Below are 103079 nucleotides of genomic sequence, written 5' to 3'. Positions count from 1 at the left end.
GTTACTTGGCTTTCTATGTGACTATCTTTGCACATATTGAACTCAAGGTGTTAGGAAAATTCCTATCCCAAGGGCTGCCTCATCCATTCTGTCTTAGCACTCTCTATTGCTGAAAAGGTTTCCTTCCTGGTAAGCTGCCATTGGGCATTTCCTCACTGCTTTTATAAAAGACAGTTTGATCTAGACAGTGTTTTCTATAACCTCAAGCTACATTAATAATTAGAAGCAAAACAAAAGCAAATTCTAAACCAGAAACACAGAGTGCTGTGATGGGTCATAATGGAAGGGTATTTGACATCACACATTGAAGCTGATGAAAAACCAGAGCTTTCCATCAAATAGCTGCTGGCTTCCAACACATTACTGTCATTTGGTGAGTAGAAAACAATAAACCAAAGTTAAGTGATAATCAGCAATCAAGTCTTAACAAAAGGACTCCCAAGTAGTGTATGAAATGCCCGGAGTGCTGCTTTATAATAGGACTGAACAAAGTGCATTCAGATCAAGATGTACTCTTTTCACTTGTCATATCTTCTAACTGAGGTGTGAAACAATGAAATACAAATGTCAGCACGCAATGTTCTTGCAATATTTGCCATGATGCCAAAGGGTAAATACATACTCCACAGAAGTGTGAAGGAAAAAAAATGAATTCATCAGAATCAAATTTCAAATAGTTAAAGCTATCTGAAAAAGCTACAAGAGTGTGAGGACTGAAAAGTTATGAAAGCACTACCTAGACAGATACATCTGGGGAGCCAGATAAGATGAAAACAAGTAGGATTATGTTCTTTGCTTTATAGCAACAATCATATTTATACTTATTCCATAATCAACAAGCAAAGAAAGCTTGGTTTTTGCTGCTAAGATTTTCCTAGCAAGCAAATAAGCTTTCCCCCCAAAATTGTCTACTTTGCATCACAGGCACATTTTTATGGTCTGAAGCATAAAGAGATTTAAAGTGGATGACAAATTGCCGTTACAAGAACTTTATTACTTCCTCTTACCACTTTTAGTTACTGATGACTAGGGATGTGCAGAACATTCTGTTGGCAGAATATTCTGTTTCGAAATGGGTATTTCAAGTGTTCCGAACTCAGAACAGAGCACCTTTCAAATGAAGGGCCTGTTCTGAGCTCAGAACAGAACAATCCTGTTTGAAGTTGGAATGTTCCAGGTGTCATTTTGGACTCCAAAAGGGCACTCTCCTGGCCTCTGTGCATGCTTGACAGCCATTTGTATGGTCAGCACTGCCACACAAATGGTTGCCGCACATGTGCAGAGCTCAGAAGAGTTTTGAACTCAGAACATTCCAACTTGTCATGGCTCTTGTTCCATCAGAACAACCAGCTCGACTGGTTGTTCCAATAGAACATTCCGGGCATTTACATTCCTTTCCAAGCTCGAAATGGAACACAAATACTGTTATGTGTGCATCCCTATTGATGAAATTATTGTGGAAGGATGTCATTTGATTTTATATTAGGCAGTATATAAATTCGATCAAACAATCAATTAATCAATTGAATGCTCCATGGAAAGAAGTTGTATGAAGTTTACCTGGGCAAGATAAAACCTGTTTGGGTTTTTTTTTTTTACAATCAGGACTGAAAAGAAGTTGAAAATGGTCCAGGAGAAGCATCTCCAAGTGATCAAAATATGAACTGGTGTGAACTTAAGTCACTGGTGTGACAAAATTATTTTTTACCTGCCTGCCTAAGCAAATTCTGCTTTCATTTGCTCAGTATTTTTTAATTACTTGGGCTGTAGTCCCACAATGCTGTGGCTTGGTTGAAGTGTGACAAGACCTGTGTGGAAAGCACATACTCAGGTGTGTGTTTTGTGTGGTTGTTGTCTTGTTTAAAAGGCACTTGTCAGTTGGGCGAGGCAACTCGTGTATAGCATAAGCATGCCTGAAGTATGTTCCCTTGTTCCACACATAGCTAGTATGCCTATGTGCACATGAATGATCAGGTCCTGGTGCATACAGTAAGCATGTTCATTCATTCATTCATTCATTCATTCGATTTCTATACAGCCCTTCCAAAAATGGCTCAGGGTGGTTTACACAGAGAAATAATAAATAAATGATGGACCCCTGTCCCCAAAGGGCTCACAATCTAAAAAGAAACATAAAAGGCACTGGGATGGGGGTGGATAGGGCCAGTTACTCTCCCCCTGCTAAATAATGAGAATCACCATATTAAAAGGTGCCTCTTTGCCAAGCTAGCAGGGGTTTAAACTTGATAACAGTCACTTGAAACACAGTAGCTGAGTACATAAATTCGTAGTTGAGCACATAAGCCACATGACTGGGAATTCTGGAAAACTAGGGTTTTCCAGAATCATAATAGAGAGTTCCACATGTACTGTTGAGCTGCAATTAAAAGCAGTAGCAATTTCAAAGGTAGTCCACCCACCTGGTGTGCAGTTCTCCTCCACAAGGAACACAGAGGTTTATAGGACTGTAGCAAGCTACATATTTGCTCATAATATTAGGAACACGGGAAGCGGCCTTATACCGAGTCAGAGCATTGGTCCATCTAGCTATGTATTGTCTACACTGACTGACAACAGCTTCTCCACACACAGCAGCTTCTCTAAGGTTCTGACAACAGCTTCTCCAACTGCACACCAGGCAGGAGTCTTTCCCAGCCCTGGAGATGCCAGGGATTGAAACCTGGACCTTCTGCATGCAGAACAGATGCTCTCCCACTGAGCTATGATCTCATCCCCATCATAAAGTACCAGGGATGTAGACAGAGAGCTCACTTGAGAAGCAACACTGTCCTCACTTGATATTTTTTGGAGCCGGGGAGCAAAGACACTTATGTGGGGGAGATATGGGCTACTAGGTTTGGCAGGGGAATCTCAGTAAAACGAGGAGGATACTCCTCAAATGCCTGAAGGCATCTGAACCCACAGTTGAACAACATCAATGAGTTCTTTACAAACATTCTGTGCATTCTGTTTTGGTGCAGTCTGAGGGTCAATCTTCATGGAGAAGCATTTGCATTCAGTGGACTCTCATCATGGCCTTTGGATATTGATGAGCTAACCCTTTATACATGTTTGCTCAACAGAAGCCACTGGAGTGGTAAATAGCTGCCAGCAGCTGTACTAATTACCTGATCTAGTCATTTATTCACTTAGTTTCCAGATCTGATCATGCAAAGAAGTACTTACCTTGCATTGCAAAGCTAATGAGCAGCTCAAAATGTGACGGAAATAGCTTTCCTGCAATATAGGGACCAGCTGGTTTGGGGGGCGGGGGTTAGTTGTTTCTGCTTGGCTTCACTTTTCATGGATTTCCTGATCTGGTCTAATAGGAACAGCTCTCTTACTGTTTGGTTTTTTTAAAAAGAAGCTTATGAGTAGGTAAACATTTGTCTTTGTGGTGTTCCAACTGCAGGAATATACAGAAGGCTGGGTCAATTATCTATGCCCCTGTTGGACAATTTATCAATACAATTAGCACATAAGGGAAACAGTAGATGGCAGTTTGGCATTGTAACAGCACTTTGTTGGCACGTTTTGATGCCTTAGGCCAGGGGTTCTCAAACCCACCCACCCACCCCCGATATTGCTGGACTACAACAGCCACCATCACCAGCCACAATGACCTCTGGGATCAACTGATTCCCAGGACCAGGAGGACACTGTTTTGTGATGTTTGCATTCCTGCATGGTCTGCCTTTTCCTCCCCTGTCTAGCTTCCTGGCTGGTACAAGGAGCATGGAATTGGTACTTAATTCTCAGGGTTCCTTATTGGCACCTCTAGGTACGAAACAGGTATACAGAATATTGGCCAATGGCCACATTAAAACATACTGTTGTATTCAAAGATGAAAAAATGTGGGGTACATTTGCAAAATCAGGATCTAAAAAGAGCACATTTTAACATGCCCAGGAGGAAAGAAGTGTTAAGCAACTTTGCAATAATTTATTCTATTTCCTTTTTTCCAGACATAATTTTCTATTCAGTCAAGTCTGCAAAGCCTGCAGAGACCAACAGTTGGTGATGCTCATATTCAGATTTCATTTCTCATATATTTCATGTGGCTCTGAGAGAGCTTTTCATCAAAGAACAGAGATTCTTTCATATATGAAACCATACTAGTGTTTCCTTTCTCCTCTATTTCCAAGCATATCACAGATCCTTATGCAGTTCCTTCACCTGCTGTCTTCTTCTAACCCATCATGTCTAATTCTTTGTTTGACTTCTAAAACAGATAACATTCCCCAATTATTCCCTTAGCTTCTCACAAACCAGCTTTTCCACAATCCACCCAACCAAATTTTTCTTCAATTTTTTGGCACTATAGGTTTCCAGAGTCAAAATCTGCCCATTTCACCTTGTGAACAGAAGCTATTTGATGTTGATAGCAGCTAAATTCTAGTTTCACCTTGGCAATTCCCTCCATAATTCTGTTTATTCCTACAGATGTTTTATAGTTGAGGGTGGGGTGGGGTTTTTTAAGTATAGGCTGAAAAGGCTGCATGGCACAACAAGCAGTCTTTTTGTCTATTGGGGCAACATAAGTAATATGTTCATCCTTTTATAAAGCATATACTTAATTATTTCTCTCTTCTGTGGAATGTCTGAATGGACTAATAGTTACATTTCTTTTCTATCATTATGTGTGTTTGGATCAGGGCCACTGACTCTAGGATATTGCTTGAAAAATGCATGGGTTGACCATGGATGTTCTTTCTTCTGGGATGACTGTATCATTTGTCGGAACGTCAGATATATTTTTATTGAACAGTAATTAGATGTATTCTGATGGGAAAAATTCATTATATCAAGTTTCCCCCCAGGAAGATGTATACCTCTTTGAAACGCATCAGAACCTTTTAAAAAAAACCCCACAAACCATCAGTAAGTACAACCAGGAAGTGGCCGGGTTGTCAGGAGGAGGCGGTGTTGGTGGGCCCGGCCCGACCACTGGGATGAAGAGGTGGCGGCTGGCCTGGCCCAGCAGCCAGGATGAGGAGGAGGTGGTGGGCCCGGCCAGGCCACCAGAATGAGGAGGCGGCGGGCAGGCTCAGCCCAGCTGCCAGGAGGAGGTGGCGATGGCAGGAGGAGGGGACAGGCTGGCCAGAAACCACCGTGGAGTGGTGGGGGAGAAGCCGGCCGGGCGAGCCATCAGAAGCGCAGATGCTCTGCACCCAGCCCAGCTAGTTTCAACTTATTCTTATCAGTCTCAATTGTATACTGGGTCCCCCACCCCCGCAAATCATATAAGCCACCTTGGGGCTGTGAAATCACAGGCAGCCTATATATTTATAAATAAATACATAATGCCTGTATTCAGGAACCACATGGGATGAGGACATTATTCATTCATACATTCTTACATTTCTATACTGCCCCATCCACAGGCTCTGGGCAGTGCACAACAAATTTAAAAACCCATAAAAACAAACACAATTTAAAATCACACAGCTGAAAACAATATATATATATATTTAAAAACAAATCAGAGCCATTTAAAACCAATTAAAATACTTTAAAACAATTTTAAAACCTTGGAAGGCCAGGCCAAACAAGTAAGTTTTTAGGGCTCTCTTAAAGGCCAACAATGAGCCTAAATTATGAATATCTGCCAAGAGTGCATTCCATAGGCCAGCAGCAGCTACAGAGAATGCCCGGCACCACGTTGCCACCAGATGTACTGGTGGTAACTGGAGACGGACCTATCCATATGACCTCAACATGTGATGCGGATCATACAGAAGAAGGCACTCTCTAAGGTAGCCCAAGCCATTCAGGGCTTTAATGGTAATAACCAGCACTTTGTATTTTGCCCAGAAACATATCAGCAGCCAGTGCAACAGTTTTAAAACAGGTATAATATGGTTTCTCTGGGTTACCCCAGAGATGAGTCTGGCTGCCACATTTTGAACTAATTGAAATTTCTGAACTACGTACAAAGGCAGCCCCATGCAGAGCACATTGCAATAGTCGAGCCTGGAGGTTACCAGCTGATGCGCCACTGTTTTGAGATCACTCTCTTCAAGGAATGGATACAGCTGTCAGATCAGCCAAAGTTGATGGAAAGAGTTCCTAGCCATAGTCCCTACCTGAGATACCAGAGTGAGGCCTGGATCCAAGAGTACTCCCAAGCTGCATACCTGTTCCTTCTGGGGGAGTGTAACCCCATCCAGCATAGGATTATCTAACTCATCCCTCAGATTCTGAGCCCCCACAATGAACACCTCCATCTTGCTTGGATTCAGCTTCAATTTGTTATCCCTCATCCAGCCCATTACTGCCCTTGGCCAGGCATTTAGGGAGTGAATTAGGGAGTGAATGCCATTTCAGGAGGAGGAGGAGGAGGAGGAGGAAGAGAAGAGGAGGAAGAGGAAGAGAAGAGGAGGAAAAGGAGGAAGAGGAGAAATAGATTTCAGTGTCATCAGCATACTGATAACACCCAGCACCAAACCTGATGACCTCACCCAGAAGTTTCATGTAGATGTTAAAAAGTCGCTGGAGGCTGCCGGGGGGGGGGGGGGTTGTCCACAGAGGTTTCCGCTCCCCTTGCTGGCTTTCTATATGCCTGCCTCCAATTGGTTCAGCTGCTCTCCAGACAGTTTTCGGCCTTCTCCCCTTGGCGGGGTGGCCATTGGAGGCCAATCGAACAGGGAAGGCCAAAAACTGGCCAAAGAGCCGGCCGAACCAGCTGGAGGGGGTCAAATAGAAAGCTGGCGAGGGGAGGGGGAACCTCCACAGACACACACATCCTGCCGCCTCCAGCAACTCCTCGGAAGGGAGTAAGGTGGGAAAAAATTTCATTTTTATTTTTTACAGAAAAATGTTCGTGAACGCCCCCACCCCCCGACCGGACTGGACCAAACTGGGGGAGGGGGTTTTGAAGGGGTGCTGGACCAAACTGGCCCATTTGGGTTTGAGTCCAGTTCAGACTTGAACCAAACCAGGCCAGCCGGTTCCATGCACACCCCTAATAGTCTTCTCTAAAACATGTTTGAAATTGGTCTAGATAATCATTGCTTCCAATGATTGTCCTTCCTTTTGCCTTCTCCAGCAGTGCTGATGTGGGAAGTAACCATGTCATCTAACCTCCCCACTTAATTCTTGAACACAGTCATTGCAAGTATACCATAGGACCTGAGCACACGAATGCCACTCCCACGCCAAATGGCTTACCCTTCTGAAAGATAAGCCATCACAGCATCTTAGAAAATCAATGACAGCCTCTGTTCTGCAAGATGAATAACAAACATCAGGAAAGTATGTTTGCAACTATCCTCTGGGCAAAAGGGGTTCATTTTAATGATGTCTCCTGCTGCATTTTATAATTCAAATTTCTCAGATATGTGGTCACCAAGTTCACCAATAATTTGCTTTTGTGACAACTTTCACTGGCCTGCTGGTTCCCTAATATGATTTGAAATTAGATGCAATTAGATGAATTAGTATGCAAAACCATCATATTTATCAAGAACATGTGGAAAGTTGGAAAGGGCATATGCTAACATTTGCTAATGTCCCTGAGAAGTATATCTCAAAGACCAAAGAAATTTAATATTCCAGCATGTGGTTGCCACAGAGTCTTCTCAATTAATTTGCAGGATGACTGGAAGACACTCTTGATACTCTTGCTTGATGACTTTGCATCTTAATTTCATATGTTCTGATAATAAATCCCATCATCCTAATAATGTGAGTCACCATGACCCAGAAAACTACTGCCAAAGTTGATGGCTCTCTCTAGGTAGGAACCTAAGAACTTCCCTCTGAAACATCTGATTATAAATAGGGTTGTAGAAGAGGAAGAAATTGATTAAGGCAGGTTGCCCAGCCCTGAGGCACTCAAATCAACACGGGAAACAGCAATCAGGAGTCTCTGATTAAAACTGACCTAGTTTACAAAAGCAGTACATTTTTGAAAGTACTGAAAAGGGTCAGTACCACAATCACAAAGTAGTCCTGTGCCTCTACATTTGTGAGTAAATAGAGAATGTTCACCTTTGTGGCCAGACACTTCTAACAGCATCACCCCATCTCCACCTGCTGCCTCTCAGGTGGAGGCAGACTAGAAGAAATAGTATATGATTAAATCACCTACTCCCCCCCCCCCTTTTTAAGGCAAATGCAGCCACTGGATAACAATTCAGAAAGTACTGGGAGAGGAGCTAACTCTTTCCCTCCATATGCTACCTATGTTTTGCCCCATGGAGTGAGCAGCATTTTCAAGATGGGGCAGAATTTCAACCAGGAAAATAAATGAGGGGGAAAGGGTTACCTCCTCCCACAAAAGCACAGTTCTGATCTGAATCAGTGCTTTTTTCAGTGGTAAACAGGAGCTCTAATTCTGATCAGAACTGTAGCACTGGGGGAGGAGGTACCCTTTCCCCCTATACATTTTTCTAGATAAATTGCATCTCAAATTGCACCTCGATGAGACATCATATAGGTACCAATAGGGGGAGTGGAAGAGATATGGTACCCCTCCCTCTACAGCATCACAGTCCCATTCTGAATTGTTCCACAATGGCTGCATTTGCTGTGTGTGTGTTTTTAAATGTGGGTGATCTGATCATTAATTTCCCACCATCTCTTCTAGTCTCACCCTGAGACAAAAACAACAACAACCAAAAACAAAAAGCCCACAGAAGAACCAATAATAGATCTCTCATCATCAAGTCCACTATGGCCCTTAGTGACAGCCTTTATCAGTTGCCACAATTACACATGCCAAAACCTGGTGGCACATTCTTGACCAAGGAGAGGGGGCAGGCTCTTAAACCCATCTGTTCCAACTGTGAAGTTTATTTAAAGACTTGGAGCCAGACAGAATTAAATCTTTTTGAACTCATTAAACTCAAATAATATATCAAGGAAGTTGCTAGTAACAGAGCTAGAAGAGACAGAAGTAAACTGTGCTGAAGGAGTCTTGTTTTTTAAACCATCACTGCTGTTTTTCAATATTTCCCATCTAGTTTCCAAATAATCATTTCCTTAAATGAGATTTTTTAAAAAAAAAAAAATCAGTAGGACTGGAATCTATACAAATGTGGCATATGGTATAGGTGTGATATAGAAGTAACTCCGTATTTAGAATGTGGTGTGATTCCCTGTTAAAGGAAACAATTGGTCATGACCATGGATCCAGGACCAAACTAAATGGAGGGATAAGGCAGACAGTTCAGAGGGTGGGAAAGTGTAAAAAGACCTACAATCCAGGCCCTGGGCTTCCCTGTACAGTCGGGATCATCTTCCCAGGAGAGCCAGAGGCAGCATTTCCAGCATCAGTCAAGGATAGAGTCCTGCCTTCATCCTCTGACTCAGAGGAGTCTCTCAGTGCCATGCCAGCCCCAGTAGAGTTTCCCCAGTGCTGCTGGAACCAGCACTTAGAAAACTGGGCAAGGACCTTTTAAAAAGCAAAACCTTTCTAGGAAGGATCAGAGGGAGTCTATCTACTCTACCTGGGCAGCAGACATAAAAACTGGCTGTTACCTCCAAGCAGCCACTAGAGCAGGGATTCTCAATCTGTGGTACTCCAGATGTTGCTGGACTACAACTCTCATCAATCCCAGCTACCATGTATCAGGAACCCCTGTGCTAGAGCAACAGCCCTCTTACATTGCTATCTATCCAGCTCCCTTGTGATAGAGCTGTCTGAGGTCTGTCTCCTTCCCTGCATTGGTGGACACCCTGGAACAGCATACATAGCCACTTCCAAAGCATTTTAAAAGTTCAAGGGCTTACATACTGATCTGGAGTTCACACTCTGGACTGAGGGACAAAGCTGCCATTTCATGGTAGATCTATTGCTAGATCTCCCCACAAAATGTCCTTCTTCTAAAAGCAGGTGTAGGGCCTCCCAGTTTGGACTGAGGCTGCTCTGAAGGAGAAAGGGGGATCTAGTCCTTTCCCCCATGCCATGGCCCTGATCCAAATTAGTGGAGCTGCTGTTATTTGTGGGGGCAAAAACATGCATAACCTCATATGTGCTTTTTCTTGTCTGTGGATATTCATGGCTGTGTCAAGGAAGAGGCGAGGGTTTGGATTGCCAGTGTGCTTTGTGGAAATCCTGTTGGTATTTCTTTATCTCATCATTCCCCCATAAAGAGCTTGATCTCAAAATATATAAGATTTTTAAAATGCGAAGCTCATACAAGTGCTGTATGAAGATACTGGCTCACAAACTGCAGAAGAGTATGTCATTCTCGTAGCACTGCATTTGCGCAATTTGTGAAAATTGTCCAAGTTGTGCAAACATGAAAATTTGCAAATTGTATTATGCAAGGGTAAGCCCATTGGAAATAATAGGTTTACACTTGTATAAGACCATTGATGCAAATTGTGCAAATGCAACATTACTATTTTGATGTACCCTTGCCAGTATAGGAGCCATTATCTTTTATAACATTTTAGCTTCTTTGGGTTTCTTGCATTGGACATTACATACAATGGTGGGAAAATGGCACAAATAGGTTTTCACAAGATATCTGGTACAGAGAGCTATAAATCAACCAGTTTATTCAGTAATGCTGAAAAGGAAGCCATGAAGCTAGGCTATATTGCATATCATTTGCCGAAAGCAGGTAAGGAGTGGAAAGTCAGAGTGGGTGTATAATGGAAATCAGAATGAATACAAGCAAGACAGGGTCATAAGCGGCCCAGCAAAATAATAATGCAAGCTTCGAGTAGGTAGCCATCATATCACTGCACAAATGCTGATCATTTGTAATTTAGTCTAGTAATTTAGTGTAATTTGTAATTTAGTGCAGTACGCAGTCGGAGAGACCAATCATGGCTCAGGATCCATTGTGAAGAGACGTTTCCTGTACTTTTCAGGCTGAAGGCTGCACAGGCAGCGTGCCAGGTGGGCCAAGGCTGAAAAGTTTGGCTAATGTTATAAGCCAGGGGTTTTCAAACTTGGATCCCCAGATACTGTTGAGCTACAATTCTCATCATATATCTGGGGATGGTGGGAGTTGTAGATCCAGAAGGCACATAGCACTTTCTTATACAACATCTTTCTTGCAGGGGTTTTCAAATGTTATTGAACTAAAACTCCCATCATCAAGTGTTAAGTAGCCTTTAACAGCATATTCCCCTCCTTAGCTATCAGAACAAGCTAGGAGGGGTAGTTGGAGTGCTGTACATTCTCCAGAAAGTCAGGAGCAAAATTTTTAAAACATGTTGCAGTCCTAAGACCAAGGTATATGCAAGCAGAAATGCCTGTTATTCTGCTGGCAGCAGAGGCCAGGTTCAGATGAAACACAAAACCAGAGGTCCCTTCACCTCTGGTTTTGCTAATGGAATGTCCGAACACGGCAAACTGCAGTTAAAGGGGGAAATGGACCCGTGGTTTCCCTCCCCAAACTCCATTTGTTACCTTTGGTTCTCTCTAAGTTTTGTTGCCCCAACCTCTGGTTTGGTGGGGCTGGTGTTAGATCCAAATGCTGGCCCTGCTGTTAGTCTTGTTCCAAACTGGAGTTGAGGGAGGAAGCTCCTCCCTCAGTCCAGCTGTTATTGGCTGAACTTCAGGAAAGAAGGATGCCTGCACAAGCAGGTCCCCCACCTCTGTTGACTCATTGCCATCTGCCTTCCCAATAAAGAAGCGTGTCACCTTCCCAATAATATTTCTTCTCCCAAAGACTTGTCAGTCTGAACATACCTTAACAAACTGCTGTTACGGGGCACTTTAGACTGCCTCACTCATCAGAGAAGGTACATTTCTAATAACAAATCCAGCAGCATTAAAAGGACTTAAGGCAGGGAGAACCTCAACACAGCCTTCCTATATCTAAGCCCCCCAAGGAAACTGAAGCAACTAAATCCATGAAGCTACAAACCACAACAAGACCTTGGCTGATTGTTTTAGATCTGAAGCAATATGTCAACAAAGCAGGGACTGCATAGAACCTTGCACTCATTAAACTACTAATTGGATCCATACAGACTTTTTCTCCAAGGAAAGAAGAATGGAAAGGCTAACAGTTTTGTTTTGCTTTAAGCCTCTGGGTTCTCTGAAAATTTGGTGGCGAGCCAAGCAAATCACCAATTATTAATTTCATTTTGTGCCATATTCAGGAGTTTGATACAAAAGCAATTACTTTTTGGACAAACATCTATTAACAACAGAGGAAAAACTAAATTAGTTCTTTCCCCTCCAAGTCATGCGCCTCCATCTTTGTCTCTTAAACCATTTCCATTCTGTCTCTACCAGCAGCAGCAATATTCCACGTGAAGCTCTCAGAGAGGACAGGGTGTAAGAGGGCAGGACTGCACAACTTTACCCTGTGAGCTGTTATTGGACTACAACACCCATCATCCCCAGCCACAGTGGCCAATGCTCAGGGATGATGGGAGTTGTAATCCAAAAATAGCTGGAGGGCCAAAGTTGTGCAGCCCTGTAATAGGGCCAGTTTGATTGCCATGCTATCTGCTGCCTGTACAGCAGCTAGTATGTGTGCATCTACTGCTTCCTGGTGTGTGCTCCCCTCCTCCATATAATCATATGGGGTGCAAGAGTCAAATCATGCCTAACTGAGCAATTAAAATATTGCATAAGAACATAAAAACAGCCCTGCTGTAATAGACCCAAGGCTTACCTAGTCCAGCATCCCGTTTCACACAGTGGCCCCTCAGGTGCCTTTGAGAAGCCTACAGTCAAGAGCTGAGGGCATACCCTCTCTCTTACTGTTGCTCCCCTTCAACTGATATTCAGAGGCATCTTGCCTCTGAGGTTGGAGGTGGGACAGTCTGCCATTTAGGGATGTGCACGGAACCGGCGAGGGCTGGTTCAATGGCGGGGGGGGGAGTCACTTTAAGGGAAGGGGTGGGTGCACTTGCCCCCCCCGCTGCATTTTCCCCACCAGTGCGTGAGTATATAAGAGCCCATCAGGGTGGGAGCATACCTCCCTGCTGCCCTGTGCCATTTACCGGATGTCACCGGAAGTAGCAATGGCAGCTGTGTGTGTTGCTCATGAGTTGCTCGCTCACGCTGCCACCCCGACAGGCTCTTACATACTCACCCCCGCCCTTAAAGCCATCCCCCCCCGCCATCGAACTTTGAACCACCCCCATAAAAGGGCCTCCAAACAGGTTTGTGCACATCCCTACTGCCTGTCTGACCACACGTGATAAGAACTTCTGTGCAACATGAGCATGCATGTCCTTCTCCCCTCTCACTTTCCCAGAGTGCCTTTTCCTAATTCTGGGGGGGAGGGTTCACCTGAATTGCTCTTCTCCATGTGCCATGAATAGTATTGCATGTACAGTATTTGTAAATACTAGTATACTAGTATTCGTAGAGCGGTGGTGTAGAGAGGTGTTTTGGCAAGACACCCCCCACCCCCATGAGATTAACAAACAGCTTAGGCCTGGGGCATTCAAGAGAATGTCTTTGTTATGAGCCCCACTGCCCATTGAAAATGTCTGTAGAGTTCATCTGGTGGCTACTCAGGGATAGGCCTTCTCTGTTGCTTTGGAATTCATTCCTTGCTGAAAAAAGAGCCTCCCCATGTCCCTGTTGCAGCTAGGACCCTGGCAGCATCAGCTCTCAGCCGCAATGTCTCATAGTGACTACTGGGGGGGGGGCAGGGTTTAAGGGTCATGGATAAAAGTAATGGACTCCTCCCCTCTTTGTTCTTCCAGTGTTAGTCTCCATTTTGTCTCTCTAGAGATGGCTGTTTGTTTGGTCTCTTTCTTCAGCCATGAGCTACAGCTGAAATTAAGCTGCCGGCTTTTTCACATTCGTTTGTAACCTTTTCTTTAAATAAATCCTTGTAGTTCTTCAATACTAAAGAACTATCTCAAGACCTCTTGCAAAATGTTCAAAACCATTTAAGTTAGTGGTCATTATCACATGTTGTGGTATTGAATTCTATATCAGAACACAAGAATAATACTATAAGGTCAAAATGCTGTATAGTAATACAAAATGCTATATAGTACTACTGGCTTAAGTGACACAAATGCTTGATGTGGGGTTGTAAGCAATCAGGTGGTGGTGAATCCATCCAGAAAGCTTCCAAAAAGCTTTCAACAATGTTCCTCATCAAAGACTCCTGAGGAAATTTAGCATTCATTGGATAAGAGGACAAGTACATGTGTGGATTGCTAACTGATTGAAGGACAGGAAACAGAAGGTAGGGATAAATAGAGAGTTTTCACAATGAAGTAAGAAATGGAGTCCCCCAGGGATCTGTACTGGGACCAGTGCTTTTTAATTTATTCATAAATGATCTAGAAGGAGGGGTAAGCAGCGAAGTGGCCAAATTTGCAGATGATTCTAAACTCTTTCGGGTAGTGAAATCCAAAATGGATTGTGAGGAGCTCCAAAGGGATCTCTCCAAGCTGGGTGAGTAGGCAACAAAATGGCAAATGGAGTTCAGTGTTGGCAAGTGTAAAGTGATGCACCTTAGGATGAAAACCCCCAAATTCATGTATATGTTGATGGGATCCGAACTGTCAGTGACTGACCAGGAGAGGGATCTTGGGGTCATGGTGGACAGCTCGTTGAAAGTGTTGACTCAAAGTGTGGCAGCTGTGAAAAAGGTCAGTTCCATGCTAGGGATCATTAGGAAGGGGATTGAAAATAAAACGGCTAATATTATAATGCCCTTATACAAACCTATGGTGCAGCCACACCTGGAGAACTGTGTACAATTCTGGTCACCACATCTAAAAAAGGACATTGTAGAACTGGAAAAGGTACAGAAGAGGGTAACTAAGATGATCAGGGGCCTAGAACACCTTTCTTATGAGGCAAGTCTATAACACCAGGGGCTATTTAGTTTAGAAAAAAAGACAACTGCAGGGAGACCTGATAGAGGTCTATAAAATCATGCATGGTGTGGAGAAAGTGGATAGAGAGAAATTCTTCTTCCTCTCAAATAACACTAGAACCAGGCATGGGCGTAACTATGATTAGACAAGGAGAGAGAGTCATCTGAGGGCCCACTGCCTCAAAGGGTCCCCCATAGTCAAGTCACATAACTCCCCATTGCCCACCTGCCCAGCCCCAAGGCCCGTCAGCCAAACCTCCTGGACAGCAATCTAAGCAGCCAGCCTGCAAGCTGCTGGAGAGCTCCTTCTCTTGCTGCCTCTCAGTTGATCGACAGATGTGCGGGGCTTCCAGAGAGGCCTCCGTGTAGGCCTCCCTGAAGCCTGAACTCAAGTGCCCCGCAGGCAGGAAGCAAGGAAGGAAGGAGGCAGGGAGAGTGGCCATCATTGGCTGCCTTTTACCCACCACAGTTCTCTGCAGACCCCCTGCCCAGCGCAGACTAGCCTTTTTTTTTTTTAACAAAATTACAAAAACTTATGGAACAAAAAATATTTTATTTATATTCATTCATAAATGCACTTATGTTCAAGTTGTTTTGCAACCTAGAAGGTCTAAGTGAGAACTGTCAAGCATGTGTTGTGCTTTTATTTTATTTTTCTTTACAGATGCCAAGCTAGTTGGACATGTCCAAAAACCTCACTCACACTATTTACACTGTATGCCATTAGTCAGTATGATTCTGTAATGATATGAAATGTTAAGGAGGCCCTGCACATGCTGATTTGCCCCCTAGCCCCACACCCCACTAGGGATGACCCTGCTTCTGAGCACCTGCAGAGACTGGTTTTTATCTCAGAACAGTGAGAGACCACAACAGCCCTACTTCCACATTGGGGAGCAGGGAAAATGACTTTTAGGACAGAGGGTGTAACTTCAGGCACTCCTTGAGTCCTGGCATGTCTAATCTATCTTAAAATTTTACCAAAAAGAGGCAGATTCTTCATCCCCCACCCCTTTTTCTCCTGAGGAATGGTGCTAATCCTTGCTCTTTTCTCTGTTTCTCCCCACCTATCTTCCTTGCTTCAGTGGGACTTACCAGTCTCTTATAGGGAGCAAAATATGCTGGGAGTACAAATTAGTTTGGTTTGCTTTACATCCCTGAGCATATGCAATCCTATATGCACTTACCAGGGAAGGATCTCAGACAGTTGAATGCAATAGAGTTTATTTTTAAGTAGACATGCTTTCCTTGCTAGTAAGTCCTTTAGGTTTAAATGAAATGTACTTCCAGCTAAATGTGGTTAGATTTGCTGCCTGAGGCTGCAATTCTCCATACACTTACCTGGGAGGTTTACACACAGCAGGCTTTACCGCAGGTTTACTGGAGGGTTTACTGCAAACTTGAAGTTGTCCCAAAGAACCAACGCAAATTAGTGGATTTTTCTTTTTACTCCAGGTATAAATCAGGCTACATTCTAACAAGCAGTGAAAAACCTGAATTGCGTGTGAACTGCAGCATGTGAATGCAGCAAGCACCTCTATTCCAGAGGAGATATGTGTTAAAGGGCTTTAAAAGCCCCATGTGAAAAATCTCCTGGAATCAAACTTTACTGAATTTGTTCAGAATTCTGAGAAAACATACATAGGCTTACACTGCATAGTTGACAGTCTCCTTTCCTAATCTGCAGCGAGGGACCCATTTTAATAATTAGTGATTCTAGTGTGTTCTAGGCATTAAAATTAGCACAAATATATAGTATTCAATGTATATCACTATACAGGTGAAACTCGGAAAATTAGAATATTGTGCAAAAGTCCATTAATTTCAGTAATGCAAATTAAAAGGTGAAACTGATACATGAGACAGACACATTACATGCAAAGCGAGATAAGTCAAGCCTTAATTTGTTATAATTGTGATGATCATGGCGTACAGCTCATGAAAATCCCAAATCCACAATCCCAGAAAATTAGAATATTACATGGAACCAAGAAGACAAGGATTGTAGAATAGAACAATATCGGACCTCTGAAAAGTATACAGTGTACTGTGCTTGACTGGCCAGCAAACTCGCCTGACCTGACCCCATAGAGAATCTATGGGGCATTGCCAAGAGAAGGATGAGAGACATGAGACCAAACAATGCAGAAGAGCTGAAGGCCGCTAATGAAGCATCCTGGTCTTCCATAATACCTCATCAGTGCCACAGGCTGATAGCATCCATGCCACGCCGCATTGAGGCAGTAATTGCTGCAAAAGGGCCCAAACCAAGTACTGAATACATATGCATGCTTATACTTTTCAGAGGTCCGATATTGTTCTATTCTACAATCCTTGTCTTCTTGGTTCCATGTAATATTCTAATTTTCAAATTAAGGCTTGACTTATCAGTTTCACCTTTTAATTTGCATTACTGAAATTAATGGACTTTTGCACGATATTCTAATTTTCTGAGTTTCACCTGTATATTGTGAAGTGTGCATGTGTGTATTCAGTGAAATGTATTTCCAGGCAGCATATTTATTTTGAAATATCAGACTTAAATCCTTGGGGGCCTGGGGTGTGCGGAACCCCAGGACTTTGAGGGGGGGGGCTTTTTAAAATCTTGTCTCTGGCCCAATCCAAACTTGCTACACCCCTGGAACCAGGGGTCATCCCATGAAATTGATTGTCAGGAAATTTAGGACCAGCAAACGGAGGTACTTTTCCACACAACACATAATCAACTTGTGGAATTCACTGCCACAAGATGTGGTGACAGCCAGCAATCTGGATGGCTTTAAGTGGGGTTTGGATAACTTCATGGAGGAGAGGTCTAACAATGGCTACTAGTCGCAGGGCTATAGGTCACCTCCAAAGGCAGGATGCCTCTGAATACCAGTTGCAGGGGAGTACTGGTTACTACTTTCCAGTTCTCTGGTACAGCACGATTGTAGGAATAAGTTACATATTTTGCAAGGAAGTCAGCAATTTCACATATGAGTTCTTTAACTTAAGAACATAACATAAGAACAGCCCTGCTGGATCAGGCCCAAGGCCCATCTAGTCCAGCATCCTTTTTCTCACAGTGGCCCACCAGATGCTGCTGGAAGCCACTGACAGGAGTTGAGGGCATGCCCTCTCACCTGCCATTTCTCCCCTGCAACTGGTACTCAGAGGCATCCTGCCTTTGAGGCTGGAGGTGGCCCACAGCCCTCCGACTAGTAGCCATTGATAGACCTCTCCCCCATGAAGTCATCCAAACCCCTCTTAAAGCCATCCAGGTTGTTGGCTGTCACCACATCCTGTGGCAGAAAGTTCCACAAGTGGATCACAAGTGGATCAAGTAAACCGCTTAGAGAGCTCCGGCTATAGAGCGGTATATAAATGTAAGTGCTAAGTGCTATCACGAGTTGTGTGAAAAAAATACTTCTGTTTGTTGGTCCTAGACCTCCTGGCAATCAATTTCATGGAGTGACCCCTGGTTCTAGTGTTGTGTGAGAGGGAAAAGAATTTCTCTCTCTCCACTTTCTCCACCCCATGCATGATTTTATAGACCTCTGTCATGTCTCCCCGCAGTCGTCTTTTTTCTAAACTAAAAGACGACTGCGGGGAGACATGATAGAGGTCTATAAAATCATGCATGGTGTGGAGAAAGTGGAGAGAGAGAAAGGACTCTTGGGTAGATGCCATCTTGTCCTAGTGATTTGTTAATTTTTAATTTTTCCAGACAGTTTAGAATGTCATCTCTAGTCACCTCTGTCTGACCCAGTTCTTTAGCCTCTGTCCCTGAGAAGCTCTATTCAGGCACAGGTATACACTCAATAGACTCTGACATGAAGACAAATGCAAAGATCATTTAGCTTCTCTGCAATCAATCTCCACATCCTCTTAATAATCCCTTTCACACCCTCATCATCTAACAGACAAACAGCTTCCCTCACAGGTTTCCTGCTTCTGCTGTATTTAAAGAAGTTTTTGTTATTCCCCTTGATGCTTTTAGCTAAATGTTCCTCAAACTCTCTTTTCACATCCTTTATTTTTTCCTTACATTTCTTTTGCCAGAGTTTGTGTTCTTTTCTGTTCTCTTTATTTGGGCAGGCCTTCCAATTTCTGAAGTCTTTCCCCCGTCATAGCTTTTTTGACTTATTATTATTATTTTATTATTTACATTTTATAACCCGCTCTGCCTCCAAGGAGTACTACATACGTAAATTTCTCCTCACAACAACCCTGTGAAGTAGGTTAGGCTGAGAGAGGGTGGCCCTGAGTCACCCAGCAAGTATCATGGCTGAATGGGGATTTGAACTCAGATCTCCCCGGTCCTAGTCCAGCACTCTATCCCTTCTTTAACATACAGTGCTACTTCTCCACCCCCAATTTGCCCCTCCCTGTCTTTTCTAGAGAGTTTATATCCAGGAATAAACATATCCCAGTGTTTCTCACTGTTTCACCAGGTTTCTGTTATGCCCACTAGATCTTTATTTTCATTAGGAAACGAGCATTCCAGCTTGCTGTCTTGGCTCAGAGGAGCATTGGCATATAAGCATCTACACACTGAATCTCTTACCTGGTGTGTGCTATCTTTCTTTTGGTCATTTGATCTCTTTGACCAGCTAGCACATCCTTATGTCTGCTCGTTATCTGGTTCTACTCTTCCCCCTTCTGGTTTATCTAAAACATTTACACCATCACACTTTAAAGGATAGCATTTGCTGAACGGGATACTGCCCAGCTCCTGTCAGCTATCCCCCAGGAATCATTTTCAAAGCTGCTCTGGGGCCTTTTTGGTTTTAACACCAGCAGCACGGTTCCATCTTGGTTCAAGTGGAGCCCGTCCCTTTTGTACAGGCTCAACTTGTCCCAAAATGTATCCCAGTGCTTAACAAATCTAAACCACATCTTCCAACACAACCATCTCATCCATGCATTGAGACCGCTCAGTAGAGATGTACAAACAGGTTCAGGGGTTCATGGTTTGCAGTTTTGGTTTGGGGGTTCGATGGTTTGAGGGTTGAACCAACCCCCCCCCGGTTTGCTCCGAACCTGTACCAAAACTCCCCCGAAGTTTGGGGGCATGTGGATCAAAAATTGTTTGTTTTTTAAATTTAACCTTCTACTCCCTTTAAGGGAGTTCCTGGATGTGGTGGGGGGTGGTCCCACGGAGTTTTCCCCTCCCCCCGCCGGCATTCTAAATCACCACTTACCCCGTTCAGGTGCTCTTCAGACAGTTTTTGGCCTTCACCCGGCGGCCTGGCAGCCATGTTGAGGGCTGGTTCAGCCTCGAACCAAACTGGGCCAGCAGTTTTGTGCACACCCCTACTCCTCAGTTCTGACTGTCTCATTGGCCCTGCATGTGGAATAGATAGCAGTTCTGAGGATACTATCTTGGGGGCCCCAGACTTCAATATGCTAGTTAGCAGCATTAATTTGTCTTCCGGGACCTCCCGACTACATTTCTCAACAGGAATGGTGCCAAAGTTCACCATGATAACTGACTCCTGTACGATTTTAATTTATCAGAATCCCCTTCTTCCAATTGGAAAAGAACATTCAGAAAGTCTAGATTCTTTTACTTTATCTTTGGCTGATTACTGCCCTCCTGTGATCCAAGAAGACACACAGACAAGAAGTAAAAATGAAGAATATTTATTTTTACCGAATTTCTTGACAATCTTAGAAGCCAGCAACAAAATACAGAACCAAGATGTAAGAACCTAGGAAGGGCATTTTCTATAGTCAAACTGACCAGACGACTTGACCAAGGTTTCAGGAAAAATCAGGCTTTTAGACCTACAAAGTCAGAAATGTGCCTTTTCAAACTGTTTTTCAGACAGTTTCCAAATTGTCAAAAGATGCTCCATTCAGGGATACAACTTAGTGACTTTCCAACGTGGGCGAGGTTCTATATCAAAGGAAAAATTGACGGCAGAAAGGATATGATGGTATATCAACAGGATGGAGGCATGACCAGTCCCTCTCTGGTTGGTGTGTGTGTGTGTGTGTGTGTGTGAGAGAGAGAGAGAGAGAGAGGGGGGGGGATCCTTTGAAGTAGATTTTTGACAAAAGTACCTGACATGGAAGATGCAAATACACCTGTATTAATTTGTGCAAATCTTATGTAAATCATAGTACGGGGCTTATTGACCAATTGGTTGATAGGTCAAGAGTCTGCTGAATTAATTTAGTCAATCAATGCTAAAATTAAAAAAGGAACAAATATGAGGGGGTGATGCGAGGACAAGATATAAGGGTGGGAGAAAAGCAAAGAAGAAAACAGGCAAGCAAACTTCCAGCTTAGAACAGCTAGTCCTTTTTTTTTTTTTTTGGACAAAATCTCCATTTAGTATTTATGATTAGAGCAAGCTATTTGTATCCTGATAACTGTATTTTGCTGCTGGCTTCTAAGATTGTCAAGAAATTTGGTAAAAATAAATATTCTTTATTTTTATGTCTTTTCTGTGTGCCTTCTTGGATCCCAGGAGGGCAGAAATCAGCCAAATATAAAGTAAAATAATCTAGACCTTCTGAATGCTCTTTTCCAATTGGAAGAAGGGAGTTCTGATAAATTAAAATTTTATACTCCTCCCCAGCACTGCCTAACAGCCTATCTAGATGGTATGTGACATCCAAAATCTTCACACCAGGCAGGCAAGTCACTGTGCATTCTACATGTGGGTCATAGACCCATCTCTCTATATCCCTAATGACTGAATTGCCCACTACTAGGAGGCCCCCACCCCCTGGAGGAGTATCCTCTGTGTGAGAGGATTGGGGCTCATCATCCACAAAAGGGGTTCAATCTAAGGGAATGTTTCCTTCTTCCTCAGAATGATGTCTTCCTTCCCCAAGACCTCCATTGTCCATTACAGCAAAGGAGCCATCAGCCTGGTAGTGGTATGCCTCTATCACATCCCTGAAGGTCTCATCCACCTCTCTGACTCTCTGAGCTTCTCCAGATCAGCCACCTTGGCTTCGAGGGAACAATCTTTTTACTTGAAAGCCAGGAGCTCCTTGCATTGAGCACAAACCCACTTCTGGCCACCAAGCAGATACTCATACATGTAGCACTCTGTGCAATAAAGTAGGAAGCACCCCCTCCCCTGCTGGCTTTCTACCATCATGACTGGTTTTGTTAGCTATTTAGAGTATTTGGAAATTGTTTATTTGAAAGTAAGGCCTTAGCTGAAGTTGTCAGCTAATCAACAGCTTAAACATTCTTTTCAGATAATATAAAAGAGGAAGTTGTACTTACCTTCTCTTCCCGCTGGGCTCCTTGTGATCAGGAAGGACGCCTTTCAAACTCCCCCACACATTTATCTGCTAAACTTCATGATGCCTGTTTGCTAATCTCTGGTTGCTAAGTTTCCTGGATGCCTCCTCTTATGTAGAGAGTAGGCTTTAAATTGAGGCAAATAGGCTCAACAGGAATGTGGTCCTCTCACCAGGTATTATTCACCTCAGCTTTAGCTGTTAGAGGTTGTTACTTTTTACCCTCAATAGGTAAAACAGCAGAGCACTAAGGAATGAGCACACACTCCAATTACAGAGTAGGTAGCAGAGGATGGCTTAGTTGTTGCAGCTATTTAGAGAAAACACATGGAGATCCTTGTAGAACTAAATACTAAATATTTATTGGTTAAATACATTTGGCTAGGAAAGGCCTAAACCTAATCTAAAGGACTACATAATGGAGAGAGATAGATGTTTCCATCTGCTCTCTAGGAGGAAAAGAAGGATTGTGACTCAGCACAGTAAGTGCGGAAGAGTCAGATCGGGGGTCATAGAGTAGAGACAGGTAGAACTGGCAGGGAGACCCTGACTCACTGTCTCTACTCCCAATGCCCCTAGTGGTCAATAGGATAGTTGGTGCAAAAGGTCAATGCACTGGAAGTCCATCTCCAACACAGCTGGCTCTGCCCACTTGTCTCTCTCCAGACAAAAGAGAAACTAAAACTGAAAAGCCACACAGCCACAAAACAAGCCCTGGCAGAAACAGGCCCTGGCAAAAAACAAACGGTGGCAAAGAACTAAAAACAAACTCCCATGATACAGATCTCAACCAATATTCCTCTGTGTTTTGAAGTCAGTTTTATATTAATAGCAACAAAGTCTGATGTAGACCAACCTGAGATGCCAGCTTTAGCATTCAGATTTCTTGTTTTTAGGAAAACATTCCATTGGTCTTTTTTAACTGAGATGCACTTTTGTTAAAGCTAGTTTCCTCCAAATTCCACTACACCAAGTGAGATATATTATTTAACATGAAATGAAAATTATTTAGCTGTGTCTATTTCCAAAAGTGCTGAAATGTTGTGATCTTTATAGATGGATAACTGGAGCACCTCTTGGTGAGTGGGAAGTACCAGAAGACTTGGCACCAGAAAAATCTGACCTCTAGATTTGACCGTGTTCAAAAAAATCTGAAGGGAAAAAAACCTAAGGGGACCAAAACCCACCAAAATTGTCCCAATGTAACTCTGGAGCAGAATGTTTGTGGGCAGAGTGCAGCTGACAGACAAGAAGGTGGGTGGAGCTCATGGAACTCTTTGGTGAGCGAAGAAGGGGTTGAACAAAAAGAGCAGGAAATTCATCAGGTTGAAAGAAAACTCCCAAGACAGCAACCCATTCTGCTTCCGAAGGGGGAAAGTGTGTAAAGCTCTTTTGTTTTCTCACCAGCCATTGCAAACCTTTGTGATTATGAGGGAGGGGTTTGAAAATGATGTTGTTTATTCTTATTGTGATTTTTTAAAAAATTGTTTGCATTTAAATGTGTATTGTTCACCACCTTGGGGCTTTTCCGCAAAAGGCAGACTACAAATCTAAAATTAAAATGAATTTAAACAAAAAATGCAACTTGGTTTGCATTGCCATATCCTTCATAATAAAGTTTTGTGCTCATGGTCTACAACAGCCTACTGAGCAGTACTCTCAAGTAAAACTTAGCTTTCACCCAATCGTGTCTGGGCTTGTGCCTGCATGCTCCACAAAAGCATGAAGATATTTCAGCCACTTATGCTTCACAGTGTAGAACTCCTAAGCAGAACAATATTGATATTTCATTTTGCTTTTCTGGAAGATGAATGGCCGTAGCTTGAAACCAAATTGTGTTTCTGCTTAGTTACTGTAATGAGAAGGATACTGAAATGCAACATAGAACTTTTGATACTTTTGCATGCTTTCAGATATCCAAAGTACTTGACCAACCATTGCATGGATAGCACATGTGGAAGAAGATGCATTTCTATAAATATACATGAACAGATGTCGTTCCCTAAATCCACTGTGGACAGCTTATAAGCATTAAACAATGGAGCAGCCCCCATTGTGGAGCAATAATAAGTTTTTTTTAAATGTCCCTGCAACAGCAAGGGGTCTTTAAATGTTGTGTATTTGAAATAGGTGGTCATGGGCTTCTCTTTTGCAGGAGCTTTTCCAAATGGTGACTTTGCTACACTTAGGCTGATGGTGGGAGGAGCTCATATGAGGGAAACCTTTACAGCGATGTCAGGATGGTGACAGAAGGTGCCGTTCATACAGAAAACAGCATTCTTCAGCTTTGCTTCTGCTAAGTAACTGTGCTCCTCACAGTTACTGCACTATCTATCTACCTACCTATCTATATACAATTTTATTCAACGTATTTCTATACCGCCCAAAACTTGTGTCTCTGGGCAGTTTACAATTAAAATCATTTAAACATTAAATCAATTAAACAATTAAAATCATTTAAACATTACAATCATTAACATTAAAATCATTTAAAACCCAACACTAAAAAGTTAAAACTATAAATCTAATTAAAAGCCTGGGTGAATAAATGTGTCTCTTTAAAAGTTGCCAGATATGGGGAGGCTTTTATTTCAACAGAGAGCTCATTCCAAAGTTCAGGGGCAGCAACGGAGAAGGCCCATCACTGAGTAGCCACCAGATGAACCTCTCCAGAGGATCTTAACAGATGGTGGGGCTCATGGTGAAGAAGACATTATCTTAAATACCCAGGGCCTAAGCTGTTTAGGGCTTTATAGGTAATAACAAGCACCTTGTATTTTGCCCAGAAACGTTTCGGCAGCCAGTGTAGTTCTTTCAACACAGGAGTGATATGGTCTCTCCAAGATGACCCAGAGACCAAACTGGCTGCTGCATTCTGGACCAACTGCAGTTTCTGGACTACGTACAAAGGCAGCCCCACATAGAGTGCATTGCAGTAATCCAGCCTAGAGGTTACCAGCATATGTACCACGATTTTGAGGTCATTCATCTCAAGAAATGGACACAGCTGGAGTATCAGCTGTAGATGATAAAAAGTTTTCACCATCTGGAATCTGTCCATGAGATAGGAGCGGGAACACTGCAAAGCAGTGCCTCCCACCCCCCAACCGCCTCAGACGTTCCAGGATACTATGGTCAGTAGTATCGAGAGCCGCTGAGAGATCCAAAAGGACCAACAGTGTCACACTCCCTCTGTCAGTTCCCAATTGGAGATCATCCATCAGGCTGACCAAGGCAGTCTCCACCCCATAACCCACCCGAAAGCCAGTATATGCATCCTAAAAAAGGTAGCACTTTGGTGAAGTGCTAAAAATGGCATAACTTTAGGCACTTCCTACCACAGTAGAACTGTCCATCTGGGAAAGCTCCCAGCGGGCTTATTGTTAAAGACAGACTGAAAAAGTGGGAAATGTGAACATGCTTGGACTGCTAAACTCCATTTACATTTATTTGAAGCTTTGCAACTATTTGTCTTGTTTAAATCAATTGCACACTTTTCAGTGGCTTAGATAAAATATAAACCCAATAGTTCCATTTCAGGAATGGACCCAGAATTTCACTGAAGACTTCCAAGTAACTTGCTTTCTTATTTTGGCAGGCATGCTGCTTTTCAGCTCAGAACAAATTAACTAGCAATGCCCTCTAGTGGTCCAAATTAGAAACTGACATTTCAGTGCTGCCTCTTATTAAATCATGCTCCTGTAAGATCCAAACTTTAAATATCGGAACAAGGGTGCCGAAGAGGCTACCTGGATTACCTAGAACAAAATGTTTCTGCTTCTGCAGCCCTAATCAAATGGTATTGTACGTGTTGAGACATCCTGCACAAAAGAGCACTGACAAGATCTGCCCCACCCCCCACCTGCATGCTGACATGCTCCTCTGTGGGAATGTAACATCATTCCCACATGGTATGTCAAGTCAGTGCTTGTCTGAAGAGAAAAGAGTTGTTCTTGGGGAGAGAGTCTCATTAGCCCTATTCACAAGTAGAGGTGTGCACGGAACAGGCTGGTCCGGTCTGTTTCGAGTCTGGACCGGACCCAAACAGGACCAGGCCAGTTTGGTCCGGCACCCACTCAACCACCCCCACCCCCCCAGTTCGGTCTGGTGGGGAGGGGGGATTCACGAACATTTTTAAAAAAATAATAAAGCATATTTTTACTTACCCCCTTCAGGGGAGTAGTTGGAGTCGGTGTGTGCGTATGTGTCCATGGAGGTTCCCTCTTCCCCACTGGCCTCCCTTTATGCCTCCACCAGCCATTCGGCCAGCTCTTCGGCCCGTTTGGGCCTTCCCCCTCCAGTGCAGTGGCCATTTTGGAGGCTGCTGCGCTTGTGCAATTGGCCTCTGCATGAGGCCAATTGCACAGGCATGGCAGCCTCCAAAATGGCTGCTGCGCCGGAAACCTCCACAGACCCCCCGCCACCTCCAACAACTCCCCCGAAGGGAGTAAGGTTTTTTTTAAAAAAAAATCCACACCACCACCACCCCAACAGTTGCGTGGGTGTTCGGTCCAAGGTCAGACTGAACAAGGGATGGTTTGGTTTGACCCTGAACGGTCAAACTAAACAAGTTTGATGTTGAACATGTTCGATGTCAAACCTGTTTGCACCTCCCTATTCACTGTGTTCAAACTCCTATCATGTCCAGCATGCACACAGGTACTGATCTGTACACAGGTATAGCTATTCACACAGTAAGTGGAACAAAGGTAGAGCCATCTTTCTGTCTGTACCCTGGATTTTGAGGGGCCTGTACCTAGTTTCACTTTTAAAATGAACATAGTAGTCATTCACACCAAAACATGTATCAGTACACTTGTACAACGTAATGTCTGAATAGGGATCCTAACATTCCATATCACCGGAAGAACCTCCGTCCGAGTACAGTGTCCATGCCATGCAAGGGTACTCCAGCCCAGTTAACATGTACACTTGCGTGTATACAATGTGTGCATAATATGTCACACAAGATTAAGCACATTGGAAATCATGGACTTACTTTTGTGTAACATCATTCCCACAGTTTTTGCATGTGTACAACTTGTGTGCCTGCAGCATTACTGGCTGATGTACCCTTGCATGGTATGTCAAGTTGGTGCTTGTCCCTTCAGACAATCATTGCACAGTGGGGAAGGGGTTAAAGAGAACAGCAGGGAGTGGCAACTAGAGGCTCGAGGCTAAAGATTCTGTGCTTACTATGGCCTGGTTCAGACGTAACAGGAAACCAGAGTTAGGAAATCCCTTCCCCTCTGATTTCCTAATCTGAACGTCCGAATTACCGGAATTATGGAGCAAAACGTGCAGTCACTGTTCTGCTCATAAATTATTTTCCAGCCAATTTACATAATATGCAAATTAGGCACCCGGATTTGGAAAGCCAGACTATGGAAACCCTAGTTGGGTGACAAGTCAGCCTAGAGCGCGGGAAACTGTTGTTCTTGGCAATGTTGGAGCTACCTTAGGAGTTCACCGCAGGGGTGCACAGTGTTACGGCTCTGTAACTCTATACATCATGCAGTCAGTCATGAGTCTGCACATCTCCTGGGCAGGGTGCATATCATAGGCCTGCAGCGGGATTTTTCCTAAAGAAAAATCCCAGAGAAGAGATGGAGGGTGAAGTTTGGAGACTGGGTTGTACTTCAGGGCACAGTGCAGAGTTTATTCACTGTGCCTGTATACAATACATCCTCTGCTTCAGATACAGGAAGTATCTAAAATAACAAAAATTTAAAATATGTGTTTTCAATACTTTTGTATTTTGTATCTAAAATACATTTGTTCAGGTATTTTGTATTTTTAAAATACATTGCCAAAACCAAAAAACATCTCATTGCTTTGCTTTCTTGCTTGAGGAACTGCCTTTTTATTGCAAGCAGGCAGCCCCATTGGCTGCTTAGCATCCTTGTGTGTGTGCTCTGTTCCTCCCTCTCTGCCCCCTGATGTTTGAATAGTTTTATTCTGATGCTGACTGGTCAGCCAGCCAAGTTTGAAAATCAAAGGGGGGGAAGAAAGAGACTGTCCCTGTGAATAAAATGGGAAACCTGACCTAACCTGAAGAGCAACTTATGTAAATCTGCAAATTGCTTAAGGCTTAGGCAGGTTGTTTTACAAGTAGTTTACAAATATTTTCCTGTCTGTCCTCTATTGTTAAATGTGGCTGAGACATAATGGCTGGTATCTAAAGATTTTGCATTTCTTTCCTCTATGTGATGTGAGACAAAGCATAATGAGCATTCTCTCTGTCTGAAATTTACCTTTAGGAAGAGGAGAGCTGGTCTTGTGGTAGCCAGCATGACTTGTCCCCTTAGCTAAGCAGGGTCTGCCCTGGTTGCATATAAATGGGAGACTAGATGTGTGAGCACTGTAAAATATTCCCCTTACAGGATGGAGCCGCTCTGAGAAGAGCAGAAGGTTTCAAGTTCCCTCCCTGGCTTCTCCAAGATAGGGCTGAGAGATTCCTGCCTGCAACCATGGAGAAACCATGGAGAAGCCGCTGCCAGTCTATGTAGACAATACTGAGCAAGATGGACCTATGGTCTGACTCAGTTCATGGCAGCTGCCTATGTTCCTATATTCCTATGCACCTTCAAAGACCTCTGTGTTCAAATTGCTGGAGGCCATGCAGAGTGCTTACTGGCTTTCCAGGTTACCTGGCTAAGGTGGGAGTGGGACACACAGAACGATACAGGAAATAATGCAGCCAGTACTTGCTTACTGCCGCTCTGTAACCAGAAGGTTGCAAGATCGATCCTGACCAGGGGCTCAAGGTTGACTCAGCCTTCCATCCTTCCGAGGTCGGTAAAATGAGTACCCAGAAATGTTGGGGGCAATATGCTAAATCATTGTAAACCGCTTAGAGAGCTTCCAGCTATAGAGCGGTATATAAATGTAAGTGCTATTGCTATTGCTATTGCTATTAAAGGTAAAGTGTGCTGTCGAGTCGATTTCGACTCCTGGCAACCACAGAGCCCTGTGGTTGTCTTTGGTAGAATACAGGAGAGGTTTACCATTGCCTCCTCCCATGCAATATGAGATGATGCCTTTCAGCATCTTCCTATACCGCTGCTGCACGATATAGGTGTTTCCCATCATTTGGGAAACATACCAGTGGGGATTCAAACCGGCAACCTCTGGCTTGATAATCAAGTCATTTACATGCTGCGCCATTAGATGGCTAGACTGGATTAAAAACTCCTAAAATTTTAAAAGCCATCTTTTTCTACAACTCAGGTTTTTTTTATTTGCTCTTCTGCTCTGCATGTGTAAGTAATCTTTATGTTTTTTCTTAAATTTGATTTTAATGTCTCTGGTTTAAACCATTTTGAGAATATGTTGCTGAAAAGCATGATATAAATAAGAAATGATCTGTCTCTCTGCCACTAATTCCTTCTGCCAGCTGTATGTGAAATTCAGCTCTGTGACTGTGGGGTTGCTTGGCTTCCTGACTAGCCTTTACCTTGGCCTCTGTACTTCTGATATGTGAAATGGGCACATTTATTCAAGAATGTTTCTATGCTCATTTCAGAGGCAGTATGCCATTCCATTGCTTACAAGTTGCAGGGGAGCAAGACAGGAGAGGGAAGTCCACACCCTCTCCTCCTTGTGGGCTTTCCAGCTGCTATTTGGGAATAAATTTTTTGTTATAAACCAGAAGTACTCCTGTTGTGGTTGCTTAATGTTTACAGTTTATTTGGGTTTTCATTTGTTATAAATACCAGTATCCTGCTGTAGTTGGTTGATGAACACAGTTCACAATGTGGATGTTTATTTGTTATAAATAATAAGCATACTCCTGTTGTAATGGCTTAAGGAAACCCGCTTACCATTTTAACCATGTGGATTTTTATTGAATTCAACCAAATACTTTGATTTAGAAAACTGCAATTTCTGTCGCTTTTGCACTACTTCAATATAAGTGCCTTAGGCTGCAAATTGTTTTTAAAAGACTATATAACCTGGACCATACCAACTTTTGTGATCTCCTCCCAAACTCTGAGACTGGGCCTATTCCTCTCCCCTCACCCGTAGTTAACCCCTTCCATGGCTTTTTTTCTCCACCCCCTGCCCTGCCCCGACCTCTAAAGACTCTCATCACCCCTCACATCTTTATTTCACTGTCTTTCCATTCCCTGCTGTCTTTAAAACATGAAAAAGTATAAATGCTTAGTTTTTGTTTAGATTTTTAAAGATCAGCATGAGAACTTTTAAAAAACTACAGTTATTTCAGATACTGATGTGTATGATTTTTGTGTATGACTTTCTCAAGCAGCGAGAGAATGATGCGAGTAGGGAATATCTAATATTCCTCACAACAGCCTGTAAAGTTGGAGGGAGGGAGAGAGAGCCTGACTCACAGGAGCTGATGACTCCATGTACAGTATCCCAAGTTGTTTCCCCTCATTTTATCCTTACAACACTCCTTAGAGGTAGACTAGGCTGAGAAATGTTGTTGTTTTGCGCCATCGAGTTGGTGTCGAATCCTGGTGACCACAGAGCCATGAGGGGTTTACCATTGCCATCTCCCGCGCAGTATTAGATGATGCCTTTCAGCATCTTCCTATATCTCTGCTGCCCGATATAGGTGTTTCCCATAGTCTGGGAAACATACCAGTGGGAATTCGAACCAGCCATCTCTTTCACCCTAGACAAGCTACTTCCCTACCATGAAACTCACTGGGTGACTCTGGGCCAGTCACTTCTCTGTCAGCCCAACCTGCTTCACAGGGTTGTTGTGAGGAGAAACATACCCATGTACATTGCTCTGGGCTTCTTAGAGGAAGAGCAGGATATAAATGTAAAAAATGAAGTAAATCAAATAATAAAATCAAATAAACCTGGATCTCCCAGTCCTCATCCAACAGCCTAATCATTATACCACATTGGCTTATGGTGCAGTTAGAATCTTCTTTATTTTCTGATTTGTAGGAGGATATACAAAGAAGTCATTTTGATTTGTATATAAACTAGAAGCTTTAGGTGATATTTTTTCTTACTGAGTAGCAGCTTGGGTTTAGGGGAATCCTTCTGAGTCACTCCTGTAAATCCGCCCCACCCCCACCAATTGCTCTCAGTGCTTCAAGAATAACATAGTGAGAGGAAAGGGGGAGCAGATTAATAGGGGCAAAAGAAATTGTTCTCCTCCCCATATGATTTCATCATGTGATGCCTTCAGCATAAATACAACATGCTGCTCTCTCGCTCTCTCTCTTTTTTTACTATGCCATAGCTCTAGGATTGCAGCCTTTGCCATGACTTCCAGTTATTGCAATGGATTTACTCTAAGCAGGATTAACATTGGATACATCCTGCTGTGTTTTGATTCCTATTGACACACTTAGTTCGTGTATACTCCACTGTATGATCAGCCTCCCCACTAGAGTTAATAGGAAGTGAACCCCTGTTCTTGACTGGCAGGCTGGCAACCCCCAGGGCTGACCAATCAATCCACCCTCATGTGGGTGGGACATGAGAGCTGCTGGGGGAATGCTGGGAACAAGAAGAAGGAAGTTAAGAGTGTGGAGGGACAGGGACCAGCATGGTGGCTGCCCTCACATGAGTGAATCTGCAGGAGAATCTCTGAGGGTCAGAGATTTGCAGGGACTTGATCTGGCCATGATTGTCGGTGAGTTTTCTAAGGGTAATGAAGCCCAGGCTTTTGAGGCTTCGGAATCTAGCGTAGAGAAAAGTATGTTTAGTCAGACTTTGCATTAGGAGTTATATTTCTTTTCTGTGTGCTTTGCATTCCTAAATATCTGTTTTTTGTCACTGAGGAAGTAAGATTTCAATATGTGCTGCTTAAGCAAGATCTGGGCATCTTGAAACATCCTTACAGTCCAAGCTAAGCATTTTTAAGTGTATCTAAAAAGTGAATGCCTCAGATGAACTAGTCTGTAGTAGTTGACTAAAAGATTTTTCTGTTCTTTTTTTTTTACAAGCCTCTCAGAGTTGGTTATTAACTCAGCAGGAATGGGGGACAGATGGGGGAGTCTCTAATGCAAACACATGTCCAAAAGAGCTCAGCTAGCTATCATTAGCTCCATGTGCAGGCAAACGTGCAGGAAAGAAAGGTTTTTTATAGTCTTGCTTGTTAGCAAGGGGTAAGCAAAGGGAAATGGGGATTTTTAGTCACACAAGCCTTGTTAGGAAAAACTTTTAAAGGGTGACTTGGTGGCAACACTAAACTACCAGAACCTCTGTCTCACCAGAATTCTTTTCCTTTTCCTTTTGGGTTTTTGAAAGTTAAAGATGTAAACCAGCTACTCAGCTCAGAGGGAAAAATGACTCAGCAACAGAGCCATCCCTCATGAGCTAGCTGGCCAAGCCCAGTTTGAGTCAGATTCTTACACACACACACACACACACACACACACACACACACACACACACGTTAAAAAAGCCTGTGGGTGCCTTTATAGGGTGGTGGAAATGGAGAAACATTCCCACCACCAAACACAGCAAAAAGAAACAGGCCATTATGTTTTGGAATTATTGATCTGATTGAGTGTTTTAAAAGCTGGGAATACTTCAGTTTTTGCAGGACAAATTCAAACACATTAGTATGTTGGATGGGTATCCCATTGTCTGATGGGTATTTTTTAGATATAATACAAGTCTAACATCAGGTGATTCTGTAGAATGACTCAGCTGGGGCATTCTACATTTGATTCACAGCCGCAGAAGGCACAACTTGAGTGATTTAATCTTTGAAAAACTTGTATTGCTTAAAGGAAATGGAAAGCAGTTTGGATAAGCAGCGAACATCTCAAAACTGTTTCCCTTTTTATGCAACATATTTTAAGATGTATTTTAAAATACCATTCTGTATGTTTATTGGTTGTTTACCAAGTATCTTGTATTTTATATCTAAAATACATCTGCTCAGGTATTTTGTATCAAAAATACTTTTTAGAAGTATTTTGCCCATCTCTGCTCTGCTTTCAATTTAGCTTGCAAATGGTCATGTTGCTTTTGCTACTTTGTAAACTGTTATATACACACAATAATAATACATAACCATGTCCTGTATGTCTTCAGATCTGTACACCTGTATGTCCAGCTTCTCAATAGCGGATGGGAGAGTCCTACTGGGAAGCTGAGAGGGAGAGGAAATTACTTGATGACAATGACCCCAGCTAAATGAGTAAAGCGGCACTTTTGTAAAGCACTGATTCTCTTATATTTTGCAGGGGGAGATTAACTGTCCCTATCCAACCACAGCACAGCATCCCTCCAGTGGCTGTTGCTGGTGTTTACCTTGCATTTCTTTTTAGATTATGAGATTGGGGGGGGGGGACAAGGAACCATCTTGGTTATTTATTATTTATGTTTTTTCTTTGTAAACCAATTTGAACACTTTTGTTGAAAAGTGGCATATAAACATTTGCAGTAGTAGTATGTCTGGGGGACCCCCAACATTCCACTTAGGAATGGACCTCTCATTGCCTTAGGTAATGTCACTGCTTTGGGGACACATGCGTTAGAATTTGCTGAACATCATTAATGTGTATTGTATGGTAATGTGCATAATTGTCTGCATGGGGAGGGTTTCTATTTTGCTGAATCCTCAATTCTTTTTTTAGGATTTGCCATCTTGGCTTTCTGAAGGATCCTCTTTAAATGAAATGCACTGCAGTAAGCAGAGTGACTAGATGCAGTAAAGGATATAACTTGTGCTTATGTAAGGGAGGGAGGGAATGTCAACAATTACAGTTTTCCTCAGCCCTATAGCATTGTGACATTACATGCTGCCCTTATCAACATGAGATGTGGGATCCTATGAGAAGTACAAGTATCCTGTCCTTTAGATCTACTCCCTAGCTGACATCCAGATTAACCGCATAACCGTCCATTGATGTGCCAGGGTTTTCTGTTGAATGAGGGGGAAGGAGAGATCTTCGGTGATCTCCCCTTCCCCCTGCAGTTGCCTGTACCTCTAATTGTGCCTCCCCTTCATGGAACAGAAAGCCAGATAACACTCTGGCAGTCTGGATGTTGGCCAGAGACTGTGTGACTTGCTGTGTTCTGGGTCGGATCACTGTCTATTTTCTGGCAGTGGCACTATGTTTTTAATAGCTGCAGTTTGGAGAAATATATTTAGGTGCATATTTGTTTATAAATGTATAGCAATGCAAGAGCTGTCTGTTTTCCATGAAGTTATAAAAGCATAAGAATCTGAGCAAATTACTGGTAACTTCATTTGGGTTGGTGTGACAGAATGAGAACAAAAATAATCACTTTACAAAATCTTTATTACAAATTTTACATCTTTGGATTGGTCAGAGTTATTTCAATCTATGACAGATCACAGTTGACAAATTAGATACTTGAGTTTTGGTATTTTCATTTCAATTGAAAAATGCAAATGTTGGTTAATAGAAACAGCCGAAACAAATACATAAACTTGGCATTGAAATCACCCTGCCCCCCCCCCCCCGGTGGGGATTGGTTAACATTCCAAATTACATCTCTTTGGAGCTGTACTAAAATATGATGTAGTATTTTCAGCTCTAGATTGAATTCAGATCTTGGGAGAACTTTCACTCAGGCAGTTCTCATTATCATAATTAGGGTAGTTTGGGAGCTGTGCAAGGTTGGAAGGGGAGAAAATGATCATCTGGGAGAGAGGAGCTGAGTCGGATGACACTGTCCAACCCAGCTCTCATACTCACCACTTTTCCGAGTTAGGAAGAAACACTGTTGGACTCTGTTCCTCTTTCCCAGATGATCATTTCTTCCCCCTCCAACCTTTCTTTTTCCCTCGCACACAATCATAAAACATGAGTGTGCACAGCTCCTGTACTGCTTATGACCAAATGAACTGCCTTACTGATTTGAGGTGAGTTACTCAACTGTATGGTACTTGAATTGAGTACTACTAGTAGTTGAGTAGTACTATTGATCTTACAGCAGGATTTGAAATTTGAAATGCAGGTTGGGTAGATTAATGGTTCTTTTTTTTATGCTAAAAGTTTAAATTTGTGTTTTTTATTAACATTATAATAAGGGTAAACTTTATAGTTGTTTCACGAAAGGAGGTGCGCGGGAAGTCCATTTGTGTTTATTATGGTTACTATTGCTAAAATTAATAAAAATTGAATTTGAAAAGAAAGAAAAAAGAATTGAGTAGGGATGTCCAAACTGTTTTGGCACTGTGGAGAGGGGTGTGGTGAGTGGGATCTTTAAAGAAGAGGAGAGCAGGTCCTTACCTGCTCTTCGCTGTCAGATGCAGCTTCCTGTGGCGGTGGCACTCATCCCAATTACCCGTGCATGGGATCAGCATGCACATGGCACCCGCGTATACACAGGCACCATTTATATGGTTAGCAACACCATGCTGACCAAGCAAATGGCGCCCACACATGTGCAGATGCCATGTGCATGGGTATTTGGGATGAGCACCAGTACAGCAGGAAGCTGCATATGATGGCAGAGAGCAGGTAAGAACCTGCTCTCCAATTATTTAAAGATCATGCTTGCTGCTCTCCTCCCAGCCGCACTGAACCTTCTGTAGACCTCACATCCCTATAATTTAGATTGTTGCCTTCACATGGGACCAGTAAAATGAGGAAATCTCTTCACTTTGCATATACTCCAAACTGGCTTCTCTCAATAGTGTTCCTTGCATTAAGGCTTCTGATCCTGCTACCATAACCTCTGAGATGCATGGAAAGAGTGATCTGTCGAAATACATCCAAGCAGGGTCTTCTACTGTTGCTACTACTAAACAGTGATTTTGTTTTCCATCTGTGAGGCATGGTACAGAATTCTGAAATAATGAGTTCTCTGTTCAGTGGACTATTGTCTAAATTACATGGAGATGACATGGTGGAGAATACGTAAAGACAGTACACGGGAAGTAAAGCTTGGCAAGATTTAACCAGTAGTAGAAACTGCAGGGAAGGGGACGTTTTTTTCAGAAGAGGCTTTGTGGAAGAAATTGAGTCTAGAAGGGATTTTAAGGCAAATGTTGGGGTGGGGAGGCTGTGGCAGACCTAGAGAGTGATATGCCGGAAGGCAGTAAGATAAGGATAGGAGAAAACAATAGGGATCATGCATGGACCAGAGAAAATTTAAGCTCTGCTTCATATATTATGGATGGAATTGAACAATATACCATCACTCTGGCAAAGACCAGTGATTAGCCATGGCTGCCTGTCTGCATGCAAAATGTGTGCGCGCACATGAGCATCTGTTCCAAATGTGACATACTATGGATACATTGTATGCACACACTTAAATCATAGTGGTGAAATGGCCTTGAAAAGGAGAAATGAGAGTGGAGATCTAGCCAGGATGGAAAGGTAAATTGCTTCAAAATAACAGAGGCTTGAGGTTGATTAGGAGCAGCTGGGATTCAGTGCAAAGACAACAGGCACGTCAAGTCGATATGATGAGAAAATATTGACTAGTACTCAGATGTGAACAGATAGCCCAATTGCACATTATGTTTAACTTGCTTAACATAAGAAAGGCCAGTTCTGACAGACAGGAGGGCTTTACCCTGTAGGTTTTATAGATTGTTCGTAAAAGGTATGACACCTTATTTTTCCCCATTAGTTGGACATGATTGACATCATCATTACCTTTTTACCAACTGCATTTACCTGCATTTAAATACAGCAAAACTCTAGTCATTGTTACACTTACTATGAATGGAAGGTTCAAGGTTAATTTGCATGTTAGGGTGAATCACGTTTGCCTACCGCAACAGTGTCATGTCCCATCCCCCCTGCCCCCAGTTCTGTGTCGTCTCCTCACCACATTCTGGCAGACATGTGATGAGTTAATAATTTCTGGTAGCATGCATAGGGGAACCATGACACCAAAAGATAGTCAGAACTGGGATGGCACACTGCCAAATTTCAAGTTAGTTAGTTGTCACATGCTAACAATTTATAGTTAGTACAGTTCTATGGCATGACCATAACCTTGTCACTTAAATCACCAAAGTTCCTAAAATACCTGAAATACATAGCTGTACGCTTATTTTGGATGGAAACACAAGGTTGGACACTCATGGAAAATCATATTCAATTAGCAGCAGCAGTAGTAGTAGTCTTGTTTTAAAAAAAAAATAGTATAATAGCTTATTTTTGGAGCATTTTTGAAATGAATTGACTCCAAACACTAGCATTTTGATTGTGAAGATAGCAGATGCAGTAGAAGAGATCCAGCATATCAAAATATAGCCTTAGAAAGACCAAGATAACCCATGACATATTTTAGTTTGAACCTCTTTTGGATGTTGCTCTTCCTCAGATTGGGGCAGCACACTGTGGAAGAATACAGTAGGACCTCTTTATTCACAGTACCAGTATCCACGGTTTCACATATCCACAGTTTGAAAATAGGCACCAGTTCCAGCAGTTCAGTGATTCATGTATCCGTGGTTTCCTGGTGATTGGAAATATCCTTATTTGGTCATCCACACGTGCTCCATGGGTAGTTAAAGGAGCTAGGAGGAGGATGTGGAAGAATTTTGCTGAGTGTTTTTGTGTGTTTCCCCCTTTAACACACACATAATATTTCTGAGCTTTTTTCATTTGTGTGGAGCCTTGGGGTCTTAAAGGAGCTCCAGGGATCCTTTTGGAGCCACTGTGCTCTGCTGCAGCTGTTAATTTAGCTCTATTTTCCTGTGGAGACTTCCAAAGCTTTTTGTAGGCCTTTTGGAGCCTTTCTTTCTGTGTTTCCCAGTGACCTTCTCAGAGGACCCTCCTGCAGCATCTTGAACCTAAAAAGATCCCAGTTAAGGTGTACAACTGTGATTTACCTGAACAAATAAAAGGCAATTAAAAACACTGCTTCTCAATCCATTGTGCTGTACTGTAATGAACTGCTACTGTAAGTTGGCCCAAAGCACTGAGCATTAAAAATTGATTGCAATCATCCCTTGAAAATTTATCTGCAGTTCCCTCACTGTGCTATTTTTTTTTATGCTTCTGCATCCATTGTATTGTACTGTTACAGCCAATTGGTCCAAAGTGCTATGAGTTAAAAACTGTTTTTTTTTTAAAAAAAAATGCTGGTGCATCCATTGTAAGTGCTGTGTGTTAAGAATTGATTCCACTCTTTATTTGAAGATTGATTTGGAATTTACTCAGTGAGCCCGTGAATAATGAGGTCTTCCTGTAACTGATATATGGAGTGGTAGAACTCCCCTTTCTTAGGGAGGAGACTTGGATTAGTTGAGTTTTGGTCTCTTCCAACTCGGTAATTCTATAAAGTCAAACACAGGTGGCTCTCATTATTCGCAGGGTTCCATTCCCGCCTATAGGTGTGAATACAGAAACTGTGAATAATGAAACCATACCCCTATGGGAATCCAGGGGTAAGGTTCCTACACAAAAAAGGACTTTAAAAATGGGAAGGAAGCAGAAATAAGAGAAAGTACTGTCTCTTGCTCCTCATCTCTCCAGCAATGCTCCCCCCAAACCCCAATTCCTCTGATTTTCTGCAAAAAAAGTCAGAATCTTTTTTTAAAAGAGCCACAAAATGGCCCTTCATTGTAAAATGGCAGCTAGAAATGACATTGGAAGTCATTTCTGGGTTATTTCCAGCCACTCAAAACCACAAATAGGTGAATTTTAGCCTATTTTTATACCACGGATAAAGAAACTGGGTCTCCAAGACCTATCTGCAGATATGGGAAACAATGGTTGTTGAAATTGTGGGTAATGAGAACACCTATATATTAAAACACTCATCTGGCATGTTGCAGAGCAAAAGCCTCCATTCACCCAATCAATGGGGATGTCTCCTAGATAGATAGATAGATAGATAGATAGTTCAGTTCTCACCACAAAGTGATTACAAGTCACCTGTTGCTGTTTTGCTGAATTTTGCTCATACACAGTTGAAATCAAGGCTTGAAATTCCTATTTGACAACTCCTCTCAAAACAGGCAGCAGCTGTGCTGTGACATCACACCTCTTTGAGGCCTGGTCAATAAGCATCAAGTTTTCTGTAATAATCCAACCCCAAACAAGTGTGATCTTGATAAATCCAAAAGGCACAAGTGGTATATAGTAATATAGTACCACTGTGCAAGAGCACAACAAAGAGCACACCAGACAAAATATTTATGCATGTATCTACAGAAAGAGACAGAAAGCGTGGGTAGATGCGGGAAGAAGAGAAAAGTTATTCAGTGAGAAATCCATGTTGTTTGTATGTCAGGACCAGTGTTTCCTCTAAGAAGTGCATGTGTGTTTGCACTCACATGAGTTTTTGATGTCTGCTCAGTTAATTTTAGATCCTGCTCAGGTTGAATCAGTTCAGGTGAGAACCGCTCACTCTGAATGCAGGTGCATGCACACTGTCTTGATACTGCCACCCAGAACTAAACTCATTCCACACACAGATGGGGGGGGGGAATAGAGAGAACACTGGTCAGGACTGCTTCAAAGTTAAGACAAACAATTGATAAAATGTTTATTATCCCCCAATATTGTATTTTAATGCATATTTTTATTTGATTCTTCTGCCCTTTTAAAAAAAATGGGAGCAACTGTGAAGAGAAGTGGGGGATGAACACTGTCTGTTTCCTGCTCTTTTTGTCTTTTACCCTAGAAACAGCTGAAAAGCATTTCTGTCAGGTGAAATCTTCCCTACCCCCCCAGGGAAGGAAAAAATAAAGGGCAACCATTATTACACTTGAATGGTTTAACTTGTGTCTTTGAGGTAGACTGAGCCTGTTTCCCTGTTAGCATTGGCCTCAACTGCTTAGCAGTGGTAGTGCTGCTGCTTCTATCTGAAAGTGGCCACTTCCTTCATTCTGCTTCATTTTATCTCAGAACTGCTAGGCCTCAATGCTCCTATTTGGCTTTTACAACCCTCCAACCTTGTTCCTCATAAGTAAATTGGGCTGCTGAGTTTCTTGTAATGGCCAGAGGGCCCAGGACTTTTAATAGTTATATGACAGGTAAACATTCAACAGGTGCAACTTCATTTTCAAGAGATTTCTCCTTCCATGGGGGAGGGCAGATTTCACCAGACCAGCCCTGACAGAGAGTCTTTCAGCTGTTTCTAGGGTGAAAGACAAAAAGAGCAGGGAACTGTTTATCCTCCCATTCTTCGCACAGTCACTCCCTTGAAAAAAAGGGGGAGGGAGAAAAAAATCAAATAAAACTGTTTCCCTATACTGGCATGCCATATAAGAAGGCAATATTTTTGGGAGGTGGGATTTTTTATTTATAAAACCAGCTCTAATACTAACCTTATCATCTTCACTCCTCTCATCTTTATTTGTAATAAAGATGTAATCCTTTGTAATCTTTATTGCCAGTGAAGAAGCATGTAATCATGCAGGAATTAACAAATGGTAGACTTCCTGAATTTCCTTTAACAAATCATTTTTCAGTCATTCTCAGGAATTGGTGCAAAACAAGTCACACACAACTCAGTCAGTTCTCCCAAACACTGCAAGAGACAGCAGGGGGATTGAGCAGTGCTGATGTCATAATCACCTCAACCAATGGGAGAGCGTTTTTGCTGTGCTAGGGAAATGTGAATCTTTAAACAGGTTTTTAAAACAAATTACTTCACGCAGGTCTAAACAACAACAACTACAACAAAGCAACACTACTTAATAGTGTGCTTCTTAATGAAGAAATGCTACTGAAAATGTTATATGAGATTTAGGAGACACCCCTCTTCTAGAAACTTAACATATGAAAACAATCCAATTGGCATCTTTGAACCTCTCACACAGCTGCTATTTTCTTCAGAACAAAAATGCAGGGCCAAACTATGTGTTAAGCATTAACTTGAAGTTTGGCCCTTAGGATCAGTGGATGACATCCTAACTAATGAAGCATGTATGTAAGGCTCTGTGGGGATACTCCTGGAGCCCGCACATAACTCCCCCAGTCTTCCTGCATGCACACTGTTGCACCACAGGACTAGGACTTCTGAGCACTACTCACAAGGCCCATTCACAGGTTATGCTCAACATCTGTACAAGTATAATGTACACAGGTACAGTCATTCACTTGTTATGTTGAACACAGGTACAGAAGTACGCTTCCTGTCTACACCATGCCTTTGAAGGGCCTGTATCCAGGTTCACTTTTAAAATGAACAAAGGTACAGTCATTCACGCAAACACATGCACGAGTGTACAGACATCTGCACACTTGTACAGCATAATGTCCAAATTGGGCTCCAGTCTGGAAGCATTCTGCAAGACTGGCTACATCACTGACCTTCTGTCTTACAGAGTGCTTCTGGAGCATGGGCAGCACTCCAAATACCAAGGGCTCTGGCACAGCAGTGAGCACTGAGAGGGACTGGGGGAGTTTTGTGAGGGCTCCGGGTGTGTCCCCACTGTTCCTCAAAGTGAGTGCATGTTGTTAATCAGGGTGACAGCCAGTGTTTTTAAAGAACAGTCCCCATTTCTTTTCTTTATGACTCCATGTTGGTACATCTTCGTGACACCTGAAGCGCTATAAAAGGATCAGCTTATAATAGGCATTGAAAAGAGTTTGGCACTGATCCTGGCCTCTCCAGTGTCCAATTCAGGCCATTAGGAGCTGCACCTGCCCATTTCCTTGCATGGGTCAGTCCCGTAACCCGGCCATACTACTTCACTGGCCATAAACAGTGAGGTCTCGAATACTCTGAAGTCACATTCTGCAACTATCACATTCAAACATTGCAATGAGAATAAAATACATATGTTAGCAAAATCATCATAAACTTTATTTTTCCAAGTGTTGTCATTGTTTTAAAGAATGAGAAAATGTTTAGACATGGATTGGGATGGCAAAAAGGAAGAGAGATGGGACTTGCAAAATACCAGTTAACTATAGGCAGGCTTGCATAGACTCTGAACTGGGGTTCGGGGGCAGAAAGCATCTTCAGAATTTCATGCCAAGAAAATTTACATTCTGCAACCCTGCATACATTATTCAAATGGAACACAAACATGTACAATTATGAGTATGGCAAAGAGCTACTCCCGGCATTGAATTCCTGATTCCTAACCACTGGAAATCTTCTGTCGGCCCATTCAAATGTGGTGGCAGAACTCAGTTAAACAAAGCTGTGGTTAATTTCTGAACCCCAGAATTGTGCCACAGACGATCTACCCACTCGTTTCACTACACCAGTGTGGTGTAGTGGTTAGAATGCTGGACTAGGACTGGGGAGACCCGAGTTCAAATCCCCATTCAGCCATGATACTTGCTGGGTGACTCTGGGCCAGTCACTTCTCTCTCAGCCTAACCTACTTCACAGGGTTGTTGTGAGGAGAAACTTAACTATGTACACCGCTCTGGGCTCCCTGGAGGAAGAGCGGAATATAAATGTGAAAATTACCTCCGGCTTCTGGCCAGAATAACCCATCCCTCTTCCTAGTCTGCGGAGGCTCATCCCGGCAATCTCCGCCCAAATTGCCAGACTGTGGGCATTGCATCAGTGTGTCAGTCACCCAGCAACTATTGGCTATAATGTGAGAGAGGGCATGCTCTGTGCGATCATGTCTTCTTGACATGGATCACCCACCCTTGGCAGGGAAATGATATATTAACTCTTCCCTGCCACTCCTTATAAGCAGTGACTTTCCCAGAATTCCTAAGCTACACAGCCATGCATATACAAAATTAGTGATACCCCAGGATGGCACAGGACTCTTCCAGATGGGAAGGGGGTCTTGAGGGAGAAACACAGAAGACTCGCTGAGAAATGGGAAAGAGGGGGTCAGCTCCTCCCCAGGGCTGGCCTAAGGGTCAGAGCACCCCAGGTGAAGCCTGTTGGAGATGCAGCTCCTGAAGGCATCAACTCTTAGCACCAGCAACTCCATTGAACTCTAGGGGCATTGGGGTAGAGATAGCCAATAGGGGTATTCCCCCTCTGACAATGCTCTGATTCCACTTTGTTAGACTGATAATCTTCGGTTTCATTCTCTCACCTGGAGAGACTGACTTCCTCCTTCTCCCTTCCCCCTCTTCCTTTATCTATCAATGAGGTGTGACAGGTCTTATCTATCTGCTGGATGGATTTCCAAAATGAGCTACTTTATTTGGAACTTTAACTCCATGTCTCCAGATAATATTAATTAGCAGTGCTCCCTTACTTATACACCTCCATTGTAGCTGGGCAAATAAAGAAATCTCCCCTCCTGAGCATTCTAAGCAAGTCCACCTGGGTGCCGCCTGCATACACCCATTGCCTGCCCAGGCATCCCCCCCCCCACACACACACACTGCCCCCTCAACCACTGAGCACCCTCCTGGCCACAGCAGGCAGCAAGCAGGAGGGTTGGTGCTGGGCAGGCTACTTGCTGCCACCTCTACCTACCACTATCCAGCAGCGAGGAGGGTGGGCGGACGTTGGGGAACACTCGCCCACTCATCCGCCCTCCTCACTATGGAAGCGGCAGGTGGAGGTGGTGGCGAGGAGGGCTGTGGCCAGGCAGGCAGGGGGCTGCAGCGAGGCAATCCTGGGACCCATTTGACCCAGACTGTTGCTGCCCCTGCAAGCTTTGCACTGTAAGCTGGTGCTTAGCTCCCTTTAATGGGCAGGTTAGCCCTGGATATACTGGAAATGTCTTCAGAGTACAGCAGCTGGATACTATCCTGCAGGGCTGTACCTTTTGGTGCATGGGGCTGGGGGTGATGGGTAAATTGGCATGAGTGGGGCCTCATGGGGAAATGATTGTGGGGAAGAGTCCACATGCAGCCGCAGATGGTTGGGCAGAGATGTCTCCTCTTCAGGGCCAGCTCAAGGTTCAGGGACACACCAGGTGAAGCCTGCCTGAGTGCCTCTCACCTGCCCCCATTGCCTGCCCAGATGCCCATCTCCCTGCACCCTCATCATCTGCCCAGGCATCCTCCTGGCCACAGGCAGAAGGGTGGGTGACGGGGCAGATGTTGGAGTGTTCACTTGCCCTCCTCGCCACCATTGCCTCTACAGGCAGCCTCTCAGCCTGGTGCTGAGAGTTCCTCCGAATCCTGGCCTGGCCCATACATCCCCTCCCCCCCCGAGTGGCATCAGCTCAGGGGATAGGGTCCAGGGGATCTCCCAGAACCCACACATGCACTCTCCTGCCCACCCCAACCACCCCCCACTAGGCCCAGTATTCAGCTGCGGTAGCGCAGTTGCCACTCGGAGGTGTGTAGTGCAGGCCGGTTTGGGACTCAGGGGAACCTTCAGCACCCTCCTCCAGGAGGAGAGAGTACCCAGAGTTCCTACGAGTCCTGGGCCCAGCCTGGATTTCTGCATTTGCCTACTCCAAGAGGCAGCCGCTCAGGGGACAGGGTCAAGGGAGAAAGTGTGTGCAGATGCAGGTGGGGGGAGGAAAAAGAAAGTGCGTGTGCACAGCCTGCCACCTACTCTAAACAACAGTGGTCAGCATGCTGACCATGCAAATGACCACTGTGCATGTGCACAGACCAGGTGAGTGCTGTAGGCAGGACAGCCACTGCTCAGGATGCCGGGCGGTGCACTGATGCTCCCTGTGGCTTGCAGGTGCTGGTGGTATAGCCAGTAAGGAGCTTTAAAGATACCTCTTGCTGCCCCCTTCTGCCGCCCTCACCATCCGCCACTGCTGAAATGATCTTCGAAAACTCTCTCCTTTTTTTCTACAGCTTTTCCTCCCAGTCTTTTCTTGCTTAGGAACAAATTAAGTCCAAAGCAAACAGGGGAAAGTAGGCTTATCTTGATCTGGCTCTGTCCCTTTAAATGCAAGAACTCCTGGGATGCAGTGTTTCTGCTGCCAAGCAGCGGCAGGAGGAGTGAGGTGATGGCAGAAGTGGAGCGAGAGAGGCGGCTGCCCTAGATCAGATACGTTTCTGAGCTGCTCTGAGCTGATGTCTTTATGGTACTGGGAGGAGCTTCCTCACCATACCCAAGTGACAGTGGCTGCAGAATTCAGACAACACAATGGTGTTTGATGAACTCAGGTTTCAGCAGCGAAACTCACTACAAACTGAGAGTTCAAATTCAGGTTTGGAGGGGGAAACAGAGTCTCAGTTGTGTGATGAAACTACAGCTTCACACATTCATTCAGAAACATCTACCTCAGCTATGTTTACCTGAGGTTTCATGGGATGTTCTGAATTGGGCCAGTATCTTCCAGATTCATCTGTTCTTGCATTTTTCCTCCTTAAGAACTAGAATCTTCTTTTGGCAAAAGCAGGGGGTGGGGAGGAAATGGAGGGCCAAACTCCATATTACATTAAATGCATAGTTTGGCCTTTGGTTGGTTGGTTACTTTTTGTTAAATATCGGTCACATGTGGGGCATTCTGGATTGGAACCATGGTAGGAATGGAAAGTTTAGCCCTTTATCTCTGCTATGATCCTGATCCAGATCAATGGGTCTCTACATCTGATACTTAACAACAATAAAAACATTCCAAGCACTAAAGGACCAAATTACACTTTTAGCATGACATGCAATTTGGGATGTTGAATTCTCTGTCCATTACCAAATTTAACTGCGGAATCATGAAGAAGCACAGCCCTGTTGGCATTTCTGGAACAGTTCCTTGAGTATACAACCTCTTGAATATACTTCTATGGAGGTGTTTTAAAAAATGCTAAATGAAGCAATTCCTGAACACTGGAAGCCTCAATTATATCCCATCTAATTTTAGCAGAAATGGTCCACATATTTTCAGTTTTTTATGCAGTCATGAGGGCTAGAAACTTACTCTTATTTCAAAAATAAGCTGAGATTCTGTGGATTTCTTAGGAACAGATTCTGCAATGTGAGCCATATTCTATGCTCTGTGGCGGCAATCATGTAGATACCTGCATCTCCTGACTGCAGAGATCACATCTTCATATCACATAACTCTGATATAGTACACTTCATCCTGAAGTCACGATTTAAGAGTTATAAGAGTTGTTAATTGAACAACCCACTGTTCTGTAGGCCTGACCACTGACAGTGCCTTGTACAAAAAAATAAAATAAAAGTGCCTTGCAATTCAAGAAGGGCTTCCAAGCCAAGCAGGAGGGATCCAGCCTTCTAACATTGTACATTCCTTAAGCCGGTTAGAGTCACTTTCCCGTGAGTGTAAATAGCTTCATCAGAACCTCGATTAAGGTGCTTCACCATATTTTTCTCAAAGAGCAGTGGGTGGTAGGCGCCCATAGTGCAGGCTTGGTCAAAGAACTTCTGATAATAATGACAAACGTCTGTTTGCCTTTTGGAAGGCAGGAATTCGTAAACATCCACTTCGTCACATAAATTCAACATGATTACAATGCCTACAGGAGATATGGGAGAGAGAGGGGGAGAGACCCATTAATGGCCACATCACAATTGATGAAGAGGGAGAGATCCAGAGAAGTCTACCACTAGTGGTAATGCTCTTGCATGAGCAGAATAATGTTGTACTAGGTGAAGAAACTTGAGCTAGTGGAAGACATTATGGCCTGGTTCACACAATTGTTCGAATCTAGGTTTAATGTGGGTTACCAGCTTTATTTATTTATTTAGTTATTTGCATTCATATGCCGCCTTATCCAAATGGCTCTGGGAGGTGCACAACAATAAAACACACAAATCAATTCTTTTAAAAACAATCATTACAGAACAATTTAAAAACAGCACAAAACCTGTTTAAAAACAATCATTACAGAACAATTCAAAAACAACATAAAATCATTAACAAACAAGTATAATATCATGTGATGAATGTGCCTTATTCCACCGATAAGCCAGTATTTCTATTTTAAAAACTTGTGCCGTTAGCACGAATTTTGCTTCCACTTGGCACAGTTATATTATATTATCATTTTATTATCTGTGTAATGTTTAGATGCCAACATGGTAGGTTCTTTAGCTTTTTATAATTTTCCGTTTTAATTTGAACCTAATTATGATTGTAGTTTTTAATCTGACCTTTTTAAAAATTAGTTAAGTTTATTACTTTTATTGTATCTGTGTCTATCTTATTGTTGTAAGCTGCCCCGAGCAGTAGTGCGCTGGAGGGGCAGGGTATAAATATTTCAAATACATACATACATACATACAGTTTAAAAACTCTGGAATGCCAGGCCATACAGATAGGTTTTAAGGACTCTCCTGAAAGCCAACAATGATCTCAAAACTACAGATTTCTGCTTGGAGTGCATCCCACAGTCCAGGAGCAGCTACAGAGAAGGCCCACCTCTGAGTCACCACCAAATGTACTGGAGGTAACTGGAGATGGACTTCCTCAGATGACCTTAACGTGTGGTGGGGATCATACAGAAGAAGGCACTAAGTTAGCCCGGGCCTAAGCCATTCAGGGCTTTAAAGCTAATAACCAGCACTTTGCATTTTGCCCAGAAACATATTGGCAGCCAGTGTAACTGTTTTAAAACAGACATAATATGGTCTCTCTGGGTTACTCCAGAGACCAGTCTGGCTGCTGCATTTTGAACTAACTGAAGTTTCTGAACTACGTACAGTACAAAGGCAGCCCTACATAGAGCACATGGCAATAGTCAGGCCTGGAGGTTACCTGGAGGTTACCAGCTGATGCACCACTGTTCTGCATTCTTCTACTTCAAGGAATGAAGCCGTTGAATTAGCTGAAGCTGGTAGAAAGCACTCCTGGCCATGGACTCCACCTGAGATACTAGGGTGAGGCCTGGGTCCAGGAGTACCCACAAGCTGCATACCTGTTCCTTCCAGGGGCATGCAACCCCGTCCAGCCCTAGGTTGCCAGAACCTAAAGGGTATGCTCGTGGATCAAATGGGCCGTAACCCAAAGTTTGGCTTTAAAAAAGCCAAACCTGCCAACCTTCCCTCAAATCCTGAGCACCCACAATGAGCACCTCCATCTTGCTTGGATTCAGTTTCAATTTGCTATCCCTCATTTAGCCCATTACTGCCTGTAGACAGGCATTTAGGGAATGAATGCCATTTCCTGATGATGAGGATGACAAGGAGAAGTAGATTTGTGTGTCATCAACCAGTGGTTTCATGTAGATATTAAAAAGCATTGGTGACAGAATGGAGCCCTGAGGGGTATAACAGATACCCCTCCAATATAACAGATCCTGTTTTGAGGAGCAACTGTCACCAAGCTCCACCATCTGGAATCTATCTGAGAGACAGGAGCAGAACCACTGCAAAGCAGTGCCCCCTATCCCCAACTCCCCCAGGCAATCCAGAAGGATATCATGGTCAATGTTATTGAAAGCTGCTGAGAGATCCAAAAGAACCAGCAGACACACACTTTGTCAATTCCCCTGTAAAGGTCATTCATCCTTTGGACCAAGGATGGCCCAACAGCCTGCTCTAAAGCCCATTTGAAATGGGTCTAGATAATCAGTTTCCTCCAAAACTTCCTGGAGCTGGTTGGGCACTACCCTCTCAATCACCTTGCCCAAGCAAGGGAGATTGGAGACTGGCCTATAACTATCCATCGCTAAGGGATCCAGGGAAAGCTTCTTAAGAAGCGGTCTAACCATTACCTTCTTCAAACAAGGAAGCACCCTACCCTCCCTCAGTGATGCATTTATGATATTAACTAGGCCACCTCCAACAATCTCCTTGCTAGATAGAAGCAGCCAAGTTGGGCAAGGGTCCAGAGAGCCTACAGGATCCAGCAGCCTTTTCAGGAGGACCATCCTAATTTAGGGATGGTCCACCCCTGCTGGGATGGACCATCCCTGCAAGGATGGATTGTAGCTGTGAAATCAACCTTAACCAGGTATTGGTCTGTCCATGACAATGGGGAAAGCACAGGATCCCCCACCCACGGAACACCCCCTTGATCTGAACAAAAGACCAAACTGAGTGTGTGGCTGGAAACAAGAGTTGATTCAAAAACTAATTGGGATAGGTCCACAGTTGTCATGGCCACTATGAATTCCTGAGCTGCACCAGATAAGCAAGCCCCAAACTCAGCTACCAGCATTAGCATGATTGTGTGAGTCCATACCAAGATGGTTTATGGCCCAAGATGAATTTGAGATTCCTCTCTTGGTGTGAGTTGACACAAACATGCTGATGTTGGTAACTCACATTAAATCTAGATTTGAACTATTGTGTGAACGAGACCTCTATCTTTCATGAGCTCTTCTACTGCTAGTTGCTCTTGAGGAACTTACCAGAACTAACATTGGTAAAACTGTGGATGATACCCAGCATTTACTATGGACGCATCAGAATGGATGCTATCCAGATTTTTTTTTAAAAAAAATTAAAAATAAAATTGGTATAGGACAATAACATAGTGAGAAGCAGGAAAATCTTTGGTGCTGTCTTTCACTCAGGAAGCTAGGATGAATTTGAAGGGTCTGTGTAGTTAAGGGTGGCCACTTCTCAATCTCCTGGTTGCTGTAATTTAAACAGTGGCAAACATATTATGCAAGGAACTGCTGATTCAAGCGAGGGGTGCCCATGCTACTTGTGATCAGCACCAATGCCCCACATACACACTGTTTGCAATTTCTAACATTGCAGCTACTGAGCTGCTTGCTCACGACTTGCATGTTAAGCATGTCACAAATCTAGCTGCTGTTCACAGAAATCAATCAACGTCAAGGTATAATTCATGAAAAGAGATCTCCCTGTCAATCACATTCTCAGACTTGGAAATCTTAGTCTCCAGACTATGGATTCTGATTGTATTTAGTAACTGGTGAAAGAGTCACTCCTCATTGGTACCTTTCATGCCTATTTTAGATCAAAGCCCCAGCTCAAATCAAGCCTATTCTCACAATATGTATCTCAGATTGGGACCTAGCTAAGTGTCTAAATGGCACCTTGGAATTCCATGCAGCCAGTTTGAGATTCCTGAAGGAAAGGCAGGGTGTAAATGTGATAAAACAGACAATCTGGATGTATAGTGTGCTCAGGTCGTTCACACTACCTTGGCTTTCCTGGCCAAGGGAATGCTGGAAGGAAAGCAGGAGACGTCCTGCAAAACTTCCCCCACATGATCCATGCTGCTCTCGGGCTTAGGAGCACCACGCGCCCACACAACCGGCATGTGGTGACTCTCAGAGCGGTGCAGGAGCGGAAGAAAAGCAGTCTGTGGCCTCCCATATCTCACAATACACTGTGTGATGAGCATGGTGCCTTGAGGGGTTCCCCCTCAGCCAGGCACTCTTGCTGCCCGCTCCGTGTGTGGCAGCCCAAGCACACAAACTGGGGACCCAGGGAGAAGGGCACACTCACACCCTTCTACCTGCATAAAAACCTGAGTAAAAACCTCGGGCTACCTGGTGGGGCATCCCCGGGATTGGCCTCAATCCTGGCACTTCACACAAACAGCCCTACTCTGGTAGGGTTGCATAAGCTCGGGAAGGGCTGCTTGTGTGAATAGCCTTCTTAGGTACAGTTTGCATGTGATCAGTCATGAGGGACCAGTGCCACATATTGAGCCAGGTAATCTCTGAACCTTGACTGACTGACTGATTACCCCTGCTAACTGAGCAAAGATACACCTTTTAAAGTATTATTATTATTATTATTATTATTATTATTATTTTATTTTATTTTATTTTATTTTATTATTTGTATTGCTTTTATAAACCGCCCCATCCAGAGGCTCTGGGCAGTGTACAATACTACAATAGTAGTGATTCTCTTGTATTTACCAGGGGGAGAGCAACTGGCCCTAACCATCCCCAGCACAGAATCCCTCCAGTAGCTGTTGCTGGTATCTGCCTTATGTTTATTTTTAGACTGTGAGCCTTTTGGGGACAGGGGACCATCTTATTCATGTATTATTCATTTTTTAATGTAAACTGCTTTGAGAACTTTGGCTGAAGAACGGTATATAAATATCCGTAGTAGTAAATATTGATATGCTGCCTTTGCATCATGAAGTGACGCACAATATCACTACAAAGGTTAAAACAACTATAGAAAGCAACAGTGGCGGTGGGGGGCAGCTAACAAAACAATCTAAAGGGCAGTTCAACAGATAAATATAGAACTTGGCTTAAAATAGTGGACATCAAACATTGAGCTATCAGGTGGGTTAAAAGCCTGCTAGAATAAGAATGTTATTCTTATTCTGTTATTTTCACCACCCAGTGGTGAAAACTCAGCATAGGGGGAGAGAGTCCCAGAATCTGAGTGTGACCATAGAGATGGTCCTCCCGCCCTCCTAAACAAATGAGCCTTGGGTCTTGGTGACATGAGGGGAAGGGCTTCCCCCAGCAGTTCTTAGCTTCTGGACAAGTTCAAGCAGGCAAAGGCAGTCCATCAGGTTGGTATCCCAGTCCCAATATACTACAGGTTACTTGTAGTGGCTGTCACACAGCTGGACCATCTGAACATACCCTGTGCCTGGTAATGACAGCATTACTTTACTGGTGGAAAGACTGAAAGTGAAGAAGCGGGTCGGGGGGGATGGCCAATGTGATGTGGTGTCTAACAAAGTAAGTGAGTGTGTGTGTGTGTGTGTGTGTGTGTGTATACATATGCATGTAAAATTCATATAGGCGGGTTAGTAGTAGTTTTTCCTCCGTATGCTGGAAAACTGGGATGATGACAAATGGTAACATAAACCTGCCTCCATTTTATGATGAGATGAACATGTGCAAAAAGATTAGAGAGAATTTATTGTGTCATTTACTACAGCATGGAACAAGCTGCTGCTTTTGAAGCTCATAAATATGTTTTCCCTGGCTGAGCTGAAGCTGTACTGCCCTCTAATGGGCCTTTTCCCTAGGAATACAAAATGCCTAGCTGGTAAATGGAGCAATCTACCCTAAACGTTCAAAGACTGTTTACATACTCACCAGCTTTGTCTGAAGCGGCAAAGGCTGTTAGTGTTTTAGAGAGCAATTCCATGACCAGCAGGCTCAGGCACTGTAGTCTCCCACGAATGGAATCACCCTCCAACACGCTTACAACCTTCGCCATTTCAGATGAAAACTGTAAGCATGAGGAGCCCATCCAGCAGTGGAGAGTGAATAATTTAATTATTATTCATTTATTATATTTCCATACCGCCCTATCCAAAGGCTCTGGGCGGTGATTGACAGCGTGGAGGGAGTTCTGCCTCTTTTTTGGCAGCTGTACACGAGTAAAAGTACTGCCTCATTCACACATGTATGAGTGTGCAGACATCTGAACACAGGCACAACATAATATTGGAATATGGCTTGGGTTTTTGTAGCTTTGTGATTCTGAGGTATCCATCCATCCTGCAATGGTGGTAAATCAATACATCTCATGGCATTATTTTATTTTAGCTAGCTAAAGCACTCCCACTGAGGGTGCAAGAACGTCCTCTCTCTCTCTCTCTCTCTCTCTCTCTCTCTCTCTCTCTCTTTTAGATAAGTCAGAGAAGAAAGGTCAATTATTTATGTCTTTCACTTCCATCCTTCCTTCCCTTTTGTTGTCAAAATTCAAACATTAGTTAAATGTGCAGATAGACATGTAGCAGGTGATATATTCATGAAAAATTATACAGAAACAAGTCACTGCTTGGTTCTGCTGAGGAAACACAGGATCTGAGGATACTGGAACATGATAGGTCATTCCAAGTTTTTGTTCTTGACCATTGTATCACTACACACAGTTATGGTGGTGTCTTTGGAATGTGTGCTGAAAGGACAGTGCTCTACAGTGAGTAAAAAGCCGGACAGACTCCTTTATCCCTAAGAGATTTGCAGAAGAAGGAACTGCAGTAGGTGCAGTATTTCTGACCCTTCCAGTAGCATTATGAAGCCACAACTCCCTCTTTGCTCTAATGTGCCTGTTACGTTCATGACAGTGAAGAAAAGCCCAGCATTAGTATCCATGTCACATCCATAGAGGTGCTAATTACAGGGGGTGCCTACATCGTGTGGCTACTTTCCATGCCAGTGAAACACCTTCATCCTCTGGGCCTCACAAGAAAAACTTTCAAGGTATGTGGAAAATATCATTAAATTTCAGACACACACCAGAGCAGGTATCAGTCCCCTGTTTGTTTGTTTTTAAGGAGAGGAATGGAGGACAGGGGGAAAATCATGTAACTGAGTGATATGCAAAGCTGTTCAGACACTCTTTTGTGATGTACTTGTGTGATGTTAACGGCAATAACTAAGTGGCGGGGTGGCTTTCCACTACCCTTATAGTACCCAGCAAGAATTATCTGCATTAGAGCTACCCTCCAAAGCTGCAATGTACCTCTGGTACATCAGAACATTAAAATGTCATACAGGGCCAAACCTAGTAGTCTATGTAATCAGCAATGTATCTGTGACTCAGGGAGATTTAACAAGCAGATCATGACTGCAATATTCGTCCTCTGCTGTTAAGACCCAACATCTGGCAGCAATATGTTTGTAGTCTCTGAAAATGGAGTTTGCATGTCCTCTAGAACTAGCAGCTAAAGGTAGAGCTAACTTTATATAATCACGTAATGCTTTCTTCATGTATGCTCTAATACCACATAATTGCAATTCTGATGAACTAACAATGGAAAACAGGAACAATGTCAATCAAGAAGCAGATGAGACTTTCCTAACATTGTCCCATGTAACTTGGGAAAACAAATTCACTAGCAGCTGAATTCTGTGTTCAGTTGCTGGAAAACCTCAAGGTCGTGATTCCAAGCCCCAGGACATAACTGGAGTCCTTACACTTGTGTGAGGCTGGTGCTCTGGTGCTGCATCAGATACTGCTGCTGCACTTCTCTGTTACAGAACCAAATGGGACTTAATGTATGGTGATTGGCTAGTGAATACTGTCAATCAAGAGGAATTTAAACTTGGGAACCTCCTCCCGAGAGAATTCCTAAAGGAGGGACTTTGGAATGGAGTGAAGAAGTGGCTATAAAATTCAGTTGCAGTTAACTGACAGGTTCAGACAGGGCTTGGGTGAGCCAGAGATAGGGATGGTTATGGCTAGAGAGAGAATCTCTGGTTAGAGTCTCTAGGGCAGGGCTGTGGGTGGAACTGGGAAGTTGGTGGGTAGGTTTTACACAGCAGGCAAGACCTCTGTAGAGCAAGCTTGACTATCAAATGTAAATGCTGGGTGTGTATGCTTGATTACACAAGATATACAAGCAGGGAGGTTGTATCACAGTAAAGGTGTTGAAAGCCTAAAGAAGCTTGTTATTTCTAAACAGTCACCTCAGTAACTTGAAAGTAAAGCCTTTGCTGATGTACTGACACAATCTTATTTAAGTGCCTGAGTCTCAGAAACCATTATGCATTTGACCCTACATCGTAGTGAATAAGAAATCACTGAAGCTATTGTACAAGAATAAAGTTACTTTGTTTGGTTTGGAACTTTAAAACTGTTTCAACTTCTCCCCACATTACCACTCGGGCACAAATTAGGATTTTGTTTGGTGGTGGCCACATAATAATAAATAAAGGGTTCAAAACAAATCAGAAGGGTCACAAACATATTGTTTATTTTAACATATTTGACACTAATCTGAGTCCCAGCATCGGATCCTGACAGTGTCTTTTCCCTGGTGCAGCACTAAATAGTCTTAGAGGTGGCATCAAATCAGTTTGTGACTATAGGAATGATCCAGGAAACTGATGTTTATATAGCCCTATCTGTGTACACGGTAATTTGCAGCAGATGAGATGATAGTTTCCTGCTCTGAGGGGTTCAATGCCCCAAGAGAGTCAACTGATGAAAGGGAGGGAGGTAGAGGCAGGCTACATAGGGATGAACATGTGATGATTTCATTTAAACATACTTAGGCTTAGTTGTGGTAGGGTAGAGCACTAGGGGGTTGTGCCAAAGGCTTCACAGAAAATGTCGGGTTTGAGGAAGGATTTGAAGGAAGGCGGCACCACACAAGTGATCTGGGTGAGAGTTCCAGGCATAAGGGAACTTATGCCAAGGGAGAGTCATTTGAGCAAGTAGGAGACTGCTGGACTGCTTAGGGTGGTGGAGCTAGAAGAGCAAATGCCACAGGAAGGAATGCAATATGATTTGAGAGCATCTCTCTCTTTTTCTTGATAGTGTGGGAAAGAACAGTGCTGAACAGCTATACCATGGCCTGGTTTACACAGTCATTCAAATCTAAGTTTAATATGTCTTACTGACATTAGCATGCTTGTCTGAACCCACACCAAATTGAGAATATTAGATTCATCTTGGGCCATAACCCACCTTGGCATAGGTTCACACAATCACATTAATGTCAGTAACTCACATGAAACCTAGATTTCAACAACTGTGTGAACCAGACCATGGTTTGCCATCCACAGGATTCCACATTCTAGCAATACAAGGCAGCATTTGGGCCTCATCGTTTGGCAGTAGATGAATAAAATCCAAGCTGGTAAATTTGTTCCTTGGCAATAGAGTCTTACTGTGCAAGAGTGCCATCTTGTGAGAATTACAGGGCACAGCAATTGTGATACTCAAGTGAAGGTCAGGGGGAGAACACTTGTAGAGGCATTTAATGAAATGTGTCATTTCATAAAAGACAGTTACCTAGCAGCAAGCAAAGCTGCTTTCCAAATATATATGTTCGGACTGAGAAAATGTTCCATCTGGAGAAGATCAGCCTGTCATGGGGTTAGGGGTTCCAAACACTGGGTGTCAGCAAAGGAGGAGAAATATAACATGGAACTTCTCCCCACATTACCACTCGGCTTCTGGATTATGGAACTATGTCGACATTATTAAATATGTGATTTTTGTTTAAAACCCAACTATATCTATATCTATAATTGCTGTCAACTATGTATGTGATTAGGGATTACCTCTAAGGGGGAGGAGGGACAAAAACTCAACAAAACCACATATTTATTCATGAAATATTTTTATGAACATAAACATTAGTCTAATTTCAGGAGATGGTAAAGTATCCCCTAGAAAAACTTCAGGCCTCATAATACAATGCAAGCCACAGATGCTGAGAAGGTTGCTTATACTGCACCTGACATTTCAGTTTAATGAGACAGAGTGGTAGACAGCAATAGTTTTAAAAGGCCCAGTGAAACCTATAGCCATATTCAGTCATTATGTTGTACATATAGGTGTCTGTACACATGTACATGTTTTGGACAAATGACTCTACATTGCGTTCATGGTACAGGCTCCTCAAATGTAGAGTGCAGATAGAAAGTGTATTACTATACATGCATTGACTATAATGCGTGAACTGTACATGTGTACAGATTTATACCTCTGTACACTGTACACAGACTATATATGTGTTGAAAATCATACGTGAACAGGACCAAGAGTTCCTATCCTTTCAGGAAATGCAATATTTTCAGTCAATCACTGGAAGCTCTGTTTTTAAAAACTTAACTGGTTGGAAACGGTTTGTGCCAATGGGAAATTTCCTCCTGGGCCAAGCAGCAGCCATGGGAAGTCCGAATCCAGTTTAAGACCGGGTTAAAGCATTCTGCCCCTTCATGCTGCAGTCCTGATCCAGATCAGCACACCCCGCACAGCTGCTGTTTGGTGAGGGAGGGGTGGTGGTGGAGGAAATAAGAATGTACATGTGGTAATATGTAGGCTGGCTTACAGTGCTATAACTTTTCAGTTAATGCTGTTTTGGAAGAATAAACAAAATCTTCATATAAACATGATTTCCACATGCAGTGCTGTAGCATGTGCTTCTTGGTGGTTCCCTAAGACACACTTCACCCCTGTCTCTTTGGGCAGAAAAATACATCCTTGAAACATGCTTGAAGAGACTCCATTAAGATGTGCAGTACAGATCCTGTAGAGCAATGGCTAGCTCTAGGCTATATAGAAAGTTTGGAAATGTCTCTTTACATGTTGGTTTGATGGGAATGAAACTGTAACTTGTATCCTTCAGTTCCTCATTCTGAGGACATCAACAATAAACTGTGGTCCTGATGTGGCCTGGATGACATCCTCACAAACCATGAACATGCGGAATGGGTATAAGTATCTCTGTTGTAGAGACCTTCCTGAGTTCCATGATGCCCACTGTGCAAGTTATGGGATTTTCACTGATCTGTACTTCCCCCAGAAATGCCCTGTGCCACCTGAAAATATGTTACTTAAAGGTTGCACAGCCTTCGGGGACATATTTTCAGGTAGTGCAGGGGATTTCTAGAGGAAGGAAAGACTGGTGAAAAATTTCCTCCTTTCACAATGGACATTACAGAGTTCTCCACAGAGGGTGTGTCTACCCACTCTGTATGCACATGATTAATGAGGATGTCAGCCCCTGTTTTTGCTTGCCTACATCTGTTTCCAAGGAGTGTGAATCCTGAAAGGCTTGGGTTAGGAGCCTCTACCTCTGTAAATTCCCAATTCTGGTGTATGGAACTTGCTGCATCTATGGTACTGACTCATTACAGTGCTGAACTGCAAAAAGGAGTACAATGTTAGAATAAAAAAAGAAAAAGAAATCAAGGATTTGTTAGGCCACATGCTTACCAAGCATTCCTGAAGAGGGTGGATTTGGCTGAATATCCTCTGCTGCATTCTCCTGAAGGATATCCCAAAGTTGCCACTGCAAGTGGGGATTCATAATATAAAAAGGTTGTTCATGATGCATATTTCGATAGCGCTTGTAGCTCCTAAAGAAATTGTAGTCTGGTTTTCGGTACCACTGAAACCAAGAATAAAAAGAATGGCAAACCTTCTGTGAATACTAGAAAAACTCTCTCAAAACAAAGGAATGATCCAGAGGTGGATCATTTCAAAAAGATCTCCTCTCCCATCAACAAACAGATAACCAGAAATGGTGGCACAATTATTATTATTATTTCTTGTTTACACAGTCAGACAGGTGTTATTGACTGGTTTGTTTCATCCAGACATCGAGTCCTTCCCAAGGACCTGGGAAGCCAGAATTTTATTGTCAATTGTTATAGACATCGTCGCAGAATATAAGCTGTTCCCAGTAAAGCTGCTTTTTGTAATTGGCTGATGGTGATTTCTGTGGCCCCTATGGTGTTGAGGTGCTCTTCAAGGTCTTTTGGAACTGCACCCAGGGTGCCAATTACCACTGGGATTATTTTGGTCTTTTTCTGCCACAGCCTTTCAATTTCAATTTGTAGATCTTTGTATTTGGTGATTTTTTCTATTTCTTTTTCTTCTATTCTGCTGTCCCCTGGTATTGCTATGTCAATTATTTTGACTTGTTTTTCTTTCTTCTCGACTACAGTTATATCTGGTGTACTGTGTGGCAGATGTTTGTCTGTTTGTAGTCGGAAGTCCCATAATATTTTTACATCTTCATTTTCTTCAACTTTTTCAATTTTATGGCCCCACCAATTTTTGGCTACAGGTAGCTTGTATTTTTTGCAGATGTTCCAGTGTATCATCCCTGCTACCTTGTCATGCCTTTGTTTGTAGTCAGTCTGTGCGATCTTTTTACAACAGCTGATTAGGTGGTCCACGGTTTCATCTGCTTCTTTACAAAGGCAGCACTTGCTGTTTGTTGTGGATTTTTCGACTTTTGCTCTTATTGCATTTGTTCTTAGTGCCTGTTCTTGTGCAGCCAGTATTAAACCCTCTGTTTCTTTCTTCAAGTAACCATTCTTAAGCCATTGCCAGGTCTTGGTGATGTCTGTTTTTCCACTTATATTGTGCAAATATTTACCATGCAGTGGCTTATTTCTCCATTTTTCTGCTCGGTTCTTGACTTGTTCTTTCTTGTAGGCCTGCTTTCTTTCATTGGTGTTGAATAGTTTCATGTTATTGACCATTTGAAGTGCATCTTCTTCACTGCCCTTGATATATTCTTCAAGGCCTCTTTTCTCCACCTCTACTGTTTGATGGACTTGCAGCATTCCTCTTCCACCTGAGCTGCGAGGGAGGTATAGCCTATCTACATCACTGCGGGGGTGCAGAGCATGATTGATGGTGATGATTTTCCTGGTCTTACGATCCAGCATCTCTAGCTCTGCCTGGGTCCAGTCTATTATTCCTGCACTGTATCTGATAACAGGTATAGCCCAGGTGTTTATGGCTTGTATGGTGTTCCCACTATTGAGTTTGGACTTGAGGATTTTTCTAACTCTCCTGATGTATTCACTTCCAATTTTACTTTTAACTTCAGTTTGTGCGATGTTATCAGCCTGGAGAATGCCCAAGTATTTGTAATGTTCTTTCTCTTCCAGGTTCTTGATCTTGCTTCCATTGGGCAGTTCTATTCCTTCTGTTTTTGTTATTTTTCCTCTGTTCATTATTAATGCAGCACACTTGTCTAGTCCAAACTCCATTGCTATATCGCTACTGAATATACGGACAGTGTTTAGCAGTGATTCGATTTCTGACTGGGACTTTCCATACAACTTCAGATCGTCCATGTACAGCAGATGGTTGATTTGACTTGATGTTTTAGATATTTGGTATCCAAGGCCTGTTTTGTTTAGTATTTGTGAAAGTGGGGTCATGGCGATTACAAACAACAGAGGGGATAGTGAGTCCCCTTGGAAAATGCCTCTTCTAATGCTAACCTGTCCAAGTGTCTCGCCATTGATTGTTAACTGTGTACTCCACATGCTCATTGCTTTTTAAAAAATAAATATCTGAATGTTTTTGCTGACACCAGTTGTTTCTAAACATTTTAGTATCCATGTGTGAGGCAATGAGTTGAAGACTTTCTTGTAGTCAATCCATGCAACACTTAGATTGGTTTTTATTCTCTTGCAGTTTTCTAAAATCATTTTGTCAATCAGCAGCTGGTCTTTTGTGCCTCTGGTGTTCGGACAATTTCCTTTCTGTTCAACTGGAAGCTGTTTGTTAGTTAATAAGTGTTGCATCACTTCATCTGCTATTATTCCAGTTAATAATTTGAACATGGTTGGCAGGCAGGTTATCGGTCTATAATTACTTGGAACTGCACCTTTTGCTGGGTCTTTCATGATGAGATGAGTTTTCCCAGTTGTTAGCCATTGTTGTTGTTGTTTCAATTTCTATACCGCCCTTCCAAAAATAGCTCAGGGCAGTTTACAAAGAGAAACAACAAATAAATAAGATGGCTCCCTGTCCCCAAAGGGCTTACATTCTAAAATGAAACATAAGGTAGACACCAGCAACAGTCACTAGAAGTACTGTGCTGGGGGGATAGGACCAGTTATTCTCCCCCTGCTAAATAAAGAGAATTACCACGGTAAAAGGTGCCTCTTTGCCCAGTTAGCAGGCAGACCAGCTTTGCCCAGTTAGCAATGGCAGAGCAGCTGCAAAAGCAAATGCAATAGGTAATCATGCAACATGTAGTCAGCACTGCCAAGTTTTTTTTCAGCTGGGGGAATTCCTGGGCCAGTTGGAATGACATCATCTACTGGCCCTATGCACCACCCAATTAGGGCTGTGATCACATGATTTAGATTCAAGTGGACAATTTAAAAACTATGATTATGTAAAACTGAATGGTGCAGTAAGAGGGGAAGCAGGACATGGGTCCTCAACACCTCATCATGTAGTAGATGGGGCCAACATGGTATCGTTCAAACCAGCCCAACAATTATCTTGATCCATTTCACTTTGGCTTTCAGCCTGGGTATGGAAATGAAACAGCCTTGGTCTCTTTAGTGGATGATCTTCACTGGGAACTAGATGGAGGTGTGCATTGTTCCCTCTAAGGCGTGTGCACTTGTGTGCTCTCAAGTTTCTGGATGTCCACTCAGTTCAATTTATCTCCCACTCAGGCTGAATTAGGAAGGCTCCATTCTGAATGCAGGTGTGCACGCACTTGCCTTGATACTGCCACCCAGAACAAAACTCACTCCGCACAGAGATGAAAAAGATTAGAGGGACCACTGGAGGGGTGTGTCCCTGTTGGTTCTGCTAGACCTCCCAGCAGCTTTCAGTACTATTGAAAGCTAATACCGAAAGCTAGACCTCCCAGCAGCTTTCAGTACTGATAACAGTACTTTCAGTACTGGTCATGGTATCCTTCCGGATCATCTTGCTCAAACAAGTGTTAGGGGCATGATTCACCAGTGGCTATGGTCCCTCTTAAACGGTAAATTCTAGAAAGTTGTGCTGGGACACACCTGCATGGCACCTTGGCCACTCAATGATGTCCCGCAAAGTCCAACCCCACATCTTTTTAACATTTGCATGAAATTGCTGGGAGAGATCATCTTTGGATTTGAAGCTGGCTGTCATTAATACATAGATGACACCTAACTTTATGTCTTTTTGCCATCTCAGATACGAAGACTGTGGAGGTCCTGAATCATTGCCTGGGATCCATGATGATGAGGGCAAAAAAGCAGGAATTAAATCAGGACAAGACAGAGATGCTATTGCTCAAAAGATCTACCAACCCAGCAGAAAGAGCAGCCTGTTCTTCCATCTTGCACCGTACTTCCATCTTCTATGAACTGAGTCTTAATTTGTTCACCCTCATCCAGTTCATTATTGTACTGTGATGTAAAAGAGATACAGCTGAGTGTCATCTAACAGCTTCCTTTTGTTTATGCTTTGAAAAAAATATATCTTCAGAAGATGGTTTTCAGAGTTTCAGCACATACTTCAACCACTTTATTGTAACGTGAGCTTGAACATGAAACACTTGTTATTTTACCTCTGCTGATAAAAGGTACCTTTGAGAGTTTCCTCTATACCTGGTAGGTGGGCTTTAAGGAGAGTCTTTCCTCCTTTCTGAGAACTGCGTACACAGGGAAACAGCCACTCCCCATCACATGCTATCCCATGGGTATCACAGTATGGGGGCACTTTCTAGCCAGTTACAGATTCATTATTTAGCACTATTTTGGGAGGCAGGAGGAGAGCTAGAACCAGGAACCTCGAGATCTGTGTGCAGTGAGTTACTATAGGCTGAAATCAAATGGTCCCTACTCCCCAGGGATGTCATCCCAGCTCCTAGGAGGGCTTCACTCACCCAGACATTCCACTGGTTTTCTCCAACTGGCAGGATGATAAGAATGTTGGCTTTTTTGCCTGGAGAGCAGTCAGCCTTAACTATTCCTGCCATGCTGATCACTGGGACTCTGGCTTGTGTGTGTCTGCCTGATTCCCCTCAGAGCCTTGAAAGTTGTATATCTTGCTATCTATCCTGCCTGCTCTTTAAGGTGCCTACATCCCAGTGCCATGTCACACTATGACAATGTAAATCACCTATTTTGTAATAGTTCTGAAATTGCAAGAGGAATGAATGAAGGTGTGTGTGTGTGTGTGTGTGTGTGTGTGTGTGTGTACACATAAAGAGAAGGAGGGAGAAGGAGAAAACCATGCATTTCCTAGACAAGCTTTAACTTCTGCTGCATCTTTATAAATGTACACGTTTTACTTACCTCATCAATACTTGCATGATATGGTGCTGGGTCCCACACAATTAAGGTTCCAAGGTTAAACTGTGGGTCTGAAACAAATCTTTCTTCATCAACAGTAATAAGCTGGGAATGACAAGAAGAGTGGATGATATTCATGCATTCTGTCCCTCCTAACTGAGCAAAGAGGCACTTTTTAAAAGTGGAGATTCTCCCTATTTAGCAGGGGGAGAGCAAGTGGCCCTATCCATCCCCAGCACAGGATCCCTCCAGTGGCTGTTGCTGGTGTCTGTCGTATGTTCTTTTTTAGATTGTGAGTCCTTTGGGGACAGGGAGCCATTTTTATTTAGTTACTTATATCTATGTAAACTGCTTTGGGAACTTGTGTTGAAAAGCAGTATATATAAATATTTGTCATAGTTGTATTTAAAATGCATAGGAAGCTCAGACTGAATGGTTTTACAGCTTGTAATTGTAACTGATATCTCGCTGATTACTCAGAATGCTTCATGAGAATTACATCATTTTAGCTATAGTTTCTATTGAAATGCATTGCGAAGGTCCCAAGTTCCCTCCGTGGCATCTCCAAGATAGAGCTGAGAGAGACTCCTGCCTTCAACCTTGGAGAAGCTGCCAGTCTGTGTAGGCAATACTGAGCATGATGGACCTATGGTCTGACTTGTCAGCTTCCTTCTCCATGAGTGTTGTGTATCCACAGAGGAGGAAACAAGTAAGCATTAAAGTTCATTACAGTTTTACTGTGATATACTTTGGAGGACTGATTTGGTCAATATGTCTGCTGGCCTCTCCCATCATATAGAGAAACATGTGCATACATGTTTTCGCCACATACACACCCAGGGTATTGCCTCACTGCTGCATAATAATTTGAAGGGGTGATTCAGATGAACCATACCTCAACATGTGATTTACACATTGCTTTAAAATAGAACTTAATCTGGGCACCACCTCAAAAGATTGTGTGGCAGGACAGCATGCCAGGTTGGAGAAAAGACAAGCACACATAGACTGTCTCCCCCATGTAATCAGAGGGGCATGGTGCTATATTGTCCAAATTGACCCCAAAGCAGACCACAATAAAACTATCGCCAACCGCTAGGGTTCCATCCTGACAAAACCTCATCATTGGCAAATTCATGGTTGGTGAGGCATTAAAGTCTATGGGAAACAGGGGGTTAGAGGTATATGGCAGCTGCCTATGTTCCTAAATGAAGGATGGTTTCTTTCTTTCTGTGAGAACTGTCCATTTAATTGGAAATGATGTGTGAAAGCAGTGGCTGACATCCAGACCAATGCTGAGCAGGCCAAAAAGATTCCTTGTGCACTATGGGGGAAGGCTTGTTTCCCCCAAATGACCCTTCCCTCTGCCCTCATGTGCCCCCTGAAAAAATTAACAGTGGCCCACATGTTGTGCAAGGCAACGTGAGCAGTTCTGAACTGCCCGTACCACTGCAGACATCTAAAGCTGTGCTCAGGGCGTTGTGGAACAGGGCTCATCCAATACAACTTAAAAGTGCATGATCACACTTCTGTGATGCTATGGCCATTATTTTCAATGGCTGCAGTGGGTGCACAATTTAAAGAAAGAGCAGGCGAGCCCTATTCTGCAATACCATTGGTGTTCCTTTCTATGCCGGTAGCAGTGTGGGTGGTTCAGAACAGCTTGCATTGCCTTCTGCAACGTGTGTGTGTGTGTGTGTGTGTGTGTGTGTGAGAGAGAGAGAGAGAGAGAGAGAGAGAGAGAGAGAGATCGAGAGAGAGAGATCTTATTAGTGCATGGAAACAGAAGGTAGAAAAAGAAGGCAGGAATTGTCATGCTGAATCGAATTAATGGTCCATTTATCTCCTCATTTTGTCTCCCCAAAGTGCTCAGCCAGAAGGTCCAGACAGGTTTACAAGCAAGGAATTATGGCAATATCTGACCTTCATAATTAATCCCCACCACTCGAACTGGCTCGGTCTGATTCGAATCACGGTTCGAATTGAGCCAGCTCACACATCCCTAGCGGATAGCTACCTCAAACATAGTTTGCACACACACACACACACACACACACACACACACACACACACAGACAGAGAGAGAGAGAGAGAGAGAGAGAGAGAGAGAGAGAGAGAGAGAGAGAGAGAGAGAGAGAGAGTCTACCCTCAATAATGTATTCTCTGATCTGAAGATAAAATTAATACATGTCTTCTCCCAGTTAAAACATATCCCGCACAAAGGTACATCAGTCCAGTAATGTTACATGTATGCAAGTTGCATAAGTGATGTTACACAAGAGTAAATCCATTGGAAAATGGGCCAAGCTTGTGTACTATTTGCACAACTTGCATACATGCAATGTTGCTGGGCTGACATACTCCTATCAAAGTGTGTGTGTTATTTAAAAAGTGCCACTGCTACTGCTGAGTTTGACTAATGCAGCTAGTAAAACAGCTATACAGAACTGCATTGCAGGCTTCTATAATATTCTGTATGAAATGTATCTAAACGGGTTCAGAACCAGTTCTAAGCGTATGAACCTGTTACCAAACCACAAATCACTTTTTAAAGTTAGTGGGGACATTCACACGATTAGCAAAAATCGGGCTAGGAGAGCCTAGCCCGATTTTTGCTATACGTGAGAACCACCGGGCTCGGCAACGAGCCCAGTGGTTCTAGAGCGGGTAACCCGCTCGGGAACCCCTGGTAAAAAACCAGGTTTGTGGAGCGAGTGCTCTGCAGACCTGGTTTTTAGAATCGTGAGTAGCCGTGGCGCGGCTTCGCGCCACGCCTAATCACAAGTAGACCCCCAGCCAGGAGGCTTAAAAGCAGCCTCCCGGCTCGGGGTCTCCCCAATATGCCCTGTGCGCTCACGCAGAGCATACTGGGGCTTGCGGGGGCCGCGCAGCCCCCGATCTCCCCAGCCCCCGCCAGCTCCGTCACAGAGCTGGCAATCATGTGGGCAGCCGATCCGGCCGCCCAGGGCTCCCTCTCTGCTCGTGAGCTCACCCTGCAGAACCAGGTCTCACGGATTGTGAGACCCGGCTCAATGTCTGAACCAGAACTGAAGAATTAAAAAAATACCGATGAATCTGAACCGGAACTTGATTCAAATTTTTAATGGTTTTACTCCCTATGCATAGGGTTAATATGAGGCCCAACATTTCTGTGAGCTGAGAGTGCACCCTTGATCACGTCCCAGAATTCTAGGCTTCTGTGGTAGATATTCAGGGCTTCTTTTGCAAAAAAATCAGTGTGGAAACAGTTCTATCAAATTACGTTTGGAAACCACTAGGGGTTTTTTTTTGTTTTGTTTTAAAGAGTACAGGTGGCCCTTGTTTTCTGCGTTTTTGGCACTCGCCCTACCCAGGCTTGCCCTGCCTGGGGAGGGCTGCTCGCGTGGAGTACCGGGAGCGGTCCTGCTATAAATCCCGGCACTCTTCACAGAGGTAGCCTAGGTTTTTTTACCCAGGCTTATAGTGGTGTAAAGGGGCACAAGTGCGCCCTCCTACTTCACTCCTGGCTCATATGAACGCTCAGTTTGCCTGCTGCCCAAGCGTTCATAGAGCCAGGTGGCAAGAGCACCTGGCAGCAGAGAAATCCCCCAATGCACCGTGCACCTCATGTGGGGCATTGTGGGATTTCTGGAGGCCAGGCTTTGTTCCCTTGGCCTCTAGATGGCCACGCCGCTCGCCACAGTGGCAATCATGTGAGTGGGCAAGTGGTGTGGCTCAAGAATCTCTGTGATCATCTGTGGGGAAGCTAAGAACAATCCAACCTTCCCCATCCCGGGTTTCAGGGTCATGTGAGCAACCTTAATGGCTTTCAAGCAAATTTTGAAACAGCATGATGTGAATGTAAATTATGTTTACAATCAGGGGCGGAGCTACCATTGGGCAAATAGGTTCAAAGAACGTGCCCAATCAGGCCCCCTCGTGGCCCCGACACCGCCCCCCCACATCTGATGTCAAACACAGGGGTGCTGGTTTAGCTCCCGAGTGGGGGCCGCATGGCCCCCGTTCGGAATGCCTGCTGTGTTCGCGGCGCGGCCAGGAGCAGCTCATCCCTGCCTAAGTCAGGGATGAGCTGCTCCTGGCTGCGCTGTGAATGCAGCACCAGCCTAAGTAGCTCCTGAAGGGGCCATGCAGCCCCTCCAGGAGTTATATGGCCGGCGCTGAGTTTGCAGCACAGCCAGGAGTGGCAGCGTTGCAAATGCAGTGCCAGCATTAGTTTAGCTCCTGAAGGGACCACGCGGCCCCTTCGGGAGTTGGACTCCAACTCCCACACGTTCTACTACTTTGCTTGTTTTATAAGGATATTCGTGAACTTTTTATCACACCTCTATTATGTAAATTTCCAGGTTGACAGGATCAATATTATTGCTCTTTGTTGCTCTCTGACGCGGAGTCTGCTGTTACATCTAGAGTTGCTAGATACTGTGCTGCTGCCATTAATACTCATCGGCGGATGATTAATAAGGGAATTTTATTGTTTTAATTTAATTTATAATATCTATTTTATTGTTATTGATACATTGTATCTTAACTAATTTTAAATTTTTATTTGCTGATTTCTAGTTCTGGTCAGTGACTGTAACAATAAAGACTGACTGACTGACTCCAACTCCCAAATGGAGCCTCAAGGCTCCGTTTGGGAGCCAGACCACGCCCCCCGCATCTGATGTCAGATGCGTGTGGGTGGGTGGTTAGGCTCTGCACCTGTTTACCATTAAGGAAATGCATGGTAGGGCTGGGCTATTAGGAGTATTAAAACTCCCTATAGCGCCATTCCGTCCCCTCACCATGGGGAGGAAGTCGATTGTGGGGGGATTGCTCCAGGTAGTACGGTGGTATGTGTGTGGGTTCTTTAAATCCCAATCCAGCACTGGTGTGGGGAAGGTTGCGTGGATGGGGAGAATGTCAGAAGTGTTTATGGGGGGATGGGGAGTCACACAGGGGAGGCCAAGAATGAGCACGGAGAGGCTGGGGAAAACCATGGAGATGCCTGTGGACTATAGTTTCCCATGAGAAAATGTTCTGGGAGGAACTACAGTCCCCAGTCTTTTTCGCAGCCTCCCTATGCTCGTTCCCAGCCTACCCTGTGTGACTCCCAGTCTCCCTATGGACACTCCCGGAATTCTCCCAACCCACCCAGCCTTCCCTGAGCCAGTGATGGTTCTGGATTTAAAGATCTCCCACCGTGCTACCTGAAGCATTTGCCCCCTGATAGGCTGACTCTCCCGTGGCGAGGGGAGGGACTGGAATTATCGGGGAGTTCTAATACTCCCCAAAGCCCAGCTTAATGCATAGATATGTGAAGCCAAATCAGCTCTGTGGTATACACAATGTAAATGGAAAGTGCATTTCCTTCCTTTCCTTTATTGCTGTGAAGTGGCATAGTTTTAAAAACATCACAGTATAGACAGGATACTTATTTATTTATTTCAAAATGTCTAAAACATTTTCCTGCAACTATACTCAAAGGACCGCAGCTGCTCAGAATCTATCTTTATATATCTGCTTTATTAACTGCTTCCACAATACTCTCATTTTTTGTCCCGTTCAAAAACCCAGTTTAAAAACCTACAAGCATCCATCTGTAATCTCAGTCAAACACATATTTGTTTATATAAGATATTTTAATTTGATATGATACAATAAGATTGTATTGAATTGTATCTTTTTATTGGAAAAATTATAGGCTTGTGCAAATTCGGATTTGGAAATCAGATTTCATCCAAAATGTTCCATATTTGTGGGGCGGAGGGACCTGGTAAAATCCTAATCTTTTTTTTTTTTTAATTGGATCAGTAAAGTCAGAAAAAAATCTGAAACATCAAAATTAATCTCAGAAATACGATCTAATTAGTAAAATGCAACTGGATTTTCCCTCATAGAGGAGAATGGGGAAATTGAAAAAAATCACCAAATATCACCTGTTGGTCCTAGAGCCTTGAAACTTGCCACATATATGGGGAAGGTGGCCAGGCCCCCCAATAGTGAATCTGAACAGAATTGGTCAATCCCCTGAGTTTTGGGGAAATTTTGAAATTTTTGGTTGAAAATGGCTGAAAATGGCAAAATCTGGCTTGTTTTGAATTGACCAATTCTTTTCAACTTTGCTACAGGGGACCACCTTCCTCAGATTTGTTATAATTTTCAAGGCTCTAGAACTAACCAGTGTTTTTTGAGGACCCCCTCCTATTTCCCCTTTTACCACTATGGGGGGAAATTCAAATTTAAGTAGGAATTTGGATTTGGACTCTGAATCCAATCCGATATCTGATATTTCCAGAATCTGAATCCCATATTTGCAAATTCAGATCATCCGAATCTGAATCCAACTCTGAATTTTCTGAATACGCACAGGCCTAAAAAATTGTCCAATAAGTCTTGAATCAAATCAATTCTGATTTTTCGCCCAGTGCAATGCACAGCCCTGATAAACAGCATTCAAGCAGCCATTAAAACAGCATTAAAAGCAATTGCTTCTAAAAGCCTGGGAGAATAAAACGTTCTTTGCCTAGCAGATGAAGGACAATTGTTTTCAATTACATTTTTATTGGGACTTCCTCCAAAGAGCTCAGGACAGCATACATGGTTCTACATGGTTCTTCCCCACCCCACTTTATCCTCACAATAACTGCATGATTTAGGTTAGGCTGAGAGATAGTAAGGTTTTTAACACAATCATCTGGGGATGGTTTGGGGGAGGGAAGAGCTCCTACCCTGATCCCCACAGACGAGCAGACCCTCCGTTTGGGTCTGCGAACTCATCACCCAGACGATCACAGCAGCTGCGGTCTTCATTATGGAAAAAGGGAGCTGGGTCCTCCAAGGATCGAAAGAGGTATCCCAGAATACATTGCGCTCCTAGTAGACAGGCTGCCCTCAGTGGTTCAGCAGCTCTCCTCTGCTTGGCCCCTCTAGCTGCAGCCTCTATGACAAATATGGTGGTCAGAAGCCGGGAGCTGTTGAGAAAGGGAAGTGCCAACATGCACACAAACACTGAGGTGGGATGGTTCCTCTTTTAATCGTACTTTAGTAAGAATTCATGTATTGAATTCGGGCTACCTACATTTCAGTGGACTGAACTGGAGCGCTTCCTGTGGGTTCTCATGGGCAGTACTAGCTGAGTTTCCTGCCCCCTACCCTCCAATTTTTGTCATGTGAACAGGTTTGGTGACCAAATCAATGCCACCTGTGGCTGAGCTTCATGGCTGAGGGGGGATATGAATCCAGGTCTGCCCACTCCCAGTCTAGCACTGTAACTAGCACATCACACTGCAGTGGTTATCTGGTGAGCCTCCCTAGAGAGAGAATTTCATAAGCAGGTCACCAGCTATTTCAAGTGAGGCAATGTGAGTGACACTTCCTCACTTTCCTATAGACCCTGGGACCCACATTTGCATGGTGGGAGCCAGTGCAACATGCCTTTCTAACATGCCACTTGGGCAATGGCAGAAGCTTAGGACAATGTAGAAGGAACCCATGGCAATGCCGCCCCTCCCAGACATTGGAGCAGTGCTGGCCTGTGGGAGGAGTCACAGCATGGGTACTTTGCAAGTAACCTGGGGCTTCTGACATGACCTCTGTGGCACAAAAAGGAGCAACAATGCAACTGCTTCCATGGTGCAAATATAACATGAAGATGGGTCTTAATATGCTTGTTGGAAACACCAGGTTAGTTCACACAATCTGAATTAGAGTACATAATAACATAAAAACATAAGAGGAGCTGTGCTGGATCAGGCCCACAGTCCATCTAGTCCTGCATCCCGTCTCACACATTCACCCACTGGATGCCTCTGGGAAGCCCAGAGGAAAGAGCTGAGGGCATGCCATCACTTCTGCTGTTGCTCCCTGCAACTGGTATTTAGAGGCATCTTGCCTCTGAGGCTGGCACCAGACAAGGAGCGATAGATAGACCTGTCCTCCATGAATTTGTCTAAGTCCCTTTTAAAGTCATCCAGGCTAGTGGCCATCACCACATCCCGTGGCAGAGAATTCCATAGATACATTGTCTGAAAAAGTACTTCCTTTTGTCGGCCTTACATTTCTTGGCAATCAATTTCATGGGATGACCCATGGTTCTAGTGTTATAAGACAGCAAAAGAAAAATGCTCTCTATCCACTTTCTCCTCACCATGCATGATTTTATAGACCTCTATCATGTCTCCCCTCAGTCGTCTTTTTTCTCAACTAAAAAGCCACAGGTGTTGTAGCCTTGCCTCGTAAGGAAGGTGCTCCAGACCCCTGATCATCTTGGTTGCCCTCTTCTGCATCTTCTTCAGTTCTATAATGTCCTTCTTAAGATATGGCCAGAACTGCACACAGTACTCCAAATGTGGCCACACTATGGTTTTGCATAAGGGCATTATGATATTCTGATACCATTATGATATTCAGTCTGTTTGGGATTTCACTACCATAAATATTTTGGTGTCATCTGCCCAAACTACTGGGCAGATGACACCAAAGCCTCCTACTCTAGCCTGGGAGCTGTACACACTCCCATTTGCTGATCATCTACAAGTTAAAAACAAGGTTGGAGGTGCCATCAAAGATCACGTGTTCAGCAGCAGCTGAGTCAGAGGGCTCCTTTCTACCCAAAGCTGTACCCAGGTCTTTATTGAGGCAGGAGGAAAAGCCCTCGAACACAGCTGCTGCTTAGCACATAGTCACCCCTGCCTGCAACCTTGGAGAAGCTGCTGCCAGTCTGTGTAGACAATGCTGAGCTTGATGGACCAATGGTCTGACTCGGTATAAGGCAGTTTCCTGTATTCCTAGGGTATGAGGCTTCTCTTATGAGGTCACGAGAACAGCTCTACCATGTATGAATTAGTGTAAAGCTAATTCTGTTGTTCTGAGGATAAACGTAACCATGTACATCACTCTGGGCTCCTTGGAGGAAGAGCAGGATATAAATGTACAAATAAATAAAAAAGGGGAAAAAAGAAAAAGGGCCCAGAGAATGTTCTTTAGGTTTTTTGAGGCGGTGTAAAAGATGACAGCTCAGGCTTCTTGAAAGAATTAGAGACAACCTGACTAAGAGTTACTTTATCTGTATCTATGGCAATGCATTGTTTTCTCTGCACAGTTTCCTTTCCTTTTGTTCCTGTATGTGATGCCTTCCCTTCTTCTCCCACCAGTTACTAAGATGCACTTACTTGTGTAAATGAGAAGCTGCACTGACATGGTGTGATGCTCATTATGAAAGAGCAAATGTGATCATCCTGGATCAACTAGTAACTTACTATTCAGTTCCTCTGTGCTATGTATTGTGGTGGATCACTTGGCACTGTATAATCACTTGTAATCCCGAGAATTTATTATTATTTTGCAATACAGCATTGTTTTGTTTCTTGAGGTCTGTTGACTGGTGAATAAACTTTGACTTGCCATGGCCAATGTATCACAGCAAATTTGTTGTTGTTGTGCCCTCGAGTCAGTGTCAACTCCTGGCAACCACAGAGTCCTGTGGTTGTCTTTGGTAGAATACAGGAGGGGTTTACCATTGCCTCCTCCCGCTCAGTGTGAGATGATGCCTTTCAGCACCTTCCTATATTGCTGCTGCCCGATATAGGTGTTTCCCATAGTCTGGCAAACATACCAATGGGGATTCGAACCAGCCATCTCTTGTTTGCTAGGCAAGTCATTTCCCCGCTGCGCCATTAGGTAGCTTATCACAGCGCATTACAAGGAGTTATTCTGATAAAGTCCCACTAAAATACTTTCACAGCCGGGACTGCTATGTCTCGCAAAAGCTTGAGTAAACAAGGGTCTACAGAGCTTAGCTACCATTTTTTTTCCCTGGGTTTGCTTCCCCACCCCCACCAAGGTTTTGTGCTCTTTTCAGCAACAAGGCACTTTTAAGGTGTTGTCCTGCAAGGTAAGAGAGGCAGGCCTTTTATGTTCAGTGGTTCTGTTCTCCTACAAACACAAACACAGAGAGCTGACACCAGTGATTCTTCCACTGCTATTCTTGCTCCCAAATCCTTGTAGCACAGAAAAGGCTGCATAACAAAAGGAGCTGAAGTGAGTCCTCATAGAAACCCCTCAGGATACATCCCCCTTTGTTGCTCCTTAGGTAGCACCCAGTGGGTTCACTTCCACTTACCTGGGAATTCATGAGGCGTATTGTTGTCTTCTCCCCTACATCAGACTGAAAACCTCTGGTAGGGGCCCCATTAAACCGCAACACTGCATCATGGCTGTCTGAAAGCAGCAAAGGAGAAACATAAAGAAAACCAGTACAGAAACAAACAACAACAACAACCCCAAGTCTCAGCAGTGTTGATTTTCAGTTCTGGAACCCAACTGTTAACTGAGCGGTTGCTTCAGAAAAAGCCTTAAAGGCGCTTTAGCCTTCCCACAATCAAATTCTCCTCTGTTAGGATAAGAAGATTGTATCAGCCCAGACATATCCTAATAAACTGCATGTAGATTTGCTGCTACCGTATGATCCCCATTTCAGAAAACCTGGCCTGCTCCTCAATGAAATATGTGTGTACATATTTATGTTTTTAATGTGAATGCCCTCAAGCTGGCTCACAATCAAATTAAAATAAAATTCAAACGTAATAAAACAGACAATGATAAACAGTGGCTGACATGCTCACAAACTGTATGGAGGCACATCAGGCAAAGCACCTCTGCAACATTTTGTAATCCAGAGTAGTCGTGCTGTGCGTGTGGGTGGGGATCATTTTTGCTGTTCCCCCCTCACCTGGAAAGCTGCACAACCATCAGGGACCAGAGGAGACCTGGTCTTGTGGCTGAAAGCATGAATTGTCCCCTTTGCTAAGCAGGGTCCACCCTGGTTTGCATTTGAATGGGAGATATGTGTGAGCACTGTAAGATATTCCCCTTAGGGGATGGGGCCGCTCTGCAAAAAGCATCTGCATGCTTGTATGCAGCAGGCTCCAATTTTCCACCCTGGCATCTCCAAGTTAGGGCTGAGAGAGATTCCTGGAGAAGCCACTGCCAGTCTGTGTAGGCCATACTGAGTGAGATGGACCGATGGTCTGACTCAGTATAAGGCAGCTTCCTATGCAGGTGGTAGGGATTGCTTTCAAGTAAGGGAGGATTGACAAAAATAGACTCTGCATTACAAAAAGCTTTTCATGCTGCTCCTCCACAGCGCTACTGAAGATGTCAACCGGCAGAACCAGAGCAAGAGTGTGTATCAAATGGGAAAGAAATCAGCTCACAGCATAAAAGGCCCAGTGGAAAAGCCATGTCTTTTAGTCACCAGATGGGATCATAGGAAGCTGCCTTCTACAAAGCCAGACCACTGGTCCATCTAGTGCAGTCTTGTTTAAAATGACTAGCTGCAGGTGGGAGTCTTTCCCAGCCCTACCCAGAGATGCCTGGGATCTTCTGCATGCAGATGCTCTACCACTGAGCTTTGGCTCCCATCCCCCTCGGGAGAAGGAGGTCCAGAGCCTAGACACCGCCATAGAGAAGTATGTGGATGTGTCACCAGAACATCTGCAGGGCTGTGGAGCAATGGGCCACACATTCCTACCACTGCTATCCGATCACTCCACAATAGAACACAAAATTATCAGTTCTAATGTCCTGAGATGATAACCATCAACTCTGTACTCAATTTCCGCACTCAGTGCTTGAGAGACACGAGTATCAGGATATCTCAGTGAATACAGAAAACATTACTGATTCATCTCCCTATCACAGAAATCAAAAAAGCCCAAGATTTTAATCATATTTTGTTGCTTCTGTTTTTATACAAGAATGATGCAAACCTATTTCTGGCCCCAAGTGGGATGACTTCAGGGACCCTGCTGAAGACACGACTGCACATCGACTCAACTGGCCCATCTCCGCACTGATGTTTCTTCTGGGCAGGTATGCCTCCCACTCAGATGTATTGAAAGGACCATCTGATGCACTGATCATCCGAAAGTCCAGCCGTTTCTGGAGCTGACACATCACTTCCTCAGGGAGGAGTTGGGAAGCATTCTTCGGTCCACTATAATTCACATGATACTTGTTCATAGACAGGTAGGTTTTCCTCACTTTTTGCAATCTAGGGGGAAGATTTTTGGAGGAACTGTTCCTGTTCCACACTTTTAAAGGACTTGGTAATTTCTTGAGTGTTGTCATTAAGTTATTTTCAGCTGGTATTGTAGAGATATTTTGTTTTGCTTTAACTTGGGATGCTTTGGTGAGCAAAAGGGCTGCATTTGTAGTGGGCAAAGGGTCCATATTTGTATCCTGGAGAGTTCCTAGTTTTAGGGTATCCCATTTCCATATTTTCACTTTTATTTGATCTGTTTGACTGTTTGTTTTTAGAGAAACATAATATCCTTTCCGTGTTTCCTTCCACAAACAAATAGTAAGAAACAGAAGAAGAGCCAGGAGGATGTACATCACTTTTTTAAGCAAGTTAACATGAACCATAATGTATGATGCATCAGGCTGGGAAAATCAACTTCAGGTTGGAAGCTGGACCTGAAATGAACCATTAGAAACACATTAAAAAGGAAACAGGCTAGAGGGATTGACAGAATTCAAAATGCATAAACATCTGAAATCATCCAAAATAATAGTGAGGTTGGTGTCCTTAGACAAAGGTCAACTGAGAGGAAGACATGTTTCCAAAAGCAGCTTCCATATCTCTTCAGCTTCTTCTGAGAAACACTTAGAAGAACACAGGCTTCAATGGCAGTTGGACTTGATCAGCTTACTATTAATACACTGAGAGGTCATTCACACAATCAAAAACTATGTTCTGCCCAGGTTTGGGAGCTGTGTGTGCTCCCAATTTTCGGTTCCAGGGATGGAAGGCAGGAGGAAAACCTGGGCACTTTCCAGATTAGACCCTACAATGGGGTCACTGCATATCTGCTAAGTGTGCTTCCATACTTCCTGTGTTGTGACACCATAGCCCCTATGCTGTCAGAAGGGTGCCGTTCATATTTTGGATGCCTTGTTTCAGATTTAATTGCTGCAATTTAGTGCTATAATGTTGTATGTGTGTTGCAAAAAAGTTGCTGTATTTTCCCGTTGTAGTTTTTAAAAAGATATTCTGGGGATCATTGTGAATACGATCCTGCCAAACCGAAGCATTTTACTGCAGTTGTAGCAGATAATCTGGAAAGGGCCCAAGGTAGCTTTTCCTACCTGGCTCCCACACAAGCACTTCTACCCAGGTTTTCCTCTTACCTTGCTTCCACACAACCAAAAATTGGGAGCACACACAGCTCCCACAGCAGTTCTTGACTGTGTGAATGACCTATGAGTGACACATCCTTTATTTCCCACACTGTAGCCTGTTTGCTCACTTTGAAACATTGCACCTCTCCCAATATGAGATTTGGGAATTCTGCATTCAGCTGAAACTTGGGAGTGGGAGCACTTGCTATTGCTGGAAATGGTCTCCACACGATAATTTATCCCCATTATGGCCATAACGCATGATATGGGCTAAAATAACATTCTGGCACCTTGTAAAGGGAGATTCCATATGAAATTCTAGTTCCTCTCGTAGAAGTGACCACAGCAGGGATGAAATATCATGTGAAATCTGCTTTCAGCAGTGATCCTGTGACACAAGTAAGATGTACTCAAACTATTATTGTGGGAGATATGTGTAACTCTCCACAACAAATGTTACACTGGAAATCTACATACATGAGAGATGTATTATCTTCTGTTGATGTATTGTCAGATGTTAAGCCATCTATTGGCACTTACTTCTTGACATGATAAGGTTTGTCCCCATCTCTTTCTCAAAAACACCACATGCTTTGACAATATAGTATAACATAATGACACAGATGAACAGAAACAATTATTCTGCTATGATTTCTATATTATTGTGGCTTGCTACTATCTATCTATCTATCTATCTATCATTCTCTAAGACGTACCCATGGCTAATCCCATGCATGGAAGCTCTTGTGAGATTTCCTGGCAGGGCAGAACAGAGCAGAACATAAGAGGCAGGGGGAGCCTCTTTTTGAGCCAGCCTGCCAAGGAGGGAGGGAAGTTGAGGAAGAGGCACCACTGCAAGCCAGCTCCAACTGCCCACCTCCTCGTGAGGAGGATGGCTGAGTAGGCGGCAGCATGGGCAGCGAAACCAGGGTTGAAGGGATGGGGGCGAGAATGAACTGTCAGAAGGGATGTGGGGAGGGGGAGAAAGAACTGGCCGAAGGGGTGGGTGGATGGGGAGAACGAACTGGCTGAAGAGATGGGGGTGCGAATGAACTGGCTGAAGGGATTGGGTTCAGAACGAACTGGCTGAAGGGATGTGGGGAGGGGGAGAGAAAGAACTGGCCGAAGGGGTGGGTGGATGGAGAGAACGAACTGGCTGAAGGGATGGGGGGGGGATGAACTGGCTGAATGGATGGGGGGAGAACAAACTGGCTGAAGGGATGGAGTGAGAACAAACTGGCTGAAGGGGGTGGGGGAGAACGGCTGAAGGGATGAAGACAAAATGAAGGCGGGGCAGGAAGCTGGATCAGTTGTGGGGGGATAGGGAGAACTAGGGGCACAGATACTCTGCGTTGGGTCATCTAGTTATTTATTATTGTTGTTATTATTTATTTACACAGTCAGACAGGTGTTATTGACTGGTTTGTTTTATCCAGACATCGAGTCCTTCCCAAGGACCTAGGATGGCTGAATTTTATTGTCAATATTGTTGCTGTTGTTATAGATATCGTCGCAGAATATAGGCTGTTGTTGTTGTTGTTGTTATTATTATTATTATTATACTGCTGCTGCTGCTACTACTACTACTACTACAAAAATGTTTATATACTGCTTTTCAACAAAACAGTTCCCAAAGCAGTTTACATAGAAGAAGAAATAAAATGGTCCCCTGTCCCAAACAGAATCAAAATCTAACAAGAAATATAAGGGAGACACCAGCAACAACCACAAGGACAGTTGCTTTCCCTCTGCTAAACAGAAGAGTCACTACTTTAAAAGGTGCCTCTTTGCTCACTTAGCAGGGTTGGCAAACTGGGTTGGCTAATATTTGAGGCAGGTGATGTCATGAACCAAAATAGAACCAATGTTCCTGCGCTTACCTTGGATCATAACTGCCATTTCAAAAGTGGCAGCTGTTTATGAGAAGCTGTGGAAAAGATGATTTCATCAAACACCAAGAGATTCAGAAGGTAACTTCACTGCAACCTCAGTGAGACCACCGAAAATATCCAGAGGTCTGCAATGGGGACAGTGTTCAAGAGCTTTATTAAAGAGTAGGCACACCACAACCCTCCTTCAGGGGCTAGATTTTGAAACTTTTTGGATTCCTTAGAAGATAAACACAGAGGTGGGGGGAGAGAGGACACCCTCTGGAAACAGCACGTGTATCAGCTCAACCTGCTCATATGGTTTTTAAAAACAGCACACTAATTTACAAAGTTCTGTGACATTTGAGACTAACAACTTATTTTGGAATAAGCTTTCACAGCTGGGCTATTTCTGGCCCAAGCAAGATTCAAAGCAGCAGTTCAAACCTATTCCTGGCCCCAGCTGAATTCAAACCTAGTTTTCTTAGTCCACATACATGGATATTCCTATTAGCTTCATAGCTTGGAAGTTAACATTTCAGCCACACAGAGTAAAAGTTAACATTTGTAGTATATCTTGAAAGATCTATGGTCATATTACCACACAAATCATAATGAGTCCATTTTATTATACATTGGCTTTGAATACAGAGCAAGTGTCATTCCATACTTCCCCGGAAATATATTTCTGGTGTTCGTTGCCAAAAGGGAAAGCAGGCATATGATTATTGCTGTCCTCACTTCCTGGCATAATTCCACAATGTATTTTATTTATATGAAGGATTTGCAATTGTGTTTGAATTTTACAAGCAAAACTGCATTCAAACAGCACCATTTTGTAAAGCAGCCTATATTACTATCATCATTTCTATTCTCCATTCTTTAAAAAATTCAAGATACTGTACATTTTTTCAACCCACTAGTATTTCATTTCATTTACTACTGTTAAGGCATTCTCAGAATTATTGCCCACTTACCTTATGTGATTTCCAATATTTCAGCAACCAGTTGGTCCCACATACCTATTTACCAGTATTTTATAATTATCCCAGTTATCAGGATGGCTGATCTCCCCTAGAAACACACTTGCTGCCACTTACTAATTGTTCAAATAGATCCTACTTATAAAATCCCCTTGCCACACTGTAACCAGCACCCTTGGTTATTTTCTAGTAAGGATGTCTTTCTTTCCTTACTAAGAGTTCTAATACAAATCTTAATCTGTGCTCAGATGGAATCAAATTGACATGGAGAAATGGGGGAGGGGGGATGACTTCAGTTTTCTAGAATGCATTCATGTATTCCTCCATGTATTCCTGTGGTGTTTCATGCCACCACCCCTTGTAATTTTTTTTGTAAATTGATGTATACATTCTGACAGTGTGTGTGTGTATGTGTGTGTGTATTTACCATAACTACAATGAAACAGAAACTGATATTAACATGCACCTGTTTGTTTCATTTTTGCAAATACAAAAATATAATTATTATTGACCCCATTGTTTTTGCTGTGGTTTTGCTCCTGAAATACTAAAGGAATTACTTAACAAAGAGTTTATTATTTCTCTTAAAAGCCGATATCCTGCTTAAGGCTACCTAGCCAGGTAGTTGTTTTTTTATGACTTTTTGGGGATAAATTCTTAACACCAGATTAGTAAAATACAGTGAGCCGGGTCTCACGATCAGTGAGACCTGGTTCGGGAAGCTCAGTGGGGAGAGTGGGCTAAGCCGACTCTCCCCGCAGATGATCAGGGCGAGAGCCCTGGGCAGCCGCATCGGCCGCCCACACAATTGCCGGCTCTGTGATGGAGCCAGTGGGGGCTGGGGAGTTCGGGGGCCATGCAGCCCCCGGAAGCTCCAGTATGCCCTGCGTGCTTGCACAGGGCATACTGGGGAGACCCCCGAGCCGGGAGGCTGCTTTCCAGCCTCCTGCCAGGGTCTACTCATGAGTAACCATGGTGTGGAGCCGTGCCACAGTTAGTCATGATAAAAAAACCCGGGTTTGCAGAGAACTCGCCCCACGAGTCAGTCAGGATTAACTTAAATCTCAGTGGTTTACATGACCCACAGCATAATGCAAACCGTGCCAAATTCACCCATGCCGCTGCAGAGCTCTAATACACACAGAGGGCATTCACACAGTAAGGCTCTACACACAATCCATGTGTAGAGCTGAAAGAGGTTCTGCGGGGAGAGCGAGCTTGAACCACTCTCCCTGCAGATGATCAACCACCCCTCCCCAGGTGGGCAGATCGTCCCCCTAGATGAGCAGCGGCTTCACTCGGGCACTCCTGCACCCAACCATGGCTCATACGGCAGCTTCGGGGGTCGTCCAGCAGTGCCACGCCCCCTGGAGCCCCAGTAATGCACCGTGCAAGTGCGTGATGCATTCCTGCCCCGTCCCCCCTCCCCGAGTGTGTCCGCCATAGCTGCAAGCAACAGCGGCAGACACAAAACCCAAAAAACGGGGTTAACGGAGCACTCGCTCCATTAACCTTGTTTAAGAGGGAGGGCATTTAGGCGGGCTTGCTGCCGGGAACTGCACAGCTCCCACTGCTGCACACAAGCAGCAGAAACTGGGCTGGGCTCCCTTAGCCCCATTTCTGCTGCTCGTGAGGATCACCTCAGTGTGTTCTACCCGGGTTTGGGAGCTATGTGTGCTCCCAATTTTTGGTTGTGTAGAAGCAAGGTATGAGGAAAACCTGGGTAGGAGAGATTGTGTGGACACAATGCTTCCACACAATCACTTCTATGCAGGTTTTCCTACTTTGCTTCCACAAAACTGAAAACTAGAAGCACACACAGCTCCCAAACCTGGATAGAACACAGTTTTCTATTGTGTGAATGACCTCACAGTGACACTGTTACACAGGAGGGCAGTACCAGTAATGGTAGTCTTGTGCAATCACGTATCACGTGCAGCTTCCATTATTTTCAATGGCAGTTGCGTATGACATGTGATCACACAAGAATCAGCAATATCAGTACTTCCTTCTTGCACTGCAGCAACATTGTGCGTGTTAGAGCCCCCTGCAGGGACATGGGCAGCTCTGGCATCACCCGCATTATTTTGTATTTACCTGAATCCAAGACTAGGTTTTTTCCAAGTTTTTTTAATTTTAGAAATCAAGAGGCCATCTTAAATCCAGAGTCCTGTTCCTTTCAAATAAATACAGCTATAACCTGTATTTAACCTCTGCTTTTAAAGGGGCCATCTTAAATTCAGACATGTAAGCCACTGATGACACAGTCACTCCTAACTTAGTCTGGATGCTGCCCAATAACAGTCACAGCAAGAAGAACAATAATAACTCTCTATGTACTAGTATTCATTATGTAACTGTAAAATAGATGCTTTACTTATTAACATAAAGGTTTCTCTTTTTGTATGGGTTCCTTGCCTTATTCATAGAAATATTAAATGAGACTAGCCTTTACATAAAATTAAACAGAAGATAAAACAGTCCTCTCTAATTCTGACACTGTTCTTCTCTATACAGACAGACGATAAACCTATAAAATGTATTTCAATACCTCTTTTCTGTTCAAGGACTCTGCTCTCCTCCCTCTCTCTCTTTTGCCTCTCAACTGTCCATTTGCTTCCAACTGACAAGAACTCTTCTCACTCCACCAATCCGGCCGAGAAGCTTCTTTTGATTGGTTATCTATTCTTGAGATAAATTACCTCAGAACAGTAGGACATCTGCTGGTCACCTCCAGACTTGACTATTGCAATGCGCTCTATGTGGGGCTGCCTTTGTACATAGTTCAAAAATGCAGTTGGTCCAGAATGTGGCAGCCAGGTTGGTCTCTGGGTCATCTCGGAGAGACGATATCACTCCTGTCTTAAAAGAGCTACACTGGTTGCCAATATGTTTCCGGGCAAAATACAAGGTCTTGGTTATAACCTATAAAGCCCTAAACAGCTTAGGCCCTGGATATTTAAGAGAAAGTCTTCTTCGCTATCAACCATACTGCCCACTGGGATCATCAGGAGAGGTTTGTCTGCAGTTGGTGGCTACTCGGGGATGGGCCTTCTCCATTGCTTCCCAAAGGCTTTGGAACACTCTCACTGCTGAAATAAGAGCCTCCCCATCTCTTACAACTTTTTAAAAGGCAGTCAAGACACATTTGTTCACGCAGGCTTTTAATTAGATACTGTTTTAATAGTTTGATAGTTCAATGCTTTTTTTAATGACCTTCCAATAAGTTTGATAGTTTTTAATAGTTTTATCGTTGTTTTAAATTTTAAATTGTTGTACTGTTTTAACTTTTTTGCTTGTTGTTTTATTGTTTTGTTGTAAACCACCAGAGACTTGTATTTTGGGAAGTATACAAATATGTAAGTAAGTAAGTAAGTAAATAAATAAATAACTTTATCGAATAGAAATGAGTTCTTAAAGCTCTTCTGTATCTCATTAGTTCCCCCACCCTTTAAACCTTCCCAAAGAGCTCATCTTTTTTAAAAAAACCCACCACACAATTTTTACACCAAACCTTATTAACTGATTAACTATTTATTGCCCCATATGAGGCTACAAATTTGTTCAGTATTTTAAATAGTATGGATTTATTTTTGGTCTTTTGAATCCAATCCCATTCTTCTGATCAGCCAAGTCCCATCGTCTCCCATACATGGATGTCCAATATAATGCAGGTATGTAATCACACCACATTTTTTGTTCTCTTTCAATTAAAGAAAAATGGTGCCATGCTAAAAAATGATGATGATAAAACTGGGACTGTACAGAAAACTGGCACTACGGACTATGTGCACATCTCTGTTATGTAATATATTTGCAGCATAGGATTTTATTATTTAAATCTTTGGCCACTCAATAGTTCTAGATCATTCATTCATTCATTCATTCATTTAACTCAAGTACCTGATAGTGATGCAAAATGATGGAAACAGGTTTCTGATACATGTGCTGAACAATCCATTTAAGGAAAACATGTTACTTAATAATGCAAAAGCTTTCTGAAAACCGCAAAGACTTCAGAAACATGCAAATGAACACTGCATGCATACAAGCAAAACACACACACACACACACACACACACACACACACACACCCCTCACTCCAGGGATTTATTAGTTTGGAATTGTATATCCTGACTATCCTATTTAGCAGGGGGAGAGTAATTGGCGCTATCCACCCCCAGCACAGTACCTCCAGTGACTGTTGCTGGTGTATAGCTTATGTTTCTTTTTAGATTGTGAGCCCTTTGGGGACAGGGATCCATCTTATTTATTTATTATTTATTTATTATTTCTCTGTGTAAACCACCCTGAGCCATTTTTTGAAGGGTGGTATAGAATCATCATCATTTGCAAAAAAAAACCAAGCTACCTGTAGCCAAAAACTGGTGGGACCATAAAATTGAAAAAGTGGTAGAAAATGAAAATGCAAAAATATTATGGGACTTTCGACTACAAACAGACAAACATCTGCCACACAATACACCAGATATAACAGTAGTTGAGAAGAAAGAAACAAGTTAAAATAATCGACATAGCAATATCAGGGGATAGTAGAATAGAAGAAAAAGAAATAGAAAAAATCACCAAATACAAAGATCTACAAATTGAAATTGAAAGGCTGTGGCAGAAAAAGACCAAAATAATCCCAGTGGTAATTGGCGCCCTGGGTGCAGTTCCAAAAGACCTTGAAGAGCACCTCAACACCATAGGGGCCACAGAAATCACCATCAGCCAATTACAAAAAGCAGCTTTACTGGGAACAGCCTATATTCTGCGACGATATCTATAACAATTGACAATAAAATTCAGCCATCCAAGGTCCTTGGGAAGGACTCGATGTCTGGATAAAACAAACCAGACAATAACACCTGTCTGACTGTGTAAACAAGATAATAATAATATTTAGGGTAGCTTACTGTGCCTAGTGAGCAAGAGGTTGCTGGTTCTAATCCCCACTGGTGTGTTTCCCAGAATATGGGAAACACCTATATCAGGAAGCAGCGATATAGGAAGGTACTGAAAGGCACCATCTCACACTGCACAGGAGGAGGCAATGGTAAACCCCTCCTGTATTCTATCAAAGAAAACCACAGGGCTCTGTGGTCACCAGGAGTCGACACCGACTCGAGGGCACAACTTTACCATAAACTAATCAAATTAACCAAATTCTATTCAAACTAAGGTAAAATTAGTGAAGTATAAAGAAGGGATATAAAAAGTTTTCATGCAATACATTCAAATACACGGCTACAGTTGTTTTACTACATGTCCAAAATATCAGTAGAGGTAAGCTGAGGCACTTAGCAAGTGGACATTAGTTCAGGGGCGTAACTAGGTTGGAGTGGGCCCTGAGACAAGATTCTTAAATGGGAATCCCCACCACCATCGGGCAGCAGCGATATAGTGATGTGAATTCAGTTCGTCCCTGGGTCCGCCTTAAGCCAATCAAACAGACACAGTGGGAATCAATTAGAGGCTTGGTTTAATGCTCTGCAGAAGCAGGTAGACAATGGAGCTCACGCTCCACATTGAATACAAATTGGTTATAGGTGCATCTTACATTTATACAGACAATCTGAATGATGCTGACATAGTATACGTGGCAGTAAAATGGTGGACTAAGTATCTAGTACGCATGTGAATGATTCATTGTTCATCTGGTGATCACTCCTTATTTGTTTACATCTTGTTTTATTAGCTTGTCAGCAAAGAACAATGAGAATCTTGTGAGAACCAAGTTTCATAGGTATATTTTAGTGGAGAGAGATAATGACATTGGCTGTATGTCTCTGAGCTTGGCTGGGGTTACTTTAAGTTAGAATTAGGTTTTCTAAGCAAACTTGGAGATGCTTTGGTATTCTAAGTAAAATGGAGTTACTTTGGTTTTCTAAAACACATCAATAGGAAGATGCTGAAAGGCATCATCTCATACTGCATGGGGGAGGCAATGGTAAACCCCTCCTGCATTCTACCAAGGAAACCACATGGCTCTGTGTTGCCAGGAGTGGACACCAACTCGACCACAACCTTTCCTTTCCTTTTTATAGCTTTATGGATGTCACTCAATTACTTTGGGTTGTCTCCACATAGTCCTGCCTGCGTTACAATTCCTGTTAAAACAATCTTCTGTGGCAACGGGGCATGTCTGTATATTGCCAATCTTCACTTTAAAAAAAGGGGGGGGGGGGAATGGGGGGGGTCTTTTCCAAAATCTTAGGAGCTGGTGTAGGAGCAGAAGGAAAATCTGCAAACCAAAATGAGGTTTATTTAGGACCAACCCAAAGTAAACGAGTGTCAAACAGTAAGTTTTCTTTCTAATCCTACAGAACAATTTCTCAGGCAGAGGTAAGCAAAAAGCCAGAGGAGGAAGGACGGGGCTTGTTTTAGGAGCCCCAACTGCCTGCACTTTATGAAATCTAAAAGTGGAGCTCAGGTTTGCGGGGGAGATAGGGGTGGAGAGCCCCGTTTAGCATTTAAGGATGCCCCTCTTATTCTGCTGAACTCTGCTCCCCGGCTAAACCCATAACCCACACCTTCAATTTTACTACCTGCAGAAGTGTCATTCCTCTTCCCTCCAAAAGAAATGGAAGTGAGGGATTGAAGTTTTCTCTCTGTCTTCACCCCTGAGGAGCTGCAAATTTGGATCAGCCTCTGAAAATTTTTGAAACTTTTGCCTAACGCGATCAAGGAATCCCTTGACTCCTCGGAAAGCCTCGCTAAGCAGATGCTGGGGGTGGGACTGTGTGAGCAGGAAGCTGTGGCAGGCAGGCATGCAAATGAGAGCACCCCAGAGCATTGTGGGAGCAGAAAACGGGGTGCAGCTCAGGGCCTGGAGGGCAGCTGGACCTCAGCCAGCCAGTTTGGAGGGTGGCCGCGTGGCCACGATGCCCCCTGAAGTTGGTGAATGGTGCTGTGCCAGGGCCACCATGTCCTGGGTAGCAGTGGGGAAAACCTGCCATGAGCTATCCAGGCATGTCTCCTTGGTAGAAGATAATGGCCTGTTACAGTGTGTGATTGCACTTATGCCTCTGAACAAAGGTGGACTTTTTTTTTTACATTTGAAAAAAAATGCAGTTAGTCAAGGGAGCTGGGGCTAGCACTGGGTAGGGGAGGCATGTGACATGTCTCTTGGGTGCCCCCTAAGCAGTGGGGCCCCCAGATGACTGTCTCCCCTTGCCCGATCATCGTTATGCGCCTGCATTAGTTCCATAGCTCTGTTCTGTATATTATGTAATCCCAAACTGCAACCTCAAGGGACTCCAAACAAAGTCTCTATTTGTAACCTCCATGTGGAATCTCTTACAGGAATCATTAGATATCTATCCTCTCCCTCGGCTTAACAGAGAACTTCCAAATCAGCTGGCAATTTCCATGTTCACTCAACATCATAGGTGCCACTTTATATTCAGTGCTAGTTGGGTCCCCTAGATTGGATCCCCTAATGAGGAACAAGCATCCTTTGCACACGTGTCTGGAAGAAGAAGTAAAGTTCATACTCAGGCAGCAGCCTGAATTTCAGAGCTTTCATATTACTGCCACTAGATATGTCACAAAAAGTTCAAAATTACCAGTTTCAAAGTAAAAATCTAGCCCTATTCAGGAGTTACCAAAACTATACAGTGTACCCAGGCAACTGGGTAGCTATACCCCCACACTGATGTACTCCTTAGCTATTCCTCCTTTGTCCTCCAGGTACAGCATTTGTCTGAAGATGGCTGGTTTGAATGGTACATCTGAGCTGGCCTTTGATTAGGACAAGCATGCCATGCTCCCCATCCCTGTGCATATTTCCCTTTTAATAGCATGAGGCCATGATTTGTCTGAACATTAGTGTAGCATTTAGAGCACATGTGAGGGGATAGTTCTTATGGACCCCTCTCCATGTGATTAGAAGGAGGAGGAATGCAGGCTGGGAATAGAAGTGGGAAGTGCTGAGCAGAGGAGCAGAGGGTGTGGCTAAGGAGCAACCTGGCATGGATTTTGGCTAGCCAGAGTGCCGCCATCTGCCCTGTATCTGGGTTCACTGTTCCCAGTTTCAATAATAGCCAGAGTTTCTGTTCAGCTCATACTTCCAGAATGTATTATCAAGCGAGCTTTGTTTCCCTGGGAAGTTCTTCTCCACCCTGCAATATAAAATCAGATTTTGCACATGTGTTATATTGGCACATATACTGCATTGCAAGCCGGCTCTTAAGCAACAGGCAAGTTCATTGCATCCGGGTCCCTCTAAACCCTGCCAGCATGGCTTATGAAGGTGAGGAGGATCCATGGCTACAAAGGAGTGTGCCCTTGCATTCCTGTGTAGCAGCAGGAGGGTGAGGACATACTCCTTGGAAGCCATGGAGGCACCTCACCTTGACAAGCTATGCTGGTGAGGTATAAAGGGGCTTGGGTGCCATGAAGTTACCTGTTCCTTAGACAGGAGGCTTGCTTTGCAGTTCGTGTGCCAGCAAATTTTCAACTGCACCTCAAAATTACATCTAGTTTTTGCCTAAGTACTCAACACTAATCAAGGGAGGGCCTGTACAGGAATGAGCTAAAGCTTAGGCAGACTCTTCTTACAGTCTTTAGAAGCCCTTCTAGCCAATTGACCTTATTAAGAATTAGTGCAAGGTTTCCTGGAGCTTGAACAGAGAAACTCAAGGACTGCAAAGCAAGTTCCTGCGCTGAAAATTAATTTAAAACAAACAAACAAAAAACCAACAATCTGGAAGGGCCTAACCCTGACTCAACAGGTAGGCCTGCGCAGGCGACACTAACATTCCGTTCCTGGGCACTGTGTTCTTTCCATCAGCTCAGCTTTCCCACTGACAACACTCTGTTTACTATTATTGTGTACTAGGTAGTAAATTCAGCTGTCATTTTGCATAGGCAGTTAATAATAGCTGTCTAGTTCCTAATTTGCTTTAAGCATGTCATTTGGGAAATCTCAAGTGCCTCATGCAAAGATTCCCTACAACTAAAACAACATTTACAGCAAGGCATGAATCTCACTTCTACTCCCAGGTGATAATACTTTCATTTCTAAGAGAGAATGCAATCAAAATAATGCATCTCTCCTTCTCAGGAAGTTCACTGGAATTCTTTTATGTACAAACCCACCAATTTCAATGGAAGACAATGGGGCTGCTCATAAAGACTGGGAGTTTCCTTTAGGAATCAGGAAGATAAGACTTCCAGATCTTCCTGCTAAGTCCTTCTATTCCTATTTGACACAGGTAGGAAATAATTAAGATGATTTTCCTTTAAGAGAAAGGACTTCATGCCCAATGTGCATTTTAGCAGGAATGAAATAATGCTATCACTTCCTATAACCCTGGACTCACTCCATGTATTAATGCCAGCCAGTCCAAAGAGGACTGTGGAATGGTTTGAAAGGCTCCTAGGGTGTACTCAAACCTCTCCTGCCTCCTAGGCTGCTGTTCCCCATATGAAGCTAACCACCAGACGGTCTGCCCACCAGATGAGCCAGTGGCAACTGGAGACAAACTTCTTCCAATGATCTCAATGAACGATGGGGCACATAATGAAGAAGACTTTGGACCGGGTCTCATGATCAGTGAGACCCGGTTTTAACCTGTGAGCGGGCAGGGAGCCCTGGGCGGCCAGATCGGCCGCCCACATGATGGCCGGCTCAGAGCCGGAGCCGGCGGGGGCAGGGGAGCTCAGGGGCCGCGCGGCCCCCGGAAGTCCCAGTATGACCTGCGCGAGCGCGCAGGGCATACTGGAGAGACCCCCGAGCCGGGAGGGGTCTTTCGCCTCCCGGCCGGGGGTCTACTCACAAGTAGCCGCGGTGCCGCGGCTACTCACGAGCAAATAGCCCGGGTGTGCGGAGTGCTCACTCCGCAAACCCGGGCTAAGGGGCAGGCTACAGGAGCGGGTTAGCCGCTCCTGAACCACCGGGTTCGACTGCGAGCCCGGTGGTTCTTACACTCACAAAAATCGGGCTAGGATTTTCCTAGCCCGATTTTTGTGATAGTAAGAATAGTCCCATTCTCTTAAATACCCAGGGCCTAAGCCATTTAGGCCTTTATAGGTTATAACCAGCACTTTGTATTTTTTCTGGAAACTTATCAGCAGCAAGTGTAGCTCTTTCAACACAGGAGTAATGTGTTCTCTCCGAGATGACCCCGAGACCAACCTGGCACTGCATGCTGTACCAACTGCAGTTTCTGGACTACATACAAAGGCAGTCCCATGTAGAACGCATTGGAGAAGTCAAGTCTGGAGGTTACCAGCATCTGTACCACCGTTCTGAGGTCATTCATCTCAAGAAATGGACGCAGCTGGCATATCAGCTGAGGCTGATAGAAAGCACTTCTGGCCACTGCCTCAACCTGAGGTACCAAGGAGAGGTGTGGATCCAGAAGCACTCCCAGACTGCGTACCTTTTCTTTTTGAGGAAGTGTGACCCCATCTAGAACAGGCAGATCAAAATTGTCCCTGGAGTTCCGACCCCGCAAAATAAGTACCTCCATCTTATCTAGATTCAGTCTCGGTTTATTATCCCTTATCCAGCCCATTACTGCCTCCAGGAAGGAGTTGAGGGAGGTTATGCCTTCTCTTGATGATGCTGACATGGAGAAATAGATCTGGGTGTCATCAGCATACTGTTAACACCCTGCACTAAATCTCCTGATGATCTCTCTCAGTGGTTTCATATAGATATTAAAAAGAATTGGAGACAATATGGAGCCCGGAGTGATGCCATACGTAAGTTCACATTTTGACGAGCAACAGTCAGCAAGCAATACCATGGAATCTATCTGAGAGATAGGAGTGGAAGCACTGCAAAACAGTGCCTCCCACCCCCAACCCCCTCAGATGCTCCAGAAGGATACTATGGCCGATAGTATCAAAAGCCGCTGAGAGATCCAAAAGGGCCAACAGAGTCACACTTCCTCTGTCAATTCCCAATTGGAGATCATTCATCAGGCCAATCAAAGCAGTCTCCACTGCATAGCCTGCCTGAAAGCCAGTTTGAAATGGGCCTAGATAATCAGTTTCCTCCAAGACTGTCTGGAACTGGGAGGCCACCACCCTCTCAATTATTTTGCCCAGCCATGGGAGATTGGAGAGAGGCCTATAATTGCTTAACTCTGAGGGATCCAATGCAGGCTTCTTAAGAAGAAGTCTAATAATTGCCTCCTTAAGACAAAGGGGCATCCTGCCCTCCCTCAGAGAAGCATTTATGATTTCTACCAGGCCTCTCTTACAGCAATCTCTCTGCCAGATAGAATAAGCCATCTTGGACAAGGATCAAGAGATCAGGTCATAGGTCTCACCATTCCAAGCAGCTTGTCCACATACTCAGGAGTCACAAACTGGAACTGATCCAGCTGAACCACGTAAGAGGATTGCTGGACACCTCCGATTCAGACACCACAATAATTGTGGAATCTCCATCGGTGTCGGTCGAAATACAAGAGATTTTGTCTACAAAGAACTCAATAAAAACATCACAATGGGTAACTGATGGTTCCAAATTCTGATTCAAGGAAGAAGGAGCATGTACTAACCCCCTCACAACCCTAAACAACTCTGCAGGACATAGGTTCGCAGACGCAATACAGGCAGAAAACAATCACTTCTTTGCTGCACGTATTGTCTGAGCATAGATCTTTAAATGTGTTCTGTGTCGTGATCAGATTTGAGTCGAGTCTTTCTCCACTTGCACTCCAGTCATCTACCTTCCACTTCAGCCCCATAGACCTTCCATATACCAAGGGGCCAGTTTCGAAGCAGGTTGGAGAGGATACTTAGAAACAATAATGTCAACTGCCCTGGTGAATTGGCTATTTCAATTCTGCACCAGGGCAGCAACAGGATCACTGGCAAAGCCAACATTAAATCCTTCCAAGGCTTCTTGGAATCCTATTGGAGCCAATAACCTTTTCAGGCAGACCATTCTGATAGGCCACTCACCCCTGCAGAGGAGGGATATGATTGTGAGTTCAATATTAACCAGATGGTGGTCCGTTTATGACAATGGGAAATCACAGGGGTCCCAACCCACAGAACACCACCCTGATCAGAGTGAAATACCAGATCAAGTGTGTGACCTGAAACGTGCATCAGTCCAGAAACCACTTGGGATCAGCCTATAGTTGTCATGGCGGCTATTAACTCCTGAGCCGCCTTGGTCAAATTGGTCCCAAAGTGAACATTGAAGTCCCCAAGCACCAAAGGTTTGAGAGACTCCAACGCCAGCCCTGCAACCAAGTCCATGAGCTCAATTAGGGATTCTGTTGGGCAGGGGGGAGATGGGTACACCAACAGAAGTCTCAATCTATCCCTGGTCCCCAAAGTTAAGTAAACACATTCAGTATAGTCAGATACCTCAACAGGGATCCTGGTAAGGGAGATGCTATTGTTATAGACCACAGCCACTCCACCTCCCCGCTCACATCCCCTCACCTGCTCCTCTACAGAGTACCCTGGAGGGAGAAGCTGGAGCCAGACTGGGCCACCAGCCTCCTTCAACCAAGTCTCTGTGATGCATACCAGGTCAGCCCCTTCATCCATAATCAGATCATGGATAAGTTCTGATTTATTCTGGACCAACCGGGCTTTACAAAAGAGCAAGGTGAGGATCCGTGGGTGGGTGGCAGTGCTCCCTGAGGTCAAAGAGCTGGCAGGACAGCCGGAAGGGGAAACAACTATTAAATTTCTGATTTCCCTTCCCCTGGAATAGCCTGCTGATCTGCTGTTACTTCTTCATTCCCTGCCCCCTCCAGAATAGCTGCCCCACAGTCAACGGACATGCCCACTGTCGCCCAATCTCCAGAAAGACCCAAACACATTACAGACTAACTTCACCCAAGACTTAATAGCAAAAGCTGGCTAGACAGATGTTACAATTCCTAAAATAGCCATAATGGAATATATTGTGCCCTAGCCCTCAGTCCCACACCCAAGGCCTAGCACCAAAGGCCATGTACAGGCCGGCCACACCGCCAGCAGCAGCCCCCTTCCTTATAAGCCTCGAGTCCTCTCACAAGGGACTCTGGGCAGGGATGGTGGAATCAGTCAATGCCCACAGATGTTAGTGGTCAAGCACTCAGGAAAGGAGAGCCCCAGTCAGGCAGCAGAGCTGAGGTGCTCTTCAAGCTGTTCTGGCCAGCAAGCAAAGGGTGATGGTGGGAGGGAGAGGCTGCAGTAAATCTCCTGGCAGTCAGGCAAAGGAGACACACTGGCAAAAGTCAAGGCCTCTGGTCTGTGGGCTAACTTGTGGACTGTATGCGTGCGCGCACACGCACACACACTGCAGTTATGAGACAGGCTACTCCAGTCAGTGACTTACATCCAGATTAACTTATTCACAAGCAACCTCACTGAAATTAATGGAAGTAATGATTGGTGAGAGGGTTTCCTCAGTCATGGTCCAACTTTGGAATTATCTCCCTAAGGAGGATCATCTGACACCAACTTCCACATCTATCTGGCACAAGACTAACATTTTTATTTGCCCAGGCCTTTGAGCGAACATTGATTTTACTTTCACTATTGCTACCACTACTAATTGATGTTTATGCTGGTGTTCTAGCACAATATTGTGTGTTTTTACTGTATTTTTAGCAGTTTTTAGCCTACTGTAGGCTTATACTGGCTTATATCCCCTGCTAACTGGGCAAAGAGGCACCTTTTTAATGTGGCAATTCTCTTTATTTAGCAGGGGGAGAGTAACTGGCCCTATCCATCCCCAACACAGTACCTCCAGTGACTGTTGCTGGTGTGTATCTTATATTTCTTTTTAGTTAGTTAGTTAGATTTATATGTCGCCCTACTCCCATAGGACTCTGGGCGGCTTACAAGCAATAACATACACAACAACACAATTTCATAAACATATATCTTACATAGCCTCATAAATTCCACATGACATAATAACCAAGGATTACAAGATCACTCTACAACCAGCTTGTTTTAGATTGTGAGCCCTTTGGGGTCAGGGATCGATTTTATTTATGTATTTATTATTTCTCTATGTAAACTACTTTGGAAACCTTTGTTGAAAAGCGGTATATAAATATTGGTTGTTATTGTTGGCTTATGAGATCACTCAGCATTCCATGTGTCTGTGTGCCAATCCCCCCCCCCCCCCGCCCCAATGATCAACTTCACAGCACCTGGACCAATATAAACCAAATTGGATACAGTTGTAGTGAGTGATACATAGGGACACCTCTATGGCATAGTTTGTGGTGATGTCATCCACCCCGATTCAAGATGGCAGACATGTAAACATTTGAGGCACAAATGAGCTAACTTGTCTATTTGATTTGAACCAGATTTGGTTCAGTTATAGTGAGTGACACACAGGGATACCACGATGGTGTAGTTTGTAATGATGTCATCCAGCCTGATCCAAGATGGTGGACATGTGAACATTCGAGGTGCAAGAAGTGTAACTTGCGGACACAAGAGGTGTAACTTGTATAGCCATAAACTCTGAACACACATAGGGCTGTTTCTCACCATCACTGGCCAGCACACATCATAAGTTTGTGGACAAGCCGAGAGTGCACCCATTCTGATGTCACAGGATGACATCCCGATGCACTCATGGGGCATCCTTTGATCACATGAAAGTGATGTTCATCTGAATTATTTCTCCAGTGGAGAAACAATTCAGATGAACATCACTTTCATGTGATTCCCCCTTGAGTGCATTGGGATCAGTGTTCCCTCTAAGGTGTGTGTGTGCGTGTGCACTCACATGTTTTTTGATGTCAATTCAGTTAACTTTAGATCCTGCTCAGGTTGAACCAGGAAAGTCCCACTCTGAATGCATGTGCATACACACCGTCTTGATACTGCCACCCAGAACAAAACTCATTCCGCACAAAGAGAGAGAGAGAGAGAACGAACGAACGAACGAACAAATGAACATGTCACTCCAAATGCACTCCAAAGTGTGCAAGTGTGGGAGTGTGTGTACAGGGACATCAAGGCAGGCATTCTCCTGCAACATCCCCAGTCTGATCACATGTGCTGGTGGACATTCATCCAAATCAGCCGACCAGCAAATAATTTCTTAAAGCAAAGTAATATATGAGCAAGGACTATCAAGTGTATGTGTAGCTTTATGGACAGAGGACCTAGACCTGATCAGCCCATAGGACTGAACAGCCCTGCTGGATCAGGCCCAAGGCTTATCGATTCCAGCATCCTGTTTCACACAGTGGCCTACCAGATGCCTCTGGGGAGCCCACAGGCAAGAAGTGAGGGCATGCACTCGCTGTTGCTCCCCTGCAACTGGTATTTAGAGGCATCTTGCCGCTTAGGCTGGAGGTAGGGCCAACAGACTAGTAACCATCAACAGACCTGTCTTACATGAATCTGTCTAAGCCCCCTTCAAAACCTTCCAAGCTAGTGGCCATCACCACATCCTGTGGCAAGGAATTCCATAGATTAATTACATGCTCTGTGAGAAAGTACTTCCTTTAGTCAGTCCTAAATATCCTGACCTTCAGTTTCATGGGATGACCCCTGGGTCTAGTGTTGTGAGAGAGGGAGAAAAATGTCGCTCTTTCCACTCTCTTCTCTCCATACATAATTTTATACACCTTGATCATGTCTTAGTCGCCTCTTTTCCAAAGTAAAGAGCCCCAAATGCTGTAGCCTTGCCTCATAAGGCTGGCTGGGCCAGACTAGCAGGCAGAAGGAGTTGAAAAGTAATACAAATAGCAACTGATAAACATGTCTCCACTGACATATTCCCTGTGCCCCATTAGAACAACCATCAGTAGCCTGTAGTAGAGTGTTCAAATTAACATGTCATCACTGTAGGTATCTCATGATTGACTAACCGTATCAGTTGGCCCCAAGTAAACCAGGGGTTTGAGACTGTGCATTCCAATCTTTTTAGACTGATACATGACTGCCATCCTCCCTCCCAGGACAATGAATGTCTGCCATCAACATTCATCTATAGTCAGCCTGAGCTTCTCATATAGTCAGCCTGAGCTTCACACCTATGAATGTTTACCTTAGTAATAAATTTCATAGAGTTGAATGCAATGTACTTCCATGTATGTGTACTTAAGAGTTCAGCCCAAAACTCCTAGGGAGTAGAGAATGATAACTGTCAAGCACTCTTCTAAACATTTTATTAATTTTTAGTTGTAACTCTCCTATACCTATGGTTCAGGTTTTGTAACATCGATTTGTTCACCCTTGGTGATAGCAGTTCACCTGTCATCGCACAATTGAGAAACCAGGCTAAGAGACTGTTTCTAGCGCAAGTTTTGACAAACTCAACATTGCACAGAAATTAAACAGCTGTGGGACAGCTCAGCATAAGTTAGCATTGCCAGTAGTAGGCATAACTGAAATCTAAGCAGAGAGAAAAAGTGGGGGGATTTTACATTTGTGTGCCTATATTTAAAACGCAAGGGTATTCTGTGACATGTCAGTCTTACAACAGTTTATCTATTTTACTCTTAGAAGAAGAAGAAATGTTCCATGTGCTTTGCATAAATCAAGGGGGGGGGGACAAGTGCCAAGGTGCCAGCAAAGAGCTGACAAAATGTCACAGCTGAAAGACAGCAGTCTTAATAAGAGCAGCAAGGAATCTCTCAAGTGCAAAACCACCAAGAGTAAGAGAAGGAAGCCCACAGAGGCATCAACATACTTCCTAGCATCAGCACTTCCTTATCTCTGTTTTTAGATGCCCACTAACTGTATATAATTATTCCTGCAAAATCACCACTCTCTTACAACTTTTTTTTTTTTTTGGCAGAGTTTCTCATGCAAGGGGGTCCTTGGAAGACTCTGCTCTTCAGCCTTTCTATGGCTAAAGCAAAAAGGCCTTTGAGACGTTTTTACAAAACCACTTTACACAAGAATCCAATGACTACTGGTAGAAAAAATTCGAGTACTAGATTGTTTTCCTAATAATACATTCAAAACAGTTGAATATGTGTTCTAGCTTTTATTTCGGATCTATCTAGGCTTGATATTCATATTTTTCTATGCACACTAAACAATGAAGTGTCAGTAAAAGCTGTGGGAACTGACACAACTTCTACTCCATGGCAGCTTGGGAAGCCTTTATGGTACATGCATACACAGTTATTACAAGAGTGTTACAATGCATGTGGGTTTTACTGAAATCACCAGAAGTGTTCCCATCAACCTCCATGGAATTTAGACAAGGGCTATGAATGCAGAATTTGGGGGGATTTACCACTCCATTTTGAAGTGGGGGGGGGGAGGGACAACAAACCTGTCTATCTTAATGGCTGTGTAATAGTTTCTCATAAACCTGAAAGCATTTCCCTGGGCTTGTTTGGTATTCCCTTTCCACTAGGGTTGTCACATGTCCAGGATTGGCCTGCACAGTTCAGGAATTAGACATTCTGTCCAGACTGTAGGAAAAGTGTTGACCTGGATACGAAATGTCCAGGAATATTTCTTTTAAAATCGTACCCATTTTCTTGGTGCTTCTCTTCAGGGACTATAGCTACATGGTGTCAATATTTAAAAGCCCCGAATTCTTACCCTTTTCCTGGTGCCAGTGTTACTGACTGGCTAGGTTATCTCTCCATTTATTTTTTTAGTCATTTATTCAGTCAGTTAGTTTATAAACTGCCCTTGCTAAAGCGGCTCAAGGCAGTTTACATTAAAAACAAAACACATAATAAAACTGTTATATTAAAAAAAAAACACCACAAGATTAAAATTTAAAATTTAAAACTTGATATTATTAAAAGCCAGGCTAAAAAGATGGGTCTTGAAGGCTCTGCTGAAGGCCTGCAAAGAAGATAATCTTCTTATATCCACAGGGAGCACGTTCCACAAGCCAGGGGCAAGGGCCTGATCCAAGGTCACCACCAGATGAACTGGTGGCACCCAAGATGGACCCCTCCTGATTATCTCAGTGAGCGGTGGGGATCTTGTAGAGAAAGACGCTCTCTCAGATAACCCGGACCTAAGCCATTCAGGACTTTAAAAGTAGTAACCAGCACTTTGCCTGGAGAGATATCCAGTGCAACTGTTTATGAAAAAGCATAATATGGTCTCTCCGGGATACCCCAGAGACCAGTCTGGCTACCACATTTTGGACTAATGCAAGTTTCTGAAATACAAAAGGCAGCCCTACATAGAGCACATTGTAGTAGTCCAACATGGAGGCTACCAGCTGGTGTACCACTGTTTTCAGGTCATTCTCCTCAAGGAACAGGCGGAGTTGTCAAATCAATTGCAGCAGGTAAAAAACACTCCTGGCCACAGCCTCAACCTGAGGCACCAGGGTGAGACCCGGATCCAAGAGCACTCCCAAACGACAAACCTGTTCTTTCCGGGGTAGTGTAACCTCTTCCAGAATAGGAAGTTCTATCCCATCTTGCAGATTACAATCCCCAACAATGAGCACCCCATAGCCCACCCTAAAGCCAGTTTGAAATGGGTCAAGATAATCAGTTTCCTCCAAGAACACTTGAAGCTAGTAAGCCACCATCCTCTCTATAATTTTACCCAACCATGGGAGGTTGAAGACTGGCCTATACTTATCTATCACCCAGAGATCCAAAGTGGGAGGTCTAACCACCGCCTCCTCCATATAAAGTGGCACCCTACCCTCCCTCAGAGATGTATTGATGATATCAACAAATCAGCCCCAACCTCCCTACAAGATGAAATCAGCAATGTTGGGCAAGGATCCAAAGAACATGTGGTAGGCCGTACTGCTCCAAGCAGTTTGTCCACATCCTCAGGAGTCACAAACCGAAACTGGTCCAATCTAATATTGCAAGAGGGATTGTTGGACACCTTCCCAACTGGCCATGGAGAAATATTGGAGTCCAGATTAGTCTGAATGTGAGAGACTGTATCTGCAAAGAACTCATTGGATGTGTCACAGTGAGACATTGTTTCTGGAAATAGATTTGAAACAGAAGGAGCTTGAGTTAAACCGCTAAAAAATTGGAATAGCTCTGCTGGATAAGAACTTGCAGATGCAATACATGCAGAATGAAATTGCTTCCTTTTTCCTTGTATTATTATCCACAGCATAGGCCTTCTAATGGGCTTTATGCTGTGACTTATCGAATTCAAGATGAGTCCTCCATTTGCACTGCAGCCAGCTACCTGGCTGCTTCAGCTCCCATAGCTCTTCCATATACCACGGAGCTAATTTTGAAGTTGGTCAGAAAGGATGCGTAGGAGTGATTGTGTCTACTGCCTTTGTGAGTACTGAGAGCAGGGTAATGAATAATTATTTGGTGGCAGCAAAAGAAAGTAACAACTTAATAAATTCCCAGAACAAGTAGACCAAGTTGATATAAAATAATATAAAACAGATCACCTCCCTGGACTAGGGAGGGGCATCAGGGTGGGTTCCTAGTCCTAGGAACCTAGTCCTAGTCCAATACTCTAACCTTATTTGGCAGTATACAGTACATGGAACCAAGAATTCTCCTCTAGAACAGGAAGTAACAATAGTGAGTGTACTAAAGAAATGAGTAGACATGAAAGCACAGAGTTCATATATAACCACCACAGGAAACACTGCAGAGACAAGAAGCAGCTAATGGAAAAGTTGAGAGCTCTATGCAGCTGATGTTTTAATAACCCTCAGCCAAGTAAACTTCAGGAGAAGTGAGAGCTATGTGGGCAAATGTGCTAGAGAGTATGCCCATGCACACAGGAGAGCCCATTCCCTAGGCAACACAAGATCCTTTGGAAATAAAACAAGAGGCATGACCAACAGAGCTTAGAAAAAGGTCGAGACATTCATGGACCAAGTACGTGCTCTGCTTGAATTCAAGTTCATTTGCTTGTCAGTCATGTGAACCTTCTGCAGCTTTTTTTTTAAATTCACATGTGATGCGGTGTCTGTTACAAAAGTTATTGCTAGAACTAGAATATCCTCCTCTGAGTAGGCAGAGCACTTGGCTCCCACATGTGTGTGTATTTATTTATTCATTTCCTTTCTGTACAGCCTGATATAGAAATCTCCAGGCAGTGTGCAAATTAAAACATAATATAAAACAATATGAAACAGTTAAAATTCATAAAATAGATAAAATCTCAGTAAATAAAAACACTATAAATTTTAGATTTCAGTTCAAAGCCTGGGAAAACAGGTACATCTTCACGGTCCTCCTAAAAGCAAACAGAGAAAGAGATGCTCTTATTTTGACAGGGAACATATTCCAAAGCCCTGTGGCAGCCACAGAAAAGGCCTTGTCCTGAGTCGCCACCAAATGAGTTGGCGGAAGCCGTAACTGGACCTCTCAAGATGATCTTAATAGGAACATAGGAACATAGGAACATGATCTTAATAGGAACATGATCTTAACAGGAACATAGGAAGCTGCCATAATGAATCAGACCATTGGTCTATCTAGCTCAGTACTGGCGACAGGGTTCATAACGGAAAAGGTGCTCTCTTAAATACCCTGGACCTAAACCATTGAGGGCTTTATAGGTAATAACCAGTAGCTGGCACATGTGCACACATCAGGCATGTGTGTGCGCTGGGTACTTCTGCTTAATTCTGGTCCGAGGAGCGGACGGAGCAGCAGGGAGGTACAATGCCACCCCGCTGGACTGGTTTGCAATGGAGTGCCAGTGGAGGGAAAGCAGAGGGAGGGGTAAATGCATTCTCCCCACCCTTAAAGTCAACCCCCACCTTTGAACATCCCCCATCTGGTTCCGTGAACATCCCTAACGTGAAGCTTCTAAAAAAAAGAATGCTTATTAAATATTGAAAGAGTTGTCAATGGCAAAGGAATGGCTATTTATGGTTGAGGATTTTGCTTAAATTAATAAATAACTAAAGTTTCAAATATGGGTATCATTTGGAATAACAGGAATGTATTTCTCTTACTTTACAAAAAGACATAAAATTTAGATGAACATAATTCATCCTCCATTCCCGCATAAGCCATTATTTCTACTATTGCACAATGGCTATATTTTCTGTGAATTAAAAATATAATTTAAAAATGCTGACTTCCAGTCTTAAGGAAAGCAGAGTCAGAATCAGTTTTCCCTCTAACAGGGATTCCAAGATGTTGTTGACTACAACTCCCAGAATCCCCCGCCAAAGGCCATTGCTGTTAGAGGGAACACTGGTCAGAATTAATACTCTTGTGTGTGTTTTTTAAATATAGGCAAAGGGCTTTGCTTTGTTGCCCTTGGACCTTTTAGAAAAGTTCATAATCCCATTAAGCGCCATTCCTTTCCTAAAATTGAACTCACCCTTTTCTTAATGTTTAAAGGGAAGCCAGAGAAACTATAATATGCAATCAGATCAAATAAAAAATTCAGCAGAAATGAGATACGCTGGTTCTAAGAACTGTAAGGATCTTTCTTCTTGGCATTAAACTGATTCACTGAAGTGAGTCAGACTTTCTACTGCCAAGCACCAGCATAATTATCATTTGACTTTATGGTAAAAACTATCTTCATGGTAAATACACTGGCTGACATCCAGAGGAATCCTAAAGTAGTCCTAAAGAAATTAAGTAGTCCTTTAGAGCAGCCTTCCCCAACCTGCGGGCCTCAAGATGTTGCCTAACTACAACTCCTAGTATCCCCAGCCAAAATGAATTGTAGCTGGGAATGCTGGGAGTTGTAGTTTGGCAACATCTGGAGGCCCGCAGGTTGGCGAAGCCTGCTTTACAGTACTCCTGAGTAGTAACGTTCAGTAAATTAGTTTGGATATCAGCCACTGACATGAGTTTGAAAGCTAAGACTACTCATTACGTCAACTACAAATTTCTTGAAGTCAACTATCATTAATCTACTAAGCTTTAGTGTATATGGCTAAGAAAAGTAAAGATAAAATCATAATTTAAGCAGGTGCCTCAAAAAGAATCAACTGGCTCTTGTTCAGCTTGCGATCTGGCCAATTGCCGTGTGTGAGTTTACCTCTTGACAGGGTTGTGCTTGCCTTGAGAGAGATAGTTCATGATCTGGGGGTACTCCTGGACTCATGGCTCCTGCTTGAACAGCAGGTGGAGACCTTGGCAGGTGTGCCTTTGGCCAACTTCAGCTGGTTCACCAGTTACGGCCTTTTCTTGACTGGCAGGCCCTGGCAACAGTAACTCATGACTTTGTTACCTCTCGCTTGGATTACTGTAATGTGCTCTACCTAGGGTTGCCTTTGAAAATTATTTGGAAGCTTCAACTAGTCCAGAATGCAGCGGTCCACCTCCTTATGGGTGGCCATAGATTTTATGGTTGCTGCACTCTTTTATGGTCACTACACTGGTTGCCTGTTCACTTCCGAGTCCAATTTAAAGTGTTTGTTCTCACTTACAGAACCCTTATGGGCTTAGCACCTGTAAATCTCCAGGATCACCTCTCTTGGCCAGTTGTATCCCATCCTGAAAGGTCTTCTCAGTTGGCCCTCCTTAGTGTCCCAGGCCCTGGTGTAGTGCCTGGGCCCGTAGGAGGGCCTTCTCTGTGGCCGCCCCTCTTCTTTGGAACACTCCCCCCTGATTCGTTCAGCCCCCTCCTTAGTGCCTTTTAAGGCCCTTCTTAAGACCTATCTTTTACGTCAAGCTTTTGCCCTTTAATTTTTTTAAAAAATATATTGCTGTGGTCTGACCTGTCAGCTTCCTTCTCCATGAGTGTTGTGTATCCACAGAGGAGGAAACAAGTAAGCATTAAAGTTCATGCAGTTTTACTGTGATTTACTTTGGAGGACTGATTTGGTCAATATGTCCGCTGGCCTCTGCCATCATACAGAGAAACATGTGCATACATGTTTTCGCCACATACACACCCAGGGTATTGCCTCACTGCTGCATAATAATTTGAAGGGGTGATTCAGATGAACCATACCTCAACATGTGATTTACACATTGTTTTAAAATAGAACTTAATCTGGGCACCACCTCAAAAGATTGTGTGGCAGGACAGCATGCCAGGTTGGAGAAAAGACAAGCATACATAGACTGTCTCCCCCATGTGATCAGAGGAGCATGGTGATATATTGTCCAAATTGACCCCAAAAGCAGATCACAATAAAACTATTGCCAACCGCTAGGGTTCCGTCCTGACAAAACCTCTTCATTGGCAAATTCATGGTTGGTGAGGCATTAAAGTCTATGGGAAACAGGGGGTTAGAGGAACTATGACTTCAAAAAAAGCCTAAAAATAAAGGGAAAATGCCACAAAAATGTTTTTTTTTTTAAACTTTAATGTCACCAAGAGTCACCAAGAAGAATGAGCAGATTGAACCTCTGGATTTATTTATTTTTAAACCCATATCACTCAAAGGCATTTTAAATTGGCAAGGGACAGCAAGAGGAATGAGCAGATCAAACCTCTGAACACCCTCCCCCGAATCGCCGACCCCCCCATCACTAAAAAAACTCTCGCCAACTGCAGATATTTGGGTAGCAGTTGGCATGACCTGTCACAATTTCCTATTCGCATATACTCAAAACTGTGGTTGATAAAACTGTGGTTGGCAAGGGGTGACTGTAATGAACTTCATCACTCTCTTGTTTTCTACTCATCGTCCAAACTGGTCCTGCATCTTGTAAGAGAGAAAAGAGGGAGGAAGCTTTTTAACATTAAATTATTATTAGTTTTAATGACCTCATTCCCTTGCCTCAGTAAATATGTATTGTTTCTGAAGAGACAAATCTGTGTGAGCAAATTTCTGGGGCACACCTTCTTGCTTCCTGGAATGGACATATGAAGTTGCCTTATTAGAGATGTGCAGGTCCGGGGGGGGCGGGGGACAGAATAGGGGGGTGGACGAAACAGGTTTTTCCCTGGAGGATTTTTTCTCTCTGAAAAAGCATTTTTTTTAAAAAAGAATGGAAAAACAATGGATTATAAATAAAATATTTGAGAAGCTGTTCAGCTATATTCTTATAAAGAAAGGTGTTCTGCTGGCCTTTACTTTCCCAAGCTTCTTGCTTGCTTCAGATTTCTCTATCTTCTACAGAACGTGAAAGGAACTGGTCTATGTTTGGAGATATACCAGATCAAGAAATAAAGAAACATATGAAAAGCTAGAAGTAATGTCTCAATACAGGCAATTCAGTTTTCATAAGTAATTAAGTTAATAAAAATGAAGGATCAGAAGAAGCAGAAACTGCTGATAGTGAGACATTACTACTAAATGTAATATACCATTGATGATCAGTGTTATGAGCAAAGCAGCTTATACATAATAAATGCTTCTAAAGAAACTCTGGGGCTATTCACATGATTGCAGAAAATCGGGCTAGGCTCCGCTAGCTTGATTTTCTGCAACAGTGAGAACCACTGGGTTTGGCTGCAAGCCCGGTGGTTCTTGAGCGGGTAACCTGCTCAAGTAGCCCGCCCCTAAAACCAGGTTTGCAGAGTGAGGTCTCTGCAAACCCTTTTTTTTTTAATCGAGAGTAGCCACGGCATGGCTGCACAGTGCAGCTACTCACGAGGAGACCCCGGGAGGGGAGGCGAAAATCTGCCTCCCGGCTCCAGGGGTCTCGCCAGCATGCCCTGCGCTCGCACAGGGCATGCTGGAGCTTCCGGGGGCCCATTGGCCCCCGCTCCCCCCAGCCCCCACCAGCTCCGTCACGGAGTCTGCAATTGTGTGGGCAGCCGATCCAGCCGCCCAGGGCTCCTGCCCTGCTTGTGTGTGGGGAGAGTGGGCTTAGCCCGCTCTTCCCACTCACTCTCACAAACTGGGGCTCACTGATCGTGAGACCCGGCTCAATGTGACTTTAGACCTATAAAGGGTGCTGGGGGGGGGAAGTATTATATATATTTCAATTTTTCCCAAATTTTGACTAGGCCTGGATGTTTTGAACACATTACACCAGTGCTTCATCAGCTGCATTGGCTCCCAGTCCATTTCCGGGCACACTTCAAGGTGCTGGTTTTAACCTTTAAGGCTTTAAATGGCTTGGGACCAGATTACCTGAGAGAGCGCCTTGCTTCATATGTCCCAACCCAGACTTTAA

At 43.6% G+C, this 103079-nt stretch overlaps 1 protein-coding gene across 5 annotated transcripts; it reads right to left on the bottom strand.

Annotated features, from left to right (window-relative positions):
• Positions 1–34250: 34250 nt before the first annotated feature.
• On the bottom strand, positions 34251–80806 carry LOC128350218 (beta-galactoside alpha-2,6-sialyltransferase 1-like). Of its 5 annotated transcripts, none has more exons than XM_053308102.1 (7): positions 80708–80806; positions 73892–74600; positions 72244–72341; positions 62145–62246; positions 61155–61253; positions 57307–57481; positions 34251–46235 (listed from the first exon to the last, which is right to left on the bottom strand). In XM_053308102.1, the coding sequence occupies exons 2-7, from the start codon at positions 74547–74549 to the stop codon at positions 45994–45996; spliced, it is 1374 nt and encodes a 457-aa protein (XP_053164077.1). In that variant the 5' UTR covers positions 74550–74600; positions 80708–80806; the 3' UTR covers positions 34251–45993. The 5 variants fall into 5 exon arrangements, with proteins under 5 accessions (XP_053164077.1, XP_053164082.1, XP_053164078.1 ...); XM_053308107.1 differs by having other exon boundaries at positions 34251–38235; XM_053308104.1 differs by lacking the exon at positions 34251–46235 and adding an exon at positions 55689–56348.
• Positions 80807–103079: the final 22273 nt, after the last annotated feature.

This window comes from Hemicordylus capensis, chromosome 3 (genome assembly GCF_027244095.1).
Source record: "Hemicordylus capensis ecotype Gifberg chromosome 3, rHemCap1.1.pri, whole genome shotgun sequence".
NCBI classification, from domain to species: domain Eukaryota; kingdom Metazoa; phylum Chordata; class Lepidosauria; order Squamata; family Cordylidae; genus Hemicordylus; species Hemicordylus capensis.
The sequence above is the reverse complement of the archived record's forward strand: the minus strand, read 5'-3'. Positions and strand labels throughout refer to the sequence as shown.

Coding starts and splice junctions, on each gene's coding strand:
- LOC128350218 (XM_053308102.1), bottom strand. CDS start 74,549: ATGGTTCATGTTAACTTGCTTAAAAAAGTGATGTACATCCTCCTGGCT. Junction 57,482..61,154: donor CAGGCTGCTCTTTCTGCTGG/GTTGGTAGATCT, acceptor TCTTGGTTTCAG/TGGTACCGAAAACCAGACTA. Junction 46,236..57,306: donor ACCCTCTTCAGGAATGCTTG/GTAAGCATGTGG, acceptor TATCTCCTGTAG/GCATTGTAATCATGTTGAAT.